Source organism: Gracilinanus agilis, chromosome 5, assembly GCF_016433145.1.
Source record: "Gracilinanus agilis isolate LMUSP501 chromosome 5, AgileGrace, whole genome shotgun sequence".
Taxonomy (NCBI): Eukaryota; Metazoa; Chordata; class Mammalia; order Didelphimorphia; family Didelphidae; genus Gracilinanus; species Gracilinanus agilis.
In genome coordinates, this window is record NC_058134.1 from 49908499 (window position 1) to 50052677 (window position 144179).

At 37.2% G+C, this 144179-nt stretch overlaps 2 protein-coding genes across 2 annotated transcripts in view; one reads left to right on the forward strand and one right to left on the reverse strand.

Annotated features, from left to right (window-relative positions):
- Nucleotides 1-14439: 14439 nt before the first annotated feature.
- Nucleotides 14440-118762, reverse strand: ANKIB1 (ankyrin repeat and IBR domain containing 1). Its single transcript, XM_044678619.1, has 20 exons — nucleotides 118730-118762; nucleotides 101843-102112; nucleotides 87087-87387; nucleotides 71158-71340; nucleotides 62180-62297; nucleotides 58498-58706; nucleotides 55822-55910; nucleotides 54449-54593; nucleotides 51515-51681; nucleotides 49787-49875; nucleotides 41692-41822; nucleotides 37679-37813; nucleotides 36204-36290; nucleotides 36048-36114; nucleotides 32847-32992; nucleotides 31271-31449; nucleotides 29336-29387; nucleotides 21372-21483; nucleotides 19041-19177; nucleotides 14440-18620 (listed from the first exon to the last, which is right to left on the reverse strand). The coding sequence occupies exons 2-20, from the start codon at nucleotides 102028-102030 to the stop codon at nucleotides 17892-17894; spliced, it is 3264 nt and encodes a 1087-aa protein (XP_044534554.1). The 5' UTR covers nucleotides 102031-102112; nucleotides 118730-118762; the 3' UTR covers nucleotides 14440-17891.
- A 16493-nt stretch (nucleotides 118763-135255) lies between these two features.
- The window catches only part of LOC123248492 (krev interaction trapped protein 1), an 89383-nt gene continuing 80459 nt past the window's right edge, over nucleotides 135256-144179 (forward strand). The window contains exon 1 of the mRNA XM_044677281.1: nucleotides 135256-135465. The gene's annotated coding sequence lies outside the window, so the exon portion shown is untranslated. The remainder of the gene's footprint in view (nucleotides 135466-144179) is intronic.

Here is a 144179-nt window from a genome sequence, read left to right on the forward strand (position 1 = left end):
GACTCAATTATTGGGCGTATTGCTTCCTTAGTCAAGGGATATTGAGGCACACAAGGAACTGGTCCTTCCTTTGTACTCACCCTGACTGGAGTAGCTGATTTTAGCAACCCAACATCTGTGGATGATCTTGACCACAAATCCTTAGGTATATCCTGAGGTATTGGATAGATAGTACCTAGGTCATCCTCTATACTGCTAGAATCTAAGAAAAGCAATGTAAAGGGCTTCAAAGATTCCTCTGAGACATGTACATAAATATAATCAGATTCAGTACATTGGATAGTACCCCATAATTTACACAGCAAATCCCTTCCCAAAAGATTCATCGGACATTCTGGAACACACGAAAATGCATGTTCTACAGAAAGGGGTCCTAGGGTTACCATTTTTGGTTGCAATTTAGCTACTTTCTGAGTTATGCCTAAAGCACCAACAACATCCATTGTACCAACAGCTCTACAATTCTCAGGAAAACTTTGCAAAACTGATTTACTCACTTGTGTATTGATGAGAAGATCGTAATTCTGATCTCCAATAGTTACAGACACATATGGTTCTGTACTATTGGGAGATTGGAAAGTTTCCAACACAGGAGCTAAAACAGTAACGTCAGAACATAGTTCAGCTATTTCCTGACCATCCAAATTAACATTGTCTTGAATTACAGAATTTTCCCAGGGTTTTGCACCTTTGGTCCTTTTCACCTCTCTTCTGTTATCATTGTTCTTATTTACAATCAAGTTATCCTTAATCAAATCACAATTTCGATTATTTTTCTTAATTACACACTTACTAGAACTTCTAACACCATTTACAACACTATTTCTCTTTTTCTCACAATTATTTATAACAGTAATCAAATTATTATCAACATCATCAATTTTAATCAAGTTATTACCAACACTAGTTAAATTACTACTACCAGTGGGTAAATTACCATTAACATTGGTTAAATTACTATTTACACCATTACCAGTAGTTAACTCAGATAATTTAACATGAACACCATTCAAGTCATCATTAATTCTCATCAAATTATCATTCACATTGATTAAACTATCATTGATTCCATTTAAATTAACATTAACACTGATCAACTCATCATCATTATTAATTAAAATTCTTACTATCACCAATTAAATTAATATTAACACCAAGTGCACCATTTCCATTATTCACAATTACATTATCATTATCTTTAACACATACAATTTCATCAACATTCACTTTATTCCCATCACCTTGATTAATTAGTTCTGAATTTTGGGCACACCTTCATAATGAAGCTGTCCCTCCATTCAGATTACCATGATTAATATTCCCTTGGACAATGAGACTATATTTCGGTTACTCACCAGACTTTATGTAATCCTGCATCGTTGCCAAATTAGGAGCTTGAACACCTTGGCAGCATGCATTTTGGCATTGGAACACATTTTGCTGGCCATTTCCATAATTAAATCCATTATTCCAATTATTTCCCCTATATCCATAATTATTATTAAACCTATTAAATCCGTTATTATTATTGTTGTACCTCTGCTCATATGATCTTCTTTCAAATCTACATTCTCTGGCAAAATATCCAACTCAGCCACACACATCACATGATTGCTGCCTTTGATATCTTGTGTTTACATTAGCATTATTCTTATAGCTATTACCATTATTTTTCTTTTCAGATGCCCTCAACACTGCCACTGCTTTTATCTCACTGATTTCTTTCTCATTTGCCCTACTATTTGCCTCTCTAAACTGTTTTCTGAAGCTCTCAATCATTGCATCCTTTTCACCATTTCCTCTGTCCTTCTCTTGAGCAAAAACATACATGGCCTTTTGCTTCAGTTCATCTAGGCTCAGAAGTTCCCAATCTGGGTAATTGTCATTAAAAAACTTCCTAACCTAGGGAACAGCATTCCTCACAAATATGCGCTTAATGTGTTCAATGGTTGTATCTTCCAGGACATTCATACTTAGGTACATCTCGGCTGCTTCGATAATGAGGTCCAAATATGTAGCTGGAGTCTCCTGATTAGTCTGCCAAATCTTTTCAAATTTGAACCAAGAGTTAGGGCATCTTGAATTCTTTTTCATTATCTTTATCAGTGATTTTCTTGCCTGTTTCAGCATCCTATAAATTGGAACTGAATTGAGATCCAGTTCCTCCCAGGCTACTGGTCATGGTGTCATCCCCTCAGTATTTCTGGTCTCTTCTACAAACTTATTTCTATCATGGTTGGACAATATTTCCCCCAAAACATACCAACAGTCCTAAAATCTGGGTCATGTGCCTTAATAAATGCTCTAAAGATCTTCACAAATTTGCCAGCATCATCATGGAAATTAGGGATTTTCCTTTTCAAGTTCTCCACATCCTCCATTCTAAATCTAGTGTGCTGTCTCACATGAAAAATCCCATCATCTCTCACTATTGGAAGGTCGAGTAGGGGAAAAAGATTAACTGGTTTGTCACCCTTATTCAATGCCTGTTGTTCCAAATCAGCCTTAGATAGTTTAGAGTTAACACTTTTGCCAGTATTTCCATCATTACAAAGTACAGCCACATTACTATTGCCATCACCAGGAGCTCAACCATAAGCACCACCAGCTTGCATATACAGCTCCAAATTATCAATTTTAACTTGCATTATCTTTAAAAATTGTTTCATCTCTGAATCCCTAAGGCACCAGGTAGCCACAATCTTGCAACAGTAATTAATATGAAAAAATATCCATCTTATTTTATATATGATATAGCCAGTTAAACAATAATAGGGGTGTGTGCTATAATATCCAGAATAGTAATGTTAAGAATAGGTTGGGCTAATTCAAAATCCGATATACCTCTACAATACCTGGGCATGATCTTAAACCACAGGTAGGGGATGAATAATATCCCTTGCCATAACTCCAAAATCATATAATCCATACAGTCTTCAAATACCATTCTCCCAAACATTGATACAAATGACCAGTTATACAAAATTACGGTGGTGTTATTAGCTACAATGAATGATTAATAACCAATAACTAACACAAATACAAAAATATTCTCACAACAATATCAATTTACAAGCAAACAGGATAACACACTAAAGGGAAGGAAAAAAATGGGGAAAAACCCGTTCTCTGGCCCTATTCCAGTCTCTATAGTATTTTGACTCCACACAGAGATTTTATCAATGACCTGGGGTGGGGTGTAAGCAGTTCTGAGTAACTTACCACTGGCTGGGAACTTTCAGCCCACAGCCAATGGCTGTACACCCCCATGGAATGTCCAGAATCCTCTGACTTCCAGTGTAGCTCTGTATGTCCAAGAGAGAACTTCCTGTCCCCCTGTTACCCTCCAGCTGAGGGTGCCAAACTCTTATGGGGAAAATCAGGGAAATTAACTCAAATATTATTTGTGGGTTCAGTGGGATGGATAGGAGACAGGAAGGGAGAATGGGTAGGACTCTACGAGCCAGGGAACCAGGTTTAACTATAAGGGGAATGACTGTTGACAGAAATGGCAGGTAAGCCTGACTAACTGTCACTCTGCCCCACCCAGCCTGGAATAACTTCAGAGTATCAAATACATACAATGAGAACATTAAAGTATTAAGAATCTCACAGGGAAACAGTTTAATTGTAATTTGAGAGGATAGGAGAGGGGATGAGGTGAAACTATATCTAACTGCCCAGGACTGGAGTCAAAGGGGCTAAGTTTCTTAGCCAACCTGGCTTCTTCCAGGTTCTGACAGCTTGGCTAAGGGCCTGAGGAAGAGGGCTTGGATTTGGGGTCTCACAACTGTTCCAGAGATGTTTTCAGGATACCAGGAACCAACTCCTTCACGGCTGATGATCCAAAAGTAACCAGGTAGGCAGAGATGTCTGCAATCTGTCCACCAGAAAACAGGCCACTTCCCTACTCAGAGCTGACTTGCAGGTTGATGTCTTCAGCCTTCACAGCCTTCACCACTCTCCAAGATCCCAGGTCAAATAGGGACTGCTGATTGCATATCTGCTCCAAACCCCTCACAAACAGCAATATCTGTTGCTCAGCTCTCTCCTCCCTACCCCCTGCATTCTATTCAGAATGTCCATGACTTCCAGCAAAGGCTTTCCCTAACATACTTACACAAATCTACTTTTAAACTTTTAAAGCCTATACCTATTACACAATCTAGTTTCCTTGCCTGTGAGACCTAGAGAGCTGTCATACCCGTTGTCAATAGAGCTGAGAGAGAACAATACTACAACCATCTAAGAAGAACATCAATAGTCTTCCCTATCCTTTGGTTTGGCTCTGGCCAGGTCAAGCCAGGGTTAGTGAGAGGGTGAAGAATCTCCAGCCTCTCAGTGATCTACCAGCATCAACAATTTCTCATTTATTTTATGTTAACTTAGATTTAGCATCCCCAAAACCTCTTACCTCATTCCTTGTTCCTGACCCCTTGTTAAGTGAGAAATAAACCTTGTTACTAAGTTCAACTAAAGATTGGAATTCCTTTCCTAACTAGTGACCATCCAAAGCTATTAGGAAGGGGAACCTTATTTCATGCAGTCAGAATTTCAGCTTTATCCATCTAGCATTAATCCCTGCCCATACTAACAACAAACCCAACTCCAAGCCAAGAGGCTAGAGGAATTGGCAACACACTCCCAACTCCTTCTTGGCTACTTGGCTTGGGCAACTGTTAAAGGAGACAGCTTGGCAGATTCGGTCCAGCAGAGCCTGTCAGGCTGAGGAGAGCACAGCCCTTTTCTATTCCCCAGTGCTACAAAGCTGCTGTGGCCTATTGTGCCTCCTCTCTCTCCCCTGCTTTTTAACACCTGGAAGGTCTTTAAAAGTGATTAGAATGCATTTTACTAAAAATGTTGTCAGTCACATCTCATTCTTCGTGACTCCCTTTTGGGGTTTTCTTGGCAGAGATACTGGAATGGTTTGCCATTTCCTTCTTCAGCTCATTTTACAGATGAGGAAATTAAGGCAGACAAAGTTAAGTGATTTGCTCAGGGTCACACATAGATTTGAAATTGGGTCTTCCTAATTTTGGCCCAGGACTCTATCCATTGTGCCACCTAGCTGGATATTTCCCAGAACCAAACCAAAAAACATTTTTAGGAAAAGTAGACTTTACCACCCTGCTTCCACAGGCAAATTTGCACATAGAGATCTCACTGCTGGTTGGCAAGCCAGTGAGGAGAACAGGCAGAGCACCAGAGGCTCCCAAGTTGGCCGTCTTGTCTGGAGTTTTCTCCCAAAGGCCATTATCAGAATTGTGGTGGTGGTTCTTAATCAAACTGAAAGAGCATCGATCCCCTTTTCTCCGTATGTCCCCCCAGACCACTTTCACAATTCTCTAGAGCTCACATCTTTTTGCTTCTTGCTTCTCTCATGTCCTTACTTTACTGTGGAAACTTTGTTTTAAAATTTCTCAAGGTAGCTTGATATAAGAAGGGCCTTAGAAAATGATTTTTACTTTTAATGCCTGGGCTCTTTTTCTCTGAGTTTCCTGAGATTTCTTCTGCCTGTAAGACTTAGCGCCAAGAAAGACCTTAGAGGCCATCAAGTCTAAATCCTTCATTTTATAGATAAGGAATCTGAGGCTGAGAGGTCTTGGTTCACAAAGGCAGGATCTGAAACCAAGCCTTTCTCAGTCTTAAGTTTTATCCAGTCTACCATCCAGTTGCCTTTGACAGAAAACGCAGAGGAACAAAAAAACCTTGTCAAACAGGTTATATATGTTTCAAGATAGGGAGAACTGGACATGTTTGAAAGGGAAAGAGGCAAGGAAGGGGGGACTAGATATACTAGAAAATATATTAAATTATTTAGTAAAATATAATTTTTAAAATTAAATAATACTAGAAAAGGAAGAACTCCAGGGAGTTGGGTTGGGAGTGAGAGATAACTTGTCTGAGTTCGAGAAGGATGAGAAAATGAGTGTGAAGAGGTTGAGAAAAAGCTCCATGGAGTAGACTTCATGCTGTCTGCAAAATGGACAGTGGATGGGAATCAAAGATCAAAGGTTGGAGCATTTGAAATGATTTAAAGTGAGTTAAGGAACCAACCAGGGAGGAATAAATGATTCCCTTGCTTTGCGATGAGAATTCTTTGAGAGAAGACGAGGCTCAAAGTTCCCTGAAGGAAGCCCATGCATTTTGAAAGCCAAACTCAGTGATTTTTATTAGGTTTTGGCTTTGGTGGCAATGGATAATTTATTCTTGCAAGTGTCCCTGTTTCTGTCTGGGATCTCAGAAGACTGATCTGCTTTTACTTGGAATCACAAATGGCATCTTCTAGGTAGCCCTTAGTACACTGATCTGGGATGGTGCATATTTGGAGGATTAAACAACCAGAACTGCACCAAGTCTGAATTGGATCTTGAGAAGGATGGACGGTCGTGGCATCTTTAAGAAAGGCCAAGAGGATCATGCTTTGTGCGGTTACAAACATAGATGCATCTTGCAGTCATCCTCTGATTCTAGGACTTTTAAGGGAAAAGTTTTGTCCAATGAACATTAGCTAAGAACAAGAACTCCATGGACCACAAAAGAGAAGTTTTTCAAGGAGGCAAGAAGATTTATCAACTTGGCTGAGGGAATAGAGAGATTACTTCACTAAAGGAATAACTTTTTATTTATTTTTTTATTTTTTTAAACTCTTAACTTCTGTGTATTGGCTCATAGGTGGAAGAGTGGTAAGAGTGGGCAATGGGGGGGGGGTCAAGTGACTTGCCCAGGGTCACACAGCTGGGAAGTGGCTGAGGCTGGATTTGAACCTAGGACCTCCCGTCTCTAGGCCTGACTCTCAATCCACTGAGCTACCCAGCTGCCCCAAGGAATAACTTTTTAGAATCAAAATCAGGCTACCCCAAACTCTTTGGTAACCTAGAGATGCCTGAAGAATGTAGGACCATTTCCAGGCTCAGATTAATACAGAAAAAGCTCTCTTTCTCTCTTTATTTTTAGTAAAGTCTTTATTAATTCACTCATATTTGACTTAACACTTTGTGCTACTTTAAGAGGGATGAAATTAGAATTCCATTAGAAGGAAACATATTAAAATAATAATAGATAATAGTTATTTGAGGGCAAATTATTGCAGAATGAGTTAGCACCCAAAATATTTAAGATGGTGAAGATTTTTGCCACAGTGAATTCGGAGAGCTGGAAGCCTGCTATGGCTAACAGGATTAATTTCTGGGGGGAAAAACGAGAATGATGACTGAAACACAGTGTGATTGAACTACTCATTACCTAGGAACAGAAACAGCCCTTAGGAGTCAGCTTTGGCCACTGCAGGATTTGTACAGTGAAAATTCTAGGAATTTTGCCAAATAAATATGACAAAGTATAATAATTTCTCTCACTTTGAAAATGTTTTTCCTGTTATCCGTCAGAAATTTGTTCATAGCAAATCTTGTTGAGTTTATTAACAGCATTTGTGCTTAGTCACTTGCTTCACTGAATTCTCAGCACATCTGCTCTGTACTGGGGCTACGGCCCAGGAGAGAAGTTTTTTGAAACCATAACCCTTGAGAAAGGCTGGTATTTGGTATGATTGTGGGGTGACTTGGGAGGGGATAGGGGAAGGGGTTGGATTGGGAGTGAGTTAGAGAGGGAAGGACGATGACTGTTCTGGGTACAGGATGAAGTTTAGGGAGCAGTGGGGCTGGGGGAAAATGAGATATTTTCCCAATCCTCTGTAATCTGGTCTTTAGAGGATGGCCACCATTTTTGGTTTATGAATATTGATTCAAGGGCAAATAAAATATTTGACTTTTTATACCAACCTTTTGGATTAACCAAATCTCCTCTACTAATAAGCACTTTGAATAACATCAAGGATTAATTTTACTTTATTTCAGGTTCAAAATACTGTAGCCCTGGTACACTCTAAAGTATTTTGTGTCATGGACCATTTGGACTGTGTCTAGTGAAACTTAAGGACTCCTCACAATAAGGCTTTTAAATTTGTAAACATATATATGGTTTCTAAGATATCAGTTATACAGAAATACAGCTATTAAAATATTAAAACAAGTTCATAGAACTTGGGTTAAGAACCCTTGTTCTGGGAGCAGTTAAGTAACACAGTGGATTGAAAGCCAGGCTTAGTAATGGGAGGTCCTGGGTTCAAATTTGAACTCAGGCACTTCCTAGCTGTGTGACCCTGAGCAAGTCACTTAACCCCCACTACCTGCCCCTTGTCAAGTCATTAACTACTATTACCTACCCCTTGGCGCCCTGTCTTAGAATACTCTAAAACAGAAGGTAAGAGTTTAAAAAAAAAAAAAAGAACCTTTACTCTAAGGTAACTGGTAACATACCACACAAATCTGACTTGAACTACATGAATTTAAAAAAAGATTTAAATTTGCATTTATACAACCATTTCACTTTCCTCCAAACACTGACAGGAAGCCTACTTATGATCAGTTCCATCTGGGGCATAATGGGGCTAGTTTCATGCAATATCATTAAGAATTAGTGTTGTATTTCCCATCTATAAATTCTGAATTTAGAATCATTAACCAAAGGACTTGGAACCTCTGTGGCAGACGAATAAGATAATGCCAGGCCATGGCTGTCATGAGAGAGGAACCGATGCTTTCCCCAAACCACCATATTGGTTTCCCAAAATTCTGAAATGACTTGGGCTTCTGCCATGGGTCACATAACCAGAAATGGCAGGAGTGTAGGGCATGTGAAGGAGGGTGTTCCTGGCCCCTCTCGGTGGTCCCTGAGCATCTGTACCAGAGGGCACCTGAATGTTCTAAGCTGGGACTAGAACTCAAGGCTCAGCCCTTTTTTCTGAGCAACGCTGCTGCTTCCAGATCATGCCACTCCAGTGGCTCCCTCTTACCTCTAGGATCAAATCTAAAATCCCTCGTCTGGCATCAATCGTCTTTCCTATTTTTCTAGCCTTTCTCTACTGTATATACGCTGAAATCCAGTGATACTGGCCTCCTGGTCCCTTGGCACAAGCTCCGATTTGTAAGTACAGGCTGTCTCCTGTGTCTGGAATTCTCTCCCTTCTCATGTTATGATAATTCAGATGGTACGAAGATCTGAAGCTGGGTAGAGTGGGGTGAATCGTGAGACACTTAAATTATAGTAGTGAATCTCAAAAGACCCCCACAGTAGTAGATGTTATTAAATACGATGAATCTTCTGGAGCCAAACTTCAGATATAACAGTGTCCCAGAGTAGCCAGCTAGACAATGAATCTGCTGTTAGAATTGGATAGATATCTTGCCTAACTGACACTCTGGCCTATGATGGATAACGCTTGGTTGACTGCGAATTAACTCTGTTTTGAATGATATAATTCACTCTTCCCTTCAAATATTCCAAGGATGTAATTACTGAGCCCTAGGATTATAGAGGAAGCTATGGTAAGTTTTTGAAGATTTATTGCCAATAGGTTTAGGGAAGGGAAGCAGGGTAATGGCTGGGAAGAAGGGAAACAGGAAGTCCTTACCTAACTAAGACTAATGATGTTGTAGATGATTTCTGGATTGATGTTAATCGGGTTTGCCAGATGCCAGTCTGGATGGGCCAGCCTGGCCTTAACCTAAATCAAGGTTACTCTGCTGATAAAATTTTGGTATTTCTTCTTGATGGTTAATTCAGGATTAGATTAATTCAGGATCAGGTTAATTCAGCATCAGGGACTGATGAAATTGATTGGTACAGGTTGCAGGTTGAATAAACTCACCTACAGCCTACCCTACCCAGCCACCCTCTCCAATCCCAATCTGAAAAATGAGATCTCTTCTCAGTTCAAATCCTCCCTTTTATACCTGAGCGTCAACTGTCTTGGCACCTGCCAGGCTCAGTTCATTCTATATTCTAAGCAGGTAACTGTCGATCATCTTGATTTCCACATGGCTGTGTAATTTATCATTACACTCATCTCCATCTCCTAGCTTTCTTGGTCTGTCAAGTCCTTTCAAGTCCCACCACCTTTGCCAACCGAGAGTTGGAATTAGTGAAGTTTCAAATAGAATGTATAATATAATTAGCTTCGTTGTATGATGTCTAGAGCATTGGAGTTTAATAACTGACCGACTGACCCTCTACAAGGTCCCCTTTGTGTCTTCCTTCTGTTGTCTTTCAGTTTATCCTGCTTACATCTTATTTACCTCATCTCCCTATTGGAGCCCCTCGGGCTGTTTTTTGGCTTTGCATCCCCAGCCCTTCAGTGTTTGGAACATAGTGGGTAGTCAATGCTTCTTAACTGCCCCATAGACCAACATCATTGCTGCCAATATTCATGTCTCTAAGGTTTTTGATCTTGACCATTTCAGGTCTCCATTGTCCTCTGCTCTCTGTCAGCTCTTTCTCCTGCTTTGTCATCTCTTGGCAGAGCTCAGTTTTGGATTACTTCCACTATCGATCTCTTTGATTCCTATCCACGAGCTGCTGAATACAGCTGGAGAAATCACATAACCATGGAGATCTGGAACAGTATAAATTCCTTGTACCCAACTTCAGCAGGTTCCTCACTACATTTCTCCCTAACTGATTCTTTACCTTGCTCTCCCAACAACTGCTCTAAATTTTTTCTGGACCCTTTCTAAGTTTTCCACACTTCCATCCTTCCTGTTTCTCAGCTAAGGATCGTTCCATTGTTTCAGAAAACTGAAACCTTTTGTAATGAGTTCCCTTTTCTTCCACTTTTAATACCTCAAAATAACTTAATATCATTCCTCACTCTTTTTCCAGTCTCTCACGATAAGGTGGCCCTTCTTTCCAAGGCCAAATTTGCTACATGTGTGATTGAACCTGTCCCCTGCCATCTTCTTCAATGGAATGCATCTTCCATCATCCCCACCTCCCTCTTTCCCCTTGAATCCTCAATCCTCTTCCTCCCAACTGGTGGCTTCCTTCAAGCATCCCCAAGTCTTCAAAGTCCCTGAAAAAGCAGGTTATGGTCCAGCCTCCAATTCCTTTCTCATCCATCACCTACTCAGCCCTTTGTTGGCTTCTGAACTTATTGTTCCAGTAAAATGGCTCTCTCCAGAGTTCCTCCTGATCTTTTAAACTGGATTGTCTGTTCTCCATTCTCATCCTTAACCCAGTTGCTGTCCTGTATATTTATTCTGTATATAGTTTATCTATGGACCTCTCTTCTTATTCTCCTCCATCTAAGCAGGGCTTGTTTCGTCTGTATTCTCAGGTTCCAGATGGGACAGGCACGTAGCAGTGACTTAGTAAATAAATGCCTGTTGGCTATAGTGGAAAGCAAGGTTGGGCAGCCAATCTGGGGAAGCACCAAGCTCCCATGGCATCAAGAAATCCTCACAGGAAAGAGAGCTGGCCAGATAACTAAACAAATAACTAAAGTGGGGGCTTTTATCAGCAGCCCAGGACGTTCATTAACTCAGATATGACCTAGCCTTCTTGCTGTTTAAAGAATGGCCACGGCTATGGGTTGGCTGCCTTTAAAGAGACATGTAGCATAGGACAGACCCACTTTGAGTAAGACTAAACACTGGGACAGTTAATTAAATGGGCAGGTAGTTTGGTTCTATGCTAAATGAATAACTATTTCATTTAATATTGAAGCATCTACTGTTGCTTTATGAAGCCAAATGCAACGGGTTCAGATTTGGCTCTGCTGGTTGCTCCTGTCCAAGCCATGTCCTGGGAGACCTTGTTTTCTCATCTACAAAATGAGGAGACTGGATTAGGTGATCTCTGAAGCCAGATTTAGCTTTAACTCCTAAAGGCTAGGATTTAGCATCAGGCAGTCTTTGGCAAAAGGAGATACCCGAGATGTCCCCGTGGGTCGCCATGGGCAGCAAGATGGCAGCCAATCCCCTGGGTCATGCCGGCAGTCAAGCCCCGTATTCCACGAATGAGGCTCCCCAATGGAAAAGACAACCTCAGTCTTTAGTCATCAGTGCTTCCACCTCACTCTTCTGCTATGTCCCCAAATCCTGTGGGCAGTAAATCACCAGGTTTGCCAATGAATTGAGGCCCACCGGCCACAGCGGATGAGTGGAAATATTACCTCAGAAATACAGGAGCAAACGTTTGTCTCCAGAATGGATTGAATTTATTCGATGTGGAGGTCCAGGATAATCCCTGACAAGCCTGTTATTTACGGTGGTCAGACATGGCTGTCATCACAGGAAAGGTAGAAAATTTAGACAGATGTTTAATCTCCTAATCTGTTTCTAAGTCAGCTGGTCTATATAAGCTAACCTGAGGGTTGGAGTGACTATTTTGTAAAGTATAAGGATTTTTTGTAATTTAGTTAGCTTATTAATTTACTTTTGATTTTTAGTTATCACTAATAGTTAATGGTTAAAAGCTCAGGTTTAATTTCTAGTAACATCAGATTTCCCATAACTTTTCATTGTTTTTATTTCTCTTTAGTACTGGAAAGTCATGTCAGGTAGAATTGTTTTAGAAAAGATATCAAAACTTTTGGAATTCAATGAGAATCAGTGTTACCCTCTTCTGAGGACAGAATTCAGACAGATCACTGTGTTGCTGAGAGAGGGACAATAACTCAAAAAAATGGATTTTATTAGTTACTAACTTCTGCCTAGAGAGGTTTCTCAGAAACCCTGAAATGGCAAACAATAAAAAATGGAAGGAAAAGGATTTTTTTTTTAAAGGTATTGTCTCAAGAAAACGTTCTTGCCCTCTGAGTTTGTTTTGATCATATATTATCTTGTGAGGACAACTTGAATTAAATATTAAAAAAAGAAAAAGATACCAGAGTGTATATAACACCCAGATTCCTTTTACCACTAAATCTAAGCAGATTCCCACTTTATTTTTAGAAAGCTCCCCCTTCCCCCCCAACAGCCAGGGGCTTGGAACTCTGGGCAGCACCTTGGGGTCAGTAAGACTCAACAACTTAGCCCCAGGCTTCCCTGGAGCCCGTTGGGCTCCCACTGGCCAGCTCCCGGGCACTTCTACTTGGCTTCCTGTGTTTGCAAGAAGGACCCGCCACCCCCACCCAAGCTCACAGTTCTTTCCTTATTTGCCCAGTGACTCAGGCTGGGAGGAGAAAGGAGCTGAGGTGGCCAGGAGGCCACAAGGATGCTCCGCAGGCGAGGCTGATATGGGGCTCTGGTACACTTTGCCTGGGAACTGGTGTGGCATTTTGGAGTCTGGAAGAGCTGCGGAGCTACAGAGCCTCTGACTTGGCAATGGGGCAAATCCATCTCGGCCTCAGTTTCCTCATCTGTAAAAGGGTCGGCCCTTTCTCACAGGGATGCTGCCGTGTCTGTGAGCCCTTTGCAAACTCAGTGGTATAAAGAAGTGCTGTTGGTGTCATCGCACTGCAGGGCAATTTTGGTGATTCGGTCATTTCAGGCTTGACTCTGGGGTTTTCTTGGCAGATACTGGACTGGTTGGCCATTCCCTTCTCCAGTTCATTTGACAAGAGGAGGAAACTGAGGCCAACAGTGAAATGACTTGCTCTGGCTACACAATTAATAAGCATCTGAGGCTGAATCTAAACTCGGATCTTCCTGACTCCAGCTCCCATTAGAGCTAAAACTCTTTCAGACTCTAGGAATGTTTTTGGTGTAGAAAGTTTACAATTCTACATCGTCAGGAGGTCGAAACAAAGAATACAACAAAATGATTATCCAGTGAAATGGCGTTGTCTTAGTATGTGTGTGTGTATACACATATACACAAAGTATACAGTATAAATTCCAAATGGACTGGTTTCCTTAATTATTAAATGTGTGCAGAAGTGTCCTGTAATTAGGGAATCCACCATCAAAAGTCCTGCATGTAATACTGTTTTAGTCACTGATTACTTCTTACATGTGGTTGGTTTTTTTTTAATTTTGCTTCCCAATTAGACTGAACTCTGCTGCCAATCTAATGGAGAATCTTGGATTTGGGATCCAAAGACACTGGTTCAATATGATTGATCAGTTACTTATTTGGGTAGGAGATTTGGGGTTTTAGTTTTGAAAGATTATTCACTTAAAAATGAACAAAATGGAAACATGTTTTGGAAGATAACATACATATAACCCAGATCGCATTGCTTGTTGGTTCTGGGAGGGGGAGAGAAGGGAAGGAGATGACATGAATCCTATAACTTCAGAAAACCTAAGTATAAAACAAAGATTAAAAAACCCGCCAAAGACACTGGTTCCGATCTCACCCTGGTAGTTCGAGTGAATGTCTTTGGGTTTCAATTAAACAATTTCCCCAGCCCTTCCAAGCCCCACATCCAGCATCCTTTTACACTTTCCAGTGGGAAAGATGGCGCATGGGACCTGACTCATGGGTGTGCTGCTTGGCTGCTCCATGGGTCAGATCTCCAAAGAAGTGGAGGGATAGAGGAAAGGGACTTCTTTTATACTCAATTCCCCCCAAGAAATGTGAATGGCCAATTACTGTGAGGTGCTACAGAAAGCAGACAAGAAAGACCTACCTCTGTCTTTGCAGATAGCACATCTGTTTCTTTGGTAAAATGTTTATTAGGGTTGATTAATAAGACATATATTCCACGTTGCTAAGAATACAGGTTCCACCCTTAGTGAGTGAGTTGTCAACTACTCAGTGTATTGGTTCAGTGGAGAAAACATTTATTTTTTTTCCATGGAGTTTCTGCATTTCAGCCTAAAAAAATGAAACTTATTACTAACATTTAATATATAGATTTTAATCCTTAGAAACCATATGTAACTTTTTACAGAATGTCCGACTTCATTAGGTCTCAAGTTTTCACTCGTAACAGGTACTTTAAAAATATTTTTAGGACTGAACAGACCAAAACTCATTAGATGAATGGCTACAATAAATAACAAACATGTCAATATATGAATACCAGCAGTTAAGCTCCAGCTTCTCACACTGAAAGGCATAATTAATACAGTTCAAAAAGATGAGCATTTAGCATTTCTCATAAAAACAGGTTTTAAAAGCACCTATTAATGATCTTTAACTCTCCTATAATTTAATACAACCTTGTAAATAAATACAAAAAAAAGACACTTATAAAGTCCACACAGTTAAAAAAATCAATCCGATGACCCTTCCATAAAGTGATGCCATAGTAAACTGGATGAATTGGCAGGCACCATTCATTCGCCCAACATAAATTGTTACTTGCCCTAGGAGAATGGCTTTTTAAATGCCAATTAAAATACTGATAACAAGAATTTTCATTTCATATGCTAGAGACCTGCATGTGTTTGGAGAATTTGAAAATTCAATGAAAAATTATCAATGATTTCTCCTGAGACTGATAAAATGTGGGCAGTCTAGTTGCTGCAAGATTGCATCATTTTCACAAATTGTCCCCCAGTGTCATGGGGTTGGTTATTTGTTGGAAGGATTTAAAAAAAAAAACTCGATAGGCCACATAGTGGAGAATTTTTAAAAAGCCACTAATAAGTTTAAAAATAGAAACCAAATTAATCCCATCATGCTGGAAGACACTTCAAATGCAGGATATCAGCCTCATGAATTGGTCCAAAACGTAATGAGACAAATGGAAGTAGTTTAAGTAATAAATGTTTAATCAAAGAATTTTACATATTATTAACAGCATTCATTTGGCCAAACATCTCCGTGTTTGTAGAATCCTATTGTATATAAAGTGGGAATGTATCAAGTATAGGCTATGAAAGTGCAAATAACAATTCAAGGTTAGAGTAATTTTTACATTATAAAATTAACTCGTTTACAAAATAGGCTTTGCCAAATGCTTTTTCTGAATCGTTAAGTCAATGACTGTGGTGTTTTTAAAACGTGTCCCAAGAAAATACAAATTGAATGAGTTTTCCTGCTGAGGGTGGAGAGAACAAGCACAGAAACCAAGGTGACCTGAAGCTGCCCTGGACCCACTGCGCTCCCCGCCGATCCGATCCCTCATCTCACTGCAGCTCTGCAAAGACAGCTTGGCGCCACCCACAGAACCTTTGTGACGTTCTAGAGAGAAATTACAACTCAAAGAAATTATTGGTATCTCATGTCAGTCATAAATAAATCTGTGCAAATTCTTCAAGGGACTATTTCAGGTGAACTTACAGAGTTTCACCAGAGATAAAACAGATAATTCCCCCCAAATGAAACCTTAATAGGAACATCATGTTATCAGGTATTATTGTACTCTAGACAAGATGAATCATTTCCCAAAAATAACTTTAAAAGGATGAACATTAATGTGGGTTGGTCATCTCTATGTCAAAGGCATAATCCCGGTTTATGCTAGGAAATTACTTTCAATCTGAGGAATGTTTTAGTAGCTCATATAATATCCTGCCCAAAGGATCTCGGGAAAAAGAATTTCAGAAGCCGGGCCTGAATGAAACAGGAAGAAAGAGCATGTTGCGTGCAGGAACTCCTCCGTGCTTGTCCGGTCTCTGACCTGGCCTGGAACTCGACTGTGGAGGGGGAGGACTGGCTGTCTGTACATCTCTGGGAATGATCTCGCGGGACATAAAATGGAGCGCTGCCTAGCTAGTCTGCACACGGTAGGCTAGTTCTGATTATATGTAAGTAAAACAGTCATTCCAACAATTTACTCTAGTTGTAATTATGAACTGTACCACTGTATCTTATTTACCACTATTTTCTTCACAGTAAGACACTGATAACTAGGAAGTTTGATTTGTTTTTAAAAAACATGAAACAGTAATCACACGGCAAATGAATATTGTGCAATTAAACAAATACATGTCAGTGTTTGCTCTTTAGGCAAACGGACTGAATGAACGTTGAGTTGTTATATTTACTGTAAAGGCAAGGCCATGGGTGGTTTTATGGAGGTCATCGCAATTCATAGCATAGTTACTTCAGAACACACACTGACATTTGAATGACTTACTTGTTTAACTGGCAACTATCCACTTAGATTAGGCAAAGGCACAGTAACATGTTGCGCAGGATGTCTTATTGACTTTTTTCCTTAAATAATTGTGGGATTTTACTATAATTCATGAAAACTCCATTTTTCCTCTATTTTATAAAATATTTGCCATTAAAAGTAATTGCACCCATTAGTAAGTAGAATGCATTGTAAAATTGTGAAAACAAAGAACTATGATTGCACTTCCATTAAAGTGTCTCTTAAAATACAGCACCGCTGTTGCTAATCAACTGTATTTTAATATTAAAATAAACTGTTTTTAACAGCAGCATTAGATTTAGTTAACTTAAGCTACAGGCTACATTTATTTCAATGCAGTCTCCATGGCAACAGAAGCCCATCAAATCTCTAAAGATCCTCACTACTGGGCGGCCCATTTTCCTCCAAAGAATCACAAGACTGCTTTGGGGCCCTGAAGGCCACTAACACTCGTCTCTCTGCTTAGACAGCCGGCTCGTCACATTTTGGCACATTTGGACTGTAAATAGACACAAAAAAATCTTTGATTTATGTGAAAATAAAACTCATGACATTGTTGTAGATGCAGTGTTAAAAGAGGGCTGCAGAGAGTCTCAATTCACGCTGCTGGTTTAAAATAAAAAGAAAATGCAAAAATGTTACAGTAAAGCACAAAAATCGGAAAATGAAGAGCTAGACATTATTAGATTTGTCAAAAGAGAATTTCTGAAATGGAGAAAAACTATGTCTTAGGAAAACCCACCAAATTTAGAGAGTATGCCTTTAATTTGTTCTTTCAAATTTAATTTTGCCAACCTCGGGCTAAACAGAGCCTGCATTTTCTTGGGAATGTGGAACACAACCTACTTGTTCCTTTTTTCTGTCAGAAAAAAAGGGAAAATGCTACCCAATGAAATGCAAAGGATATTCCTTGAAAGGTTCAAATTGAAAAAGGAACGACCATCGGGTGGAATGAACGCACACACGCCTGGGTTTTTAATCTCGTCTGGTTTACGACCAAGTAGGAATTGTGTGGATTGAGTCTCTTTCCACACCGCCCACCCCCAAGTGCCGGCTCTCACACCAAATGCACTTGTTCCATCCATTCTTTGGAGGCTGGAGCGGCAGGGCTCGGAGCCTCTTCCGTCGGGTCTGCATGGTTGGCCGCGTCGTTGGTGTCGGCGGCGGATCCCGCCTCGTGGGGCTCTTCGGAGTGGGCTCCTTCCGCAGGGGATCCTGGGACCTCCTCGGCCCCGGCTGTGTCCCCTTGGAGGCAGGGTGCTGCTGGGAGCCCCGGGCCTAGCTCTTTGGCACCGAGGGCCACCCCTGACTCCCCTTCTGTGTGGGGCGGCCCTCCGGGATCCTCGTGGGTGTCTGGAGTCGCAGAAGGGATCAGGGCAATGCTCTGGGGGTTCATGTCGTGAAACCAGGCCATGATGTTCCCCAGGAGGTTCTCGTTGCTGCTGGGGTCCAGGCGAGTGCAGTCGGGGTCGCTGGACGTTGGAAAGAAGCGGCCGGCTGCGTCGTCGAGGCCCGGGGCCGGCTGCAGATCACTCTCAGCACTCGCCCGCCTGATGGCGGCCCCCAGCTCTAAGAGCTCAGAGCTGCTCAGTGCGGCCCGAGGGCTGTCTGCAGCCAGGGGGAGGGAGTCCAGCCTGGTGGGCAGCGACGTGCCAATGGCACCCAGGGACGCCTCATGACTCAGGAAGTCTCTGGTCTCGTCGTCGATCGCCAGCCCAGACTCTTGCAGAGACAACTGGATAGCCAGGAGGATGTTGGGATCGTCTTCATCCAGGGAGCTCAGAGCCTTCAAAGAGAGAAGAACTGACTCTTAAAACATGCACTATGGAAGAGAAGCCTTTTTTCCTCAGATCTCCTCAACTTCATTTACCCAGACTCACTTCTAGAAAAGCTACAGAAAAAATGGTCAGAACTTTTCAGGGGGCGGCTGGGGAGCTCAGTGGATAGAGAGCCTCCAGACGGAAGTCCTGGTTTCAAATCTGGCCTCAGACGCTTCCTACTGGGTGACCCTGGCTAAGTCACTCATCTTCGTTGCCTAGCCCTCGCCGCTCTTCCTTCTTGGAGCAAATTCACAGTAGTGAGTCTGAGATGGAAAGCAGTAGTTTGGGAAAACAAAGAAGAAAATGTCTTTTCTCTCAGCTTCTCTGGGCCTCTCCTCCCACCCCCCCGAAGCTGGAGAAGCTCTAAGAAGGGGAGTGGAAGGTACCTGCAGCGAGTCCTGGTTCTCCGACCGACTCGCAGGCGTGTAGTCATGGAGGGACGAGCTGTGCAGGACGCTCAGGGAAGCTGAGCTGACCAGGGACGGGCCGGGCCTCCTGCTGCTGCTGCCGCCTTCCGGGGTATCTGGCCAAAGCAAGGAGTACCAAAGGTCATTGGGCCTCCTGGCATGGCAGAGGGCAGCAAAGAGCCTCACCCCCTCCCCACGTCGTCAGCCTCGACTCTGCACCCGAGCTGTCGTGGGACCGCTGACTCTCTCCCACACTTGCCCCCCGGCCATGGCATGGCGCTGGCCCCGTCCCCTCCTTTCTTCCCAGCCTTCCTCCTCTCTTCCCCATCCCTGGCCTAACGGCTGCTTCTCACCCAAGGCTGCACCTCCCGAGGGAGGGTTTTGCTCTCAGAGGCTCTCCCTAACCAGCTCTGCCTCTTGATCCTGGGCTTCCTCCTTCACCCCAGGTGCCATCTTCCAGGCACCACCTGTTCCCTTTTTTGTGGGTGTTTTCTTTTTTAAATTCCACTTGATTTTGTCCCAAATCCTTTCCCCTAACCCTTAAGGAAGCAAAAAAACCAAAGTCTGCTACAAATAAGTCTAGCCAAGAAAAACAAACGTGCAGCCCTCTCAGACTGCTTAGACCCACAGAGTCGAGGAGAGCGGTCGAGGACAGCTTTTCAGGCTTCTGGACTGTCTAGCCTGTTCTGGTTCTGCTCATTCCACTTTACAGCAGTTCCTCAGGCTTCCCTTCTGAGCACAACAGCATCTCACCATGCATGAACACATGGACACAGACTACGCCGGAGAACTTGTTCAATCATTTCCCAATGGACAGGCACCCCCCACCCTGGTCCAGTTCTTTGTCACAATGAAAAGATCAGCTGTCAATCCGTGTTAGTGCCAAAGCCTTTTCCTGTCCCTCATCTCTTGGCTCTTCCCTTTTTTCTCAGCTTTGTCAATCTGATGGGTGGGTAAGTTGTGCCTCCCAAGAGTGGTCTTCATCTGCACTTCTCTATTTATTAATGAGAATTTTTTTTATATGGCCATTGATAGCTTGGACTTCTTCCTTTGAAAAATGCTTATTCATATTCTTTTGACCATTTATCAGTTGAGGAATAGCTATTATTCTTATAAATTTGACTTGGTTCTCTATTTATCTTAGAAATGAGACCATTAACAGAGAAAATTGCTACCAAGATGTTTTTGCCCAATTTCCTCCTCCTCTTCTAATTTTAGCTGTATTCATTTTATTTATACAAACCCCTTATTAAATTTATGGAATCAAAACATCCATTTTACTTCCCAGGAACTCTCCCTCTATTTATAGATCTGGCAGGTAATTTCCTCCATGCAACTGTTTTTGATGTCACTCTGTGTGTCTAACTCACATACCCACGTGGAGCCTGTCTTGGTACCTGATGACGGGCTGGCCTATACCTAGTTCTGCTAAACCTCTATCCATCCAGTTTTTGTTCAAGAGTGAGATAATGGTATGATAGTAATAATGAGCATTTTGATAGCACCTACTCTGTCAGACACAAATATTATCTCATTTGATCCTCATAACCCGTGATGATGATTATAACAAGTTTATTGATACTCGAGGCAAGCAGAGTGTGTGAGGGCAGTTTTGCGTGGGCCTGTACTCTAGCCATGGTGCCACCTGGGTGGGTTCTTTGGGTTCATCAAACACTAGGCTGCTGCATGTGTTGTCTTCCCAGCAGAATGTAAATTTGATTAAGGTAGAGAATATTTTCTTTTTAGTGTCTAGCACTGTGCTGGGCACCTAAAAGTCACATAATGTTTCAGTGATGGATGAAGTATAACAGTCTTGGTTTTCAGATGGAGAATTTTGAGGCCTCAAAAACATCAGAACCAAAGAGATGATTTGTTCAGAACTCTATGGTATAAACAAGGATAATTCCCACAATATGGCATATTAATTTCTGCCTTTGGAATGTCCTCTGCTTGGAATGTTCTCTTCCCATTCCCCATTCTCCTCTGCTCAAGTCTTAATTCCTCAAGGCTCAATGTAAGTTCCCCCTTCCTTCTGGAAAACAATCCTCCTTGATTTTACTATCATCCACCCTCCTGACTGTCCTCTTCTCCAGCATCCACTCTCATATCTATTTTATATTGCCAAAGCAATCTCAATAAGCCATGGCTTTGTCAACAGCGCCACTCTGATGCTGAGTTTTTCTCTATCATTGGTACCTTTCATAAAAACATGCCAGCTCACACCTGTGGTGAGGCTTTCCTCATGCTCACAGAATGGGCTCATCATAGCACTTAAGAGAATTTGAAAAGGAGTCTCGGAAATGGAAATACCTAAGGTGCTCTCACTTGGATCCTCAGGATCTGGAGTATTACTGAGCAGACTGTGCATGTCTCCTCGTCGCCGCTGTCGATGCCTCCTCCGATACTGAAATTCAGCATATTCCTGCATAAACCAAAGGTTATAAAATACGGGGGAGCATGCAATAATTTTTGTCAAAAAAGAAAGAGGGAGAAGCATACTTTTTTTTCTTAGAGAAAAAAGTGTGATTTTATATCATCATACAAAATCACCTGTCTTCACAAAAATGTGGGCTTTCATCATGCAAGAAAATGGAACTTAAAATAAGGTGTGCCACATAGGCTAAGACATATCAAATAAAGAAAATGAAACAGCCAGCAAAAATGTCTGCAGAAACGTGAATACTTGCAAGCTCCATTTCTGGATAGCAAGTTGTATCAGACACTAGGATGACCCAAAAGGCCCTAAGATCGGACCTGGTGAAAAGCTTCATTACTCTAACCTCATCTGGTTCTAGACTGGGCTTTCCCAGGGGATGATTGTTAAGAAGGAGCATTCATTGGGGGGGGGGGGTGTGGGGTGTGAGTGAGGGGCACCCACTAGTGAGCGAGTACTTAATATATTGAAAGAGTGAATGTGAGGGCAGAGATCAAAGGTTAACTTCAATTACTGGATAATTATTGCCACTCTGTAGTCATAGGACTTAAGGATGGAAGAAACTAAGGAGATCATTTAGTCTCATCTCCCTATTTTACAAGATGTAGAAAGGAGGCCTCGGGAAGTTAAATGACTTGCTCAAGGTCACACAGGTAGTGGTCAGCTCTCTCTGCTACATAATGTCTACCCTTCATTAGGATGACTTAATTATTAACTCCAGGACTATGCTTACACTAGAGTTAAAATACAGTGTTTTAAATTGAGAAAAGTAATGAGGTTAATTTTAAAATAGAACCTCACTTGGTGCTTTAGTATAAACAGAGATGGGAACACCTACTGTTTTTAACAAAGGCTCAGCATCTCTTCCCCTGCCCTGGCCAGCACAGGAGGAACAATCTAGCCTGGGAGCAGGAAAGGACTGCTGCCACCCAACTGTTTGCCACCTCTTCTTCCGGTTGCTTTAGGATTCTGAACTGAGCCTAATTGGAGCCTACCATGATGATGGAACATCAACATGTGAATCTGCTTATGCCAGAGCATGTCGTATTACAAGAGGTAATGTATAGGCTCAGTTACAGAATTCATTGGAATAAAACACATAAAGCACCAGATTCACTTAAAATCAAAGTGTGTCCAAGGCCTTTCAACAAACACTTACAAAGGAAAATTTCACCTAAATGAAAAAAAATTGCATTTTACCTCCAAATTCAAGTATTTCTATAGCTAATTTGGGAAAATAACCGAATCATCCCACTCTGCACCAATGTATTTAAGCCTATTTCATCTAAACTAAAAGACATGAGTGCAATGTTAAGTGAGCTGTGCCTTTCTAAATCAAGATAGAAATCAAGAGGTATTCTAGGCGGTTCCCGTGCCAAAGACAGCTGGAGTGAGAGGGCCTGAAAAAGTCTTGCTTCTGTTATTGATTCACTCAAGTGCTCCTGGGCTTCACTCCAACTTGGGACAAATTGATTCCTTTCCTCCATTTTTGTGAAATTGACCTGCCATTGGACTGGATGACATCTGGCCCACCTAACCATCTAGGGGCCTCCTGGCTGAGACCAGCTATCTCTGTTCTACGGACCAGACAAGTTTTTTGGATGTGCACAAGGTGGGAAAATATTACATATGAATGCCTGGGTTTCTTCTGGGGAAGATTTTTTGTTTTAAAAAATATATAAAATGAGGCATTACATGAAAGTTAAATAAATTAGTGTTATTCGAAATCTGTGTAAAGGCAAAATGGAATGAAGGATAATGTGCTGGGCAAGGAGCCAGAAAATTTCAAACAAATTATTTCTTAACTAGCTGTTTTACCCTGGGCAAGTCAATTAATCTCTATGTGTTATAGTACCTCCTTAAGACCGGAATGGATATTTATGGAAGGAGTTCCCATGTAGGGAAGTTCCCCATGATAGGTCCTTTAAGAAAGCTAAGGGATATTAACAACAGTCATTATAAAAAAAAAGGCAAGTTTTTAATGCATTCTGGTAGAAAACCCAAGAGGCAATCTCACACAAATCAGCAGACCTAAGATTCAATTTATCTGAAAATTTCCAATTATCCCTAAGATCTTCAAGTAAGCACACGATGTTTCTCTTTAATCAGGATGGTCCAGAAAATACAAACTCCAAATGTTTTGAGGCTGTTAAAGAAGCACAAAGAATTAAGGGTTTTAGGAACTGGGGGGCGGGTGGGGTAATGGGTGGGACAGGTGAGGGGAGCAGGGGAAGAGATGAAGAGCAGGGAAATAGAACTAGTGGGATGCTGCTAGGTTCATTATAAATTCAATTCATTAATAAATAATTGGCTTTGTCTACAAAATACAAATCTAACTTGCATAGTGATTTCAGTATTATATTAAATCCCTTCAAAATGTATTAATAAAATATTCTAGAAATTTGTTTATATATAAAATTTTGAGAATCTGAAGATTTGTTGGACAGGAAAGACAGAGAAAAGTGCACAGGAGGAAAAGGAGATTCTCAGTTGACCATACAATCTCAGAAGATGCTAATGAGGGAGAAAGTTTTGGGAAAGTCCCTTTAAGAATGACACTGCCTTTATAAAGAACTTTCAACAAATTCAAGTTCAAACCAGATGCAAGTAAAGCACAAAATCAAGAGTGACCTATAAGAATAAGGTCAAGTGTCAAGAAAAAGGTACAGTTTTGAGAAATGCCTAAAAAAAAAGAGTTAACAGGATTGCCTTGATCAGTGTTGATGGAATGATCCTGGGCAAGCCATTTAACCAATGAACTGTCTTTAGTAGAAGGGGGAGATTCTTTCCCAAATGGTCCTTATTCTAATTATGCCATAGATTCAGACCAAAAAACAAGGATAAAACCTCTTGCTTTGGGGGTAGACAGAATAATTAAAAATCAACCAACACGAACATTCATCTCTATCAGGTACAGTTTTTTTTTGAGATATATTGCATTGAACATGGTAGTTCCAACACTGCTCTGCTTGTCTGCCATTTTCCATGAACTGCTATAAATTAACATTCTTTCCTTTTCCCTTTTTGTTTTCATTACAGCTCCCCCTCACCATTCACCTGCCCTCTTACTCTACTCCTATCCCCTTCCCCCCATGCAACCTTCTCTTGAAAAAAGCAAAGTCAATAAAACCAAATCTATATATGAGCCATGCTTAAAAATTTCTGACCAATTCTGGACAACTGGTCTAGATGGTATAACGTTAACAGAAATGTATCCAACTGCTCCTTTACTTTCATCATCATACATATCATGGCTCTCTCTTTGACTTCTAAGATCTCATTCTTCTGAGATCTATAGATTTAATCTGACTTCATCACATCGCCACAGCCTTCTGGACATTTCTATGGAACAGCTGCTAACCCTCCTCCCTGACATGTTCAAAATCAAACTTGCTTTCATATTCTCCCATTTTTGTTCAGGGTATCCTCTTATAGTCACCCAGGTTTGCAATTTGGGAGTCTTTTACAAGCTTTCCTTCTCATTTGTGTTCCCAATCCTTAATCTAATTTAGTTACCAAGACTCCTTCCTTCCTTCCTTCCCTCCCTCCCTCCCTCCCTCCCTCTCTCTTTCTTTCTAACCCTTAACTTCTGTGTATTGACTTATAGGTGGAAGATTGGTAAGGGTAGGCAATGGGGGTCAAGTGACTTGCCCAGGGTCACACAGCTGGGAAGTGTCTGAGGCTGGATTTGAACCTAGGACCTCCTGTCTCTAGGCCTGGCTCTCAATCCACTGAGCTACCCAGCTGCCCCCACCAAGACTCATTTCTACTTGCAAAACACCTCTTGAATGTGTCTCTCTACTTATATGTTCATTGCCCTACTTCAGAGCACCAGCGTTCACTACTGCCTCTAGGATAAAATATGATTTTGGCATTTCAAGTCCTTACAATATGGTTTTAGCTTCCCTTTCTAAGCTTAGTAGCAATTACTCTTATTCATTTTAAATTCTAACCATGCCAACCACCCTCCTTTGATTCCTCATAGGCCACATTCTATCTCCCATGTCTTTGCACTCCTTCCTCACTTTTGCCTCTAAGAATCTTTGTTGTACTAACGTTGAACTTTGAAGGATGTTAAGTACAACCTTATACTTGAGGACTTTTCTTATCTCTAGTTGTTAGTAGTACCTACAGGATATGTGTATGTGCAAACATTTCCTCTCAGCAGAATATAAATTTCTTGAGGTAGGGAATTTTTTTGCCTTATTATTTATGTGGATAGAATTTGTTCTGCAGGATTCTCTTACCCAGCATCCCATTTGTGTGTTTACTACATGCTAACATAGGGAGGATATAATTTTGGTGTCACTGCCTCTTGCTCTCACTCTTTCCCTGAACTCAGCTGCTGAACCTGACTTTCAGCCAGGCAGGAGAATTTATACACGTGGCCTTACTTTAGTTAGAAATTTAAGCTTTGAACTTCTATTTCTTTTTTTAAAATTTCTCCTACTTCAAGTGATTATTAATAAACTTTATAAAATTACTACTTGGAGTTATTGATATTAATGTAAATCTTACATATTCTCAGCACTTAATATGTACTTAATGTTTATTCACTGATTCATCTGTCAAGGAGAAAGATCATTCTACTGACAATAACAATAAAAAGAGTCAGGAGTAAGTGAAACACAAAATAGGACAAGAGATATCAGAAAGCAAACTGGTTGCTTCCAATGGGTTTTAGTTTCTTGGCCTGGAAGAATCATACCAATAGATACTGAGAAAACTCGTAGTTGCAATCAATGAATCCTTCTAAATCATTTTGTAGGAATCATGGAGAAAGGAAGAAGTGCTGAAGCAGCTGAGAAAGATAAATGCTATTTCAATTTACAAACAGGGAGAGTAAACTCTTGCAAACAGTAGATGGGTGATCTTGATATCTATGCTCAAGAAAATCCTAGAATGGATTATTAAACAGATATCTTCTGAACAATAAGGAAAGCAGGGATCACTAGGCACTATTAAAGGTTCATTATGAATCAAGTATGACAGAGCAATATAAATTCTGTTTTTAACTGAAGTGACAAATCAACTGATCAGAGGAAAGGTATACAAAAAATACAGCAAGAATTCTATTGGGCATCTGTGAAAAATTTCTAGAGATAATTTTGGCAACAAAGAAAGGGAAAAGGAAGGGAAGAGGGAGGAAATAAGGATTTATATATTTGTCTACTATGAACCAAGCCCTGTGCTCGATGCTTTTTACAAATATTATCCTGTTCAATCCTCCTGACAACACTGTGAGGTGGGCATTATTTTTATTACCTCTTTTTATAATTGAGGAACCTGAAGCTGCCAAGTTAACTTCCCCAGGGTCACTCGGCCAGTAAGTATCTGAGGCCAGATTTGGACTTGGCTCTTCCTGATGGCAGGCCCAGTACTTCCCAGAAGAAGCAATCACTTCTATTTGTCTAGAGCAGGAGAGTTCTTGGTTACTTTCCCTTTGATCCTGGGCTAAGGTCATGCATCCCTTTTTCCTTTTTTGCAGATTAGGGTTAAAGAGATCAAGTTCCTTGCCCACAGAGACAGTCAGGATGGGGCAGGGGGAGGGAAGAGAGGGAGCAGGAGACACTTGACAACAATGACTTAATCAAAGAGGTGCCAGAATCATTCTTCTTTGCCTCTCCAACAGACAGAACTAGGGTCAATGTGTGTACAAGTTGTAGTGAAGGAGATTTTGGATCAATATTAAGAAATATTTCCCAGCAATTATAAATGGGCTGTTCTGGAGGCATAGAATTCCCCAAGCAGAATTTCCACAAATATTTGCTAGGAGTCGTGTGTGTGTGTGTGTGTGTGTGTGTGTGTGTGTGTGTGTGTGTGTGTGTGTTAGTTAATGGATCATGTAGAGAGTTGTATTTAAATGATGTCTACATTATCTCTAAAATTCTATGATTCTTTTTTTTTTGTCAATGATAATGTCAGGATCTGAAACTTTCATGTCAGAGCATTTGCCCTATCCCATTTTAGGGTAATCTCTTAAACATGCAATAAAATGATCTATAAGGTTGATGCCTCAAAGTGATGAAGACATTTTGATTCTGGCAAAAATGCTAAACTATCAATTTAGAAAATCAAATACAGGCAGGAAAATGTATTTCTAAAATTTTTGCTTTCTATGAGAAATACAACTGTGGAGAAGTTACCGATTTCTTTTAAAGAGAAACACACAAATATCTCTGTCATCTTGAAACGAATATCAAAATAGCCAAGTAAAAGATTTCAGCATTCCTGACATAACAAACTATTCCCTAAATGAGTATCTCCATATCTAGGTAGTACATAATTCTGAGTACTTTTGGAAAGACTTTTCTTGCTTGCCTTGAAATATATAAGTTTTCCATATTTATACTGACCTTAAACTCATTGCTTTTTTTTTGAAAGCTGGAGAATTGTTTTTCATTCTGGGTAGAATTTTTTATCACAATGACACGGATGCTGTACTTGGTATTCTATCACAGAAAATACCACTGAAAAGTACAGGATTGGGTAAAAATAAAGTTTTTCTAATGCATTTTGTAGGAAAAATACAATTATGATACTTTTCTATTGACTTAAATTCTTCCTTAAATTTCCATGCACACAAATCATTCACACACACAAATAGTATCTTCCTGGATATGCCATCACATTTAAAAATGTTGTTAGCTAAGGGGATTGCAAGTATCATCAGCAGCTAAGCGGGGTTGAAGACCTGATTTAAATGAGCCACAGTCTTTTCTTGGAAAATGATTGATTCCATTATCTATTATTTGGGTACAGTATAGAGATTATTTTATCTTTTTCTTCCCCATCCAACCCCTATAAAATTCACTTCGGTTCCAATTTTCTTTAATGCTGTGACAACATATTTAGGAATTTTAAGAAGTTTTAAGGATTATCCATTTTAAAATACAGGTCATGGAGTTACTAAAAGAATTAAATGAAAGGTGAAAGTTTACATGCATGCTTTTTGATTGCTATATTGTGCCATTAAGAATAAGCAAGTGGTTTTGAACCCTTAAAGACAAAATGAGAGCAGTATAAAAGAGCAAAGAATTGCTTTAAACGTATAAAATCATTCCAAAGTGACAGTGGCTATTTAAACCTCAGAAAAGCAAAACATTAAATAGTTAAGGTTTTCACTCTATCCATTAATTGTTCAAGCTGTTTAAGATTTCACAATTTTAAAAAAATGCTACATTAATTTAATGTACTAAAACCTCTTCAATAAATAAGAATTGAAAAAATAAGGATAGAGTGGAAGTCTTAAAAGAAGCTAACAGTAAATAAGAGAAAGCATCATTTCACATATGTTTATGAAACACCAAAAGTTTGAATCTGAAGTTATTTCTTCATATTTGATTTTAATCATTGCTTTCTTGTTCAGTGTTTGCTATATGAGATCATAATATTAAGGATTCTAAATCAGTTTTTATACCACTTTAATATAAAAAATAACATCAATTCCATCTCAACTTATTAAAGTAATATTGGAAAAAAAAAACACATAAAAGGTCACTTATTCATGATCCCTAAAGATTTAGGCTGAATCAATAGTACATTTTTACTAAAAACATTTACATTACAATTTAAGATATACCACTTTTGTTTTTAGATTTTTTTCTAAGCAGTGTCTAAAAAGTTATTTAAAATTATTATATTTTAATGTCTCAATAAAATTCAGTGCCAAGAATGGCTAACTTTAGTTCTCCCTTAGTTTTGTGTCATGAAATGTAGAGAAGGTATCTTTCACAGTAGTCAACATGGATGATTTAAAATAGATGTAAATGAAAATTTGCATAAAATGATTGCACTAAAGAAAATACAAATTTTAAAAATGGTATGCAAAAACAATTACCTCAGGTGATGCAAATCCTAAATATTCCCAATCCCATGTTCCACCAGCAAAGCTACAAAGAAATTAGACATACCATTTGATTTATCAATAGAACTCCACAATGAAAATTGTTAGTCTCTTGACCTTGTAACAATAGGGGTACCCAAACCTTTAATATTCCTCTACTGGAATCTTATTTTACTAATAAAACTACTCAAAACTATAGAATTTAATAAAGTTCCATGATTTTTTAATCCAAGTTAATTAAATAAGCATCTATTGTACTTAAGTGTTAATTGTTTTAATATTCTACAAAAGTGCTATATGTTTTAATATAACTGGCTCTTGTGGAATTAAAAAAATATGACTTAAAGATGGAAAACAAATGTAAGAAGGTAATTAGATAGTGTAGTGGATAGAGTATTGGGCCTGGAGTCAGGAATGTATGTGTTCAAATCTGGCACGTACTAGCTGTGTGACCATAGGCAAGTTGTTTAATCTCTATTTGTCTTAATTTACTAGAGAAGAAAATAGCAAACCACTCCAATAGCTTTGTTAAGAAAACCTGAGAACAGTATGGTCTAGAGCAGGGGTCGGCAACCTTTTTGGCCGTGAGAGCCATAAACGCCACATTTTTTAAAATGTAATTTCGTGAGAGCCGTCCAGTGCTCACAGTGCCGCTCCTGTAACAGAGCGTGAAAAAAAATTGACTTTATGGCTCCTGCAGAAAGAGCCTTATCTGGCCCTCAAAAGAGCCATACGTTGCCGACCCCTGATATACAGGGTAACGAAGAGTCAGACACAACTAATGGTTGAAAAAAAACACCAAATGAAAGCACTGGTCATTATGTCCTCAAAGCAAAGTGGTATTGAGGGTATTTATGTTTTATTTGTGGTAAGATATGGCATGCGCAAATCAAATATATTTCAAACCAAGAGTATGGAGAACAAATAAAAATCATCATAATAAAAATGTTTTCTCACTGGTTGTATTTTTATCTTATGTTAAAGGATATTAAATATTACTACTTACTATTTCTTGGATGTTAGGATTTTTAAGAATCACAACCTCACAATTTATATTCATTCAAAATACTCAATATTATACATATATGTGTATATATATATACACACATACACACATATGTAAGAACTTTGTCATAAAATTACGACTCACTTGAAAGTGAGTAAAAATGACCAAAATCTTTTATATGCTGGGATAATTACTAAAAATCACAAGTGTATATTAAATTTAATATTGCCTAAAAGGATGTGACTTAATAGACTGAATTGAAGATAATACTTTTGAGCTATTCCAACTATGATTTTTTTAATCCCTTACTTTCTGTCTTCATAGCAATTCTAAGACAGAAAGGCAAGGGCTGGGCAAATAGCCCAGAGGAACACAGCTGGAAAAGATCTGAGACCAGATTTGTACCTAGGTCCTTACTCCAGGCCTTGCACTCTATTCACCTAGCTTCCCCTTATTTCTTTTTCTTTTTTTTTTTAAAACCCTTAACTTCTGTGTGTTGGCTCCAAGGCAGAAGAGTAGTAAGGGTGGGCAATGGGGGTCAAGTGACTTGCCCAGGGTCACACAGCTGGGAAGTGTCTGAGGCCAGATTTGAACCTAGGACCTCCCATCTCTAGGCCTGACTCTCAATCCACTGAGCTACCCAGCTGCCCCTCCCCTTATTTCTGAAATTACAGAGTCTTGTTAATTCTTGAAAGCCATATAATATATTGTTCAGAATGCCAAGAAAAGGGAGACTGCATGCACTAGGAAACTCTTTAAAGTTAATTCTTTCTTCCATACCTAATATTCTAGATAGAAATTCCTCCTAGGAATACAAGTTCTATTGGGACAAAATTTGGGAGGAAATGATTGCTACTCCAAAAAAGTTACCATAAATTGGCTTTAAGACTTAGCAAACTCAGCCATGTGGCCACGTTCTGTACCTGCGCCTTGGTGCTTCTGGCGAGTCTGCAGGAGCGACTCCTCTCGCTACGGACGCCAAGAACTCTCGCCTCTTCTGCTGCACGAGACAGGCTGCCCGAATGATTTTGTGTCGAGGCGTGCGGAGATAAGGCCTATTTACTTTTTGCGCAAGGTCTTCAGTGACCATTTCTAGGTCTGTCTGTTTTAGGGGGGAAAAGATAGCCTGTGCTAAGAAAAAGTAGACGTTCCAGAACACACTGAAAACCTGATTTCTCATTCTAACTTTCAGATGGAAAGCACAGCTCAGTTTTGTGAGCAGGTTACGATGATCTAGCAAAGTTAGACTCCTATTTATGACGTGTGTGGCTGGTTTGGGGTTCATGTCATTGTTCAGTGTCTGAAGCCACCTCGCATTCAGGAAAATAGCGTTCTCTCAACAAGAAGGCATTCTCCATGTGTTCACTTGTGCTAGCTGAAGAGAGGACAGAGCAGGCCCCACCGTACTCTTCAGAGAATGAATGAATATGTCAGCTGGGGACAGGAAGAAGTATTCGGAGCTGCCAGCACTGCACACACAAGTGCTGGAGGGAGGGCGAAGGAAGACCAAGACCATCACACGTAACAGCTAGCTAAGAAATGCTTTGTGAAACAAATGAGTTAAAGTTGGGCTGTGAAGCGAGTGCTCCATGTGGAAGGGGTTGGAGAAGGGGATTTCGGAGACTGGTGTGATGAGGGTAAGAACAATAGGAAAGAAGACAACCTGGTTCTAGCCATGAGGCTAAGGTGAGTGCTGGTGTGCGACAGACATGAGCATCAGGGGTTAGTTATTTCTGCTCTTAAATGACAATTCCTCTTCTGTAGGTTCCAAATGAAATACACTGTACTTTATATTATAAAAGGAAGTGCCATTTTCTGGCTTTGTGACTGCATTTTAAAATGTCATCTCTTTTTTTCTCAAATAAGAGGCTGTTTATAGAACTATCAAGATAGCCATTGTTTTTTCATGCTTCTTAAAAATCTCAGAAGGAAAATTTTACAGTCTTAAACCTTTTGTATAGTTGCACAATGTAAGATTGAAATTAAAATCCAATAACTCCAAGCATTATATTTTATAAGATTTATTAATAATCACTTGAAGTAGAAGAAATAAAAGGGCAAAAGTAAAAGCCTGAGTAAAGAAAAGTTTTCCCAGCTGCATTCATGGGAAAAGAGAGAGGGGCAGGGCCACACATACTTTATTCTCCAAAATGTAAGGAGATAAGGTGAGAAGGAACATGGGAAGCTGGGATTTAAGAGTCCTGGGGTTCAAATTCTAATTATACAACAGTAAAAGTCAATTTCTCAGGGTTTGAAGAAACAAAATTTTCATTTCTTACTGGTAAACTTATTGACATTTAATAATAAAATGAAAAATCAATAACAATTCAAGTATAAAAACAACTAATCTAGAAATGTTCAAAGGTAAACTATGCCTAGTTTAGTGCTAAAAGGGAAAGAAAATGATTATCTATGGCAATGTTATATACGTGCTTGCATTGGCAGCAAATACACTAAGAATGTTATTGTATAAACCTAATAATAAAAGCATCATTTTACCTGCATAAGTTCAAATATTTCTTTCTTTGTGCTTTTAGGTTCCAAAAAAAATCCATATGGATAAGAACACTTGAGAATGCGTCGAGTTTTTAGGAGCTCTTGAACTGCATCTTCGATAAAAGTGGTGTCTGGACAGCCTCCTTCAGCTACAAGGTAATCCGGGCACTGTGAAAAACACTGTTTCTCCACAGCTATACTATTATAACAAGCAAATGTGATTTCTTTAAAAATAAAAATGTAGACAAGGAATCTTCTCCCTTAAGCAGAATTACCTTTAAAATAGTTTCATTATGGAAATTATTTAGAAAATTTTTTAAAAAACGTAAATCCTTTACTTAGATGGATGATTTCAAGAAACAATCAGAGAGACTATTAGCTAGTATGAATCAATTTTGACATTTTAGTTTAAGTGCCTTTTTGGCCCTAAGAATCACTTTATTCAATCCTACCATTAACTAAATCTCTCGAATGATCCTTAACCCCTTAAAAAAAAAATAAACCCTTACCTTCTGTCTTAGAATCAACAGTAAGCATTGGATCTTCCAAGGCAGAAGAGCGACAGGGACTAGGCATCTGGGGTTAAGTAACTGGCCCAGGGATGGCCTAGTTCTCTATGCATCCATTAAGTCATATGGCTGTCCCTCTCAAATGATCCTTATGGAACTTTGCTATCTATAAATTACAACTATCTTCTCAAAGAAAGTTTCTGAAAACCTTTGGACCCAAAGTGATGGGAAGAAAAGAAAATGCAATTCTCTTGATTAGTTCCTGGGCAGATAATACTAGAGAATAAAGAAGCCATGCCAGAAGAGGGTGGGAGTTTCTTCAGGATCTGAGCCCTTTGGCTTTCAGAATATTTTCATGAGGGAATCCTATAAATTTCATTGGTTTTCCATGTCTATGCTATGAAGTTCAGGTTTTGATTAGTCCTTAATTAGAGAATATCTTGATCTCAGGTTCTAGGTATGAACTAGAAAAGGGCATAAAGCTATATTTGGAAACATTAAAGTTTTGTATTAAATAATGAACAGAAACACAAAAATTCAGTTTCAAAATCACATGCAATAAAACTCAACACCTGAATGATGAGTTTTAAATGTAAACATGTTCCTTGTAAAATAATCTTTTCAGATTTGCCTTTTTAAGTCATTAATTTGCATTTTTTTCCCCAAGCTTAAGAGAGAGAGGCAAAGAGGGGATAAAAGTATGACTGGGGAAAAGGATGAGGAGATAGAGGGAAAAAAAAGATTTCATATTGTAGGATATTCCAAAAATCCCGGTGACATTTTAAGCTTTAATAGCCCTGTAGTGGGAAGGGTTCAACCTGGGGCAAAATAAATTTTATTAAGGTTTAATAGCTTAAAACTTTTGATATACCCTACATTGTACTTTGATGATAATAGCTGGCATTTACACGGCACTTTACAGCCATGATCTCATTTGATCCTCACAACCGTAACTCAGGAGGAGGTACAAATATTGTTGTGTCTAATGTAAAGATGAGAAGTGAGTGAATGCTGTGCAGTATCATTATTCATCTTCATACTGGACATGTTTTACAGTTATAAACTGGACATTGAAACATATTTCCTCGAGAATCCTGATCAGGGTAGAATTGAATTCATTAGTGGTTGTTTATGAAGGCCCATTCTCTGGCAGGCTCTGTAGAGTTTATTGAGAGAATAATTAGAACCCTGTCACTTTTCAAGTTAAAGAGACAGTTCTTCACCTCTTTTCTTTGTCCTTAGCTTGCCACGCATTTATTTACGTGCACATGGAGAAGCATGTAGATGTGTCCAAGATTTGAAGGCAGGGACAGTGATACTTTCTGGGTGGCCGGCACGGGGCCTTGGCCATAGCTGATGCTCGATTAGAATGCAGACATTTTGGGACCAGGATATTTCTGGCTCATTGTGCATGGCAGCTAGAGTTGTAGTAAGGAATTCCCCTATGCTAGAGCTGAGAACACAAAGAGGAAGGTAGGACAGGCCTTACTTTCTAAGAGCTCATACTGGACATGACACTGGACAAAGGAGAATCAGCTCAAGATTGGGGAGGCCCTGACGGTGCTGGGAGCACCTGGAGGGTAGCCTGGGGCGAGATCTGGGCCCAGCACCCTGGGCTATGTGTGGATCTCAAGCACAGGGAGGCTCTGCTCAGGAGGGATTAGCACAGCAGGAGGTTACCAGAACTGCTGACATTTCTGTTTCCATTCAAACAACAGTTCCTCCCATCAATTAGGCCATGTGAGGGACACAGAGATGAATAAGATGCTCTCTCTACCCTCAAGGAGCTGACAATGGAGTGTGAGAAAACCCACAAAAAAACACCAATGAAATTAGAAGATAGGATGTGTGCTGTGTGATCTTGGACAAAGGGTTTCCCATCACTAGCCTTTAGTTTGTTAATTAAGTGAGAGATTTTGGTCAGACGATCACTAAGGAGCCTAGAATGATAGCCATGGAAGCAGGAAGTCCTGGATTCTAATCCTGCCTTTGAGGCTGAGCAGCCATGTGTGCAAACTGAGAGACTCTACCTCCCTGGGCCCAAGTTTCCTCATCTGACAAGCAGGCAATGATGGTGATTCTGACCCATTCTTACTCTTGAGGAAGGGCTGACAATTGAACTGGGTCTTTTAAAGAACACAGAGAATTGTGTCTGGTGGTAATGGAGAGGAAGGGGCTAGTAGGCTGGGAACTCAGCACATGAAGAGAAGGGAGAGACATTCAGGATGACAGGCACAGGCTGCTGAGATGAGCAACAAACCTGAAAGAGGCCACTTTCGAGCATGGCCAGAAAATGCCTGAAAGGAGTTTCATGTATAATTGCCATAGAACGTTAATGAGAATCAGAAGAGTCTAACTTAGCCAGGGGGTACTATTTGGTACCTTAACTGCTTAAAAAAGCAGAGGATCATACAAATTCAAAATGGCAACAAAAGATGAAAATATAGCCTGAGAATTCTTTTAGCCATTTTATTTAGAATTAACTTTTGAAGGTTTCAAATATAAATTCAGGTTAAAAATCATCAGCTATGCAAAGGCATTTGCTTTCTTAAGGACATTAATTTCACATGACATTTTGGATCTCTCTCTCTCTCTCTCTCTCTCTCTCTCTCTCTCTCTCTCTCTCTCTCTCTCTCTCACACACACACACACACACACACACACACACACACACACACACACACATACGACTTACTTCCAATGAGAGCTCTACTCAACTGTTCCATCTTTTCTTTGGCTGTTTTTCGAAGGCGTTGTTCTAACTAAAGAGAAGGAAAAATACCATCAGCCAGTTTAATCTCTGGATGAATTATCGAAGAACTCAATTAATCTGAGGCAGTTTGGGAAATACCTGATAGCTGAGCTCATGATTCTTAAATCTTGTGTAATAATGCATAAATCTGTCAAGTTCTTGAAACCTTCTGTGTTTCTTCTCAGCCTATAAACAAAGTACATAATCAATAACTCATATAAGACCCATGAGCTACTAACATTGAATGTTTTAACAGAAATAATATGATTCATATGCTTTAAAGAAAAATCAACTGTGGCACAGTGGATAGTGCCAGGTCTAGAACCAGGAAAACTTATCTTCCCAAGTTTAAATCTGGCCTCAGATTCTTATTAGCTATATAACCCATGGCAAGTCACTTAAAACCTCTTTGCCTCAGTTTCCTCATCTGTCAAATGAGCTGGAGAAGGAAATAGTAAATCATGTAGTATCTCTGCCAAGAAAAAGAGTTGGACACAACTGAAATGACTGCACTATAATAAAAATGAAAAATAATCTTACATAAAGAAGACAGTGACATAAATGAACAAAAGCTGATACCTGAATTGAAAGAAGTGCTTTTTTAAAAACATATTTCACAATGACTTCTTAATAAGGCAATTTGTGGGGTATTATTTTTTTAGACTAAGTTTTATTGTGATGACCCACTGTGGTAAGAGAGTAGCAGAAGCTCTGGCAGGTCTCATTACCAACCTTTAAAGGCTTGGCACATAAACTTGGGGGACAGGGGTGGCATCTTTGAGGACTAGCTTAGCTAGGTGTGGTTAAGAAATATGTACTACCAGAATTAGGCACCAGATACTACATAGCACCCCAAGGAGACATTCTGCTAAGGGAAGGGAATCAGCACCGATATAGGCCTATCTAATATGTGCCAGACTCTGTGCTAAGAACTTTTACAAATATTATCTCATTTAATCTTTGCAACAAACCTGCAAGGTTGGTGCTATTTTTATCCCCCTTGTTGCTAAGGCATATTAGTCCTGCCTTGGTCAAGGAACTGATGAAGGGAGAACCTAGAGGGATGAACTTTGAAATACTGAAGAACTTTTTAGTATATTCATTGAGAAATGGACTATCTGTCTATGAATATGTACAGACAAGTTACTGTCTGTCTATACATCCCTCCCCTTCCTAAAAAACAAGTAAGGGGGCATCTGGGTAGCTCAGTGGATTGAGAGCCAGGCCTAGAGACGGGAGGTCCTGGGTTCAAACCTGGCCTCAGACACTTCCCAGCTGTGTGACCCTGGGCAAGTGACTTGACCCCCATTACCTAGCTCTTACCACTCTTCTGCCTTGGAGCCAATACACAGTATTGACTCCAAGACAGAAGGTAAGGGTTTAAAAAAAAAAAAAAAAAAGTAAAACCCCAGCTTACTTTAGGGAGGGCACAATATTGAGGAGAGATCTCTATTGACACCAACACCGGGGCAGGTGGGAGAGGCAAGAACCAAATGGGAAGTGCAAAAAGACTTCAGCCGCACTTTAGTCCCAGTCTAAACTGGCTGGGCCTTTTGGTTTTAGGCTCATCTCACCTCCACTGTCATTTCCTTGGACTGCTCTTCCACATGCTGAATGACCTCATATCGAGTACATCGGTAGTAGCCTCCAGTAGAAGAGCTATGCTTCTTCCATTCTTCCAGGCAAATCCAGCAGAAATCATATTTGCACTTCAGGGAAAAACAAACATACATACACACACACACAAACATTCTTTCATATTAACATGTGGGTTAACTTCCTTCTTGATATAAATGAGAAGAGAGTAGGAAAAGCTGAATGAAACGCTGTAAGGATTCTGAGTCAATGAGTAAAGAAGGAAAGGAAGGGTTTTGCTATTCAAGGAAGAAGCTATGACATATGTGGCAAATGAATATGGATATTATTAAATGTTTCATTTAAATAATATAATTTAGGACAGGAAGGAAAACATGGGTTGGTTACTTTCCTAAAATGCCATGTTTATTATCAATAATCTTGCTGCTCCTTCACTGTTCTTGCCATGAAAAGAGATCTACCACTTTCTAGAAATGGAAGCCTGGAAAAATACAAGGCTATCTGCAGACAACTCTCCTTCCCTTTGGGTACCATGTGAATGTTATTCTATCTAGGTGTGGGCAAGCAATATTCCATTATTCCATTATTTATTTTTAATTATTCACACCAGAATACAAATCCAAAGATAATTACATTGTATCAGATATAGAGATGGAATATTTCCATAATATATGAACAAATTAGTGGCATTTATTATTATTTGTAAAATTATTCATCAATTTTTCAGTCTAACACATTTAAATTTCTTCATTCAAGAGAAGGTGCCTCCTTTGATGCCTCATTTTAAGGTAGAGATAGAATTGGTTCTTGAAGGTCTTGCCAATAGATTTTAAGCTCTGATATGTCCTACCAATGTGAAAAGTCTTCAAAGTACAGAAATTGTGATAATAAGTCTCTGTGTTTGAGGAAATTTGGAAAAAGTCATCAATTCAGTTTAAGTTTTAGATCAATGCAATTTGAAGAACATTCATGAAGCTGTTGAGTAATGATCTACACTGGCTAAGGGAGTAGTCATACTGATGAAATAATAGATTCCCTGTAGATTAAGTATATATTTTTAATTACATCTAGAAATTACTAACATTTGCCCTTTTTCTTCATAAAAACCATGGAAAGCTTGAAACTATATAAAAATGAACACTCTTGTTATTTAAATAGGTTATCAAAAGAAATTTATATAATTATATCTTATCCCTGATAATAAAAAAAATAAATCATTTTATCATAAAAAAATTTATTGAGAACCTGCAGGCTCTATAAGTAAAACTACATGGTAGATGCTAACTTGGAACTGCAATTACTATGATACAAAATAATTATCTAATTTAATCTCAATAGGCTATTACTTTCTATGAGTTGTCTTCTCCTTCACACTTATTTTTTTCATTCTATAAATCTCTTTTAATTATCTAGCCTGCTTTTATTCAATACAAAATATGCCACGTATACATTTCATTTATAAAGCCTATAAAGGTTTTAATGTTTAAAATACAAGCGAAATTACTTGAAATTAATCTCTATTTTTTTCTTGACAAATACACTTAATCAGCTAACATAAATAAGTTTATAAAATAGATTTATATTTAGGTTGCCACAGGTCTGCTTCTGTACTCCAGGGAAACAAAGTTGTTACAGGGCCCAAATGCCATCCAAATAGGAAAGCACCTACCACTGCAGACTTATTGGTCTCATTCACTCACCAACTCATTCAAATAAATTGACAGAGCATGTACTACTGGTGAAGAAAAAAACAAACATCCTATGTTGGTTTGCTAAAATTTGTCAGATTTGTTTGTTAATATATCAGCAATTTGTATGGAGAGAGATTCTAGCTAACAGTTTCCTTTTGTTAACCAAATAATCCCCAGATGCAAGTTAAGAACCAACTCGAATGGTACATTTATCATGAAACAAAAGATTACAAAATGACATAGCAATTAAAGTACTGAAGTACTTGGCTTTCAGTTTTAGTTTCTGAATTATTTACCAAATGGAGCAATGGTACTATGGGCTCATCCTTGGGGAAGCACTGCCTTTTTTTATAACAGTCCTTCTTTTCCTGCTTATTGGTTCTGACTTCTCAGGAAACTAAGACAACGTTTCTATCTTGATTTGTTACAGAGACCAAAGTCTATAGGAATCTAATTCCATATGTAGAAATCTGAACATTTCAGGCTATCCAAACTATATACTAGGGAAGGATACAAAAACACATTAGACGAAGTCCTTGTCTGTGTGTGCCCAGAACAAAGGCACTAAATAAATGTTTACAGATATGAATTATTGAATTTGAGAAGCACCTGCTGCTTAGTTTCATAGCTACTTCCATTACGGAAAAAATTAAGTTTACCAAGATTATAATATTAGCACATGTGAGAAATGAAGATATAATTAAGAGAAACTGGAAAGACTTGTATGTATGAACTGCTACAGAGTGAGGTGAGAAGAACCAGGAGAACAATTTATACTATAACATCAACAATGTAAAAACAAATAATTTTGAGAGACTTAAGAACTCTGACCAACACAATAATCAACCATTATTCCAGAGGATTGATAATGAAGAATGCTACCATCTACCCACTGAGAGAAAGATATTAGACCAATAATATAGGAAAATGAGAAATTAATTTTTGGATATGGCCAAAAGGGGAATATATTTGTCTTGACCATATATCTGTCATTTTGGTGCCTATATGAAAACTTTCATTTTCTTTCTAGCCCTGCATTCCAGCTTTATTGGTTCACATCACATCCCCCTTACATTGATATATTAACTTGTAGGAATATAGACAAGTTAAAGTAACATTGTACCTGCCATACTTCTCATTAATTTCAATTCTGCTACTAATAATATGAAACTGATAAGATGTTTCGATGCTAAAAAATAAAGTAACACTTTTAAAATATCTTTGCTGAGGTATCTTCAGCACCAGCTTTAGTGTCAAAGAAGGTTATAACAAATAGCCTCAAAATTATGTTTAAAATTAGTTTGTCTCAAGGCTCTTTACATTTATTTTGAACATAATTTTAAATTTTTAAGCAACTGAATTTAAGAAGATACATCCTACTCCTCTGATTCAAAAATTTTATTCAACTACATAATCTTTTCATAAAACAGTGAATGCCCACAATGATCAATATGTTAGTAGATGTAAATCTGTGCAATTTCTGTTTTTGATATGTGATAGTTTAACAGTTCCATGAAAAGTTAAGAGTACATGAAAATGCTATTTGCAGTTTAGGTTTTCTTCTCTTTTCTTTTCAAGACACGATTCCGTTATTTCAATCAATTAAAAAAACAGGTAGTTTATTAAGGACATTATTATTATTACTATTATTATTAAAGTGCTAAACATTAATTTCTTCAGGGTAGGGTGATACCAATGAGGTTATTCCTTCTATCAAAGTAGATGCACTTTACTAACCAGCATATATTAAAGGTGTCTTATTCTGAGGAAGGGTCTTTGGCTGTTCCCCTTTATTGCTTCTCACTGGGCTGGGTAATAGTGGTAAATAACATTTGTGCTTACTCTTCCTTTTCTCATACTAACATTGAGTTCAAAAGGGACCTTTTTAATGTGCTAATGTACTTTTAAAGAAATCACTACTTGAGTATAAAAGAGTCAAATTTGGTGAAAGCTTCTCATTCTAGCTAGAAGGTTTCATTAAATGATCCTTTGGTTTTAGGGAGAAAAATATTTAAGTCTATCTCTACAAGAACCTTGTAGATGATAAAAGAAACCACCCCCAACTCCTCAATGACAAACAATATTAGTCATCCCCTCCTGATATTCTTCAAGCTCTAACCCTAAATTTAATAAGAATTAATACTAATTTTATCAGTCACAACCAAAGAAGTCAAAATGCAATCTTAGAACTAATCTGAAACGCTACATGATTTACATGTACATCCATGCTGCTACCTTACTAATTAATAATCAAAGTTAAAATTCCATCTAGAATAAAAAGAAACTTCTCAAGCTCTTACCTTAGCACACTGCATGTGGTTGCAACCCTCATTCTTCTGTATAGGAGATTTACAGTTGGCACAAGGCTTGGAATTGGTTAACAACCAAAGACAATTGGCAGCATCTTCATAAGCTTCACTAACTCCCACAACTTTCAGATATCAAGTCAGAGAAAGAATAAAAGACACAGTACATAAGGTTATAAAAATTTTATATGATTATTTTCTTCCTTTAAAAAGACACTTATTTCCCTACCAAGATGAAAGCAAATGCTTTATGCAGAATTTAAAATAGAATAAAAGCAAGACTAAAACAAGTGGCACCCCAATGTCACAACTATGAAACCTATAGTGAAATAAATTCTTCTTGAACATTTGCCAGAATAAACTTTTTTCAGAATAGCAAAATTCTTTGAAGTGAAATCCTTGATTAAATGGTTAAATTATTATTTGTGCATGACTTAGTTTCTTGGACAAAAGAAATTTTTCTTCACTGAAATTAGCCAAACCATCAATCAGCTTCACAGCAGGCTATTATCAGAACAAATTTACATGGACTGAGAAATGCATGACAAATGCTTCTGAATTTTAGCATCCCCACCTATGTATATACTTGTGAACTTTAGTCACCATTTTGTGCTTTCTTCCAAATGTCAGCAACCTTTGTTTTAATTAAAATTATAATAACTGAATGTCATCATTAGCTTGCATGATTTTGATCCATTTCTACTTCTCAAACACTACTGCAACAAATATGTGTCACTTAAGCAATGTTTTGGTGGGGGGGGGGAGGGAAAGAGCTTTTCTAAAATACTATAATTTTTTCCCCTTTTATTCTTAAGGTATCTTGCAGCTTTAACCTGTAAGAGAGTAACAAATATATGATTTTTCCTTTCTGTAGATGAGGAAATAGATTCAGAGCAGCTTGGTGGTTGACACTTCAGAGTCTTGATGATAGGGGTAATCCCACATCTACTAGTGCATACTGCAAGCATTCCAGGCCTCTTCATCCTATGGGACTCTCTTCCAGTGACCTGTATTGATCTTCTAAAGGGCTCTATCTAAAATTTTCCTTCCTTGATGTCTCAACATTTCGTGGACCTCAATGTAACACACAGCTTTTCAGAGATAGTCTTTCTTCCTACTACAAGATGGGCACATTTTCCTTTCAATGCATCTGTCTCTGAGATAATCTTTTATATTACTACTCCAGGAAAATTCTTCCTTGTTTGTGTATTATTACAGCCTATTTATATAATACTAGGTTTTTGTCTATTGACTTAAAGTTGGCTTGCAAGTTAAATTTGTTGGATTCTAGTATCTTCTGCTTCACAGCTCTCTCTCGTATCATTTCAAGAATATTAAATGGGTCTTCATTTTAGGGAGAAGTTTAGAGTTATTGAAAGCACTGCACAATTTCCCAAATGCAATAGTTTCCTCTGCATATGTTCCATTCTGGGTTCAGTTTATTCTGCATATACTATCTCTTCACGATATATGTAATCCTGACATATCCATTCTTTGGGCTGTTCATCTAAATGCATACAACAATCTGGAAGATGGTCATGTTTCTTATACTTCATTTTTTTTCTGTGTGGGTAGTAAGGTTAAAATTCTTTTGACTGAGGATGTTATTTAGCAGGCTCTGCAATGCTCTGAGGTTTGGTGTCATTAGCACATTATCATCTGCAAACAGAAGCAACTAAAAGACCTCACCATCTACATAAGGACTGTCTTTCATCTGGACTTTGTTCTATACCAAATCAATGACCGTGGCAAACTCTTTTGGTATGCCTCTATCTCCCTGCTGCATTTCTTATTTTGTATTAATAATCAGAAGGTCAAATAAAGTTACTTCTTGTTAAACCTATAAAGGAACTTTGGATTACTTTAATATATTCCTGGAAGGCATCTTTTTGGAGGATCTTTTAGGGTAGCATTGTACTCTTTTACACTGTACAACAAAATATAATCTGTATTGATATCTGTTTTTAGACCACCTGATTTCCCTTTGTTCACTATCTCCCTTATAACAAAGATTTTAAAGAAAAAGAGGGGTAAAATCAGCAAAATTAATCAATATTCCAACGTTGGGACCCCTAAGTGCAGATCCAGAGACCCTCAGCTAGAATATCCCCAGCCATATTCTCCTTCCCTAATTTGGGCATGTTTTGTATCCCATATCCCTGGAAACCCTTGAAAGCAACTGTATCCCCAAGAGAATGCCTGATTTCCCAATACCCATGCAAGGTGTAAAGGTGGCATCACCCTCCAATCCCCATACATGATGGGAGGTTCTCTGTTAACCATTACCTGTTACCACATAAACATTTGTCTGTTACCACGATTATGTAGAATTTGCATAGAAACCCCAACTGGTTATAAAAATCCTCACTCCCTTCAATAAAGTTGCCATTGTTTGCCATCAGCATCTTTGGTCCATGTCATTGACCACCACCAGCCCTCCTGAGCCCACCTATATTCTTACCCCTCAAGACTCCCAAACAGGTGGTCCCTGACACTCCAACATTAAAAAAAAGGTATTTTATATGTGATATTCTACTCTCTCAGATCTCGCATCTGTAAAAGTGCAGAGCAGGAGCCTAGGGAGGTACTGAGCACAGAGCCAGACCAGGAATAGGACCAGGCCCTCTCCCAGGGGCCCAGTGCACTGACCACCGGTACCCTCTGCCAGGCCTGCTGGAACCTCTCGGCTTCCCCCATCGCAGGATCTCTCTGACCCTGACAGCCCCCCCCCCCCCGCCCAGCCCCCATGCTTCTGAGTTTCAAAAATAAAATAAAATAAAATTCAATTTTCTTATTTCCTAAAAAGGAGCCAGGGAAAGCCTTTTCTTGCTTCTTTGGAGCCAACCTTTTTCTTTGTAATTTTATAATCTTTATCTTGAATCATTGTGGAGGCTATTCTTGACATTTACATTGTTGTAGTCATTGGGAATATAGCTACTGTTTTTATTATCTCTGCTTACTACACTCTTTTACCAGTTCATGTGAGTCTTCTCATGCTTCTATTTATTTATGCAGTTTCTTACAGCACAGAATGTTTCATTACATTCCTGTCCCATAATTTAATTATTCTCCTATCAAGGAGCATATACTTTGTTTCCAGCATAAATATTTTCGTGCATGTGGAGCATTCCATTTAATCAATACCTTCTTTGGGTATATGCCTAGTATTGGAATCTCTAAAAACACCCATGTTCCCTGCTTCAGTGTCATCCTTGACTCCTCATGTTCTCTTACTGCCTCCCTCTCTCATATCCAACTGAAGATCAGTCTTTAAATTCTACTTTTTCAACATTTCTTCCCAATCTTTAGTTTTTCCCTGAGTACAAACCCAGTACTTTTCCCACCATATCATTGTGCCTCTCGAGGCAGTAAAGTTACAAGTGATTTTATATTATTATTATTTCTAGAAGTAGTCTATCCTATTTCTGTTTAACAACTTCATGAGGTCATTTTCCTTACTGCTATTAATGTAGCTTAAAGCTGTTTTCTTATATCAAAATACCAACTCATGCTAAGCAATGAGATAAAATATTGATTCTTTTAAATTGTCGTGCCCCATAGTTTAATTATGAAGCTTATTTTAAAAACCTAAACTGAATAGTTTATGTATTTATTAATATCTTACTAGATTAGGCACGCTAGTCTATCAAAATCTTTTTAAAAATTCAAATTGTCAAGTCTCCTAGCTTTGAGCCACCCACAAATCTGAAGAGCCTATTGAATCTACTGTTATCCAAGTCACTAATTGAACAGAATTGGACCAAGGGGAGACACTTGTGGGACACCTGTATGAGTTCTCTTCACCTTGATAACAAGTCCCTAATCACCAAATGATAGTCTGTTGAACTTGCTCCAAATCTGTTCAACTATACCAGGGGTCGGCAACGTATGGCTCTCAAGCCATATCTGGCTCTTTTGAGGGCCAGATATGGCTCTTTCTACAGAAGGCATAAAGTCAATTTTTTTTTCAGGCGCTGTTACAGGAGGGCGCACTGGGAGCACTGTATGGCTCTCACAAAATTACATTTTAAAAAATGTGGCGTTTATGGCTCTCACGGCCAAAAAGGTTGTTGACTCCTAAACTATACCATCATTCAGTCCACCTCTTTCAATCTTATCCACAAGGATACTGCAACAAATTTTGTCAAATTCTGCAATGGAATCTAGGAACACACCAGCCAGTCAGGAGCTTTTCATGATAAAAAGATTCTCATGTATAGTGACCAATGATTCCCTTTCTTAATGCTCATAAACTCTCCCTTTAATAACATGTTCTGGAATTATGGAAGGAATTTAAATTAAAAAGACCATCTTTTAATTCAAAGAACCACTCATTCCTCCTTTTTAAAAAAATCAGAGCATTTCTCCATACCTAGTTCTATGGCATCTTTCTCCTCCTCCAAAATCAGTTTTTCAAAGTTCACTGGAAGTGACTTAGCAAGCAATAGCATTTATAAGGTCTTTACAATAACCCAATTTTTCTTTCATATCTGGTGATTTGAACTGGCTGAAGATAGTTAGAGGTTCTCTTACCTACCACCATAACATATCTCAGATCTGCTATTAGCCAATTTAATTCTAGATTTCCCAGGCTGACAATCTTTTTCCTTGGTAGGAAAACAAAAGTAAAATAAGAAATAAGCAGTCTTGACTTTTAGTATTCCTGATGTTATTTTTATTGGACTCTTCTTATACTCTTCAGAATTCACATTATTTGCCCTTACTTCTACTTTTTGAATATGTCCCTTAAATTTGTGTTGTTGAAGATTTCTCTGTATGGCCATTTCTGTTTCCTGAGAGTTTCCTTTTGCTTCTTCAATAGAATCATTTGTGCTGGTGTCCTTAGATTTTGTTCTTCAAGTAATCCTAACAATCTTAAGCTAATATTACTCATAGAATGGTAGCCACAGAATGCTAACTCTACTTGTTCTGTGCTCTCTGACATTTGTGCTCTGTAATGCTATGTTTGGCTTTTCTTTATTCACCATGAACTCTAAGAGACCATACTCTCTCCTATAAGGGTCTCCAACTTGTTCCTGTAATGTCTAAGTATGACTGATTCTTTTTCTAGGTGTTTAAAAATTATATGCTTAAAAATTTGTTGGATTTTGCTAGGGATGAACTTTAAATTTTTCTAGAACTTACCTTTTTATCCTTTCAAAAAATTGACACTTGCTTGTTTCCAACCCAGGGGCATTTCCATGGTTCTCTATAATTCCTCATAGATCACTGATAATAGTTTGCTCTTCATGTATGAAAGCTTATTACCCTAAGATATAATTTACTTGGGTTAAGTAACTTGAATTTACTTAAAGTTTGAAGTTTACTTTTAATATGCTAGGCTTCCCTACTAAATAATGTTCTACAACTTTTCAGTCAAAAAATGATTCTCCTTGATAGTGAAGAATGAAGAAAAATAGTTATAGTTCTTTTTCAGTACTATCTACCAATACTGCACCACTGATCCCATGTGTTAGTCTATCTTCTTCGTCTAACACACGATAAAAAGCCTTTTGTATTAGTCTTAGGAGGTTTTCAAAGTTTTAAGCCACGTAGACCTCCTGAAAATATTCTTAAGGGTCTATGTGTCTTGTTAATAAGTTCCTAAGAAAAATACAATTTTAAATGAAATGTTTCAAGGTGTAATTCGAACCCCCTAATATACATACATAAATATATGTAAATGTATATGTTAAATGGAACATGCACTTCTGGGTGGCTAAAATTCACTTTAGAATTTGTCTTTACAGAGACTAGGATAACCGACTAAAGAGCTAACAGGCCTAAAATACAAGGGCCTGATGTACCAACTCATCAGAGCATCCCTTGAGGTTTGTGACTGGCTGGCTGTACAATAGATTGGTGGGAAAAGAGAATAAGCTGAGGAAGTAGAGAGTTAAAATATATGAAGCAAAAAAATCCAGTGAGATAAGACTAGAAAGGAAAAAGGAAGGACTATTACTTCTTTCTTTTTGAGGAATCATCGTCTGGTGGAAAATCTAATTAGAGATAATAAGTTTTTATATTTTTCCTAAAAACAAAACAAAAAGAAAAGCAAAAACTACATTGGGCAGAACTGCGGGGCAGTATATTTTATCTGGATAAAATTCTCAAGAGGGACAGAGCATTACCAAAGTACTGGAATTAGTACAATTCAGGAAGGAGGCAGATAGTCCATCAGAGCTATAGACTAGGGATTCTGGAACCAGATTTTCAGTAAATCTTTAAGGGACCAAACAATAAGGAGCTCAGAATCAGCAAAAGCTAACACTATCTTTGTAGTTTTCTAATCCTTTGTATCACAAAAGTAGTTAAGTACAACAATTAACTTGATGTTTCCTTCTTCTTTACTTAAGATTGTTCAGTATCCAAAAGAGATGATTATAAACACTTTATGTAAGTAGGTCACTGATATGCACTGATAGGCAGGTGGGACTGAAATCTGGAAGACTTCAACTCAGCTCTGGCTTTAGACACTTACTATGTGACCCTGGGCAAGTCACTGACCAGTTTAACTCAGTTTCCTGATCTGTAAAAATGAACGGGAGAAGGAAATGGCAAACCACTCTAGTATCTTTGCCAAGAAATCCCCAAATGGGGTATGAAGAGTCAGGCACAGCTGAAACAAATGATCACCAACAAATGTCGTCCCATTCAAAGGAAGCACTTGAATTGGGAGGCAGATACACGCTAGCTTTGTGCCCATGGATTGAAGTGATGCCTGGGAAACATATTACAGTAGGAAAAGCTCTGAGGCTCTGTGTGTGTTGTTGACAAGAATATATTAAAGGTGACATGATGCTAACTATGACGATAGCTTCATGTGAGACATACAGAGAAATATCAATCTCGTCAAAATACTTCTCTTTCCCCCCTAATAGAATCATTTGCAAATGGATCATCAGACTGTCATTCTTGAAAACCTTCTTTTTTCCTCTTCTAGTCAATAAACATTTTCTAAGTGCCAACTAGGATTCAGGAGCTTGAATCTTCACTGCTATTAAAGTTGTGTGTGTCTAAGCCTGCTTTCTAAATCTCAAAAAATAACATGCTTGCTTACTTCTCTATATTCCTCTCATTTAGCAGCAGCCAGGTCTTCCTTTTTTTTTTGGTTACATTTCGATAAAAGAAGTTCACAAACATTACTACCTTGATAACAGTTTTGTGTTTTGCATCCAGAACATCAACCATGTCCTCTCTGGCTGATGTGGCCTGGAACAGACTTGCTCCAGGAGGGGAAAGTAAGCAGCATTTCTCACAGCCTTGTGTGCTTTACTAATCCCATCTCATCTGATCCTCCTCCCTCCAGGACAACACAGAGATACAGTCCTGGGGCTCCTCCTTCAAGGGTCTCCTGGGAAGCCACTGGCCAGCTCAGTCAGCCCACATGGAGACATCTAAAGACCTAATATTGTTTCTGGCTTCTCAGTTACCTATGCCTATGAAACACCAGGCTATTTTTGTAGCAAAGGGAGAAGTTCTCATCAAATAGCTGTCAGTCACTGAGAATGATTTCCTAAAACTTATCTCTTATAGGTATTGTCTGAGCCTCCAAATATAGCTGCTGAAAGGTAGCAAAATTAGCTCAGATAAGTCTTCCCTGTTGACATTTACTTTCCTAGTTCCAGATGAACAAAGGAAATGAAAAATTTTAAAGGGCTAAGAGGGAGGAGACTAAGTATAAGGACTAGAAAAACCAATTTCTCAATAAAAACAAAATCCCACGTATCCACAGAGCTGGATTTAACATAGGAGACTATTTAAAGAAGCTGTCAGGAAAAGCAGTAGAAGGGAGCTCAACACTCTAGAGACCGGTCTGTGCCCGGGGAAGGCTGGGTTCTTCTAAGTAATGTGACTATAGTCCAAAGGAAGAGCAGAGGTGGATGGTGGACAGCTCAAAGTAGCCGAGAGTCATGACCTAAGTTTTAGGGCTTGCTGAGAACTGATGTTTAAACCTTTCTGCTGTAGGTATAGAGGAGCTACAAGGTAAAAACTCTGAGAAGCACTTTTCCCCAACGAGTAAGGAAGGCCACCGAATCACATCACATCTTCAGAGTACATAACTTAAGTGTCTCAACATTTGGCTTACGTTCTTCTGGTTTCATTTCTGTTATCTTTTGCAGCCAATTCTTCCATGTTTGGCAGTCACAAGGCTCATGTGCTTCACCAAGGCACTCCCTAACAGGAAAAATAGAAAGCTATTCAAAAAGTGTAAATATTTTCTACAGAGTTTAAAGAATTTTGTATTTTTCATGTAAGAGAATTAGATCAGAATTATTATTCTCATTTAAAGATGAGGAAATAGGTGGACTCTCTTGAGGTTACAAAAATAAATTCATGGCATATTTGTAAAGTAAAAACAGCTATGAAGCATTTTAAGGTTTAAAAAAGGCTTTATCTACAACTCGTTTCATCTTCACCACATCTCTGTACAGTAGGTATTATTATCATCATCTCCAATTTAGAGATGAGGAAACTAAGGGAAGTCAAATGACTTATCTAGGGTCATGTGTGAGGCTACATTTGAACTCAGGTTTTTGACTCCAGTCCCATATACTTTATTCACTGTCCCACTCTCTAATAAGATCTGAAGAATCAAACTACTATTTAGAAACTTTTCTTTAGTTTAGAAAATCAGGAAAAATTTCCATGTAGAAATTACTTAGCATTTGTATAATCTTTTTGTAGGATTAAAAACTATACATTTTCCGTGATTAAACTCAACTGTCTTTGATTTTAAGTCAGTCCTAGGAGCTTAACATAATTTAGGTTACCTTAACTGGCTTAAGCTACGACTCAGTGACATAAGCAATGTGGCACATAAGCAATTTAAGAAACATAAGAAAACTAAAACCCAGCTCTATGGCAAATGGTAAATTTATAAGTTAAAAAAAAAAAAAAGAGGGGGGAGCACTAAGCTTCAGGAGTTGCACATGTACAATCACACTGAACTCAAGCATCATAAAAATTCCTTCCTGTATATAAAATGATAGATCACAAAGCCAGAAAAATAGTATTGAATAATGCAAAAAGCTCCAAGTTCTCTCCAGTAAGCCTAACATTTTATATACACAGGCATCATTTTACTATCTTCCATAGGAATATAGTTCTAATTTTATATAGTCCCAAGCACAGTGCTAAGTAAAGAATCAACTAGTGGGTTCTAAAATATAGTCTAGGGATTCCTGTGGGTTCCCAAGACTTTTTCAGAGAGCATTTCTGATATAAAGGGATCTTGAGACCAAAAAGTTGGAGAACCAATGGCAAACATTCAATAAATGTATTTAGTGATTTATGATACAAGTCAAAGGATAAATTTTTACTTAAGAAATTCAATTTGTAACCAATTTTGCTAGAATGAGCTAATTCTCAACAAGGGATACTTAAATCTAGTTTAAAGTTGATACTTATTGTCATACTATACTAAACTTCAAACTTTAAGTAAATTCAAGTTACTTAACCCAAGTAAATTGTATCTTAGGGTAATAAGCTTTCATACATGAAGAGCAAACTATTATCAGTGATCTATGAGGAATTATAGAGAACCATGGAAAGGCCACTGGGTTGGAAACAAGCAAGTGTCAATTTTTTGAAAGGATAAAAAGGTAAGTTCTAGAAAAATTTAAAGTTCATCCAACAATTTTTTAAGCATATAATTTTTAAATGGTGATTAAAAATTCATATACATAAAATATTAAGGATTTAATTCTAGTATTAGAATGTGGTGGCTAAATAAAATTTTATCAAAATCTATGACAGAGCTTAGTAAGACTACATTTTGAAATACTAAAGAGACTAATTCATCATATTAACTAACCAGCAGAAAAGATGTCCTTTCCCACAATCAACGGCAGGAGCTCTCAGCAATGGAAAGCTGAGTGAGTCAGAACCAGATGTATTTGACCCTTGCTTTGTTAGTCTGACAGCTCTCTCACAGCCTGGTGTAGGGCACCATTTAATTGCAGGATTATTTTCAACAAAGGCCTGGGTGAAAGAAAATACCAAAGAAAGAAAATTATTTTAATTTGTAAAAGTCCAATTTTAAATCCTGATTTGTGATAAAAGATGTCTAATGCAACAAAAGCCAGGTCCAGTACCCTTGTCATAAAATAAAATAGCACTGCCTATAAGTCATTTTTTAAAAGGAAAAATTATACTCAATTCAACAACTACTACAGTTTTTCATTTAAGTATATAACTCATTATTTCTTTTACCAAGATACCAGGTAATGATAAAGGGAAATTATAATTAAATTCAGATAAAATATAATGTGACTGCAATGTTTTTATATCCTGCTTGCCAAATAGAGCTGATCTGTTGAAAGAATATTACTATAAAGAGCACTTTAATTGTGAGCATTGTTGCCCAAATCACTATGTTTTTATGTCCAAGTAAAAGTTCACTCCTCAAAATAGGTGTTATTCTATGAATGATCTGTTACTGGTCTAAGTGACATTAACTCTTAAAACAAAGACCTGGTAGAACATCAAATAAAATAACATTATAACAGTTTGCATTTACATTAAACTTGAAAGTTTAAAGTGTTTCCCTTACAACAGCCCTTATAGTGCAAATATTTATATTCTTATTTTCCAGATGAGGAAACTAACACTAAGAGATTAGACTTGACTTGCCCAAAGATAGGCAGGGAGTAACAGAACTACAACAAAACCAAAACCACTTTTGTGAAAGAAGGTACTTACTGCACCTACCACCTATTGTTAGTATAAATCAACCTCTCTAGTTAAGATTAAGCCCAATAAGGAATTAAGTTACTAATCAGACCTGAGAAAGAATACATTTTCAGGTATGAAAACTGGAAAGTCTTAACTTTCTCTTCCATTAGCAGAACCATAAGCTAAAACCTCCCTGTGGTATAGATCTCATTCTAGTTCCTCACAGCCAGTAAAAACTAACCCGAGTTAGTTGGCAGTACAGCTATGGGGCTGACTTTGTTGAGGCTGTAGTAGAGAAAGGGCTATACTCTGGGTCAGGAGAGTCTGAGTTTGAATCCTAGCTCAGACTTTTACTAGATCTGTGACTGACCAAATCCCTTAACTTCTCTCAAAATCAGTTTTCTTATCTGTCAAATGGAGATAACACCATCTTCCTCCAAGGGACATTAGAAGGGCATAAAGAGATGATCTGTGTAAGGTGTGTTACAAATCTTCATGCGCTACATATATGCTAAATGTTATTAAGCTCTCTGAGAACCAGCCATCCCCAGGATAGAGAGCTCAAGCCCAGAGAATTGATCACAAGACAAGAGTTCTTTGGCCAAAACAAAGAAAAACACAAGATGGCCCCAAGCCCTAGGGAGGGCCGTAATGATTCTGTGATAGGGTGGAAAGAAAAGGAAGTGAAGAATCATCTAGCTTTTGGACACAACTTCGATTAGGACTCTAGCTGTGAGGTCACTGACTAATGAACAAACAAGCTGACATACTTCTGGGAAAAATGGCACTATGCCAGTATTGACAAGGATAACTTCTAATCTGGCCAGTACACACACACACACACACACACCCCTTGTCTGCCACGTTCTGTTGTTAATCTGGGAGCTTATTGAGGGCTGGGATTGTTTTTACCTTCTTTTTATCCCTATGTGCTGCTACTCTGCCATCATCACTTAGTAAACTTTTCTTTTAGAAACACTCCATAAAACCTGTTCTATCTATTCCAAATCCTTTTTGCAACTGTCAGATAAGCCTTTCTTTGACAAGAATTTCAGGACATGGCTTCTTCTTCACTTCTGTCCTTCCCTTCATATTTGGGGACTTAATCTTCTGTCACCATCTTGGTTGGTCAATCTTTTAACTCTTAACACCTCTTATCTTCACTCTTCTTCGGCATTACAAAGGAAAAATTAGATTCTTGCTTTGACTAGCACCTATAAGAATTATACCTCTGTGATCCAGAATTCTGAAATTCTTCTCTTTAGCCTCCGCTTCTCTATCTTTCAATTTCACCCTCAGCTTGAATCCTGCACCTATTCTTTGTCCTTGGACATGGTTGACTTGTTCTACCCACACACAAATCAGTTATCCCAAATCCTTTTGTCACCTAGCCCTATTGTCAGTTAGTCCCAGGTTACCCCATTTTTCTCTGATCCTCTCCTGTCCCTGGCCCAGGCAGGGATGGCCTGGGTTCTACGAGATCCCTTCCAGCTCAGACTCTTAACTTCATTTTCCGTTAGCAGCCCCTCTTGGCTTGACTCCAGGAGAAGCTGCTCACTTTCAATCTCATCACCAGGCAAAAAGACTCAGGTTTTGATACTCTCCACTTTCCCAACTCACCCACAGCCATCTCCACACTCTGACTAGAATAGAAGCAATGACCTCCTCCCTAAGTTTTCCTTTTGAGAGGGCTCACAGCCTTCCAGGTTAATTCATTTTCTGTCAGCAGCTCTGTGGGGGCTTTGAATCTCCAGAACACCATGGTCCAGAAGCTAGTAACTTCTCCCTGCCAACCCCAATCCCTTTCAGCTTTCTTTTGTGGATTATCTTCTCTTATTAAATTGGAAGCTCCCTGAGGGCAGGGACTACCTTTATTCTTTTCTTATTTGAATCCCAAGCACTTGACAGTGTTTGGCACACAGCAGACATAAGTGTTCACTGAACTGAATCTGAGTCATGCGTATGATTGTCCATGGGTTTTAAAATAAAAATTAGACTGTAATGATGATTTGAAACTAAAATAATGAAGCCAAGCCCATGTTTTACACAGACATAAATAACTTAATCAACTTACCTTAATATCAAACTGTAGGTATCGTTTGTCCATCTCCTTGGAAACCACACTTTCAATGACATCCACTGGTACCAGCTGGAAACAATCATAGGCTGGGCAGAAAATGTTGTGGGCTTCACCTTCTTGAATTTTCAGATTTAAAAACCTATCAAAGTTATGAATTAATTGTTGGAAAAAGGAAGAAATCACTGAAAATAATTATGAAACTAGTTCCATAACAGTGTTGGTTTGGGAGGCACATGCTGCCAAATTTTCTTCTTTATAAGTGAACAATTATGTGACCATGAAAGGCATGGAGAGAATTACAATATATGAATTCCAGAATATTAAGGGAAATACAAAAATAAATGATCACATCTCCCATTCTATACTTAAATCTTTCCATTTCATAAAAAAATGAATGCCATTTTAAATGTAGTATTAAAGAATTACATTATAACTGGTTTGCACACATATTAATCCAACTTCCAAATAACTTTAAAAAAAAGAGGAGAATACTGGTATGTATTATGAATGACAAAAATTTTAAATCAAATATATAATTGGCATTTAGTAAAAACCAAAAACCGATGAACATCTGTGAACTCCTTTCTGCCTCAATATGTCTCTACCTTATACTCTCATGATTTCCCGCCAATCAAAGAGAAGAGGGAGTCACATCCTTCCCTGAATCTCAACTTTCAAAAATGTCAAGGGCCCTTTGCATTCACAGTTATCGCTCCCTCTCTAGCATATTCAATTTCTTTGCCTGTATTAGTCAGTTCTCTCTCCTCTGTTTTCAAACTGTTTTATCCCAGTTATCCTTTGTTTTTCTATTCCCACTACCTTTTTTACTTTGCATCTGAACTACTCTAATAGTATAAATGGACTCCTTTCAAACTTATATAATATTTCCACTTAGGAGAGAGGAGCTGGACTTGTAATATCTCTGGTATAAGGAACTGTTGGGTTGGAAAGATCCCTATCTCTTCTTTGGGACTGTGCTTTTTCTTAAAAATGCCATTACATTTAAAAATTTTTATTTATATATATTTTTTACATGGTTACGTGATTCATCTTGCTTCCCCTCTCTCTTCCCTCCCCCCAACCGGAGTTGTGAAGCAAGTCCATTGGAAAATACCATCACATTTACTTAAGCAACTGTTTCTTGACATATTTAGGCAACGTTTCAAAATAGCTTTCATATATTAAAACAACAAAATACTAAAAGTGCACCCATTATTTATGAAGCAAAACTTATCACCTCTGATAAGAATTTCACATAATTATATTAGTGAAAATTTTTTACTATAAGGGCAACTTAAGTGCAAGGTACTTAATTATTTAATTGGGGAATTATTTCATAAGAAATATTAAGTTACATATATACTTACGCTTCCCAACATGCTCTACAAAAGTCATGTCCACATGGCATATCCACTGGATCTTCAAACACAGAAATATTGCACATACAAATGTCACACTGTAGAATAATTAAAAAAAACAAAACACAATATACAAAAAACATAATTTAGTGTAATCAATGAATTTGTGAAGGATATCATTTATGATTTTAAACACTGATGAAATTAAAAAATAAATATTAACAATTAGCTTTTATATAGTGCTTTACTGTTTGCAATGTGTGTGTCTCATGTTATTTAAGCTTAAAAACAACTCTGTGAGATAAATGTTACAATTATGTCCTTTTTACAGAAAACACTGTGAAAATTTAGGTGGTGTTGTGGCCAGGGACACAAAGCTTGAAAGCATTTTTGGCAAGACTTAGATGTAGGTCTCCCTGATAAAGGTGTGTGCTTTAAAAATTTGTTCCCTAGGGGCAGCTGGGTAGCTCAGTGGAGTGAGAGTCAGGCCTAGAGATGGGAGGTCCTAGGTTCAAACCCGGCCTCAGCCACTTCCCAGCTGTGTGACCCTGGGCAAGCCACTTGACCCCCATTGCCCGCCCTTACCAATCTTCCACCTATGAGACAATACACCAAAGTACAAGGGTTTAAAAAAAAAAAAATTTGTTCCCTGGGGACTTCATTTCCCAGCATTCTTTACTTTTCCTGGGGTTTTCTTGTCTTGAGTCCCGGTGTTAGACCTGGGTGTGGGCCTGTTTATAAATTTGCTGAAACCCATGCTGGGGGTCTTTTTTTTTTGGGACTTTGGCTTTGGCCCGAGCGTGGTAGGCTCCCGAGTTTCTGGCTCTTTGCCCTGCTCACTCAGCTGAAAGAACCCCTTTTCTCTCTCACTTTGTTGTTATTAAATCTTATAAATTTAAATACCTGGAGTATTTATTCATTTTTAGTCTTACGGAGGCTAACACCCTATCCACTACATCACCTGTTAATTAATCACTGTGTCTGTACACACCTGGTCTTATCTGATTGCTTTTCTAATTCTTGTTATCTCTCATGCTATTTCTTTTTCCTTGACAAACACAAAAAGATTTAAGATATTAGAGACCAAGTACATCTGTCACTCTTGAGGAGAAAATAAGCTGTTATCATTGTCTTTGCAAACCATTTTCATTTTTCGGTCTGTACTCCTCCTTTTACCTCATCTCTGAGTGGCCTTGGTATGACTTCATTATTAGTTCAGGGGTTCTTAACCTTTTCGCATCATGGACTCTTGACAATCTGATGAAAACTACGTCCTCTTTCTCAGAACAATGTTTTTTAATATAGATTACAGAAGAAAACCAATTTTACTGAAATAGTTAGTAGAATTATTAACCACCAAAAAGCTCTCTGAAGGTCACAGAATCTGAACTGGCTAGGTTGCCCAGTATGTAATTAGGATCTGCTTTCCAGAACTCTAAATCCCAGCGTCCCACTTTCATTCTCACACTACATCCTTATGTTTTGGAGATAAAATTTGTGTGTGACCTTGCCCCTCTCTCTCTTCCCCCTGATCGTGCTGGGAAAGCAGGTTTTTTACATGGCAGGGGAATCTGCACATGTGGTCTTATTTTTGTTAGGTAATTAGGTTTGAACTTCTATTTCTTTGAGTTTATTTTCTTCCTACTTCCTACTTCAAGTGATTATAATTATTATTAATTTAAATCTTATACCAGCTTTAGTTAAATTCCTTTTGCCCTCTCCTTATTCCTCTCTCTCAGACAATATTGTTCATAATTATTCATCACTCTCTTTTATAATATAAACAAGGTTAGAATATAGCCTGGTGATAAAACAGACAACTGCTGAGCAGGGACTGTCCTTGTCTTTCTCTGTATTCTCAGAGCTCAGTACAGTGTCTGGCACACCGAAAGCATTTGAGGATTACTGACTGACTCTTAGTTTTCTAATTGTGGTAATTAATTTGAAATATTATTATTTGTTAATAATAATCAAAGTTAGTAAATTATAAGTAATAACAGCAGGGGCACCTAGGATTTCTATCCCACCAGGCACTGAGCTAAGTACTTAGCAAATATTATCCATTTGATTTTCACAACTACCCTGGGAGGTAGGTACTACTATTATCCTTATTTTCCATTTGAGGAAAGAGGAAAATGGAGATGAAATGACTTGCCCAAGGTCACACAACTACTATCTGATATCAAACTGAACTCAGGTTTCTCTGACAACAGGCTCAGTGTTCTCTTCATTGTTCCACTGAGCTACCACTACTAAACTGGCTAAACTTCTGTATGAAGTTCTTATAGTTGGCAAAACTGTAGCTTATTATCTATGTCACGTGTTTTGATTTTCACATACTTGTTTTGGTAATTCAGAATTACAGCATTTCAATTGTATACCATGTTATTTCCATTACTATCATTCCTTTTTAATTTAATTTTTAAAAATTTAATTTTGATTTTAGCTCTATGAGATCAACAGTGAGTGTAGGAGATGCCTGACTCAGGAATAAATTCAACATCAATAGCAAGCATTCTTACTGTCAAATATAACGAATTTCATATTTTCTGATGTTAATTCCTTCTTCTTATGTACACTGCCTACTAATTATTTTCGAAGAAAGAACTCAAGAAACAAAGAAAATCACAACACATTTAGAAATTCAAGTATTGGGGCAATGATCAGTTTCAAGTTAATGCCTACCAAAGCTGTATCCAGGTCACCAGGAGATAAACTAATTTCATCTGGAGAAGTGACAGAAGAGCGAGTAGTTCTTGGAGTTCGAGGAGAAGGAAGTGTGTCCCAGGCATTGTAGCCACTTGGGGGTGGGGTTGGCATCTGAACACCTGAACGTTGGCAGCAGTTCTCTGGGTTAGACATCCATGCTTCAAGTAATTTCTCCCTGTCCCAGTCTTCAACAAAAATAAGAAATATATGCTTAGGAAAAAATAAAATGTTAGTTTTAAAAAATCCTAATCATAAATGAGGTTTAAGAGCAACTAAAGTTATTTATAAAAGCAAACATAAATATATACATATATACATATATATAGGGGCAGCTGAGTGGCTCAGTGGATTGAGAGCCAGGCCTAGAGACTGGAGGTCCTAGGTTCAAGTCCGGCTTCGGACACTTCCAGCTGCGTGACCTTGGGCAAGTCACTTGACCCCTACTGCCCACCCTTACCACTCCTGGGCCAAGGATGGTCCCTAGCCCGGATGAAAAAGGAGGAGGGTTGGGCGTGGGGCTAGCAACCCCACCCTGTAAAAACTACATCTGCTAAAGAAACTGCAACCTAAAGTAGGGGCAGCTGGGCTAGCTCAGTGGATTGAGAGCCAGGCCTAGAGACGAAAGGTCCTAGGTTCAAGTCTGGGCTCAGACACTTCCCAGCTGGGTGACCCTGAGCGACTGTGTGTCCCATTGCCTACTGGTTGTGGCCCTATGCTCCTAGAATGGAGTCCCAGGATAAAACAACAACAACAACAAAAAAAAAAAAACCACACCATATATATTTACACACACACACACATATATATATATTTTGCAGGGACTTATAATTCATGAAGTCAGAAGATAGGGGTTCAAAAGCACATCTCAACATGTTTACTTTAAGAAAATAATAAAACTCCTCAGAGTCTTAAGTGTTTATGTATAAAATGGGAATAAAATGTATGCTTACCTTTCTCACAAAATAATGAGAAAAATACTTTCAAACATTAAAGCACTTCATAAATAAGTTATTTTGTGTGTGTGTGTGTGTGTGTGTGTGTGTGTGTGTGTGTGTGTGTGTGTGTGTGTGTATATTGTATCAAGCCATTAAGAAAACAAAATTTGTATTTTAAGATCTCAGATTACATGAAGGAAGAAAAGACCATCATCTGACTTAATACCTCCATTCTACCAATTAAAAAAAAAAAGGCAACACATTGATTTTTCCAAGATATATTCAACTATTAATAATTCCAAGTGAAAATGTTAAACAAATATCTGTAAAATGGTGAAATATGGACTAATGAGAATGAGGGAACTTGAATTCCTTTAGTTGTCACAATTTGGCCTCTCACACCAACACTATACCCTTTCAATCACAGAAACAAAGAAGTGGTTTATTCATTTAAGTCAATTATGGAATTCATGTAATCCTCTGGCTATGCAGACTCAGAGTCCAATTTCAGCTTTTCATTTATTTGAGATAAGACATTATCTAACAAATGTATTAGGGCTTTTAAACTTTAGGATGCTGCAAATTCCCTCTAGAATCATAGCTTACCTCTATTAAAGGATGATGGAAAAATAGCCTCAATCAGGTGATACATAACAATATAGAAAAAATTAATTATAAACAATCAAGATTTTGGATTAGATTCCACGTGAAAATCCAACCTAATCTTCTTTAAAATATAAAAAAAATTATCTTCCTACTATGAGAATTTTTGAGGTGGCAAGGTAAAAACATTTTATTTTAAAAAGCTGATGGATAAAAATCTTGTAATTTTAGCTCTACATAATGGCAATAACCAGATTAGTCATGAATTTTCATTGAATTACTGATAACATTTTCTAAAATGTTTGGACTATTATGTGACAGATAGGCATGATGAAGATGAAAGAGTACTATAGACAAACTAAACTGTTCTCGTGAGACTTTTTCTAGTATAGTCTTGTTGCCCGATTACATAATGTTGTGGAAATTTTCTGCATAATTTTTTACTAACTTTTCAATGGTCAGAGAAGTAGTAAAGAAATTAATCCATGGTCTGGGTGTGGTTTTATTGTTTTGATTATTTTCAGAGACTAAGGAAAAGGGAAAGAAAAGGAATACTCTTGAGAGAAAGGAAAAACCTTTCACAATTGGAACACAACTCTGGGGCTGATAAGGGGCAAAGGAAAGGCAAAAGTAAAGGGCATCTAGGTCTTCCTAGAGATTTGTGAAACCTCTGAGAGAAGAGAAACATATCTGACACCTAAGATTTACAATTAAAACACACAGAAATAATTTTACGAAAATCATGTAATCTCTCCAAAGCTCAGTCTACTCATGAATAACAAATTATGAATCAAAAATGGAAGAAATGGACTAGACGACCTTTGAGGTACCTTCATTTGTAAATATACAATGACCTTAAATGCAGATGAAAAGGACATAAAATCATTTAAAGGATTTAGTTTTGGGGTATTAGGTATAGTGACACTTGAAAAGTCATCTTCTATGAAAACACACACACACACACACACACACTCACTCACTCACTAAAGCGATGACTTTATATTCATAACCCACATGCATCAAGGATGAGTTTGAAAATAAATTGATACCCCAGGTCCATTTCAGATAAATTCAAGAAGGCATTATCTTTAGAAGGCTGGTCATCAGGTGATCAATTTTTTTTTACCATAACTCATCACAATCTTTTATATTAATGTTGAAAAATTGTAATCTTTGTACATGCATGAACTATAACAATGAAAATATGGATCTTTGGAGATATCGTAATATAGAATACCATACACACTTAATTTTCTCTGTGTTCTCTTGAAACTGACAAAATTCTAGGCTCAAACAACATTAAAATTATAATTTTGATGTAACAAAAATCTGATATACAATATGAGAATAAGCTATATGATAAGAGCATTATTCTCATCAAAGTCCTTCAGGAGAAATATAATACATTACATAACACCTTATTTGACATATATTTGTGATAGGAAGATTAAAATAGTTAAAAAAAAAACAACCTCTAAATAAGAGACCTGAGTTCAAATCCCACTTCTATACTTTCTAGCTGTGTGATCATGGGAAAGTCACTTATTCTCCAACTGTGCTTCTTCTTACACATATATAGAGATAATAATGTCTATAGTATCTATTTCATAGGTGACTATATGGTTCAAATGAGAATGAACATAAAGAATTTGTAAATCTTAAAGAACTATTAAATTCTAGTTATTGTGATTACTTAGTGAAAGGGAAAAGCTCACACAAAATAAAATTAACACACCTGAAATCTTTTTCTTTAAAAATTTTAATGATCTACTTTGGCAAGTCATCAACATTTTCTTTCCAGTTGGAAGACTGAAGCCAAAAAATGAGATACTAGATTGGAAATGATTTTCAAAACTGTGCTTAAACTATACACTTTGCTAAAATGTGGCATTGTCAACAATATGAAAGCAGATCACAAACCACAGAATCGTAAGTCTACTGTTCTGTTTTTCTCATTTGAATTCATAACATAATCAACACTTGCTGATTCCTTGACTGAGCTATTACCTAAAACTTGATATCCTTTAAGTAAACATAAAAAATATCCACATATATTTATCTTTACTCATGTTTTCATAGAAGTACTGAAAGCATCTGGAAGCCTCTAGATTTGTCATTACCATGAGCTCTGAGTAAAGCCTCTGCAGTGAACAATGGGGCCTGAAGCATGTCAGCAGATTCAACTATCAACATATCTTTTAGTCTTCTAAGATCCTGTGGTCTTAATCCTTCGTATGGCTGTGAAAAGAAGAGAATCAAAGTTAAGCCAGATGTGGATTAACTGAAGATTGAAAAAGTTTTGCTATTTACTGAAACATTACAACTGTTTTTCATTTATATTGTAAAGCCTAAGAGAATATGCTTTGGAGGTAAGGCTACATGTTTCCAGTCCTTCCTCAGAAAAATACAACTGCAGAGGGCAGCTGGATAGATTGAGAGCCAGGCCTAGAGATGGGAGGTCCTAGGTTCAAATCTGGTCTCAGACACTTCCCAGCTGTGTGACCCTGGGCAAGTCACTTGACCCCCATTGCCTACCTTACCACTCTTCTGCCTCGGAGCCAATATACAGTACTGACTCCAAGACAGAAGGTAAGGGTTTAAAAAAAAAATACAACTGCAGATTATGATTTACAAACGCCTCAAAGAACAGCATGACAAGAAAAAGTAAATAAATATTACTGCTGAATATAGACTAATGAAATAATTATACCATCTCTAGAAATCTATAAAAAAAAAATAAACCACCTTTAAAAATACTTCTTAGGAAAAAATAAAAATACTTCTTAGAAAAACACAATAACAAGAACAGGAAAATAAGATTTCTTCCCAAAAGTATTCAAGCAGAATTTAAAGAAACAGGAGTGATAAGGGGAAGAATGGGCTTGAAATGCCATAGATGAAACCTCATTCTTCCTATTAGTGTATCAATTTCTTGTGAGACTAAACTGAGGAATGTGAGAAGGGGATGTATCAAAAGAGAGGATACGGGGGAAGGAAGAAATATATCAATCAAGTCTATGGTCAAACAAGAAAGGGAAGATAATTCCTATAGTTCCCCAGCTAAAAGGGAGGCTATAAGAGAAAGGTGGCAAAAGAAGATATTGAAGGTGGGAAGATAGGAGAGAGATCTGGAATCAATGAAGCACGGTGGTGCTCCTAAGGAAGACTCCCAAGGTGGAAAGAGATATATTTTATAATGGAATATTAAAACCTTACAAGAGGTATAATCTTAAGGAGTTGGCACAGAGGGAGATGATCATGCCCAAGTAGAATGGAAACTGTTGCTCCTAAGAAGAACTTGTAATCCAGAAAGATGGAAGAGCAAGGAACCCTAGAGGAGACTACACCCTGCATAGAAGTGGGAAACAGAGAGGTACAATAGAAAAAAGGGGTGTGTGTGAGGGGTAATATCCTCAGAAAGTGGCAACAAGAAATTGTGCAGAAGGTAATCATAATTGGCATTATATGGGAGGAGTTATGATGGTAATAGCAAGAGTCATAGTGGTAATAGTTCTAAGAGCCAAATTTTATATAGCATTCTAAGCTTAGAAAAGTGCTTTACATGTTGTTTTAGTCTTCACAATAACCCTTCTTAGCTGAGCATAAGATTATAAAGTGAAATAATTCAGAAAGAAGTTTATAAAGTTGTCCAGCAGAAGAGAGAGCAGAAAAAGGTGTCACCCATTCCCCACAAGTGTCTCTAAGTCACACATTACACAGGATTTAAGTAAAGGAACAAGCAAACATTAGCTGGCTGGCTAGCATGGTAGTCATTTACAGAGAGATGATAACTGAACTTATGAGAGCTAATGAGCTACTGGAAAGTATATGTAGAGAAGTAAAAGAGGCCCAAGATAGATCCTTGGAGTAAATATAGGTAGGGATATGGATTATGATACAGGAAAGGAAACCAAGGAGTGACAGGAGAACCAAAAGAGAACGTCACCAAGAAAAAACCTAGGAAAGAAAGCCTTTCCAGGATATAGGGGAAGTTTGCAGTATGAAACAATGTAGAGGTCAAGAAGGAAAAGATAACTGCATATGGTAATTAAGAAAATATTGGTAGTGTTCATGTTTAAGTTCCTAATAAAAAAAAGAACTTATTAAGAAAGAAATCATTGGTAACTTCAAAGATATGATTTAAGGCCTATATGTGGTAAAGCCAAAAGTCTGGGTTTGATTACCAAGAGTTTAGTAAGTGGAAGTTTTTTCTTTGTGAAATAGAAGAGTTGTTAAAGTTGGTAACTTCAAAGGGACTGCAGAATTAAATGAAGATTTGTCTTGTTTTTGAAAGGATGAAAAAGAAGTATGCAGTGTTTAGGAAGAAGTGAGGAACTACCGAAAAATAGAGGAATAAATCAGAGGAGATGGGATTAATGGCAATGAATAAATAAACATAAAGTACCTACTATGTGCCAGGTAATGTGACTAAGCTCTGGGAATACAAAGAAGGAAAAGATAATTCCTGTATGCAAGGAATTTACAATCTAGTAGGGGAGACAACATGCAAACAAGTATATATAGGAAAAATAGGAATTAACAAATCATTAACTAGAATTAAGGAGTGTTGGAAGGGTTAAAGTGAAAGAAAGGATTTTAGTTGAGACAAAGGAAATTAGGGAGATCAGCATTCAAAGCAGAGGAGAGAACATTCTAGGCATGAAGGAATGCTAGAGGGAAAATGCCCAAAGTCAAGAGATGCAGGGTCTTGTTTATGGAACAGTTAGGAGGGCAGCATCACTAGATTGCAGAGTATATAGCAGGGATTAGAGAGTTAAGGTATAAGAAAACTGGAAAGGTAGGAGGGGGTTTGGACTTCTTTTTGGTATATGTTCCTCCAACTATATATAACAAATTTTAACATTTGCTTTCCAAAATCATGAGTTCTTTCCTCCCTCCCTGAGACAGTAAACAATTTAAAATATATCATACATGTGTGATCATGCAAAACATATTTCTAACTGGTCACCTTGGAGAAGGTTCACATAAAACAAAAAAAAGAAAATGAAATGAAAAATAGTATGATTAATTAAGTCCATACTTTCCACCTTAGAATCAGTACTATGTACTGGTTCCAAGGCAGAAGAGTGGTAAGGGCTAGGCAATGGGGGTTAAGTGACTTGCCCAGGGTCACACAGCTTGGAAGTGTCTGAGGCCATATTTGAATCCAGGACCACCCATCTCTAGGCCTGGCTCTCAATCCACTGAGCCACCCCAGCTGACCCCACGATTTATTAATAGCATTCAGATTCCATCAGTTCTTTCTCTGAAGGCGGATAGTAATTTTCATCATGAGTCCTTTGGAATTGTCTTGGATCATTGTATTGCTGAGAATAGGTAAGTCATTCATAGTTACTCTTAGTACAATATTGCTGTTACTGTGTATAGTTTTCTTGGTTCTGCTCATTTCACTTTACTTTGCAATCAGTTCATGTAGGTCTTTCCAGATTTTTCTTAAATCATCCTGTTCATCATTTCTTAAAGCACAATAGTATTCCACTATAATGATATACCACAACTTGTTCGGCCATTCCCCAATAGATGGGCATCCCTTCAATTTCCAATTTTTTTTTTGCCATCTTGAGATGTTCTAAGTAATGTAGGTACATTTTTCCTATAACAAAGAGAAGCTATAAACAGCTTTGTACAAATAGGTCTTTCCCCCCTTTGTTTATTTTAAATCTTTATCTCTTCTGGGACAGAGACCAAGTAATACAATTGCTAGATCAAAGGACATGCAGTTATAGAGCTTTTTGAGTATAGGTCCAAATTGTTCTCCTGAGTGACTGGATCAGTTCATAACTCCATCATAGTTACAAGGTGTTCCACTTTTCCCATATCCCCTTCAACATTTATCATTCTCATTCTGTCATATTAGCCAGTCTAATAGATGTGAGGTGGTGTGCATTTCTCTAATCAATAGTAATTTCCATTTTTTTCATGTGACTAGAGATAGCACTGATTTCTTCATCTGAAAACTTCCTGGTCATAGTTTCTGAACATTTATTAAATGGGAAATGGCCCTTATTCTCATAAATTTGAATGTGTTCCCTATATAACTCAGAAAAGTGACCTTTATCAGAGAAACTTCAGTGTACTTTTTTCCCCTAGTTTTCTTTTTCCCTTATAATATTGGTTGCCATTAGTTTTGTGTAAAAACTTTTAAAATTTAATATAATCAGAATTACCCATTTTACATCCCATAATGCTCTCTTTTTAGGCCATAAATACTTCCCTTATCCAAAGATTGGACAGTTTAACAATTCCACGCTCCCTTAATTTATGGATCAACCTCTATGTCAATTTAAATCATATACCTATTTTGACCTCATCTTGGTATATTTATAGTGTGAGATGTTGGTTTACACCTAGTTTCTGCCATACTTTTTCCAGTTTACCCAGCAATTTTTGTCCAAAAAAAAAAAAATAATAATAATTTTCTTGTCCTAAAAGCTAGGATGATTTTAAAGTTTATTGAACACTAGATTACTAGTCATTTTCTACTGTGTATTGTGCACCGTATAAAGTCCACTGGTCTACCATTCCATTTCATAGCCAGTACCAGATTGTTTTGATGATTATTACTTTATAGACCATTTTGAGATTAGATATGGGTGAATCACCTTCCTTCCCAGTTTTTGTCCATTAATTTCCTCGATATTTTTGACCCTTTGCTCTTCCAGATGAATGTTATTATTTTTTCTAGCTCTTATAGCACTTAATAAGTAAATTAATTTAGGAGGTAGAATTGTCATTTTTATGTTATTGGCTTGGCCTATCTAAGATCAATTAACATTTTCCCAATTGTTTAGATATGATTTAGTGTGAATAGTGTTTTGCGATTGTATTCATATAGTTCTTGAATTTTATCCTGGCAGGTAGACTCCTAAGTATTTTATATTATCTAATTATTTAATGGAATTTACTTTGTTTCTGGTCTTTGTGGTAATGTATAGAAATGTTGATGATTTATGTGGGTTTATTTTGTTTTCTGTAAAGAATTCTAAAAGTATACCATCCTATTATCTGCAAAGAGTGACAGTTTTGTTCCCTCATTGCCTTTTCTAAATTCATCAATTTCTTTTTCTTCTCTTATGGCTATAGCTAGCATTACTAGTATAATATTGAATAACAGTAGTGATAATGGGCATCTGTGCTTCATCTATGATCTTACTGGGATGGTTTCTAGCTCATCCCTGTTACAGATAATGCTTGCTGATGGGTTTTTAGGTAGATACTATTATTTTTTAAAAAGCTCCATTTATTCCTACATTCTTTATTGTTATGAAAGAACTTTAATGCCAAGCAGACCATTTTGTATTTGCTCCTGGAAGCAATAGGGAAACACTAGTCTACTGAGTAAGGGCAGGGGTGTGGGGAAGAAGATATAACATGATCAAACGTGTTTTAGGAAAGTCACAGTGGTGGCTGAATGGAGGATGGATTAGAGTGGGGAAAAGACTTGAGGCAGGCAGAACCACTAGAAGCTATTGAAAGAATCCAGGTATGAGGCGATGAGGTGATTAAGGCAGGGGTAGGGGTGTGTAGGGATGGTGGCAGTGATGCGGAGGTGTCAGAGGGGAGAAGAGAGTGTATTCAAGAGATTTTACAAAGGTGAAATCAACAGACCTTGATAACAACAGGGTGAAAAGTCCAGAAAAGACTCTTAGGTTGTGAGCCTGATGGACGGGAGGGTAGTGTTGCCCTTTATAGTCATAGGGAAGGTAGGAGTAGGGAAGGTTTAGGGGAAAGACAATGAGTTCTGTTTTGGATATATGGAGCTTTAGATATCTACTGAACATCCAGTTTAAGGTATATCTGAAAGGCAGTATGAAGGTCTGAATCACTTCTCTGATACAAGCCAACTGACCCTGGGCAAATCACTTAAAACTCTCTGATTCATCAAGTTCTTCCTTTTATAAAATGGTAATAATAATAGAACCTACCTGATAGAGTTGTCGTGAAGATAAAATAAAATCTATGCAAAGTCCTTTTCTAACCACAAAATAAATAAACCCTCACAACAGCACTATATACATGTGAATTACCCTTCACCCAGTGACCAGCTAGGTGAGAGCTAGATGGGATAGTGGAAAGACTGCCAGTCCTGGAGTCAAGAAAATCTGACCTCAAACACTTACTAGCTATGTGAACCTGGGAAAAGCGTGTCTGGTATACAGTAGACACTTAATAAATGCTTTTAAAATTTCCTTTCAACATCTTTCTGATGATGAATTTTTTTGAACTTAGGTAGGTATTTACCTCAGCTTGTAAATATATACTTCTCTTGTGCTAGTCCCAAAACACCACTCCACATGTACATATGTAACTGTTTCAGAGATAGGACATGACAACCAATGAGTTTTCTTACTACTTTATCTACCTACAGCATATGCTTTACCAGTATTAGTAGCTATCTCGAGAAGACCAACACCTAAAATATAGCCCATTCATAACCTCCCCTTTCTCAGTTCTAGAGTTTTTCTAAGAGAAAAGTAAAACTGATTGTGTAAGCATGTAATACTAGTACAGTGAATGTACTGGCTTATGTCATGTTGACTTATAGACAGAACAGGCTGGCTGTGAGCACTTATCCAAAGGAGATGCTTAGTGCTGTAAACATTATCAATTTTTAGGGACATTTGAGAACCTTCCTCCCCCAACCCCCAAATGAAACTGCTTTGGAGTTTTCATTATGAGCTCACTGCTTAGCTGTATAATAGATCAGCTTCAGAAAGGAAAGACCACCTTTATTTTCATTATTGGTACAAAATGCTATATTAAATGTTATAGGTTACTTGCAACTTAGTGAACTGAAGCAGATTACCCAGTATAATTTTAGTTCTTGCAGAAATATGAATGAGAATGCTCTAAATCTGCAGAAAAAAATCTTTTCTTTGACATGTCTTTCTATTTCAAGAACAACCTTCTTTTCAATCTTATTCTTGTAAAGGCCTCTGATTCGACTTTATTTGAAAATGTATTTTTTTTTAAAGCTACTCTATTCTAAATGCTTTGGAATTTGATTCCCTTTAAATATGTCTAAAAAATCTTTACGTGGGAAAATGGAGTGTACTAGGGTAGTTCATGGATTCCAAATCCTCCCCAAACATTCTATCAAGGCTTCAAGACGTGCCACTCTAAAATGAGATAGGGGAGGTTCAAGGTAGTGGCTCAGTAGCAGCAAAAGCTGAAACTACTCTGATCAATCTTCCATACCAATCTTTAAAAAGCACTCAAAAAGAAAGGAACCCAAACTCAATGACAAGACAGAGTCACAGGCCTCTCCAGCTGAACACAACTTGAAAGGCAGGCAGAAAGAGTCAATTTTCACAGGATAAGGGAGGGACCAGAAACAAAACTGCACACAGAGAAGTCCTCATCTATCATGGTGGGATCTACAATTAGGCTTGAGATGACTTTGGGACCCCTAGGATACACTGGCAGAGGAGCACCTCAGACACACCTCTTGAGGTCCCATGCCCTGACAACAGTTGGTAGGGAGGACCAGGGGTCTATTTATCTGGCTGGGTACCTTTGGGCCTTCAAAGTGGGCTACACCAAAGGTTTAGCCCCAGGGCAGATTAGCTCAACTGGCTTAATTCAGTAAACCAGCAGAGAGAGAATCAGGAGGCCTACTACATAGAAGAAACAAAAGGTACAGAACAGGATGTTTTGACTTACATACTGAACAACCTAAAAATTTTAAAAAGTCCAGATACAAAAGGACTTGGTAAAAATAAAAACAAAAGATTAGAGGAAGAGGTGAGAGGAAATTTTGGACATTATCTGATCCTCACTTGTATCTCTTGGAAAAAATATTGAACACAATTACACCTCTCCTCCTAACACACACGGAGACTGCAGCAGAGAAAGATATTAAATTCCAAAGGGAAGGAGGAAGAACAGGGACAAGAGAGGGATAGAGAGAATTTTAAGAGAGAAAGAATTTGAAGGGCAGAATAAAAGGGAAGGAACAGTGTAAAAACCTGGGATTATGGGCACAGAGGATAGCAGAGGAGATATCACCCAGAAGTAGTGAACCATTTCCTGTCTAGATGACAAGTGTTAGGCAAATGGGAGAGTAAAGAGGAAAAAAATTTAAAAGGAGAGGGTGGAAAGAAACATGCAATCAAAACATCTAAACTGAATATGGAAATAAATATACTTACTCATACTAGAATAGAGAATAAATATTTACATGGTCCCTACTCTGTGCCAAGCCCTTTACTAATATTGCCTAATTTTATTCTCACAACCCTGAAAGGCAGGTGCTGTTACTCTCCCCATTTTATAATTGAGGAAACTGAGGCAAGCAAGGTTAGTGACTTGCCCAGAGTCACATGGCTAGGAAGTATATGAGGACATATTTGAACTCAGGTGGTTCCTGACAGCAGGAGGCCCAGCTCTGACCACTGTGTGACTCAGAAGAATTCATCAAAAGTTGTTTACAAGAAACACACAAAGACTGACAGAGTTACAAAGAGAAACTAAAAGTGAAAATGACATTGAACTTCAACTGAACTGGGGGGAAAAGAAAAAAAAAGAACAGGGAAGGCAAAATATTGGAGAGTATCTGTGAAAACTGGTTTTTAACTGCTATTTAAAAAATATTTTTTTAAATGCAGAAAAATCTTCCTGATAAAACACAGCATCTCTTTTTAAGTTAAAAAATGAAAAAGCAAAAAAAAAATAAATGAATCACTCCTTAACATAGTAAATAGTATCTATCAAAATAGTAAACATTATCTATATTAGAAAAATGTTGTCTTTCCAATAAAAATCAGGTTTCTGACACAACCATTATCTGATATGGTTTAAAAAATGCTGGCTATGCCAATAAGAGAAGGGAGAATAAACATTTTGCCAAAAATGAAACAATTATTATTCTTTACATGATAGTTTATTTAGAGAACAATGTAGACTAAAAATTAATTTCAACAATAACTTCAACAAAATATAAGTCTATACAAGTCATCATCCTTTCTGCAAATTAGCAAAAATAAATAAGAAAGTAGAAAATGAAAAGAATCTATGATAAACAAGTTTCAAAATTAAGATTTGACCATAGATAAGAAACTATCACAAAAGTTATCACCTCTCTTTTGTCCAAAGCAGCATATTCAGCTTCTATGTCTTCAGCTTCTGGATCTCGTGAGAAAACCATCTGAGACTCCAGATTGAGGGCCAGGTCTTTGTGGTGTTGCTTTTCAGCACAGTCACAAGGAGTATCTTTATTTTCATTCTCAGCAAACAAATCTCCACCATGTTTTACTAAAAGCTTAAAAATATTAAGACCAATCAATTACAGACTTTAAATGAAGGCAAAAAACAATACATGTGATATTCAAGTAGCCCTTTAAAAAGGTCTGTGATGAAACAGCCTATCTGGGTGTTTTTAGAGATATACATAAACGTATCAATACATTACACACATCTAGACAATTAACAAACATCAAGACAGGAAGTATCTCCTCATTTTTAATTCTACCTAGCAATTTATTTATTAAATGCCCACTATGTGAGAAGGAACATGGCAGAGCTGGGACTGGAGTCACAAAGATATGTGGTCAAATATGACACATAACCCATCTGTGCACCAGACAATTCTCTGTGAGTGTAAGTTATAGAGAATGTGCTGGACTCTGTTAGTGGAGGGAAATCTTCTACTAAGAGTTCCCTATAAAAAAGGGAAGAACAATATGCCAGCTTCTACCATAAACCTCTTGTTTGGCCATAACAAGGGCACATCACTTAGTAAAACCATCCATTCAATCAATATTTTCAGGGCATCTAGTATGTGCAAGATGTATCAAGTGCCGAGAAGCCAGAGTTAAAAAGTTCTAGTGCTCAGAAGCTCACTGTTCAGCACAAAATATGAATATGTTTAGCACTTATATGAATGATCCCAGGAGCAAGGAAGGCTGCTGCATACACAGTGCCTCTTTTCATTCAATGCATTAGTTAAATACAGCTTCTGGGGGCATCTAGGTGGTAGAGTGAATTGAGTGCCAGGCCAGAAGCCAGGAAGGTCTGAGTTCAAATCTAGCCTGACACTAGCTCTGGGACCTTGGGCAAGTCCACTAACCCTGTTTGCCTCAGTTTCTTCATCTGTCAAATGAGCTGGAGAGGAAATGGTAAAGCACTCACAGTATCTTTGCCAAGAAAACCCCAAATGGGGGCATGAAGGGAGGGAGGAAAAGATGAGTTCCCACTATAGTCCAGCTTAGTTTGTTGGTACAGACCAGGCCCTCCTCACCCCCTTTTTATCTACTCTAACCCTCCCTTATTATCTGTGAAATCTGCCTTCAGGATGGCTTTCTTTCCTTGGAGTTATCACTGTGTAGATAAACTTGACCCATCACATATACTGTGCTGCTGTGATACCAATTAACATTATTATTAACTCAATTTGGCTAAAGTGGGAGGAAGGAATGGGAAGTGGAAAGGCCTAAACTTTACTGAGCTGCTGCTGAATCAATCTTGCTCTAATAAAAATCTCTATGTATGGCATTAACAAATATGGGAAAACACAATGTAGGAAAGAACCTGTCAAATGTCAGGGCTAACTTCCAGAAGACTAAGAACTTAGCTACACACTGGCCTGGTAAAGTTGTCCTCCTCAGCACTTTTAATACCTGTAGCAGGGACCTGAGTCATTTTGAAAACTCTTTGTATTGCTGATATTAGAAGTTTTGAGTAGACTAATGCTTGAATTTTGAAATAATTTATTAGGAGTTTGAAATGTTATAGCAGGCCAGTCTCTTTAGATAGCTTTCAATTAGCATAACTAATACCTGCCTACCTGGAGGCTCAGCATCTTCTATTAGTTGGGTCTTGGTTTGGCCAAGTCCAGTTGTCACACAGGCACTGCAGGGATTATTTTACCTTTTCCCTCTATATACAGTGCCTAATGGTGACTGGCCTAACAGTAGTAGACACATAAAAAAAAAAAACTTACTTACATAAATATATGATCAATGTGCAAAATAGGTTCAGATGAGTATATTTCTATCTACTTTATGGGATTCAGAACACAAAATTTAACATTTTAATTTATAAATTATAGTATTTAGTTATTTGTGTTACTTCATCATAATCCTTGGAAGGTAGGGATACATTTAACATTAATATGTGCCTATAGCATATCATGTACCACCATAACTTACACATAGTAGGTGCTTAACAGTTGATTTAATTAACTAGTCTTAAATCTCCAATAAAATTAGACCACAAATTTGCAGCAAATTTATAGTCTATAGCACTGTTTGCTTTACTTTTATTTCATTTATAATATTGAATAAACTTTATTAAATGGGAAATTTTGAAGCCTAAAGAATTATAATAAATGTAATAAAATGAAAAAGTGATGTAGTTCTAGGGAAGAAAATGAGTATCACATGCTGTCAAAGGGAAGGAAAGAGAATGAAACACAAACAATATATTTATTTTAGTACTTTTTCCCTCCTCGCTTACCTCTGCCTCAACCTAGGTATATTTTAAGTGGAAAACCAAATTATTTTAAAAGTTTTTCTTGTTGGCTGTGGTGGTTCATGCCTATAATTCTAGCTACTACTGAGGCTAGTGATCTCAAGGCTCTGAGCTACATTGGTTATCTATACTAAGTTCAGCATTAAAATGGAATAGAGAACCCCAAAGAACAACAGGCAACCAAGAATGGGAAACTAGTCCAGATCAGAAAGAGAGCAGGTCAAAGCTTCTGAGCTGATTTGACTGAGACTAGGTCCAGAGAGTAGCCCCTATAATGCCAGTCTAGGAGAGATAAGGAGGCCTAATCTTTAAAAAACAATAAGACAAATTTTTTAAAAGGGGGGAAAAAAAGAAAAACATTTTCTTTGTAGAATTCTCTCCTTTCTGTTTTCTCCTTAACTAGAAAGGAGAAACTATGGGTGAAATTGGGTTCTTGATGTATTGAGCAGTTTCACAGCACTTTTTATTAGTCTATTTTCTTTTGCTCTCTTTTCTTGTTTATTGTTCATATGTTTTCTACATATACATGAATACTATGTTCCCTTTCTCAATTCAATGAACCTTTCTTTGTAATAATAAATTAAAAAAAAAGGGAAAAAGTAACTCTACAAAACAAATAAATTATATTCATAGCATCAAAGAATACAACATTCCATACCCATAGCTTCCCATCTCCCTAAAAGGAACATTCAGTGTTATCAACTTTTTTTTTTTTTTTTTTTTTTAATTTTAAACCCTTAACTTCTGTGTATTGACTTATAGGTGGAAGATTGGTAAGGGTAGGCAATGGGGGTCAAGTGACTTGCCCAGGGTCACACAGCTGGGAAGTGTCTGAGGCCGGACTTGAACCTAGGACCTCCTGTCTCTAGGCCTGGCTCTCAATCCACTGAGCTATCCAGCTGCCCTCTGTTATCAACTTTTTAAAGCAAAACTAGGCCATTATAACTAATATATTCATCCTGTTTTTAATCCATTCATTCTATTTATATTGTTGTATTCAAGTATAGTTTTCTTGATTCTGATTATTTCACACTATTTCAGTTCATGCCTTCCCATGCTATTGAATTCTTCACATTTGCTGTTTTTTATGGCACAGTAATATTTTTGTTATTCATGTGGCAATCTCCAATATAAAGTTTTAATAGGTTAAAACTGCACCAAGACTTTTGGGATATTAAAAAAAATAAACAAAAGCATCAGGATCTTAGATTCTTTTTTGCCTTTCAGGCAAGAAGTTGTAATGATGTGGTCTGCTATCAAAAAGTTCTATAGGTATACATTTTTCTCATAAAGAATTTTGATCTGATCATTCTTCGTGAGATCTATTACCAGAGATCTGTCAGTATCATTCTTTTAATTCGACTATCTTGAAAATCAATTCCATTTTTGCTTTCAAAATTATTCTTTCTCCTGCATAGTTTTCTGTTTACATAGCTGGTTCTGATTCAAATGTTTTCCCTGGCCTTGTCTTCTTTAATGAGATTTTCATTCCCTCATAGAGCACAAAAGTATTAAGGTATTAAAAAGTATAAGAATTATGGTTCTGTCATCATAAATGTTGGCAAATTTTACATTTTTAAGACATTTTACTGTATGCCTGTCAGTTTTACATTCTTCTAATACAACATGGTAAATTTAACTTGTTTTTCTTGTTTTGTGGGGTAATATTGTTCAGCCTACTCTGTCCACCACCCTTCTCTGTAACATCTTGAGAATTATAGTCTAAACCTCTGTTGCCATTAGTTGCTTTATGTGTTTGAAAAAGAGATCAAGTATTTTCCTGGCCAGAGTTTTCTAGACTCTCTTTGCCTTTGTTGTGGCTATAAAACTAGTTAGTAATTTATCAGTCGATGTTCTATTCTTTATCTAGTTCCCATTTTTCATCAATAAGTAGGTTAGTTGTGGTTAGTGAAATTATCTGTAGTGTGTTCATCACATCTTTCCTTTCTCTTTAGTATTGATTGTGAAAAATTCTTTTAGAAGATGATCATTTGTTTGCATACAAGCAGTAAACAATCATTTCCTCTCTAAGATATAGTCAATTTCATTTTTTTTGGGTGATACTCTCTAGTGCTTGCCATGTTAGGTGGGATTAAATCGGCAGAGCAAAAAGCAAAAACAAGTTATAAATTATCCCCAAGGGAAAGGATTCTTGGATTAATTGGGGATGTCGTTTTGGCTACCTTTTTGGGGGGGGGGCCTCTTGACTTCTCACATTGCAATTCATCTCCCTATCTTCAGCCTGGTCGCATCCCAACTTTAATCTGGCAAAGAAAACAATGGAAGAATAAACAGACCATTGTACGAATTGCCCAGATCTAACTGCTCTGAACACAGATGTTTAATCCTCAACTTGAGGCTTAAAGGGAAAGGGACCTTGAAAATATTACTTTTCAATTAGATTGTAAATTGGTTTCATTTTAATATTTATAATGTGAAAAGTTGTTCTAGTAATTCTTTGCATAAAGGTTCTTTGCTATGTCATATGTTGTATATACAAGCTTTTTATTCTACCACTGTGGTATATATCTGGGGAACTCATGCATTGAGAGAAGGGTAGAAGATATGTAATATTTATCTATGATGCAAAATAAGTAAGAATTATTAGTAAAGGAAATTTGCATACCCATGAGGTTTACAAAATGCCTCACCTATAATGAACACATTTAAGTCTCACAACATTCCTATAAGAAAAGTATAAGCATTATTGGCTCTATTTTACATGTAAGAAAACGGGTTTGGAGAGCCTACATGATTTACCCACAATCACCTGGCCATTGAGTATAAGAAGTAAGATTACTAGGCATTTTTTATTCTGAGTATCCATTGCTCAACACTAACATCTCAGTAAAATTCCTATTATACTATCAATAATCATTATATAAAATTGTCAGCTATGACTGATCTATTGGGTAGTTTTGTCAATTTCCTTATTTTCTGCTAAAAAAAAAACAACAACCAACACAAAAAACTTTGTCACAAAAGGAGACATGTTTGAGAAAGAGAAATACTTTGAAGCTAATTACATAAAAAAAACAAAAAAGTTATCACTGAAAATTAGATAAGAAAATTTTAAATTAAACATTCCAATGCCCCAGATCCTTCTTTAGCCAATTAATATTGTCCTCAAGATTCACCAATTCTCTACACATGTGCACAGATCAAAAAAGTTTTGCCAATCACAAGCTGTCATGCTGGGAGAGAATTAAGCTCTTTTCTGACTTTTATAAGATTTAAATCAATGTCCAATACTCCAAGTATTATATTTTATAAAGTTTATTAATAATCACTTGAAGTAAAGGAATAAAAAGGAAAAAGAAGTATAAAAACAAAATTATCTAACCAAAGTAAGACCATGTGAATAGTTCTCTTGCCTCTCCTAAAAAGCCTGCTACAGCCAGCTGTGATCACAAGAAGAGAGCAAGAGAGGTGGCGCTAAACAAAATATATCCTCCCTATGTCAGCATGTAACGTGAGAAAGAAAGTGGGATGCTGGGAAATAATTAGATTCTAATCACACACTTTAATCAATGAAAAGGATTTTGTTCAAATCAAAGTGTTTAGAGTGTGAAGTATTTTGTTTTATGATATCACTAAGGCATAAAGCCATACCATTTTAGTTCTGGAAGAGGAATTTGTAGATGAATATCTCATTTTAAAGATGAAGAAATTGAGGTTCAGGAGCATTCAATTACTTGACTAAAATTAAGGAAATGGTGACAGAGCTATGGCTGGTGCCCAGTTTTAATATTTCCTGTCTCTCTTTCAAATTAAGGGATTTTATGAAATGCATTTTATTTTAATGAAAAATAAAGACTTCAATGAAATTTTAAACCTTTACATTCACGATCATTCATTTAGCATTTCCATAGATAAGACTAAAAAATGAAATAATATAGAGGGAAGTTGCCTAAATAAAAGTAAACAAATGAGATGACTATCATGATAGATCTAAAAGAATCTGAGTCTTTCCATGTTCTTTTTAGTAAAGAACCATGTACCACACCAATGCAACCACCAACAATTTGGAAATAGGTCTTGATCAAGGACACATGACAAAACCAGTGGAAATGTGCATCGGCCATGGGTGGGGGGAGTGCGGGGGGTGAAGGGGAAAGTAGGAGCATGAACCATGTAACCATGTTAAAAATGATTATTAATAAATGTTTAAATTAAAAAGATAATAAAAACCATATGCTTGTATCAATAATAAAAAAAAAACAACCATGGCACTGCCTGAAGATGTGTGAGATATCTCAAGATTTCTCCTAGATAAAAGATTCTTTGAATATTATAAAAAGGGTCATAGTTCATCCTATTTACCTAATTACATAATCCACTTGATGTCACAAGGAAATCTGAAAACCAGTATTTGCATGTATATATACACATACATGAACACATTTTCTTTGCAAAAATCAGTTTAACAAGCTATAACATCAAATTATATTTATTGCTAAAGGCAGAAGACTATTCAAGAAGTGTGGGGAAAAGTAAATATTAAAATTCATGGTCAGTTATGTAAGGCCACTCTTTTCATAAAGCAGGCTGAAATGATCTCTGTGATCAACAATTAGTCTAGTAGCTGAAGTAATTTATATAGGGCCCTACCAAAAGCATTTTACATACAGCCAAAGATGTTCTTTGAAGATAACAGCACTGAAAAGCAGTCTCTTAAATCTGCTCCTCATGTAACTTCATCTTGTGACAAGATATACCTGTAGACAAAGTAGAAAACCATAACGGGAGAGGGTTGGGGAGGGGAAGGCACTATGTGCTTTTTCTCCTAAGTGTCTAGTTGATAGAGGATGTCAGTAAATAAGACTAATTGTTTTAGAATGAACCTACCACACACCAAACTGAGTATCCTGGAAAGTTTCACTGGAATCACTTATATGGCATATTGAACATGTCAAAAAAATTTACAGCATGGTCTTAGAATCAAGGACTTTCAAAGTATAAATGAACATGATAAGGTGTTTTAAACAGTATATTAAATCACCTAGTGAAAGGCTTGATTATTACTGCTACCAAGATAGGCAGAAAATGTTACATATCCTTAGTTTAAGAAAAATATGTTATTTATAATCACAAGACAACTGGTCTAAGATTTCATACACCCTGTGAGATAGTCTCGTGAATTTATGATCTCATTTCATGTGAGCTATTCCTATCACTAATACAGATTGCAACCCCTTTATGTCATTTTATTCTGGGCAATTTTTGCCTATACTGTTCCATAAACCTCCTACAGAAATTCTTGTTAAGTAGGAGGCCTTCTTCTCCTTTTCTTACTTGATTAGATAGGGATAGCGAGGGAAGAGAGGTAACTTCTATTAGGCTGTTAATCAGTCTTTTATCACTGCTATAGGACCAGCCTAACTGCTTTTCTTGTCCTATGTGTCTATTATGTTATCTTTTATGCTAACTCTTGGGGGTTAAATCATTGCTAATAATGCATTGCACTATATTTAAACACATTGTTGCCCTCTGGATAATTTGGTGTATATTGGGAGGAGGGAAATAAGTGGGCTTCAATTTATTTTTTTTTCTAATTAAAGAACCTTAGGGTTAAAAGCAATTATAAAAACCATTTAGTCTAACCCAGGTCTAAAGTATGAATTTCTTCTATTATTTGAGAGGCTACAGAGGTAATCAAGTTTCTTCTGCTTATTTTCCAACATTAGCTGCAATGTTCTCTAAACAGATGTTTATATGGTTAAGTGGAGTCATCACAAAACTAACTGAAAGCATAGTTTAATGTCTACCTTATTTATGTAAATATACTGAAGGTGAGATTTCTAAGTGTGAAAAATGCACATGGCGGCAAATCTTCAGCCAGTGTGATTTTAATCTAGGCTGTACTTGCAAAGAAAAAGGTTGGTTTCTAAAATAGTTTATCAATGAAGTCTGACTTTTGATCTGTTCTGGAAGGAGTAGTGAACAGTAGGAGATGCTGACTGGCCAGGGATCTAGTGGCTGAATTCAGAGTCTTTTCTAACTCATGATTAGTCTTTTGAGCAACTCCCAATTACGTAACAATAATCTTTGGAAGATGTTCCCATTACCTTGGTTGGTGGGTGAGAAACAAAGCACGGGCAAAAAGATTCACTGGAAATGTTACAAAAGGGGGAAAACCTTTGAACTTTTTTAGAAAGACTAGGTATAAGTTTGAAATACTTAAAAAACTATTAACCTGGTTGCCCTTTTTACCACAACCTTTTTCCCTCCCCCTAAAATAGAAATTCTCCCTAGTACCAAGTAAATAAAATGAAGCAAAAAAAAAAAAAAAAAATCAAAACAGTTCTCATAAAATGTTACAGAAACAAACAAAAAAAAAGCACATACAATGGTAAATGCTAGGTTCTTCATATCTACATGTAAGAGCACTGCGATCTTTTTTAATTCTTTTGGAATTATTTGCTGTTATATTATTTTTAAAAGATCCCAAATTTAAACCTGTGAGCTTTTTTATTCTTTTAGAATCTCCTGCTCCTTCAGGTAACTTGAAAGTTGATCCTGGAGCCCATTTAAAATTTTATGTAACTTTGAGCTCAGATTTCTTCTGCCTATAGTCATAATAAGCTCTCCAATCCAACTTCATCTTCTTAACTACACTGATTCCGTTATCACTTTGTAACACAGTTACTCAGGTAGTATAGTCATGTGATAACATCATTATCATCACCAATGAAAACAGTCTGATTTACAAAAATGTTAAAAAGTTCTGTTTTGGTTCATATGTTCATCATGCCAAATCCTCTACAAACTAATTTTCTCAACTGTTTATTGTTCTCTAATAAGACAATTCTGCTTTTTAACTTTCCATTATCCTCCTCTACAATGTTTTGCAAGTAAGCTTTGGTGGCAGTTCATGTATCTTGTAGGGATCAAGTTTCTGATGGGATGTATTATAGCTTTATCAACCTTCAGATTGTGGTTAATCATGTATTAAACTATTTTAACAAAAGATGTTAGTCAAAGTCAATGTCTACTTTGGTTATATATAATTTTTTAGAGAGTATAGTTAGTTTAAATGGATAGGATTTATCTTCTAATTTATTATTTATCTTCTAATTTATTATTTACTTTGACCTTTCTTCTAAGAAATAAATGATCTGACTAAATGACTCAGAAATGGCGGCTACATTGAGGAAATACCAGGTATTTCCTCGTTAAAACATAGACAACTTCATCATACCATGTCCCCTTACATTATGTGCCTTATGTATTTTTTGAAGACAACATTCTCTTCATAAAGAATTCATTTTATATATAAAATATGTAGGGGAAGTTAGGTGGCACAATGGACCTGGAGTCAGAAGACTCCTCTTCCTGAGTTCAAATCTAGCCTCAGACCTTACTAGCTATGTGACCATGGGTAAATTACTTAACCCCATTTGCTCCAATTCCTAATCTGTAAAATGAGCTGGAGAAGGAAATGGCAAACCACTCCACTATCTTTGACAAGAAAACTCCAAATGAGGTCAGGAAGAGTAACACATACCCAACCACACCCATGCCCACCCACTCTCTAATACAGTTTTCATTCCTTATCCAAAATTATTTACCCAAATGGTTTTAAATTCTCTTTTGCCCACTAAAGTAAACTGATTGTCAAGACACACTTTGGAGCATCCTGCCAAGTTATTTAGAGAACCTCTCTACTTCTTTAACCTTTGCAGTGAGTACAGAAACCGCAAAGATCTACAATTAAGTTCTGGCCTATCATTTTACTTTGATCAAAAACACTATGAGGTGGAATGATAAAACAGTTGATGAATCCATCCTGCCACCTTTGGAAACATGAGAAAACCAATTTTCTAAATGCTTTCTTGGCCATTCTGAGGAAAACCTCTATGTCCTTGCATCTGTGTCTTTGTGCTTCATAATCAGTGAGAATGTCAATATAAATTCATCGATTTCTTAGCTGTTAAATAAAAATCATGTCCAAAGCATCAAAAGCTAAATACTTATAGGAAGTCTAAGAAATGTAGACTGTAGTTTAAAGACGAGCTATCCTTTGTGATCTTATACTTGTTGGAGATCAAGTTTCTGTTGGATGAGTGTTTTCTAGACTCTTTCAACTATTTTACTATGATGAATCTTGTATCTCTTAAGTGATTTCTTAGCACCTACAAACTTTCCACAATATCACAATCACTGCTGAAGAAGAAAGAGGCTAACACAGGATTAAAAGTCATTTTTTATATGTTTCTCCATGGCAAAAAAACCTTATCTCTAGGTAGTAAATTTTCTAGCAAAGAGCTTCTCTATACATAAGCCAGTCCTCAACAGAAACATAAAAACAAGCTCATACTTCATTACCTTTTCAGCTTGGCAGAATGTACCAGAGCTTGTGCTGACCTTATCTTAAAAAAAAAAAAAAACAAACAAACCACGGTTACTTCCACTTTACAATGAGATGGCCCCTTTCTTTACCAAGGATAACTTATCTACATATGCTCAGGAAGTGGGAGGTGTTGGGGGAAGCTGTAGCAGGAGTCCTGGGAGATGTAGTCTCCCAGGGCTTAGAATAACTATAAACTGCACACTCCCATCTTCTAAGAATATTGCCCTCAATCTCCTTTATTTTTTTAAAATCTTCAATCTCTCCTTATTTTCTGGTTCCTTACCTGATGCTAAAACAACAAAAAACACCTCAAGTGTTCCACATTCTTAAAAAACATTTTTTCATTACATCTCCCCTCCACCATAACACAAGCTATTATTCTGTATTTCTCCTCCCTTCAGAGCCAAACTCCTTGAAAAAGCAGTCTAAATTATTTTCCTTCAATTCTTCTTTTTTCTAAACTCTAAGCAATCAGGCTTCTAATTTCATCTTTTGTCTAAAACTGCCTTTTTCAAAGAGTCTAAGGATCAATTGCCCAAATATAATGGCCTTTTCTCAATACTAATCTTCAGTGACCACTATTACATTTGACATTCCTTCCACATCCATCTCCTCTCTTATCCTGATTATCTTCCACTCTCTGATGTCTCTTGATTAACCCACCTACCTATCTGACCATTTTTTCTTAGTCTCCTCTGCTAGATCATTATCCACATAACAACTGGATTCTGTTTCAGGGTCTCTTTTCTTTTTCCTCTTATATATTCTCACTCATAAGTTTAATCACTTTTAAGCAGATAACTTATGGATGCATATTTCTAATCCATTTCTCTCTTGAGCTCCAGGAACACATCTCCAAATATTTATTGAACACTATCCTATAGGCTTCTCAAATTAAACATGTCCCAAACTAAACCTGTAATCTCTTCCTGTATCTTCCAACTCCGCCCTCCTCCAAACTCCCCTGTTAATGTCAAAGGTACCACCATCCTTGTAGTCACCCAGGTTGGAGATTCTGGTGTCATTCCAACTCTCGACAGCCTCTCCTATATTTGCCCCCTTCTCCTAGTTCATGTCTTCCCTCTTCAAAATACTCATAAAACTTCTGAACTGATAGCCCTAAAGAATAAATCTGACCATGTCACTCTGCAACACATCTGTAAGTTCAGTATCTCCTTATCAGATCTGGGATCAAATATAAACTCTTCTATTTGGCACTGAAAGCCCTGCACAACCTGGACTCAACTTTCATTTTTAGCCTCACTGTATGTTACTTCTCTCTACATAACCTGTGGCCCAGCCAAACTGGTTTTCTTCCTTATTTCTCATATGTAGCACTCCATCTCCTATCTTCATGCCTTTGCATTATCATCTCAAAGAAATCCTAATTTTCTAGAAATTCTAAAATTCTTAGATTTGAGTTTTCAGCTCATGTGCCACCTATATGATATCTTTTCTGATCTTCCCAACTACTACTACCAGCATTCCCTCCATTAGCTTTTGTATAATTTGTATATCACTATAAATGCACCTGCTGGCCATCTTCCTGATGTGCTAAGTGTACTTCCCCACTTTCCTCCTATTGCTCTGGGAAGAATCATCAAATCAATATGATGGTTCCAGGAAAGGGCATGTCCATCATCAATTTCCCTATGATTGCACTCATCATCTCTATGACGTTCAAGACTAAAATACCCGTTCCTGGTTATTACTGGCTGGTATTCACTGCCTTTCCTTATTAGGATATACGTGCCTTCAGAGCAGACTCTTTTGCTTTTTGAATTTGTACAGTGCAGCACAGGATCAAAAAAAATTTTTTTATTCACCCACTAAAGCATTTGTAGACTATATTGAGTGGCCTTGGGTCTGCTATAAAATATCACATAATATGAACTTAAAGAACATTTAATAGGAAATTGATAGTAGTCTTAAAGATACATCTTAAAAATTCTTTGTTACAAGAGATAGCCCTTTGGAAGGAGGTAGATAATACACACAGGGAAATCTAGACAATGCAAAAACAAAAAATGTTGATAAAAATATATTTTAAAAGACTATAACTTAAAATAAATAAATGACAAAACCATAGCAGCACACATGTAAACAAGACTTTAAAGAATTTTCTATTTTTCCTTCCTGTTTAATTATCTTTGGCAATGACATGCATCAGTCAGCTGTAAATAGTCAAGTGGGGAGGGCATTAGCTATAACAGAAAATAAGGCTTTTAAGGAGAATAGCTTGTTGAAAAGATGGAAAATCAACTCATTCCTTCCAATGCATAAGAGAAGAAGACAACTAATGCAAAAGAAGAGCCAGAAATCCTTTTGAAAAGAATGCTGCCCTAATTTTACAGTAATCTAGCATGGATGACTAGTCAAGACAGATTATGGAGGGCAAGCCAAGAAGCTGCTAGATAACTCAAGACAAAAATTGAAGCACATTTTAATAAAAGTCAACATAATCATGAATTCTATAATCTAGATAGTTCTGTTGGTTACCAAAACAGAAAGACATAACAACTGATACATGGTACAGGAAGGCAATACTTATTACTCATATAATTGGTAAGGATACCGGTTTTTCTCTTCTGTTGGTTGTCTGAATGTATAAAAAAATATTTATTTCATATTAAAAAAAGGATCCACATTTTATCTGGTGTTTGCTAAGTTCAGAATTAAAAAAAATATATGAAAACAGAGCTAGGTCTGGGGCTTCTGGATCAGTGTTTACTAAACTAGTCCTTAGTCCTGCTGAAGTGACAGTGTTGTAAAGAGGGAGAATAAGAGAGACAAGTGAAAACATTTTTGTGGCAGAGTAAGATAGTTTTAGGGAATAAGGTTACATGGGCAACTTTCACTACACTTATTATTTTCTTGTAGAAGAATCTTGGGCTATGTGACTATCTGTAGGATGGCTGATGGCACAGCATATACTAAAAGATTGGGCAGAGATAGCACTGTGCTTTAAGATGAATGAAAGCTGCATCTTTGACACAAACTGAATTTTCCCCTTGTCTCTCTGGCCTGTGCCAGAAATTAGGAGAACTTCTATTGCTTATGATCTCATCATTCTCTGACATCCAAAGTCAAAATCTCAAAGAGCTGTTCTCTACTCTTCATCTACCCTCAATCTCCACATCCAATCAAGTTGCCAATTCGGTTTGTTCTCTCTCTACAACTTCTCTAACCTATTGTGCTTTCTCTCCAATTCTAAGGCCATCTTCCTGGTTCATACACTTCTAGTCTGTGCTAGTCTAACTGATCTACCTTTCACCTGGTGTTCCATGATCTCAAGCACAGGCCTGACCATGCCATTTCCTCCTCAAGCATCTTCAGGGACTCCTTACTTCCTCAAGCATCTTCAGGGACTCCTTACTACCTCTCACACAGAAGACAAACCCCTTGAAAATTGGCAGTTAAGTTTTTTAACTCTATTGTGGATAATTTATACTGAATTATGATATCATGTGAAATTATTTTCTCCTTAAGCTTTCCAAAGTCAGGCTGAAACAACTTGATGCCAAACTTGAGGCTACTCCCAAGTCCTGTCCCCATCCTCCTCATATCTCCCCCCCCCTCCCCTCCCCAAACCCAATCAAACTCTGTTGGGATCTTTCTTCTTAAGATCTTAAAAGGATTCACGGCAGGGCTGATCAGCTATAGTAGGGTCACTTAGTTGATAAAAAAAAAATGTGCTGGCTTCTTTTGTTCAGCAGCCAAGGACCCATCCTTCTTGGGAGGAAGTAATAAGGGAAGAGTTGAAGTTTCTAAGCCCATCTCCTCAATGATTATTTACCAATTAAAGATGCCTTGGGATGGGGGAAGGCTAAGTGGTATAGACAGATCTGTGCCAGAGGAGGAGATCTTTTGGTTGTTTAGATAATCATTTGACCAGATCAGGATGTCCTGCCTCTAGGGAATTTGTACCATTACACTACCCATTTTATTACTTCTTTTTTTTCTTTTTTAATCCAGTTAAGGTGGAATACTCCTCAGAATTGAGTACTCTCTCTCTCCTGTTTCATGAGGTTGCTTCTGCAAATATTTTTTTCCCCTTTTTAAAATGTTTACCACAAATCCTTTTGCCCTGGTTTTGTCTCCTTACAAGATCATTCCTGGATGGCTGGGAGTGATTAAAATATACTCCTCTGTCATTTCCCCTCTCAATTCCTAAGCTTCCTTTAAGGCTCAACTTAGATAAGTCTTTCCTAATCCTGCCTCCAATTTACCCTGAAAATATCTTCTTTATACACAATTGTTTGCATGCTGTCTCTTCTGGTAAGATAATGTGAATTATTGGAAGGAAGGGGATGTTCGCTTTCTTTATATCCCCAGCACTTACCACAGAACAAAGCACATAGTGAGCACTTAATAAACTCTTGTTAATCTCTTGGTTTGGTTGTGAGTGTTCTCTATCTCTCTTGAAATTACTTTACATTTACTAATCTTTTTAAATGTTGTATCCTGCAGCAAAAGGTAAGGTCCTGGGTCAGGTGGTGTTTTTCATTTCCTCTTTGGATTTCTAGCATGCAAATATTTTAAGATTTACAGTGCCCCCCCCCAACCCCCCAATGTGTCAACACTATAGATGGAGAAGGCAGAGAACAGGCACCAGCCAAGTTCTAGAATTCATCTAGGAAAAAGAATTACATCTAGGAAAGGAGTTCTGTGAATCTACCATTACCCTAGTAGGTATGGAGTGGTAATATTTACAATTAAGGTGATTCCTGCCAGGGTATAATTAAGCCACAATTACAGTGTGCTTTAATGGCTTTGGTTATATATACAGAAAGATTTAAATCCAGGGAAGTTTCCAGGGTTTGTTAAAGCAAGGGTTCACTGTCAGGGGTTCTAGGGAAGCTTGCCCAATACAAGAATGTCTGTTTTTCCCAGTATGTTAATAGAAGGGAAGAAAGGTGAGGTGACAATGTTTTGTTTGCATTTTCCTTCCCTCTCAGAAATCCTGACTGCATTTGGTACTATATCCTGAGTGCAGGAAGGAAGCCATTTTCCTAAAGAAATGAGCAGGCTGGCGGAATTTAGGTCTTCTGATTCCAAAATCAGCATTTTTATCCACTAGTATCAAGACAGGTAAAACTGTTAGCATACTGGAATGTGATGGACACAAACTATACCACACATCTGGCCATACAAAAGGTAAGCACAAGCATCTTAAGTTTTACCTCTACACAGGTTTTCATCCCTGAGGCAGCAGCATAGTGCAAAGGGGTGTTTTTTTTGTTATCGACAGCATCAATTGCTGCTCTTTCATATTCTCCTTGATCAAGCTTCGCTCCTTTCCATTTTAAGATCATCCGGAGACAATCTGCTCTTCTGAAATCATCTTCAGAGGGACGTGCCAAGCGAGGATGAAGGGCTCCCTCAGATATCATAATTTGAGGCCCCATACACAACAGGTGCATAGATGTTTCATTGTGCACATTCCGCTTATTTGGATTTCCATCTCTAACAAAAAGAAAGGTCCTATAATGGTAAAGGAGGGGGGAAAAGTACAAGAGCTAGTAAGCATTTAGCCTGTTATTTTTTCTTCTTATATGACATACATGTTATAATCAAAGGGATAATTCTCTCAAGACCCAAATCCAGTATCCATTTTAAAGCACATAGTTCATTTACAGGTTGGTAGATACACTGTTTAGTTTGGAAAATATTACAGAAATTTGTATACTGCTTAAAAAAATGGCCTATAATCATAACATTTTATTATATGTATATGTATTAATTACATAGTTCAGTAATTACTGTGGAAAGGGGTCATTTTTTAATAAGATGATGAAAATAAATGCCATAAGCATTTTTCTGATTAAAATTTCAATCACATGAAGATCTGGAGACATTAATAGCTTTGGTAGGTAGGATCTTCTGTTTTTTAGCCTCAATTGTGTTCCTCTTCTACAAATGTTTATTTGCCAAAGGTGGTGATGAAAATATTTTGTTAGGCTAAGCAAAGATACTACTACATGAAGCTAAGATTGCATACTTACCTTTGAAAACACTTTTGTATGTTAGGGTAATTAGGGAGCTTTGGAAATAACAAGGTAGACATTTATACTGCATCTGATTATCTGAGCTTGGTAGAGATAATACTCTTTTTGGAAATGTGACTGTTAGTAGCCCAGAGAGCAACTTACAAAGCCATTTAAAATAAACAGATTTGGGAAGAGGAGTTATTATTAGCAAGGTAAACAAACCAAATAATGAGTCGATTAGAGACTACTTATGAAACATAAGATTTCTGATCATTTCTAAAAGAAAAAGTGGGTTTCTATTTTGGAATTACTTCTTCATTCTTCATAAAGAGAAAATATCTCTAAATGATTCACCAGATTCATTATCTGGCAACAAAAACAGGCCCAATTTATCTTCTGATCAGTAGATCTCTATAAAACATTTACATATCTAATAACGCAAAATCTCCAATATTAAAAAATGAACAAAAAGACACCAGCAAGTATAAGAGTTTTCTGCAAAATATTTTATCATCTCTTTTGTCCAAACATTACCATGAAAGATCTGAACCTTGTTATCTAAAAATGAGGCAATAAAATATAAAATATTCCCTCATTCTTTTACGAAAGAAAACAAAGGAAGAAAAAGTGCTTAATATAGTTTTGTAAATAATGGCCAATTTATTTATTTTTTAAAACAATGGTCAATTTAAAATTAATCATTATCTCTTCATCAAGACTCATCAATAGAGTATTTTAGAAATTACAGGTTATCAATCCCCAAGAGTCTAAAGGTTTAGCCCTTCAGTGGCTAAAAGAACTGAACTATATACTGAGCACAAATAAATAGTTGAGCATCAAAACCCCTGGGATTGACTGTAGGAGGATAACTGTCACCATTGTTGTCATCATAGCTAATATGTATATAGCACTTATATGTGCCAGGCACTGTGCTAAGTGCTTTCCAATTTTATCTCATTTGATCCTCACAAGTCTGGAGGGTAGGTACTATTATCATTCCCACTTTGCAAAGGAAGAAATAAACAGAGGTCAAGTGACTTATACAAGGTGATAAAACTTCATTTAAGAAACTGAAGACAGATTTGAACTCCGTTCTTCCTGCTTTAAGCCCAGCTGTAGTCCACCGTGCCACTTTGTTGCCAATTTCAAGAAAGTAACCATAGGGACTTCTTAATAATCAGAAACTCAAGAAGCTAAATTTTCAACATTATTCTTTTTAAAAACTCTTGTCTTCTGTCTTGGAATAAATACTTAGTATTTATTCCAAGGCAGAAGAATGATAAGGGCTAGGCAATTGAGATTAAATGATTTGCTCAGGGTCACAGAGCTAAGAAAAGTCTGAGGCCACATTTGAACACTGTACATCCCACTTATAGAGCTGGCTCTCAATCCACTGGGCCATTAGCTGCCCTTGATGCTATTTTTTAATAACTGCCACAGACAACAGATTTTTTTCAATTAGCTACTTTAAATAGGAAATGTTAGAAATTAGGGCAACTCTGGTGGCCTTAGGTCTTTTGCCAAAGGCTCAACTGATCTTATATTGGTCATGAAAAAGTTGAGTTCAAACTGGTGATCTGGACTATGAAAAAAAAAATATAGTCTTGTTTATAGCTGAACAATAATTCTAGCTTAAAGAAGTTCATGTGAAGAATAGTTAGTGAATAATCAAACTGCATGTAAGCAGTAAGGCAAAAAATATAGGACAGTCTTAGATTCAGGGCAACATTTGACATCTATTGGATGTTACTCAGAGCAAGGTACTGAAAATGCCAATACCTTATCTTTAAGAACTTAAGCGACTGAAGAGTTGCTCATCTTCATTGTTAAAGTGTAGGGCTGAAATAGTTCACTAAGGGGCAGAGAAAAGAAAAAAGAGGAGAGTGTAGCCAAAATAGGGGCAATGACTTAGTTAAGAACTGAATGGGCATGGTGAGAATGGAAGTGTGGTAGGACTAAAGGAAAGAAATATAAGGCAAAATGGAATGATAAAAGATTTTTTAGAGTTCATGGAAATGGAACACTTGTGAGTTACTGGCCAGATTAAAGATATGACAATCTCTGCATATAAATGACGAGTGTGTGTGTGTGTGTGTGTGTGTGTGTGTGTGTGTGTGTGTGTGTGGAGAGACGTGGGTCTTAAGAATTGAACAGAGAGTATTTGAAGGGTTTTCAAAATGTATATTGAATTTCCTTGATATAAAAGCAAAAGCTGGATTGAAGAAAAGGACCATAAGCCAGGCACTGAACTTATTAAAGAATGACAAATATCATGGGGGAAGTTGATAGGTAAAAGATACTAAAATATAATTATCAAAAATGACAATCCTACTCAAATTAATTTACTTATTCAGTGCCACATCTATCAAACTACCAAGAAATTTTTATAGAATTAGAAAAAATTGTAACAAAGTTCATCTGGAAGAACAAAAAATCAAGAATATCAAGGGAAATAATGAACAAAAATGTGAAGGATGGGGACCAAGCAGTACCAAATCTTAAACTGTACTATAAAGCAGTACTCATTGAAACAATCTGGTACTGGCTAAGAGACAGAAGGATGGATCAATGGAATCGACTAGGGGTAAATGACTTCAGTAAGCTAATGTTCGATAAAGCCAAAGATCCCATTTTTTGGGACAAGAACTCACTATTTGACAAAAACTGCTGGGAAAATTGGAAAACAGTATGGGAAAAATCAGGTTTCAATCAACATCTCAAAGCCTATACCAACATAAATTCAAAATGGGTAAGCAACTTAAATATAAAGAGTGAAATAAATAAATTAGGTGAACATAGAATAGTATACCTGTCAGATCTGTGAGAAAGGAAGGAAGCAAGTGACAGAGAACATTAAAAAATGAAAAATGAATGATTTTGATTATATCAAATAAAAAAGGTTTTAGATAAATCAAAAACAATGCAAACAAAATTAGAAGGAAAGCTACAAACTGGGAAAAATTTTTATAACAAAACTCTGACAAAGATTTAATTTCTTAAATATATAAGGAACTAAGTCAAATTTACAAAAAATCAAGCAATTTCCCAATTGACAAATGGTCAAGGGACATGAATAAAAACTATTAATAAACACATGACAAAGTGTTCTAAATCCCTGATTAGAGAAATGCAAATAAAAACAACTCTGAGGCATCACCTCACACCTAGCAGACTAGCCAATATGACAGCAAAATGTTGGAGGGGATGTGGCAAAATTGGGTCATTAATACATTGCTGGTGGAGTTGTGAATTGGTCCAACCATTCTGGAGGGCAATTTGGAATTATGTCCAAAGGGTTTTAAAAGAATGCCTACCCTTTGATCCAGCCATACCACTGCTGGGGTTGTACCCCAAAGAGATAATAAGGGAAAAGACTAAAAAATATTTATAGCCACACTCCTTGTGGTGGTAAAAAATTGGAAAATGAGGGGGTGTCCATCAATTGGAGAATGGCTAAACCAATTGTGGTATCTGATTATGATAAGAGTATTATTGTGCTGAAAGGAATAATGAACTGGAGAATTTCTATATGAACTGGAATGACCTCCAGGAATGGATGCAGAGCGAAAGGAGCAGAACCAGGAGAACACTGTACAGAGACGGACACATCATGGCATAATCAAATGTAATGGAAATTTCTACTAGCAACAATGCAATGATTCAGGACAATCCAAGAGGAACTTATGAGAAAGAGTGCTATCCACATCCAGAGAAAGAACTGTGGCAGTAGAAACAGAAGAAAAATGTATGATCGATCATGTGGCTCAATGGGGATAGAATTGGGGTTTTAATGTTAAAGGATCACTCTACTGCAAATATAAATAACATAGAAATAGGTTTTGAACAATGATACATGTATAACCCAGCGGAATTGCTTGTCAGGTCCAGGAGGGCATTTGGAAGAGGGGAGGGAAAAATCACATGAATTGTAACCAGGGGGAAAACAATCTAAATAAATAAACAAAACAAATAAAATCAGACTAGTAAGAGGAAAGTAGGAAAGATGATTTTACAAGGACTTGTTAATTCACTTTTGCCAACTTTGTTGCAATTTTATTACAAACCAATCAGTAAACATTTCTTAAACGTTTCTGGTGTGCCAGGCACTGTGCTAAGAACTGGGGAACCAAAAAAAAGGCAAAAGATAGTACCTGCCCCCAAGGAGCTTACAATCAAATGAAGGAAACAACATGCAAATAAATATCCCAAAGCAAGTTATTTACAGGATAAATCAGAAATAATTACTATATGGATGGTACTAGAATAAAGAAGGGTTGAGGAAGGCTTCCCATACAAGGTAGGATTTTGTTTGGGACTTAAAGGAAGCCAGGGAGGAGAATAGTTGGAAGCAAGTAAGAAGAGTATTCCAGGTTTGGGAAAAGATGAAGTCGGTTCTATTAGTCTGATTGCACAGCACTAAATCTAAGTGCCAAAACTGGAGATAGAATAAGAAAATGGTTCAGGGGAGAGAGATAGAGCTAAAAGGCTAAGGTATTATTACTACAGAATATCATAGATCATTCTGCTTAGAGATGATCACCAGAACTAAGATTTCATTGTTATCAATTCTCTCCAGAATGGGGGAAAAAAAGTCCCCCTCTACCTTATACATAAAAGGCAGCACAAAAGTACCACAGAAGTACATTTTTCTAAATGAAATAAATTACATTAAAATCCTCATCTGTAACAGAAGAAAACTTGTGCTTTAAAATGTAATAAAAGAACAGACTGATCTGAAATGTACAACATTTTAGATACAGAACAGCACACTCATCATCTGCCCCTGTCTTTTTTGGGCATACTATATTAAAAGTTTAAAACGTCCTATCCTTTCTTTTATTTACTTACTGCTCATTGAGATTATTCCCTGAGCTGGTAACTTAGCAAGCAATTATTTTTATATAATTATGATTTCAAAATAGTAAAGATTTTTTTTAGAATTCAGAAACTTGTCAAATGCAAGAAGGATCTATAAAATAGGAAATGAAATAGAATATTTCTAAATTTTCATCTTTCTCCAAATCTATGATTCAATCATCTAAAGAACTTTTGGCTATTGAATACAATAAGGAACGCCAGTGGTTTCCAAACAATGACTTAAGTCTGATTGCCATATACCATTCCTTAGTGAGAATGATTTTAAAGTCTTTTTTACTTGTTTTAGCTTGCTAAATTTGCTAAGGAGGTTTTATTTTGATTACTCTCTTCAAAATAGTACATAGTCTGGTTTTTATATCCTCATCTATAAAATGAAGAAGGTTGAAGTAGATGATTTTTAAAGACCCTTCCAGTTCTCAATCTACAAGCCAACAAGTTATCACATGAGCTAATTCTTTTAATGTAAACTCTATCTTCACTGAAAGAAAGTAACATAAAATATTATTTGTAAGGAAGAAAGGGTATTTATTCACAGTAGACATTTAATCTACTACTCAGTCTTTCTGCAAGGGAATTCACTTTCAAGCAGAACCAATTGCAAACTGTTTGCTACATATATAATGTATGTCAGAAGAGATGGAGCCACTACCATTTAAGGGAAAAGTAGGTTTAAAGAAAATTTTCTTTAGAAAAGATTCATCTGCTAAGGCAGATGACAAATCACTAACATTCAAGTCTAGCCTTGCCCTCCACACAACTCAGGATGTCAGTAATCTAATTCACATATAATGGAATCAAAATTCATACTGATAACAAACACAGATCTCAGAAGCACTGGAACAATGAGTCACATGCAAAAGAATGGGAAAATTAAGATGAATACCAGCTGATTCAGACATCAGGCCAGGTTAAATACAATGAACTATTAAAATGTACAATTAATGAAAAGGTATCTGTTAGAATTCTCACATCAGAAAGAATAAAATCAGGCATGGAATAAAATCTTGGAGAAGGTTCCAAGTTGTATCCAATACAATTATGTTGGGATACCTTGTTAAAAAAATATTCTGAGTCATTAACATAAATATTGATTTGAGTCTTTGGGTAATTATGTGTTTTAATATCAATGATACATGTTTATGTTTTATGTAGCACTAAATAGAATATCTTCGAATTAGTAACCAGGATTAATTATTTGTTCCAACAGCAACTGTGAATTTAAAATGGATTTGTGATCCATTATGTACTAAGTCTAAATTCATAAAAAGTAATAAGCAGAGTAATAGTAAAGGGGTAAATAACACTAGATCAAGAGAAACAAGGTTGCTTAATCTGAGGATGAAGCAACTATGACACAAATAAGCCAACTTTAATACAGAATATTAATGGTTCAAATAGAGAGATGATGAACATCACTGAGCAAAGAAAAATAAAAAAGGCTTTAAATATCATGAAAAGGATAACCAGAATCAAAGGTTTAAAGGTGAAAAGGCCCTTTAAAGATTCTAACCCACAACCTTAAACTCATATTCTAGAGGGGATGAATTTAAGGCCTACATCAGTGATGGTGAAACTTTTAGAAACGGAGTACAGGGCCCCCTCACTCCTCAGACCTTATGCCCTGCCCCATCCCTTACCCCAGACAGGAGGGAGCAAGCACTCCCATTGGGCTGCTGGGCAAAGGGGTGGGTGAAGTGGGGAATGTCTTCATGAGTGAAGATAAAGGGAGGGGAGTGGCCAGAGAGCTCTGCCACCTATGAGCCACCCACCTTACCATCTGTGTGCTACCACTGGTTGCTTGGGGACACACACACACACACACACACACACACACACACACACACACACACGCAGGGTAATGTGAAAAAATGTCATCAGGCATGGTGGAGAGGGAAAAGGGAGCAGCTCCTGAGTCCCTCTGCCTTTCTAATAAGGAACTAGGGGTGGAGCATAAGGTGGCTCTGTCCTCATGGAGAGCGCTCTGCATGCCATCTTTTGCACCCTCCATGCCATAGGTTTGCCATTACTGGCCTAGATGGTTTTATGACTTGCCCAGCGAAACTCAGATGGTAAGAGAAGATTCAAATCCAGCAATCTTTCCCTTCCCCCACAGTTTATCATATTAAGGTTTAAATGAATTATAAGGAGCTATTTCCTAACAGTAGGGATGATTGCAACTGGTAACTGTAGGGGGTCTCTAGAAGCCTTTAAAAACTTGATTAGAAAATAACTGCGAAGAAAAAAAACAAAAACAAACAAAAAACAAAAAAAAAAATTAACTGCGTCAGGGAATGAATGAGATATTCTTCAAGGAAGAGGTGTGCACTAGATAACGCTCTAGCTATCATCTTTCAGTGATAAAATTCCATCTGATATTTTTGAATGTTAAAAAAGATGTGAATTTATGGGTTAGCCCAGTGATGGGCAAACTTTTTAGAGGGGGACAAAGGAAAGGAAATGCTTACCTGTCAGTCTGTTTCTATGGCAACTCTTTTGAAGTTTCATTGTATTGTATCCTACTCATTGTATTTGTCAGATTAGGAATAATGTGTGTGTGGAGGGGGATAGAACATTTCAGTGGGCCATAGGCCCTGGTCTGCCCATCACTGGGTTAGGCCATTCAGTGATTTGTTATGAACTCTGAGAACAAATAATCTTCTTTGCCATGTAAGACACTTCACATTTGGTCTCCAACCTATTCTTTAAAATTTATTACATGTTATTTCCATTCATACACTGTCATTTCATGATCACAGAGTATTTAATTTCCAATCTTTGTACCTTTGCATTTGTAGTACACTTAGCACAGTGACTGGCATAAGTAGGCACTAAATAAATACTTATTACACTTCCCTTTCTAATTCATCCACCCATATCTAGAATGCACTCCCTTCTCACTTCCACTACACAAGGATCCCTAGATTCATTCAAAATGAAGTTCAAATACTCGTTCCTACTTGCAGCTTGTACTGACTTACTATGCATTCTATGTCTATTTATAAATGGACATGTCTTCTCCCCAACAGACTCATCTGACTGATCAACAATGATTTATTTGCACCTAGCATGGGCCTGGTACTGAGGCAGCACCTGGAAATACAAATAAAATGAAACCATCCCTCACCCTTACCACTCTTCCACCTATGAGACAATGCACAGAAGTTAAGGGTTTAAAAAAAAAAAAATGAAACTATCCCTACTGACAAAAAACTTATATTCTCTGGGGCCAGTGGAGTATGGACAGACATGGGGACAACAAAGATGTGTATGTGTATAAATATGAAATATAAAAAAATATAAAATGAATAAATACAAAATAGTTTAATACAAAGAGTAATAGTGTGGCTTCTTCTTATAGCCAGGATCAGATAAAAATTCTGCTTAGCTTTTAAAGCCCTTCATAAACAGGCTGCCTCATGCCTTCCATGTGTTCTCCGTGACACTGGACTCTTGTACCTCTGTTCATAAAACACTCATCACTTTCTCAACTCAAAACATTTTCACTGATTGTCTCCTATGCCTGGAATTTTCTCCCTCTTAAACTCCATCTCCTAACTAACTAACTTCCTTTAAGTCTCAGCTAAAATTCCACCTACTCTGAGAAGAACCCAATCCCTCTCATTCTAATATATTCCTTGTTAATTATCTCCTGTTTATCCTATATCTAATTTATTGATGCATTATTTGTCTTCTCCATTTGATTAATAGCTCCTCAAAGGAAGGAAATGCTTCTTGCCTTTCTTTGTAGCTCCAGTGCTTAACAGGGTCCCTAGAACACAAAAGGGGCTTACTAAGTGCTGACAGATTATGGTTTGACAGAGAAATGTTAAAGAGTTTTTAATCTGGGAAACGGAACTTTTATGGCTTGAGATCCAATGTGTGATCTTCCCTCTACGTGGCTGAAGTGAAATGAAGGAATAGGTCGCAGGATTTAAAGGAGATTGAGGAAATGGAATGGAGGGTATTTGATGGAGTATCAAAATGGATGCTCCAATTCCCCAGAATAAGGGCAGCAATTATGGAGGAAAATGAGGAGTCAGATGCTGAACTCAGGACTGACTTGGTGGCTGGTATACAAGAGTCACCATAATCTGGACTGGAGGGAGCATTTTGATATTGCATGAAACTTGAAATGGGCTGTAAAATGAGAATGGTAAAGGGAGAATCTGGGGCAAGGTATATTAGATCTACTCATTTAGGCCCAATGAAGGTATAATCAAAAATAATGAGAACTGACATGGGTATGTCATACAACATAAACTCCAAGAAAACAGGTACTGATTCACTTTGGCTCTATCACTCACTGCCTACATAAAGCAAGGATTTAATAAATGTTTTTGGAACCATTCATTTTAATGAGGTACAAATCAATATATGCTTTCCTATATATTATTCAGCTAAAGTCACATACTTTATTATGGTACCTGGTTAAAATCAAAGCACAGAATCCTGGCAAATCAAATGGTGATAAATGAGCACACATAAATTACAGCCATTATTCAAAGCTTGGCTTATTATCAGTACTTGCAAAATCAGGATTTTTTTGGGGGAGGAGGAGGAATAGTATATACAACTACAGTTACACAATATAGACAAATACATTTAATGATGAAAAGAAGTGAAACTCAAGAAAAAAAATAAAAAGCATTTATAAGCTTCTACCTTCTGTGTGCCAGGGTGGTCTCTGCTGATTAGATTCACCTGGATTCCAAATCATATGCTGGGTCTAAGACTGTTTTCCATTTCATGCCCCATAGTCATCTGTGCCTCCTAACTGGTTACCTATTTTTCTGTCTACTATGAAGAAGGCTTCTGGGATTTCACAGAATATAAAATCACTGGCCAGCTTTGTAAGACCTCGAGGAGTCTTACGACAGTTTGATCTAGAAGACTGCTCTCAGACAACTGTCCTCAGCCTCTAGGCTATCTCATGTGGTGATCTCAATTAATGATCATGATGTCAACTGTCATCTCTATACATATGATTCCTGGATAGCTATATCTAGTCCTAATAACTGTCCTGAATTCCAGGACTGCATCACCGACTCTTTTAGACAGTTCAAAATGGATATGTTGTGAGTATCTCAAATCCAATATGTACAAAACAGAAACTCCTTCTCAATCCCTCCCTTCTTCCAAGCTTCTCTATTACGCCAAGAGTATTACCATCCTCCAACTCATCCCAGCCTAACACAAAGGATTGAAACCCACATGTTATCCCTAACTCCTCAAGCCCTACATATCCAAACAGGTACCAAATCTTCTTGTTTCTATCACCACAATTTTTTGATTTGTCCTCTCCATTCACAAAGCTGCCATTCTAGTACTGCCCTAATTACATCTATGAAAAAAGATATGCAAGGTACTATGCAAAAATTATAGCTCTATATGAATTCTAGTTATCACGGCCTTCTTATTAGCCTTTCTGCCTCAGGTCTCTCCCACTTCAATCTACTGTCCATTCAGTTGCCAAGGAGATTCTTCTAAAGTGGAGAGTTGATCATGATATGACTGTTCCTATGGCTTGCTATCAATCTTCAGGATCAAATGTTAAATCCTCTGGAATTTGAAGTACTTTCTAACACGACCCTTTTTTGCCTTTAAGGTCTCTTTATGCTTTACTTTCCTCCATATGCTCTATATCAGTGATGGGCAAACTATTCCCTGAGGGCCAGATCCAAGCCATAGTTTGCCCATCACTGCCTTAAGCAATTCCCTAATTACTACATCTGGATGTGGGGGCACAGTGATTAGGGAATTGCTTAAGGCAGTGATGGGTAAACTACGGCCTGGATCTGGCCATCAGGGGAATAGTTTGCCCATCACTGCTCTATATAATTCAGCTACCTTGGCCCAGAGGCAGTCCCTCAAAGAAGATACCCATCTCCTGTCTCCATGATCCTGTAACTCCCCAAGTCTAGAATGCTCTGCTTCTTCCTTCCCTGGCTAAATGTGTTGAAGACTTAACTCAAGTCTCACCTATAAGAGGTCTTTTCCAGTCTCCCAGCTGCTAGCATATTCCCTTCTATCTGCTCTGTATATGTCTTCAATATGTCTTCCTCCAAATTAGAATGTGAGTTTCCTAAGGGCAGGGCCTCCTTTTAGCTTTCTTTTGTATCCCCATTCTTAGTTTAGTGTTTAGAATATAATTATGATTATCAATTGGCCCTGATTGCTAGGTGCTAGAGAGGAAACCAAGAAGAAATAGTACCTACATTCAAAAAGTATAATGACATAGAGCAAGAAAGTTTTATTTTTAAAGAAAACAATCACTAAAAACATAATGAGCTTTTAACTGATCCATGTTGAAAGTTACGAGAGAAGCTGGTGGAAAAGATAATATTCTTGTTAACATAAGAATTTACAATCTTGTTAGGTTAAAAAGAGAATTCTCATGCATGAATCAGTGAGAGGCCAAAAACAATATTTAAGTGCTATAGTTTCAGTAAGTACAATAGGAGATAAAAGAAAGGGAACCTGGAGAGCTATAGAGGTTGGGGAAGGTGTTATATGAGAAGAGGAATTAAAACTGGGTCTTCAAGGATACGTAGTCAAAAGAGAAGGCAAAACATTTCAGAATGAAGGTGTAATGTCAGCAAAGGGAAAAAAAAAGGTAGGTATGTAGTAAAGAGATGCCTGATTGGAACCAACAGTTTATGAGTGATAACCCAGAAAGCTTGAAAGGATAAAATGGGCCAGATCATGAAGGGACTTGGTATTATAGGTGATAAGTAGATCATGATGAAGATGACAATAAAAACTTTTATAAATTAATCTGGTATGTATTATGTATAGTAAGAAGAGAATGCAAATGGAACAGCCTTTAGGAAGCTGTTGAAGCAATCCAGGTTTTGAGTAGGTAAGAGAACTATATTGTTGATAATGGGAAGACAAGATAAGATGCACCTAAGAAACACTTTTAAAAGGGAACTGAATGGGCTCAGCATCAGGTTGGATATAAAGAGTGAAAGAGAGGTTGGCATAAAAGATGATTACAAGATTTTCTGGAATGGTTTGCCAAGAGAATGGAGGTAAGAATGGTACAAATGTTTTAATGTCTGCACTTAAAAAGCAAAAACAAGTTACCATTTAAATAATTTTGCCTTCCATTAAAGCACTGGTTTTAGGGTTGTTTTTTTTTTTCAGTGATATATTCTCATTAGCAATAATGCAACAATTGTAATTTACTACTTATGTCACCAGAGATACTATGTCAAAGAGTGGTAATAATACTTATGAGGAAGTGCAAAAAGAGTGCCTTGAACTCTGTATAAAAGAAATTCACAATAGATATAATACAATTTTTAAAACATTGAGATCAATTTTCAAAGTATTTAATTCCCCCATTAAGTACTAGGCACCATGTTCTAAGTTCTAATTACAAAGAAAAGTGAAACGGGCCCTGCACATTAGGACCTAATATTCTACCATCTTGAAGAGTGGAAAGTACAAGAAGAAAGGAAAATAACCATCAAACAGAATATTAGAGTAGGGATTACTCAAGGTCTACAACTGTGAATTCATGCTTGCTTTCTCATCTAGAAAATATCTTTACAAAAATGCTTTGTGGGTAACTTAGGAAGATTGAAAGCATTAAAAACTTTCACAAGTGATTTTCTAATGCAGAATTTATCTTTGTGGTCACACAAAGTTAGAGAATAAAAGATTTAATGTATTTCCTGATTTTGAGTGCTTGTGCAACATGCTTTACATTCTAAAGAAGGAGGAAAAAAAGATTCCAAATTTATACCAGGACATGTAGTGCAACAAGAGTCTATTAGATTAGTTGATTAATATGCATAAATTGGACATGTGCTACAGGTGGGGGCTCAGAAATAAGCAAAGGCTGAATTTGTAAGTGGACCATTGCAAAACTACTATAAAAGAAACCAAACTCTTTAAGAGTCACATAACATCATCAGGAGAATAATGCTAGTATAATGGAACACCAGAAGAATTCAAAAGAACATGAGTTCTTTTTACATTATTTTGAGTACCTTGCGAGTAACTTAAAGGGTAACAGAAAGATACAACAGAGTGGAGGGGAAGTGGTCATAGAACACCACCAGGCAGAGCCTTGATCTTTTCCACAATAGGTGGATTATACAGCAAATAGAAGAAACAACAAACAAACTATCTGAGTGATTCAGTGGTGCAGAACAAAGATTCAAGATCTTAAAATCATGCCTCCTCTTCTCCCAAAGTGTGATGAAGCCCAGGGACCCTGCTCAAAATACTAGTTTAAAAGCATAAAAGTACATTGGATTACAAAGGAAATCAATTGAAATAATTATTTAAAAAATTTTTTTAGAGTTCATGAACCCCAGGTTAAGAACCTTAGAGAGTTAAAAATCTATAGGAAGCATTTAATGAGAAAACACAGACAAAAATTACACCAAATAAGAAGGCACAGAAGAGTTACAATTAACACTGATAGATTGAACACCAACATAGATGAGATAATGGCTCCTTTTAAGAAGAGCTTAAGCCAAGAAATGTTTTTACTTTCAATGCCTTTCCAATAGCAAAATCTCAATCTTTTACTTTTGTAGATTTAAAACATTTTGAATTTCAAAGGTCTGTGTTAAGGAAAATGCAATTCTTAACTAAATATGTAACAAGAATTTCTGATCTCTTCCCCCTTCTCCAAAGACCCTTTATAAAAGTATTGGACACAATTTAAAGATACTATTAATCAAAAATATATAAACTAACTTGAATTCTCCAATAGGATAGGAATGTAGGTGAAGGGATTCACTTTTTCCTCAATTTATTCTGCAAATTGCAACTATCTACATCTTAGTAGATAAATCCTGGGAGTTTTCCAGAGGCTCACAAAGATGACAAATCTTGCCCAAGACCTCAAATAGTAATTATCAGCAGCAAGATCTGAACCCATATCTTCTTGATTCTAAGTAATCTATTGCCTATATCATAATGCCTCTCTATGATAATTTAAATATTCTTGGGGGAAAAAATGATCAAATTTAATGCCATATAGAGGACTTCTCAGAAAACATGTCTCAAATATAGTATCAAAACGTGTATGTTTCTATAGCAGTGACACTCACCCTAATATTCGGTTCATTCCATGTCTAGCAGCATAATGTAATGGAGTATTGTGCTGGTAAGGCTCCCCATAAGACGTATTTGGATCTAGGGATTCTTTTAGCTGAGGGTTGCTCTCATATATTTGGTAGGCCAAGTTTTCATCTCCATTGATAAGTGCTTTGCGGAATTTGGTGGTTGTATTTCCCATGTTGTTATCCTGGCAGTTACTGGCACCTCTTCCCTTTCCCCTTCAGCCACTTCTTGAGTGCTTTTTCAACATGCTTCACATTCTAAAGAAGAAGAAAAAGATTTCAAATTAGGCTGTAAAATCATATTCATGAGGAAGCTTTCCTCAAAAAACAAAACACTCAGAAACAGCTAAAAAAATACAAGAGGAACAAAACTAGGTTGTTAAATTATTTAAATAGAAAATTCACTAAAGTATTTAATGGTACAAAAATTAACTTTCTGTTAAACTGTAACATCTTTCCATGGCCACAGTTTAAAACGACACATAGGCTTTGTACTTTGTCCCATAAAATGAACTTTAAATTCATGTTTTCCAAGTTGTCTCTTTATTGAGTCAAGGAAAATCTGGTTAACATCCCTATAATTCATCTACAGACTTTACACAGACAATAATCATGCTGCATCAAAGTGGGCAACTTGAAATAGTTGAAATCATTGGAAATCTTCATTAAATACATATTATAGGTCGGAAACTTAAAGGAAAAGCAAAACTGTACAATCTTTAAAAGCAACTAAAAAAGGACAAAAAATATTCAAATCTCTGAGATACCCACTTAATACAGTGGAGAAATGAGACACTGTAGAGGATGCATACAAGAGTTTTTTTAAAAAATCACTATTTGGTACAGTATCAGGAATCTAATTCTTTACCATTTAAAACCATATTTATAGAAAGCTATTTGTATGACTTCTAAACACAAGTAGGCTTAACAATAAAGAACAACGAAGTGAAGGTAAGATAAAATACTTTAGTGCTCAACAGTCAACTACTGTAATAAGTGAAATGAACAACAGACTCATTAAATTTTAGTTTCATATGAACTCAAAGGGTTGGGGAATTAGAGAAAAACTAAATGAGGCAGAACCAGTAATTTGGATAAAGGCAAAGGCCAGACTTGGAAAGGGACACCAGCTAGTAAATATGGTCAACACGAAGATGAACAGAATCTGATGGTACAAGGGAAAAGATGTGGCTAAAGTAAAAGAAACAGATCTAAAATGATGAGAACTTCAGGAACTACTTTCCTCAATTTGGTGCACTTTCTTTTAGGTATGTATGATTTTGAACCCAGACTGTGTGAGTTCATCCAAGTCCTTGACATTCAGAGGCTAGATGGTTCCCTAAACTACTGCCTGCATTATTCTCCAAGGAAGCAGCTGTTTCTAAGACATAGCAGACATTTTATAAGTTGTCAAGTGTGGACTTCTATACACTCTAAAAATCTCCCCAAAACCCTCCCTGAAAAGTCATCCATCCTCCTTTTACATGTCAAGGGAGGGAGCATTCACTACCTACAAAGCAACCCCTTTAATTTTTTTTCTTTTGTTTTTAATTTTAAACCCTTAACTTCTGTGTATTGACTTATAGGTGGAAGAGTGGTAAGGGTAGGCAATGGGAGTCAAGTGACTTGCCCAGGGTCACACAGCTGGGACGTGTCTGAGGCTGGATTTGAACCTAGGACCTCCTGTCTCTAGGCCTGGCTCTCAATCCACTGAGCTACTCAGCTGCCCCCAGCCCCTTTCATTTTTTAAAAGTTAGAAAGTTATATTATATAATTATACAAAGCTGAAATCTCTGTAATTTTTGCCCATTTGTCCTGGTTTTGTAGCCTGAAACTATACATGAAGACAGTTATCATGTCCTAGGCTAAACTGACACCAGCTTTTCTAAGCATTCTTCACATGAGAGACAGCAGTATTATAATGTTGAACTGAGGCAGAAGGTCCAGATTCAAATCCTTTTTCATATGCTTACTAGTTACCTATAGGACGGACATGGTGAGTCACTTTGTCTATTTCTTCATCTATTTGGAAATGGCCTTTTGATAGCTTTAGCTTCAAGTTTTCTGTTTCTAGTTCTCTTCACAATTAGTCTGAAAACACTTCAATGCCTTACTACTGAAGCAGAAACAAGTAAATCAAAATTACATAATCACACAATGCTGGCACCCCCCCACCCCCACCCCCATGCCAAAGTAAAGATAACTTATAGATCTGACTTCCTCCATTACAGAAGACTAAGGTCCAAAAGACAGCGAGAATATTTGAACCTAAGTCCTATGATTCCAAGTTCATAGTTTCTTCCTTTCAAAGGCAAAATTTCTTTTGAAAGCTACACAAGATCTGTAATTTATCCTTTAAAATAACATTTGAAAGGATCTGTGATTTCACTGATCCTTCTTAAGAACACAGATAGCAATTCATTCAATCTGTCCATCCTGTTATTCACCCAGGGCTTTCCATTAGTTCAACAAAGGAAATCTACCTCCCATGCTAGGGACTTTCTTCAATTTACCTTGATACTGATGTAATATCAATGGTGAATATAGACTTATCCTTTGGTTATGAATTACCCATGAGATCAAATGGAATAATATATGCAAAGCAATTTGCAAATCTTAATGGATTAGGAAATGCTAACTACCATTAACATATGGTCCATCCTCTTTCTCTTTTCACTCATATATTTCTTTGATAAAAACTTTTGAATAGATTTTCCACATCTTTGTTAAATAATTTTGCTTACACCCACTGAGCACTTATCCATTGTGACACTCCATTTGAATTTTTGGAAACTATAGTGTTCCATGATTCTGTAATATACAACAGCAAAAGGACACTAGGGTTAAAAATATAGGTATTTGTTTCAATTAGGCATTTGGGTTCATTAGAAGAACTATTTTAATTTCCCTACGGAAATCTATCCTGATACTTTTACTGCTCAATCTTGGGCCCAACTCATTGTCCATTTGAGCATCTGTCCAAGATATATACATACTTGAAGACAGGTTCCATAGATCAGTTTTCCATTGAACTACATATCAATATGGTCAGTAGCATTCTATTTGTTGTATGATTTACTTATGTATGCAGTATGTATACCATATTTATATATGCTGTTGTTCTGTATGGCCAAATTTAAATAATTATGGCACTCTTTCAGGAAACTCAACTATATTCCAAGGTTTGACGCAATACAACTTCAAAACAAAAACTTCTAGATGACTGCACTCTACAGTAGGGGGTTTTCATTGTCCTTTATCATGTCATGGAAACCTTTATCAGTTTGGTGAAGGATATGGGCCCCTTTTCAAAATCATATTCTTAAATAATTTAAGGAAAAGTTACATTTCAGCTAGAGATTAGTGGGAAAAAATATAACTTCTTCCCATATGAGTTTACAGACCTTGGATATCTATACATAGACCCCATAAGCACTAAGATCTCCTGATCTATAGAGAAATTATCCCTTGACCAGGTTATCTCTGCCATTATATCTCACAAAAAATTGTGAAATAGCATGGGTGGCATTCAGTCAAATTTAGTCTTTAAAGAAATATTTTGCTTTACTGAAACAAATGCTTTCATGGTTGACAAATGCTAAGTACAACTAGAACTTTTTTCCCCCTCCTTCAGTGGCCTACTGTAAAATATCCCTTGCTGGTTCCATACTAATGACCTCATCAAGGATGCCCTCATTGCATCTGTGTATTACTCTTTAAAACATTAAGCTGATGGGAAATTGCTGTTCTCTGTTACCTTTCAGACACCTTGAGAATCAACCACTCATTAACCTCAAAATTGTGCTGTTTCCAACAAGGTCTTTTAAGCCATACAATATACATTGTAGAGAGGGAAAATAATCTTGCCTGAGACCAAGATAAATCTCCTTTTATTCTTCATTTAATTTGTAGAAAATCACAGTACCAAACATATATTTCCGTTGTCACTTAACTTTTTTGTAACTCTCAAATATATGCAACTAGTGAATCTCCAAAATCACTGAGATAAATGGTTCTTAAGCCTTTTGATCTAAGGGCTCCTTATTCCCCCAAAGAGCTTTAGTTTATTCAGGTTAGATAAATACTTGCCATATTCAAAATTAAAGGATCCGAGTGTTATATGAAAATAATTTTGACCTTGCAGACCCCCTGAAAATGTCCCTGGAACACCATATGACAAATGTTGATTTGGATAATAAACTTTACCTGTAACAGAAACAACCAAAAAGTTCAAGTAACTAGAATCTATTTTTAGGCTAAATTCAGAGATAGCAATCTCCAGGGAAATGAGGAAGATGACTCAAGGTTTGAGCAGGTTCCATTGTTGGTCATTCTGCCAGTACTGTGGGAGTTTAAAAATCAGAATGCTCCTAGAAAAGATAAGGGAAGAATAGAGCTTGAAGACAAATTGAGGAAAAAAAGAAAATAATCAATGGAGAAAAAAAAGGACTGAAAGCAAGGAGAAAGGAGAGGGAAATTTGAGAAAAAAAATAGGCAGAGATAAATGAAATAGAAACAGAAATGTCCAAACAGTTCCAGGTAGGGTATGAGCAATAGATTAAAAATAGGTACATCATCTTGGCTATATTACTTCAAACCATCCTAGCATATATTTTTCAGAAAATCTGCAAAATGAAGCAAAGACATGTAAGGAAGTATGATAATGATAAAAGAGAAAACATTTAATACATTTTGAAAAAGGTGAAAATTAAATAGTTTAAGTTGAGGAAAACAAGTTGGTTTTTTCAAGTTTCAAAATAAAGACTTGAAGAGACAAGTTGTTCAAATGTTTTAGTGTTCTGATTCAAATGAATCTATTGGAAAAACAAACAAATTCTACTAAGGTAGGTCATATTAAGTGAATACTGAAACTGGAGCAATTAGACAATGTTTTTATCTGATTGGTTTTCACTGAATTCTAAAGACTGAGCTTTGGTTTACTAAAAAATATACAAGTAAACATTTTTTAAACACAATGGCCAAGTCATCTTTATTTCATAAAAAACGATTTTTGTTTTAGAGTTTGCCATGACAAAAAGTACAATGCATTCAATCAGATAACAATGAAGCTACTAAAATTTTTCTGAATATTATAAACCCAGTCTAAATCTTCAACCATTTAGTAATTCTAAAGATATTACTGGGTCTATTTTGGCAGTGCTTTCCAAAATTAAAATTCCACTGAATTCTAGGAGTCTTAAGACAGACTGCAAATGCTGAATAGGCTATAAAGGCTCACATGACAACAAAATCTATGATATCTGGAAAATAAAAATATAAGGTTTCTAAGCATGTTTTCCTGCCTTTTAAAAAAGCAAATTTATGGACAAAGAATTTGAAGCAGTAGTTCTATGATTTTTTATGTCTTAAAATTAAGGTCTATTTTAGAAGCCAGGTTACCTGACAAAATTGACAAACTGTAGAAATCACTTTCAGGGTCAATAATTTATATATTACGAGATTTCATGAAGTTTTCTCAATCACACAGGACCTTCCATTTCATCTTGGTACAAACTATGCAGCTCAAAGATAAACTCTTTGCAAACAAATACATCTATGTTCCTTGACTCCATTTTATTGTCATTTCCAACTCAAATTAGGCAACCACCCCCCAAAAAACTACATCTTAACCTCATCATCACAAAGCACTCAGTCTACTTTCTAATTTGATACTTCCCTTCCATTTATAACCTATCTTTTCTCACTCCCACACACTGAACTTGCCCTTTCACTCTTACAGTATTCCCATTCAATTCAGTTCTTTCCACTTTGCCCACTCTTGACTTTACTGAACTTCTCACAAACTATAATTTACTTGAATGCTGCCCAAAATAGCAGATTTTACTTATAAAATTCATGCTATAAGTGAGGCAGATTTTACTTATAAAATTCATGCTATAAAAATTCAAATTAGTTCTTTAATACTCTTTTAGCAACCTTATATCTCTTATGTTCTTTCCAATCTTTTCTCCCAAGTTACTCTAGTAAATCACCTTTTTTTCTTGAAAACCCAAATCCTTTAACTCTTTATTCTCACAAGATAAATTTCTCTTCTACTACTCTCATCTTCTAGAAGCTCACTGGACTGTAAGCTTCTCAACAGCAGAGAATTTATCTGTATATTCTTTTAAAATCTAGAACACCAGGTAGCACACCTGTTAGGCCTCAACAGCAGAGAATTTATCTGTATATTCCTTTGAAATCTAGAACACCAGGTAGCACACCTGTTAGGCCTTAATACATAATTAGGAATGATTTTTCATCTAGAAGAATGAGTTTAGGGGACTTGATAATAAGAAGGGGCAAATATGGGACTCTAACCTAAGTTATCTTTTTTTTTTTTTTTAAATTTCTGACCTTCATCTTAGAATCAATATGTATCAATTCTAACGTAGAAGAGAGAGGTAAGGGCTAAGCAATGGGTGTTAAGTAACTTGTCCAACATTATAGAGCTAAATGTCTGAGGTCAGATTTAAATCTCATCTCTAGGCCTGGCTCTCAATCCATGAGCCACCTACCTGCCCCATAACCTAAGTCTTTTAACTCCTGGTTCATCATTTTTCTCATGATACTATATTGTTTTCCTAATCACATTGCTGTCTCCACACCCATTGTCTGATCTCTCCAAGTTTCAAAGGAAAGGTGCCCTCTTCATCATAATAATTCATATCTTCTGACTTCAAATTTAGTGTTATATGCCAAGCCTTCCAGCTTCTTAGGAGGGCCTTAATCACCCTTATGCTTTCTGACCAAACTGTTCTTTTCCCTCATACACATATTCCATGTCTTGCCTCCCTACAGATTGTCTCTGATTCAATGAATACCATTTCCTGCTCACCTCCAACTGTAGCTTCCTTCAAAGCTAAGCTTAAATGCTTACATGGAACCTTCTCATATCCCCTCTGTGCTAGTTCCTCCCCCCACAATCAAATTACTTTGTCCTTATTCCATAAATATTTTGTATTTTATAATGTGTACACATGTTGTTTCATCCCATAGAATGGATGCACATGAGAACAAGAATGGAAGCTCATTGAGAAGAGGGACTTTTGTTTTTGTATCTCCAGTTTCAAATGGCTGTTGATATTTCAGCTGATTTTCTCCTTTTTATCTTCAAACATGTCGGGGGCTCTCCTATTTTAAAAGAGCAAAAAGAACCATCTTACTGGACTCTGCTGCCATTTCTATTTATTGCCCTGTGTTTCTTTCTTTCCAATGTTGAGTTTTATCTGAAAGACATCCTTCCTTGTATCTAGTTCCTATAGTCTGGCTTTGTCTTCCATCACTGTTGAAATAGTTCTTGCCAACATCACCAATGATTGATCATCTTTTGGTCAAAAACAAAAGATCAGTCCTCAACATCTCTGCAGCAATATAATTCACCTCTTAAAAATTCTAACCTGATCTTCCCTTCACTGTGATTCCAATGATTAGCTAACAGCAGAACTATTCTCCCAGTCACCAAGTATCACAGGATCAAAGGATCATAAATTTAGAACTAAAAAAACCTTAGAATATAGACCATTTTATCCAATTCACTCATTTTACAGATGAAGAACTGAGAGACTGATTTGCCTACACAAGGTTGCATGAGGGTACAATTCAAATGCAATTCAAATTTTGGACCTCTGAGTCCAAACTCAGCAATCTTTCTACTGGGAAGACCTGATTTTTCCTCACTATTTAACTCTTCGTTTTAAGACAGCAAAAAGTTCCTACTGATTTTTTCTTCAAGACTTTGATTTTCTCCCATTCCTATTGTAATCCCTCTTACCTATGTCCTTTATTATCCCACACCTGCCATTTCCTTACAGCAAGTTTTCCTGGTTTCAGTCTTTTCTCTCCAATTTATCACAAATACTAATAAAAGGTAAAGTTTCTTAAAACATTATATTTATCATGCCATTTCATCAAAATTTCTTTTGAAAATAAAACCAAAACCAAATTATGGAACATAATGGGTTCCAGAAGTCAGTAGGTAAAGGATTTATTTCACTGTCCAGGTACAAGTTAAAATCCTCTGAGAAAACTGTAAGGTTAATAACACTTCTTGGTTAGTTATAGATATATGAGTCCAGGGGTCCCACACAAATACTAAGGAAAGTTTATCCTATCTTCTTGCCCAATACTTTAAAGTAGCTATCCAGATATGGAAGACAAGTGCAAATATTTCTGAGTCAGGGATTCTGCTTTCCTATGTTCTATTTTTCTCCAAAGACTAGGTCTAATGGGGCTCAGCTATGGGATTAGGGTCACTTTGTATCAGCCAGATGATTTTAAAGAAGTTGGGGTTAGGGGATTCTTCAGTACAGTGTATGCTTACCAAAAAAGGAAAAGGACAGGGCACAAATAACTATTTGAAAGGGAAATAATGTTGTCTCAGCTAGATCATGATAGGATTTAGGGCAAAAGGTAGCTTCTTATCAATGAGTTGTTTTTTCAGTTATGTCCAACTCTTTTATGACTTCATTTGGAGTTTTCTTGGAAAAGATACTGGAATGGTTTACCATTTCCTTCTCCATATCATTTTACAGATGAAGAAACTGAGGTAGGATTAAGTGACTTGCCCAGGGTCACACTAGTAAGTGTCCGAGTCTGTATTTGAACCCAAGTCTTCTTAACCAGTAGGCCACCTAGCTGCCCCATAATCTAAAGATGCGATCAAAGAATGAACTGAGAACCTATGTGAGCAGGAAGAAGGGATCAGATATGAAGAAAAGCTGTAGACATATGAGCTTGAAGGAGATGGACGAATTAAGGATAAAGCCAAAGTAATGAATCTGAAGTGTAAAGGTTAAATTTAGTGGTTGAACTTAAATTATATGAAATAATGTGGTCGCCAAAGTAATCATATCTCAAGTCAGAAGTTTATTTACCAAATTAGAGGGGAAACAATAAAGTAGAGAAATGTGAAAGAAGTTAAGAGAAAATAACTATACTAGTCCTCAGCCAGGAGGGTCAGCACTGAGTAACTATGAGGCCTCCTCCAAGATGGAAGCTAATCTCTTAGGAAATGTTACAAATAATATTGATATAATAGGGTATATATAAAAATATTAAGGGCAATTGTAATCCATATTGATAATTAAGAAAACCTTGTGCCTGCTAAGATCTAATTCAAATGGCTGCTTCCTAGCAAAGAGGAAGTACCAATCAAGTTCTCCCTATTTAAGCTTCTGTTTACGTTGGCTCACATCACCACGTAAGACAGGAAGCCCGCTGAATCATAGGAAATGTAGTCTATAAGAGATCCAAATGTCCACAGGAAGTTTAGACCAGAGATTTCAAGATCAGCTCCAGGACCCCCAAATTTCCAATATCACAGAAACTAGGAAAGGAGTCAGCCCTTTTCACTCGCCCAACCACAATTCACGCAGAGGTCTCCAGTGAAGTTCCCTTGAAGATTATCTCCAGGAGACACTGTCCACAAGCCTCAACTTCTTGAGACTGCCCCAGCCCAAAGATTTTGTGGCTTTTATGGTGGTTTCCTGGTCCTGCCCCTCTTCACAGGGTCCAATCACAGTTTCCAAATTGTCCAGCCCAGCCCAGAGGCAGTGTCTGCTCCACTGACCTGTCACCTCTAAAGGTGTTAACTCTCCTCCTAGGATTCACAGGTTTCTGAGTTGTCACCCAATTTGGATTCACAGGTTTTGGAGTTACCACTCAGTGGGTTGCAGACTTCCCCCTACTTAAGGTCAAGTAGGGGTGTCTTCCTTTCCTAGGTGTAAATTCCTGTAGTAAGAGTTTCCCTTACTTTAGGGATTAAGTATGGGTATACCCACTCAGCTTTTGTTGATTAATTCAAAAGTAGACAAAGGAGAGTTAATCCTGTCCTCACAATCTAGTGAGGTACTAAGTAGGGATACTTCAGTTATTATTAACCAAAGTTTTAACTCCAACTAGGCAAAGAGAATAAAGGATTCCCTTTTCACAAGTGTAAACTAAGAATAGACAAAGAGAACCAAGAATTTCCTTTCACAGAAGCAATTGCAAAATGATGATGCCTCCTGTAGAAATAGACACATCTAGAAGGAAGGTAGGTTTTGGGGAAAAGGTAATGATTTCAATTCTGGATTTATTGCTTTTAAGACATCTCTTTTGTAGTTTATCCATTTCAGTCATGTCTGACTTTTCCTGAACCCATTTGGGGTTTTTCTGGCAAAGATACCAGAGTAATTTGCTATTTCCTTCTTCAGCTCATTTGATAGATAAAGAAAATGAAGTAAAACTGGGTTAAGTGACTTATTCAAGCTCACATAGCTAGTATCTGAGGCCACATTTGGACTTGAGAATGTGGATCTTCCTTGACTTTAAGCCTTGTGCTCTATCTGTTGTGCCATCTATCTGCTTCGAAGGTTACTTAAAGAATATAATCTAATATCTTCATTTTACAAAAAAGGAAACTGAGGTCCAAAAAAGTAAAGTTACTTACCTATGTTGCACATTAAAGCCAAATTCTGCAATTTCAGTTTTCTTGCTCAAAAACGTACAAAACATTGCTATAAGAGCCTAAAGTTACCAATCTGTATTTAAGAACTTCTGAAACATTCTATCCTTATTTAGTTACTGTCTGTACTGCAACATTGTTAGTCTTATCAACAAGAAATTTAAGCACCTATTTCCCAGGTACTGGGAGTTGATGACAGACTTTTACAAAGTAACCAAGTACAATATTATCAAGTTACAATGTCGGATTAAAAAAAATTTTTTTTGGTCTGTTCTCAAATAGCTTAAACTCTAATTGACATACAAAAATCCAGCATGTAATAACTGTCATATAGTAGGAGATAACTGTCATGAGCTGTGACATGCTGCTTGAAACGTGGCTTGTTTTATTTTGTTTGTTCTTTTTCTGACCCCACTAGAGTGAAAGCTCCTCGGGGACAGTCTATGTCTAACACTTTCTTTAGAGAGCAGATAGAATACTGGACTTGGGACTCACAATTACAATTTGTTGTAAAAAAGTTTCAGATATTCACTAGTCTCAGTCTTAGGTTCCTCATCTATACAATTTGAACAATATCATCTCTAATATTTCCTATACAGGTTAGTTGTGTGGTTTGAATGGGAAAATAAATGCAAATCACTTTATTTTACAAATATTATCATCTGATCTCTCTTACATCCAACTGACTTCAGCCATAGTAAATACTCAAGAGGATACATGCTAATTGGTATACTTAGAATTTACATTTAAAATATTAAGGCTTTTTTTTTAAACCCTTAACTTCTGTGTATTGTCTCATAGGTGGAAGATTGGTAAGGGTAGGCAATGGGGGTCAAGTGACTTGCCCAGGGTCACACAGCTGGGAAGTGTCTGAGGCTGGATTTGAACCTAGGACCTCCCGTCTCTAGGCCTGGCTCTCAATCCACTGAGCTACCCAGCTGCCCCCATATTAAGGAATTCTTAAAGAAAATTGTGCCTTGGTTTTATGTGAGTAGAACAACCTTTCAATGATAAAAAATTAGAAATCTAAAAAACATTATTTCATAAAAATATATCACATTTTCCTAAAATGGTTAAAGATGCTGATTCAGTCAAAAAATTACTTAAGTTAAAAAGGAGATACAGTATCATTTGCTTTCTGTTTCATGAGTTCTGAGAGTATAAAATATCTCTTAAAGCTAAGATAAGCAGGAAAGGCTTCATGAAGGAAATATTGAGGTGGGCCTTAAAAGACAAATAGTATAATGGAAAGAGAGCTGGATTTGGAGTCATAGGACCTGGGTTCATATTTCAATTGCCAATCATTACCTGACTGATCTTGGGCAAGTCACTTAAATTTCCTGGGTTTCCTCATCTGTAAAATGAGGTGGTACATTAACAGACTCTTAGTAAAACCATGAATTGGTAGTTATTCTAGAAAATAATCTGGAACTATATCCCAAAGTCACTAAACTGCATACTCTTTGATCCAGCAATACCATTACTAGAGCTATATCCCAAAGGGATGAAATAGAGAACAAGATAAGTTCTAGCTACAAAAATATTTATAGCAGCTCTCTTTTTAATGGAAAAGAACTGAAAACCAAAGGGAGTAGTTAAACTTATAGTATAGTAATACAATGGAATATTAGTGTACATAACAACTGATGAAATTGTTTTAAAGAAACCTAGGAAGACTTTCAGGAATTGATAGATTCAAGTGAGCAAAACCACAATATTTACAATAACATAATAAAGAAAAATAACTTTGAAAGAATTAAAAATTCTGATCAATTAGATAGCCAACCATTAGAGAACTACTGACAGAGCATGCTATTTACTGAGAGAGGTGATTGGCACAAGATGAAGAATAAGATATTTATTTTCAAACATGTCTATGTAAAATTTTATTTTGATTTAACTAAGCATATTTGTTACAAGATTTTTTCAATGGGGATCCATGGGAAAGGTAGAGAGGGAAGGAGAGGGAGAAAAATCTCTTTTAAAAAATGTATGGAGGGGCACAGCTAGGTGGTTCAGTGGATTGAGAGTCAGGACCAGAAAGGAGGTCCTGGGTTCAAATCTGACCTTAGACACTTTGTAATTGAAGAAAGAAAAGCTTTTAAACCTACATGTTGAATTAATTTTATATTTAAAAGAAAAAACAAGCTATATATAATAGAAATGCACAGTTTCACGTAAAAGCCTCTTGTTATTACATATATTGAAATGTATAATTTATATGGTATTTAAGTTAAAAAAAAAAAGGGTGAGAAAGTTACAAAATTGGGGCATATACCTAAATGATTTCTAAAGTCCTTCCTCAAGAATATGTAGGATTTTCATAGTTATATGGAAATGGGGAGGGCATTCCCAACTAAGAATGAGTATAATCCAAGTCACAAAGGCACGAAAGCACTGATGTTTGGATTGTGGAGATCAGTATGATAAGAGTAGAGGGTTTCTGTGGAAGACTAATAGAAAATAAGCTAGGATAACTTGATGAAATGGAGGAAATAAGAGTCTAGAGCTTTGAAAGCTATCATAAAGAGTTTTGGCTTTACCCTAAGGGACATAGGAACTATAAAATATTACTGAGCAATAAATAGGCATAACTGAAAAACTATTAAAGTTAAAAAGAAAAGTAGGTTAAAGTTGACAAAGAACCCAAATCTGTGTCATAGGCTAATATAAGAAATGAGAATATTTTAAAAGCTGAAAGATCAGAGAACTCAAAAGGATTGTTCAAAAAAAAATTCAAGCAAAAAAGGTAAAACAATTTGGGAAATATTGTTCCAGCTTTGATATATAATTTAAATTTACAAAAAGGTAGCTATATTATTATTATCTATGGATTTAATTCCCATAAACATGCTGTATACAAACTTAATGAGAATGAAACAAATGGAAAGAAATATACTTTGAATTAGGTTTTTTAAAAAATGTTTTTATTGGTTCCCTTTGCTTCACACTGTAATCATTTCAATAGTCTCCCTGTATAACAAACAAAAAAAAAATTAAGCAAACACATTCAATATTCAATATGGGGGACATGAGCTACTCTCAGCAATGCAATGATCTGGAACAATCCTGAAGGACCTATGACAGGGAATGTTATCCACCTCCACAGAAAGAACTGTTGGAGCATCTTTCACATCAGCACATTTGGGGTTTTATTTTGGGGTTTGGGTTATGTATGAGTTGTGTACTTAAAGCAATGACCAACATAGAAGTATATTTTACATGATAATAAAAATAAAATTAAAAAAAAATTCAGGGATTGGTTGTATCTGACAGTGTAGCTGGTATTTTGTCCTCCACCTCTTTAAGTCAGATTCCGGATATGTAACAGCATCAGAACATTTCAACTCAAAATTTAGTCCATAGTACAATAAAATAACTAATTTTCATAATGATCCAGGAGCCCTGAAAGATTCTAAAGGGACTTCGACCATCAAAGATTAAATTATTTTCAAAATATTTTTACTTTGGAAGTACAGGGATCCCTTTCACATTATGACTTTCCATACTGTGGTTTTGATATATTGTAATTTGGCTTAGGAAAATAAATGGAAATTTGGGGAATTTTGCAAAAGTCACAGATGATACACAAAGGCCAGCAGACAACACAGAAAAAGTTTTGAAACTCGAAATATATGTATGATATTATATGACATTAATATATTATACACAGTAAACACTCCATAAAAGAAAAAGAAAAAAATTCAGACTTCTCCTCTGGTAGGAAAGAAAGGCCAAAAAATTTCACGTAGACTTTTCACAAAATGTAATCAATATCTGTAGTATCTTGTATTTTAATTATGATGTAATGGTGCAATTCAAGGGCACTCCCCAAAAAAGAAGACTCCCATTACTGAGTTCTTAATCACCGGTCTTGAATTCACTTCTGTCACAATGAACTGGATTTTCCCTTTAAATATTGCCTTTCCCCACTTTCTAGCAGTATTCTTTGGTCCTATTTTGCACACTGTACTGAAATACAATGAAAAACAAACTATACAAAACTGAAAATTTGGGGATATCAACCAATTTATCAATGAGCACCTATTAAATACTTATTGTGTGCCAGCCAGCACTTGGCTAAATGATGGGAGGGCACCAAAAACAAGTCATTACCCTCCACAAGCTCACATTCAAATTTCAAGACAAATGGTGAAAACTAAGCAGAGTTAAGTGGAGTGGGAGATAATCTCAGGGAAGGTAGACCAGGAAAGGTCTCTTGCAAATAATGTAACCTGAATAAGACTTTAAGAAGTCAGAAGAGATAGTATTCCAGATATACACCAATGCAGAGACAACAGATGGAGAACCCTGTTACAGAGAGATTGAGTAAAGCTAGCAAGTCCAGGAAGGGGCCAATTATGAAGAATGGAGTGATAACAAGGGTCAGACCTCTGCTTTAGGGGAATTACTTTCGCAGGTGAATAGAGCTTGAATAGGAATGGGAAGAGACATGAGGCAGGAAGACGACCCAGAAAGGTACTGCAATAGGGTATAACAACATAGTGGCAGTAGCAGGAGAGAGAAGGAATATACTAGAGACTGCAAAGTGTAGTGAGGAAGATTAGATTAGGTATAGATTATGTACTGATTAGGATGTACCTAGCAGGAAGGAGCTGGAGCTTGGAATTCCAGGTTGGAATGAAGGAGGAGGAAGTAACTGTTGTGATAATCCATTGCAATTTGTAGCTGTGGAGATGGTTCCAGAAAGGTTGTCTCTGCTGTTTGTTATGTTTGTTCCTCTTTCTCTCTCAGATGAGCTCAGCTAAGTTCTTCAAGGAAGAGAGAAAAGAAGCCAATAACAAACAGCAGAGACAACCTTTCTGGAACCATCTCCACAGCTACAAATTGCAATGGATTATCACAACAAAAGGTAGAATTCATACTCTTAAGTTGCCTTGTGGATTCATATCCTTATACCTCTCACAGAGTGGTATAGGATTTTCAATTACAAAAGTAAAAGAAATCAGGTAGTTGATTGCCCATTTCTGATGAACCCTTTGGGTGAAAAACATTCCAAGAAGGAATGCAAAGTCATTTGTGATAATCAGTTATTATACCTTTCTACTTCTAAGTTCAGATGAGTTAAGTGATCTGCCCAGGGTCTGAAGCTGGATTTGAACTCAGCTCTGATTATAGATCTATTATTCTCTCCACATCCTGCCCTTAACAGTAATAAATGCTTTTCTCAACTGAATTAAGTGCCCAAGCCTTTTTCAAAAGAAATTTTGATGAAATTCTTCCTAAAATATCTTGCTTTATTCCCCCTACACTAAAATGTCTCCAGCCAGTTTTAGTTAGGGATTCTACTGTCTCTGCTCTTACCTTCCTAGTGATTTATCTTATTACTGGTGTGGTTACAGCTTCTAGAAAGATCATTCCTTCTGGCTGTTTCTAATCTACTGTCAAGCTGTAACTTAAGGAGAAACCAGGTAACCAAGCTGATTAAATCACTAGACTTCATTTTTACACAGAATTCTAAGGCTCCTCTGCCCTGGAAACTGTTCAACCCTTTCTCTTAAAAAGGTTTTATGGACACCATAAGCTTCTTCGACTCTTCCAACCCCCATACCCATTCTCAATAGCCTCAAAAGCTATCTTTTTAAATGGTATAAGATTTATAAACAGTGCCTGGCACATAGTAGGTATTTAATGATAATTCCCTTTTCCTCTCTCCGTTTATCTCCTACTTTATTCTACATTCAAGGTTGTTCTATGTGACTGAACATCAATACAATAAGATGCTGATTACTTGGTTTTAAAGGTTAAAGATTTTTCCCCTTATATTTCTAGCAATTTAGGAAAAGAATCCCAATATTTGCACATCTGAGAACATGCTACAACTAAGGTCATCCTTAAATTATTTCTATTGTGAAAACATGAATACAAAACTCAACCAAAGCATATACTATAATTTAAATGTAGACAAGTTAGTTCTATTCCATCTTTACTTCTAAAGAAATCTGATCTAAAAAAGAAAAGAAAAATTTCCAAGTTATATAGACAGCTTATACAACAATCCAAAGCAATGATAACTGCTGGTATAAATACCTCCTTTTCCACTCTATCATTAGAAAATTAAATATATGTATGTTTTACATATAGTTTCTTTCAGTGATCCAAGATTTTTAACTTTAGTGTGAAGATGTTAGGTTACTAACAAACTAATAATCTTTAAAGCATAGTAATTATGCTCAATTTAGATGAACCCTTATTTACTGAAATAAAACAGCTGAAAATATATTTTAAAAAATACTGTTAAAACAGTTTTGGAGTGGTTTCCTTTTTTTTCAGGGGAATCTAATTTTATCCCAAAATTATTTGCCTATTCATTAGAACTCTGGAAACACCAATTGGGAGTTCATTATAATCCAAGGAAGAGGGAAGAAAAAAAATCTTTATTTTTTAAAACAAACTAATAATCTCACTTTTTTTTGAGGGAAGATGAACTTCAGGCAGAAGTTCATGATGATGCTGGCTCTTTACATTGTCAACGATATATGAATACCCTAGAAAGAATAAAAAACACATGAGGATGATAGCATGGAATACAACTCACAAAGTCCTTGATATGTGATCTATTTTTTACAAAATGTCTAAATTAAGTATCATCATTAATGCTGGGGACTTCCTAAACAAAGACTTTATCTCTCCTTTAATAATGTAATTTCTTTCAGTGATGAGATATAAAAGTTCGAATAATAAATGTAAATATATATATATATATCCTTATTAACAACAAACATAAAAAGAGGACAAAAGGTTCATTACTTAAGCAAGAATGAGACAAGAGACTGAATCCATGTGTTCAGGTATACTAGTTAACTTAAGATACAAAGTGAGAAGAATCTCAATGACATCTATTATCATGAGGGATTGATGATAAAACACAAAGAAAAGTCCTACAAGATAAGAAGATATGGTGAGAATGTATCAAATTAAAGGAAGGGTAAAAGGAAAGGATTAACACAGGAATGGGATCACAGATAATTCAAATTACCAAGGTAAAGTCTATAATTACCCATTCTATTTTTAAAATAACTCAGCTATTTTAAGACACAAAATATATTTTTTAAAGATTAAAACATCTGGGCAAGTTCCTTGAAGGCATCCAAAGTTCAGGTTATCAAGTAGTCATCAGCATTACCTGTTATACAGGGCAGTCCTAAGAGTAAAAAAGGAATAAAAAAGAAAGGGACTCTAATAAGTTCATTTTAGAAGGCATAATCATTTAACCAACAGTAAGCTAGTTGTGGAACATCAAGGAAAAAGATGACTGGCTGATTTGCCTCTGATGTCACAGTTGTATTAACACAATCTAGATATAAGAGCAATGAGCTGGACCCTCAATTCTTTTCTTGGCTGTCCCACCCAGTGTTTAGATTTCAATGTAAATGTCACTGTTATTTGGTCTACTAAAACATAATGTTACCTGTCCGTATTGCTAGGAAATAAATACAGGATGCCTCATTTAGCTGGTGTCACAGAAAAGGAAATGCTTTGTGTAAACTAATTTTTTAAAGATAATACAATTCTTTAAAATGCTAATATTAAACAAAAATATAACAACTTCTGAATACTACTTGTTCAAATGTAAAGATAAATACTTTCCTACCTCCTGAGAGAGGCACAGTGTGGCAAGATAGAAATTTTGGTTTTAGAATCTGAGAGCCTAGATCCAGATCTGGGCTGTATGATCTACTACCTATGTGACTTTGGGCAAGTTAACCTTTCTGAGCCTCAGTTTCTTCATCTGTCAAATGTTTATTATTCTCATTCATTCGTTTCAGTTATGTCCAACTCTTCACAATCACTTGGGGTTTTCTTGGTCAAGACACTGGAATGATTTGCCATTTCCTTCTCCCTCTCATTTTACATATGAGGAACTGAGGCAAAAAGGGTTAAGTGACTTGCCTAGAGTCACACAGCTAGTAAGTATCTGAGGCCATAACTGAACTCAGGAATATGAGTCTTCAGACCCAGAACTCATGCTGTCCTGTAAAATCTGTAATATGAGGAGGTTGGAAGAGATAACCTCCAAGGTCTTTTTCCAGTTTTAAACCTAGGAGTACTTAACATTAAACACCAAAAATAAACATATATACCATTGTATATATGTATATAGGCAGTTACATTTACATGTAAAAATGAATTTCTATGTATTAAGTTTCCCTCCATTCCTTGGTTCATCTTGTTTTTGAAAAGAGTATAGTAAATATAATTTAACATTTACTTAAGCATCAATCTATTAGTATAAGATTTATATATCATTTAGTTCAATTATCTCACTTAAGGAAGAGGAAATTGAAATCCACAGAAATTAAACGAGTCACTCAAGGTTATATAGGCAGTAAATACCAAAGATGGGATTCAAATGCAGGTCCTTAGATACCAAATCTTATATTCTCTCAACTGCAACATGATACTACCCTTCTTAGATGTTCTTCTCATGGTCTTCAGCTGTCAAACTAAACACACTCAAGATTCATGTCTTAAAATTTTCCTGCCCTTTAATCAATCACCAAATATTTTTTGATCAAGACAATGTGAGAGGTACTTTTCTTCTGTTTTTTCTCTCAGGCTGACATAGTCCTTTGACCTCATTTTAACCCTTATTTAATCTGTTAACAGAAAAGAAAATTTTATCTTTTACACAATTCTAAAGCCTTAGCTCTAGATGAGGAACTAAATAAAGGATACAAAGGCTTTGTGACCATTTTTTTCTTTTCCAATTATGTTTTGGATTCACCAATGAAAAGTGGGTAAGGCATTAATATAATGGAAAATTTCAACTGATGAATGGCTTATATTTAAAAAGTTGATTTATAAATTAGTCCAAAATTATTTCCCCAAAAAGACAATGACTTAAAAAAAAATTAACTTCCTAGAATAATCACCTATTTGGCAAATAACAAAAGTGAATGTTGTTTTGTACCTAAATGTTTAATATGACAAAAATTTACATGATTATTAACAATTACAATGAGCTTTCATATAAATAACTTCATTTAATTCTCAAAAACACTAAAGTGCTGGGGGCAGCTGGGTAGCTCAGTGGATTGAGAGTCAGGCCTAGAGATGGGAGGTCCCTAGGTTCAAATCCAGCCTCAGACACTTCCCAGCTGTGTGACCCTGGGCATGTCACTTGACCCCCATTGTCCACCCTTACCACTCTTCCACCAAGGAGCCAATACACAGAAGTTAAGGGTTTAAAAAAAAAACACAAAACACTAAAGTGCTAAGAATAATTATTATCCTTATTGTGAAAATAATAGTTAACATTTATATAGCAGTTATTTATGTGGCGGGCACTGCATTAAGTGCTTTTATAATTAAAACCTCATTTAATCTGGCCTCATATACTTCCTAGCTTTGTAACCCTAGGCAAGTCACTTAACCCCAATTGCCTAGCCCTTATCACTTGATAGATTCTAAGACAAAAGGTAAGGGTTTAATACTTATTGCCTCATTTGATCCTCACAACACAACCCAGTGAGATGCTATTGTTATCACCATTTTGTAGATGAGGAAATGAGGCAAACAGAGGGTTTTGCTCAATTACAGCTTTTAAATGTCACAAGCTGCATTTAAATTTGGGTCTTACTGATTGCTGGCAAGAAATTAAAGCTCAGAAAGATTAAATGACTTGCTCAAGGTTACAAGTCAGTAGGAACCTCAAATCCACATTTTTAGAGCCTATGTGACAAAATTTTCAAACATGGCCCAATAATAACTATTCCAAAAGCTTTCGAGGTCATCTAGTTACATGAAAATTTTAAAGGAAATCTTATCAAAAATGAATTAATTCAAATGTTCAATGACAACTCTTCATAACTATAAAATAATTTCTTTAATTCCAGTCTTTTCACTGTCATCAAGTGATTCAAGTTTCATTACAATCAAATGTACTTCAATAGTATCTCAAGGATATGGAATTTTGTCAGTGCTAGTACTCCACCAAATCATAACTTCTTAATAAATGGTCTTCAAAATATCCATCACATTGCATTCCACTTGGTGATAAGCCTCTCTGAATTCTGCAAGGCTAGTTTTCCAGACATCATTGAGTCTAATGGTCAAAAGTCTTTGCAGTCACCTAGAATTTATTAAGCAAGAGACTATGTGCCTGCACTGCAGATACAAAGAAAAGCAAAACTAAAATGGAAATCCAAAACAAAACATCCAGTCCTTGACCTTCAAGCTCACAATGTAATGGGAAAACCAATGTAACTGTGTAAAAAGAAGATTCAGATAGGATACTCAGAGGGAAGGCTTAATACCTTCCTGATTAAGGAGAACTGAGGAAGACTTACTGCAGAAAGTGGGACTCTAGCTGAGACTTAAAAGAAGCTAGTATAATAATTAAAAATAACATAGACTGAGAGTAAAAGGAGAAGTAATATTTTAATTAGGGCCATGTTGGTAAAATAAAGAAATAGCCACGCGCCTGCTAAAATCTATTACAAATCCCTGGCCATTAGTCATTACCCTCTCTCACCTCTCCTACGTACCAAAGAGACAGTCTCAAGCCTGACCTCCCAATTTAAGCTACGATTTATGTTAGCTCACGTCAAATCACGTCAAAAACCGGAAACCCATTGAATCATGGAAAATGTAATTTCCAAGTCCCCTAAACGTCCACAGGAAGTTTGTCATATATCTAAATATTTAAGACTCAAATGAGCCCCAAATACCACTCAATGCCCCCAAATTCCAAATAACACACTAGGGAAGCCAGAAGGCCAAAATTAGGAGCAGAGTTCTAAACATGAGACTTTCCAAAGCTTTTAATTTGAGGAAATAGCCTTCTAGAATTCAAAGATATTTTCCCTATCTAGTCAACAATAAGACAACAAAGTGGTCAATTGAATGGATTAGAAATAAAGTTATTTTATCATCAGTTACATTAATTTAGTTAATTTATCAGAATGGATACTCAGAAATGCATAACAACATTTTAAAAATACCATTGCCCAATTACGTCTATGAAACAAAAATGAGCTTAAATTTTTATAACCCTAAAAAAGAAAATTATAACCTAATATCTCCAAATGACTGAAGGAATGGATCTTCAGTGTTCCTGGATGGGTCAGATTAATACAGATACAAAGATAGTAACCAAAAAAATTAGAATACAGCCAATACATAGTTATTCATTATGATCGATTACAGTTTATACTAGGCATTCAAGGCTGATTTTAACACCAGAAAAACTGGCAACTTTTTTGGGGGGGAGGGAGGGGAAGGGGTCTCCAGAACCATGAACATCAGTAAATGGAGTTCTGCAAAATACAATCTTAGGGAAGAAAGCATAAAAAAGGAGAGAAAGAAGATAGAGGTGAGTATGTGAGGTATTCTAATTAAATCACAACTAACAATGAGTTAAACTAACTCCTGTAATCTTATAAGAAGAAATTCTATAGGAGGACTATCACTTTAAAGTTAGATTAAAGCTATGTCTATGTGACACCAAAAAGGAACATTTGACAGTGTGGACAAAAAAATAAGGAAAATTATTTGTTTGGTACTATGCTAACATCAAAAACTCCTAAGGTTTGGCTGAGTTTGGAAAAACAAACTACTAACCAGTTCAATTGGTTTGTTTTATAGATATAGCCAAAGGCTTTCCCCTTCAGGGTAGCAGGACAGTTAGGTTCAAAGAAACCAAAATTCTGGAAATGATGAAGTTATGTTTGATCAAGGTTAATTCTGTTAAATATTTTATAAGTAATATAAATTACAGAAAATCTAATAATAACAATGCTGATTAAGTGAACTGAACAATGAGAAATTCCTTTGCAGAAAGAGTAAAAACAAATAATCTTTACAAATTATCATTCTAATTCTCTCTCTAAAGCCCTCCTCCAGTTTTTGTGGTTGTTGTTGTTTTGGATATGACTTGGATTCAAAGGCCATTCAGAAGGGTGCAAGCACTAGAATATTTAGCAAGCTAGTAACAGACTATCTGCCATACAACCTCCCCTTGGAGAGGTTCATCACCAGGCTGATCACAAAGTGAGCCATTTTTTGACCATAGCAGTTCTCAAAGACCATCTATCTACCCACATATCCCTAGGAGGTAAATGACTAAAAGAAAGAAGTCACATACATAAAAATATTTATAGCAGCACTGTTTCTACAAGCAAATAACTGGAAACAAAGTCGATGTCTGAGAGGAACAACTCAAAAGAAACTTGAACTCCTGTCATCCTGTTAAAGGCTATCTTTTAGATCATCCTCCCGAGAATGCATATTCACAAGCCAGTGTTACAGAAGTTACAGCCAGTAAGTATAGTGATCCCTCACCCATCGAGGGAGCTATGTTCCAGAGACCCCCCCCCAAACCCCAATAGGTGAAAATCCACAAAGTAGCAGGAGAGCAAACAGACCAATGCTAAAGTCACCGAGCCAATCAACGCCCAGGATACAGAACACAGTTCTGTGGTTGGTCGCCTTTCATTCCATCAGCCAATAGTGTGTTGGAAAACTTACACAAGCAATAGTGGCATGCTGCATTTCTATTGTGTACAGTACAGCATTCATCCGCAAAATCCCGTGATATAGCAAAAACTACACAAAACAGAATAAGATATATTAAAAACAAAACAAAACCCCAATACAGTAAAGCTGTGATAAGTGAACCGCAATATAGCGAGGGCTGACTGTACAAGGTATGGGAACAGCCGGTCTCCTTTTATTCTAGTCTCAGATGCAAAGATGGTCCCTCCCCTCTTTCACCATTAGCTGGTTACTTGAGAGTTACAATTTTAATCTAGCTAGCTAGGAAAACTAGCCTAATTATTCAATCGAGTTTTTAACTAATCAAAACAAGGACTGCTTCAATCCCATCTGCATACCCTATAGCTTTTTATGGGGATAGCTTATCAGTTAGGTGGCATGGTTTTGAGGAAAACTTTAACTTGTTTGGATCGAAACATAGCACAACTTCTTTCTACTTTGACTCCATTTTGTATCTTTGTGAGAGGAGTGCTGAAATTTTCTTTTGGTTTTTGGGAGGACATTGGAGGATCCTCTGAATCCTCTGGGGCTCTAGCCTTCTCTTTCCAGCACTTATGCAATGTCCCAAATATTTAACTTCCTTTTCATCATACTGCAATTTTGTTTTTGACATCCTCAAAACCTTTTCTCCTAGAAAATTTTAGTAATGCATTGGTGGCAGCTGCCACCTCTGTTCTTCCAGCAATTAGTAAATCATCTATATACTGTAATAGTGTAACTTCTGCTGGCAATTCTAATTCCTGCAGGAGTTGTTACAATATTTGACTGAACAGGATTCTGTGGATCCTTGTAGAAGCACAGTCCATCTAAATTGTTGTTTCCTTCTGGTTTGGGGATCATTCCATTAGAAAGCAAACAAATCTCTACTATTAGGGTCTAGGGGACATTCCCAAAGGGCATCCTTTAAATTTACCACACTGAACCATTTGCTTTCAAAAGGGATTTTGCTTGTGTATATATGGGTCTGAAACAAAAAGATGTTTGGCCTCTACTATTTTATTTACTGCTCTCAGATCTTGTACCAATCTGTAAGAGTCATTAGTTTCTAGATGGACAGTATTGAAGTATTAAAAGGAGACAGATATGGTTCTAGAAGGCCATCCTCAATGAGGCCAGCTATTACTGATGAAAGACTCCTTCCTTCCCTCAAGGGATATGGAATCCTACCTCGCTTTTACCATCTCAGCTGGATCCTTCAGAGTGATTTTGATGAGGGTAATCTATAACCTCCCCTGATTCCCTTTGCTAGCCCAAAATGAAGAATTGCTTTCTTTCTCATCATAATCTTTTAATAGGTGCACCCAGGTTACAATTTCTCCTCCTTGCACCTTGAGGTTTAGGCCAAACGTAACTATTAAGTCTCCCCAGAACAGACTGATTCCTGTTTTGGGGATGTATAATAACCTTTCATTAATCTCCTTTTGATTGTTCCAATTTTGAAACAACCAATGGTTGGTTCTAAATAGGATACAGGACAAGTTTCCCCTTTTACCCATCACCATTAGTGATCCTTGGTTAATAACACTCCTGAGGGAATAACTGATAGGGAGAAGAGAGTGGCTTCTGTATCTATTAAGAAAGTTACTTTCTCCCAATTCAGCCCCACTCAAATTTATCAAGGGTTTGGGGGGAGAGGCCTATGAAAAAGAACCCCTGACTTCCCTAGTCTTCAACTCCATCAGGGAGAGCGCCTTAGTCTCCTTTTCATTTTATGGACAGTATCTCTGCACATGTCCTATATTCCCACATTTGAAACTTCTCCCTTTTTCAATCTTTTTACTTCTCCCTGAGCCTGGCTTTCATTGTTCTCTTATAGCCATTTGGGTGTTTCTGGTACTTCCTGTCCCAGCACCCCAGGGGGTTATTAAACTTTCTGTCACTGGTAAATGGGGTGTTTCTTCATTATTTCATTAAGTTGTTACCATGATCTTAGCCTTCTGCTTCTGTTTCTCATACTCCCTTTGTACAAATACCTTCTTGTGCTAACCTAAGAAGCTTTCTTTAACAGCCTATCACTCCATTCCTCAATTTTTATTAGTTTTTTATTTATGTTGGGGAAAGCTTTGGAGACAAAATCATTTTGAGCATCCCTTGAGTAAGATTCTGAGGATCCATTCCCTATATCACCACATAAGCTCTCTCTCAGGCCTCTCCAAGAAAGCAGATGAGGACTAATCCTTCTCTTGTATCTCATAAGCCTTATTCAAATTTTGGCTCTTAGATCCTGCAATTTTAACTCCTTGATTTGTCAATTCTCTTAAATCCCTCATATTGTTCTGGTGGTTCTCATTATTATTATTCCACCTCAGATGTACATTGGGAAACTTTTGGTCAGCAGGAACTATACCTGGTCCAAGTACATAGCATCTTTCTCAATTCTCTATAGCTGCCCACCAAATTTGTTGCCTCTCCTTCCCAGACAACAAAATATTCATAATAGCCATTAATTCCCCAGGAATAGAGGCTGGGACCCAGGAACTGATCAAATTATTCCACAAGTCCAATCAGGCCTTCCAACAATGGCTTCATTTCTTTCTTAAAATTTCTTACTTCTTTACTGATTAAGTGGGCTTTGACATAGCTTGTTCCACCCCCTTCCACTGGAACTTCCTGTCATAGAAGTTTTTCTTTTGTTTTCTTACTCCCCACCCCCACCCCTTTCTGGGAATGGGAATTGCTAAATATCTTTGGTTAGTTGATCTACTTCCCTTCAGAAAGGGCCATTCCCCCCCCCTCCCCAGAACAGATTCTATACCTAGTGGGGCACTGGGGACAGGTTGCATTCCCCCTATTGCTCCTTTCTTCTCTAGGTTCGCTCCTTGTGGAACATAGGGGTGGGGGCAAATGTTCAAGAGGATCCCACCCCAGATCTCCTTTTTCCAGATTCTTTTCCTTGAAGGCGAATAAACCAGAGCCTGGTAACCACAATCTAGCATATTCTCCCTCCTAGGGGTTGAAAGGTAGATTCTAATTATCAACATATAAACTTAAAAGTTGACACACTCAATCCTTGGATGACCTGACTTTGAACTTTGGCTTGAAGGCCAGGTCATCCCTTATGGGCACTCCAACCCCAATTAACCAACAAAATTTTATCACTTTCTTTTTACTTTTAACTTTATATTTCTCCAGTTCATCTCAATTATCCAATTGATTCCATAAAGGGCTATCTTTGGGAACCTTGGGCAGAGAATTTTTTCCTTTTCCTGATCCTTGAAGAGTCATTAGTCTCCATTATACCTGACTCCAACTGGCAATCTCTAAACCTGGATTCCAACCAGGGCAGGTACAGACTTTAACCACTTCTCTCCATGCTTATAGACTTTAAAAACCTGGCCCAAACAGATTCTAACCAGATTCAGGGACCACCCAAGTAATACTAAATAACTGTTTTCTTATCTGGGTCCATGTGCACAGACTTACATGGTCAAAAGGGCCCCTTAGACAGATCAAATCCTCCCCAAGCACACTTTTCCCTTCCTGAAACGTCTGTGACACCACTGCCAAGTTCCTTCAGTCTCATCAGGAGTCCAGGATACCCGGATCTCATCAGCCAATTGGCTGCCACAAAGATGCAGCAGGACATCCTGCCAATGAGTATTGGAACTCGGAAGTCCAGTCCTGGACAATCCCCAAATTGAGAGGAACACACCCCTACTCAAAAGAATCTTGAGCTCCAGAGTCAGTGTGTCAAAGGCTCTTTTATTTCATCCTTGTGAGAATGAGTACTCATGAGCCAGGATTACAGCCAGCAAGGAAGTATATAGTATGAGAGCAGGCAGCCTTCTTTTATCCTGGTCTCGGATTGTCACATGATGCAAAAATGGTACTCTCCTCATTCACCACTGGCTGGTTTCTCAAGAGTTACAATCTTATCTCAAAAACTATCTAACCAGAGTGGGAAATTTACAAAACCAATTATCCTAATTATGTGGGTTTTAACCAATCAAAACAAGGACCATTTCAATCCTCTGTCTGCATATTCTATAGCCTTTTATGGGAATAGCTTATCAGTTCAGACCTCCTCAGCCAGAGCTGAGAAAATGGGGCTTAGGCTGGGAAAACTTTAACTTGTTTGGATTGAAACTTAGGTGAGATGGCCTGACTTATTCCTAGTTTGACTCCATTTTTGTATCTTTGTGAGAGAAATCCACCATCTTTATAGGTTCCTGCTCCTTACAATGCCTGAACAGTATCTTATAGGAACATAGACACTGAGTTTTCTAGAAAGTACCTCTAGTACATTTAATCTACCCCACCCCTCATTTTAGAGATGAAGAAACTGAGGCCCAGTGAGGCTAAATTATTTCCTCAATATCATACAAGTCCTGCCAGAGTTGGAGCTGAAAGCCAGGTTCTATGACTCTAGTGCTCTTTCTGCTATATCACTCAACTGGGAAATGGCTAAACAAATTGTGGAATGCAATTGTATAAGAAATGACAACTACAGAATGTGGAAAAACGTATATGTACTGATGCAAAGTAAAGTAAGAAAAACAAGGAAAATGGAGCAAAAACTCCCACTTTTGTCATCTCACATCACTCAGATATCTTCCCTTACTATTTCCTCTTTCATCCCTATCTTGCATGAAAAGATGGACCTTCTTGTTGAGGCTAAGCCAAAAGGCTTTACTGCACAGTGAACCCCATTTTATTTTCTCCAGCAGGTTGCTATTCTCATTAATCATTAATTTCTCCCTGTCTTGGAGCTGATTCCCTGCTACCTAACTAACATGCCCATGTCTCCTTCATCCTCAAAAACTGGATGATACATCAATTCCCCACTAGCTATCATTCCTCATCATGTCTCTCTTTTGCAGACAAACTCCTTGAGAAAATCTTCTACAATGGGTGATTCTACTTTGCTTTAAAAATTTTTTTTTTACCAATTACATGTAATAACAATTCTTTACATTCATTTTCTAAAAATTTGAGTTCCAAATTATCTCCCTTTCTTTCCTTTCCCTTCCCTCTCCCAGAAAGCAAGCAATTTGATGTAGGTCATACAAGCGTATTCATGCAAAATATATTTCCATATTGGTCATGTTGTGAACCAAAAAAAAAATTTTTAAGTGAAAATAGTTCCTTTAATCTGCACTCATGTCATCAATTCTTTCTTTGAAGATGGATAGCATTTTTCATCATAAGTCCTTTGGAATGCTATTGGATCACTGTATTATTGAGAATAACCAAGCCATTCACAGTACAATATTGTTATTACTGTGCATAATATTCTTCTGGTTCTCATTTCACTTCCCTTTGCAATCAGTTCATATAGGTCTTTCCAGGTTTTTCTGAAATTATCCTTCTCACCATTTCTTATAGTACAGTAGAATTTTATTATAATCATATACAAACATATGTTCAGCCATTCCTCAATTGCTGGATATCCCCACAGTTTCCAATTCTTTGACATCACAAAAAGCTGTTATAAACACTTTTTGTGCAAATAGGTCCTTTTCCCTTCTTTTGCTGTCTTTGGGATACAGACCTAGTAGTTTTATTGCAGGCTCAAAGGGTATGCACATTTTATAGCCCTTTGGGCACAGTTCCAAATTGCTCTCTAGAATAGCTGGATCAATTCACAACTCTACCAACAGTGTGTGTGTCCCAATTTTCCTGCATCCTGGCCAACATTTATCATTTCCCTTTTCTGTCTTATCAGTCAATCTGATAGGTGTGAGGCAATACCTCATTCCTCCTATCAATGATTTAGAACTTTTTTGTCAAATGACTATAGATCACTTTGATTTCTTCATTTGAAATGAGTAGGATACAATACAATGAAACTTTGAAAGAGTTGCCTTAGAAATAGACTGACAGATGAGCATTTCCTTTCCTTTGGCCCGTTCATATCCTTTGACCATTTATCAATTGGAGAATGACAGTTCTTATAAAATTGACAGTTCTTTATATATTTAAGAAATGAGGCCTTTATCAGAGAAATTTGTAAAAAAATTTCCTCCCAGCTTTCTTCTTCTTGTCTAATCTTAGTTACATGTTTACATTGGTTTTATTTGTGTAAATTAAAAAATTTCACATAATGAAAATTATCCATTTTATATTTCATAATGCTCTCTCTCAGTTGGCCATAAATTCTTCCTTTATCCACAGATTTGATCTGACAGGTAAACTAAACTATCCATGTTCCCCTATTTTGGTGATGGCAGTGATGGGCAAACTTTTTAAAGAGGGGGCCAAAGGAAAGGAAATGCTCATCTGTCAGTCTATTTCTAAGGCAACTCTTTCAAAGTTTCATTGTACTGTATCCTACTCATTGTATTCGTCAAATTAGGAATAATGGAATAATGTTGTCATTCCCCTCCCCCAATATTTCAGGCCCCTCTCCCCATCTGGCCTATGGGCTGTAGTTTGCCCATCACTGGGTTATGGTATTGATTCTACTTCCTTTTCATTTACTCTTCTTACCTCTACAATTTCCTTTCTGATCTCATCCTTCAAGTGAAATTTTCCCAGGTTACAATATGATCTCTTAATTGCCATAAATCTAATGGCAATGTTCATTCCTGACTTCTCTGCAGTGTTTTGACTTTCACAATTCAATATTAATTTAATTTCCCTTCTTTCATATTTTCCCTATTACTTATAGTATATAAGTATATAATATATAATAATATAGAGCAGCATACTCTAAGTCTCCCAAGCTTACAAACCAGGTGTCATCCCATGACTCCTTTTTCTCTTACCTCCCCACACAGAATCAGTTCTAAACTTTCTCTTGCTTGGGAACAATTCTCGAATGTGTTTCCTTCCGCTGCCACTGCTATTAGTCTGGTGCAAGACTTCCTCCCCTCACATCGGAACTCCTCCAAAACTATGATTTTTGGTTTGCCTGTCCACAAGTCTCCTCCTATTCCTGTCTACTCTCCATTCTGCAGCAGTCAAATTGACCTTCCTAAATTTTCCTAAATCGAAGGATGACAACAGAACCCTTCCACCACTAGTTGTAAGGAAAAAATAAAATAGCTCAGAACTTTCAACTCTAAACAATGAAACTTTTCTCAAGTTGATTATCTTAATAAATTACTAAAAAGATAAATCTAGCATGAGATTAATCCTTCAAATTTCATATAATGAGCTTTACTCTGAAAAGAAAATGTCTTTTAAAAAATACCCCAAACTTTGAGAGAAGCTTTAATAATCCTGGTAGACAAAGTTGAAGGCTTAAGACAAGACATTATTTTGATTCTCATTGAAGAATAACAGGGGAATTTATTCATCATTAACATAGGTATCCACTAAAGTTTTCCTCTGATGCCTTATCATGGTATGGATTCTCCAAGACAGAGAAGAAAATAAATCCTAGCAAGTCCTACCAAGCTAGAGATTTAAAACTGAGGCCTAGCAAAGGCAACAGATTCATGAAGAGTCTGTGATTGACTCATTCTATAAGCATTTATTACATACGTGTTATGAGCTAGACACAGCATACAAAGATGAACTGTTCACCAAAGTACCCACTAGAGAAAAATCAAAGAAACTTGAGGTACCAAGGTTACTAGAGACAGAGGTGTAATGAAAAGAATACTAGACTAAAAGGTAGGGGGAAAAAAGGCCTGGCTCTGATACCTTGGGCAAATCAATTAACCTTCCTGAGGCCTCATTTCCTAAACTATAAAATAAGGTCATTTCCAGATTCCTAGATTTTTGAGTTGAAAGCAACTTTATAGATTATTTAGTCCAGGACCTTGTTTACAAATAAGCAAACAGACTCCTCCCCTACCCCACTGGGCCTTTAAGCCTTTTCCCAATTCCTGGAGTGTTCCTATCTCTCTTGATCACAAAAAATATTTTTTCTATATTTAGTATTTATCCTCAATCACCAAAGGAAAATTTTTGGCTTCTTGAAAGCTGAACTGCTTCACTTATCTTTATATGCCCAGCACCTATTTCAGAGGAAGCTTTCAAAAAATGTTTTGATAGAACTAGCAGATATAAGTGGAAATCGGACCCAAATTTAGAACTTTTCCCCCTTGTCATGTAGCTGGATTAGATGATTTCTCAGATTCTCTCTAGTCTTGATCTTCTATAAATCTCAATCTAAATCAGAAATCACTGACAACTCATTTATTGGATCATTTAACTCAAAATTACCCTGTTGGTTCATTTACACAAGTCCCTGCCACCACAAAACCTAAGAAGTCAATAACAAAAGGAAAGAAAGCTAGTTCTTTTCTGAAGGACATGTCAAAAGTGAAAATGATGCTATTTATCAACAAGCATTTATCACAGATTGAGTCAGTCAGGCCTCCACAGGGCTTAGCATGAACTCAGTTCAAAAGACAAATCAGACAAAGTTCCCTTACAGCACATTATGAAATTTAAACATTTCCATCCCAGCAAAAGAGAAGAGAGGAAAGTGAATAGTTGGGAGATGGAAGAAACAATCAAGTTTCTTTTATCAAAGATTTCCCCCCATATGATTGCTTAGCTCCCTATAAGTTTTTTACATATACTCTACTTCTCTTTCTTCTTAAGAATTCTAGGCGTTTTCACTCAAAACCAAAACAAAACTATGTTCAGCCTGCAGTCTGAACTCACAACAATGCTTTCTGTCTGCTCCAGAAATAAACCATGTAGTTCCTGAGATAGAAAGAGACAGTTCCTAGGCTATTATTCTAGGCCACTTAATGGCAAATAATACAAATTTTGCTGTTAGAAGCTCCAAGAAAACCTACTTAAGAAAAATCCACATACTATTTACTAAAGGACTACACATTTCAGGGTGGGAAATGGCTTATTTTAGTCCACATTATTAGGTAAAAACTATTCGTTTTCATGAAAACACACATCCAAATTATTCCTTAATTTAAATTTAATTTGCTTCCTATAGCACCTGGAATACCACATTCACGAATACAAGAAATATTTGATAACCGAATTCATCAACATTATTCTAAACACACCTAATTTCTAGAAAGTTCTGGAGTGAGTTTAAAAATAAACACTGACGTGTACAAAGTTACAGCGTTTTTAAATTTACAAAGCATTTTACATACACCAGCTCATTTGAAAAAGCAAATCTAATAAACCTAAATTAAAAATTTGAGTTCGAATTCCTCAATTGAATATTAAAGCTGCCTACAATCCTCGGACAAATTTCCTAACAAAAGCAAGAAGGTCACAAGCGGCTGGGAAGGGGAGGGAGATGGCTGACTTAAAGTTCATTTTTTTTTTAAAGTTCTCGGCGTAAAAAATAATAAATTATAACTCTTACATGATATTTGGAAGTCTACAAATCAACTTCCAACAACAAAACCTTCCAAATCAAAGACTGTCACGTTTTTAGATTCACATTCAGAATAACTGCAAATAAATTCACAGAAAGTGCTTTTGGCTAACCCGTTCTTCCCTTCCCAAATAATCTTCGCGAAGCTAACCCAGCGTGTCCTATAAACATACATACACCAAAAAGCAGCTTTTGTCTCCACATCCATTTCTCGGAGACGTGACTAGAGCTCGGAGGAAATGGATGTTCTTTCCAGACTTGGCCAAGGGAGAGCTCCTCCACAAAGGCCCCAGACCCGCTGGTCGCTATGCTCTATCCTCACATCCTCAGCCTAGCCTGGGGCCCCGCCCGTCCCACAGCATCCCTGGCTCGACACCCCGAGGGGCTAGCCTATCTCCCCTCCCCCCTCTCTTTTGTTAGTCGATCCAGCAGCTGGGATGCTGTTCAGTCTAGGGAGGGGGCCCGCTACTCCTTCCAGAAGGGATGCCAACACCACAGGCCCTTGCCGTCGGGGTCCGCAGGGCGAACCGTGCCTCCCGTGAGGGGTCGGCACCCCAAGGCAGAAGACGCCCACCCCTTTTAAAAAAAATCTGTTTAAGGGAAGGCTCGAATGGGAGGGTGGGGGTGGTAAGGGGAGTTCAGAACTCACCGAGACCAACTGTGTAGGGCAAGGCAGGCGGCTGGGCCCGGGGGTCCCGCCTCCTCGAGCTGAGGGTTGCGAGGCCGGACCGCCTCCCCTCCCCCGCTCCACGTCCCAGACTAGGTAACGGAGTGAGGAGGGGTCCGGGACGCCGGGCAGGGCCTTAAGCCGGGCAGGAGACCCCCATGCCTCTAAGCCGCTGCTCTGCCTCTCGGGGCTGGGGGAGGGAGGGGCGGGGGCTCCGGCCTCCGCCTGGAGCTTAAGTCCGCTTCATCCTCGAGCCCCCGCCCGCCCCGCCGGCGCTAGCGCTCTGCTCCGCTCCCACCAAGGCCAATAGAAACGACTAGCCACGTTCCGCAGGCAGGTTCTAGCGGGAGAAGCGGCGGCGCGTGTGATGGCAGCCCCTGGCAGCAACGGCGGCAGCAGCGCCTGAGGTCTGCAACCCGGAAATTGAACCTCCGCCGCCGACCCCGCCGGGGCGGTAGGGGGCGCGAACTCGGAAGCGGTTCCCTCAGGCTCCCGGGAGACCCGGGGCGGGGCGTCGACCCCAGGGATGGGAGGTTCCTGCGGGCAGCTAGAGGAGCCGGCCCGAGGACAGCCGCGCTAAGTAGGGAGTGGCTGAGGCGGGTGGCGGCCGGTCTTCCTATCCCCGGAAGTCGTGCCGCGCCGTCGTGGTCGCCGTGGGCGAGGGCGGGGATGCGAAGGCGGAGACTGCCACCCCCCAACCCCCAGCCGGCCCAACCGGCCCGGCTCGGGTAAGATCGCGCGCGGCCCATGCTACTCCCTCGGGGGAGGGAGCATAGCGGACCCCCAGCGGGGCTGGATAGCAAGGGAAAAATCCTAGGCCTGGGACTGGGTGGGGGTAAAGAAAGGGAGCAGACCCTGAGAGGTCTGGCCATGCTTCCCCTCCCCTTGTGGGAAGGCCCTTCCCAGGCGAGTGATCGATCGATCGATCAGTCAATCAATCAGTCGCCCAGTCTCGGCTTCCTCCTGCGGAAATAAAAAATAATTCTGGCCCGTCGGCCTGTGCTGCTTCACTTGACAGTCGGTCACCTCTGCTTCCTCCAGGTTGTGGTCCTCGGCCTTCTGGGCTGCTTTCCACGTTCTGTCTGCTTCGTGCTGAACACCCCCTCGCCCAACCCGGGAACCTCTTGGGGATGACCCTATTGGGCTTTGGCGTTACTTGTCACCTTTGCCTACAGCTTAGCCAGTCTCTGTCTTTTGGGTGCGGGGTTGTTTGCATGGGGACTTCTCTCCTGTTAAACTGGGAAGCTCTCTTTTTGCTTTTTTCCCCCTTTTGTTGGTGGTATTATGCCCATCTCCTCACCCCCATATTTGACCCCTTAATAAATGCTTGTGGGTTAACATTTTGGCAAGCTCTTCATTCATCCCCATTGTTTCAGATGAGCAAATCCCTTTTCTTTCACGATCTCATCTGTATCTATGATCTTCATATGGGAATGGAGTGGAAGGGCTTAAATTTCCAAAACAGTCAACATTTTCAACCAAAATGAGCTATTTAAAAAAAAAAAAACATTTAGTGCTACTACACTGTGCAAATCACTGTGATGGGAGAAATGGAAAATTTTGAGAAAACACAATGGTTCTCTATAACTGTCTACTTAAGGGTGTGTGAATCATTCCCAAATAGCTACAGTACAAAATGTATTTGATAAGGACTTAAAAGATACAAAGTGTTCTGTGAAGTCTGAAATGGGTAAGAAAGGAAAGTCAGTGAAGATTTTTCTAGAGATGATGCCTGAATTGGCTTTTAAAAATGGATAGAAGGTAGGGTAACTAGGTGGCTCAGGGAATTGAGAGACAGGCCTAGAGACAGGAGGTCCTGGGTTTAAATTTGACCTAGACTCTTCCTAGTTGTATGACCCTGGACAAGTCACTTAACCCCCATTACTGCTCTGCCTTGGAATCATATATCAATATAATCAATACATAGTATTGATGTAAGTAAGATGGAAGATAAAACAGAAGGCATGGGTAGAAAGAATACAGGCAGAGAGGGGGAAAGGCATTCTCCTTTTAAGGAACAATGAAAGTAAAAAAAAAAAACACAGGGGCAGCAGGGTAGCTCAGTGGAGTGAGAGTCAGGCCTAGAGACAGGAGGTCCTAGGTTCAAACCCGGCCTCAGCCACTTCCCAGCTGTGTGACCCTGGGCAAGTCACTTGACCCCCATTGCCCACCCTTACCACTCTTCCACCTATGAGACAATACACCGAAGTTAAGGGTCTAAAAAAAAAATAAAATAAAATAAAAAATAAAAGCACTGAAGTATAAAGTATGGGATTGGAGGCAGTAAGGAAGCTCAGTAGAAAGAGCACTGACTCTGGAGTCAGTCAGTTCAAATCGAACCTCAGCACTAGGTGTGTGGCTTGGGCAAGTCACTTAACCTTTGTTGGTTTTAATCCACCAGACATGATTTAAGGACAGGGTTGATACTAATTTTTCAGCCCCTAAATTGTTGTGATTAGGGAGTATTTGCCATTTGTAAGAACTGTAAGCTTATTGAGGACAGACATGGTATATCTTCTCAATGCTTTATAATTTCAGTACGTAATAAAGAACATTGTATGCAAGCATATTTATATTAATTAATTTTTATGTTGTAGATTTTTAAATATGTATTTGTCTACAACAGAATGCAGAATCCTTGTGAGTAGCAATAATTTAACCCTTTGAACTTGTATACTTCAGTGGCTGGCACATAGCAGGCATGTGATAGGTCATACTCTATTTACCCTAGGCATAGAATTCCATCTCCCTCCCTTTTGCTCAATCCTGCTGACACTAGGTAAAGAGAAGACCTTAACATTCAAACTGAAAGTACCTACTTTTCTCCTGGGCTTCTGTTCCCCAGTTCCAACTGCCTCTAAAACATCCCTAACTGTATATCCTCTGAGGATTGAAAATTCAACACATTGAAATTGAGATAATTATGTTTTCGCCTAAATCTGTTTCTCTTCTGACTTTACTGTGTATGAACACTTCTATTCATCCAGATTCCTATATATTCCAAACTTTGGTGCTATGCTCAACTATTTCTTCCTTCCCATCACTACTCTCTCCTGGTTTTCCTCCTTTCTATCTGACTCTTCCTTCTCAATCTTCTTTGCTGGCTCTTCATCATATTACACCTGCTAACCACTGGTGTCCCACAGGACTCTTCATTGGGCTCTCTTCTTCTTATACTACCCTATTTCACTTAGTGATCTCATCAGCTCCCATGGATTCAATCATCATCACTATGTTGATGATTCTCCGGTCTTCTGTTGTAGTGTATACTTTCTCCTTTCTTCTGGTTTCACATTTCCAACTATTTATTGAACATCTCAACCTGGATGAACCTTAGGCATCTGAAGCCCAATATGTTAAAAACTGAATTTGTTGTCTTACCTCCCCTTTCCCATTTTTAGACTTCCCTCATATTGGCAAGGGTACCACCATCCCCCCAGTTACGAAGACTTGAAACCTAGGTGTTATCCCTCTATTCCTCACTCTTTCTCCCCCTACATTTCTAATCCATTGCTAAGACTTTTTGATTTTACCTTTATGAGCTCTCTTAAATGCTTCCCACTCCCTTCTTTTGTCACTGCCATCACCCTTGTGCAGCCCCATATCTCCTAAAACTTGGACTGATGTGATAGCCTACTGTCTGATCTGCCTGCCTGTCACAAGTACCTTCCCTCTCTCCTATAGGCCCTACTTCATTCATCTGTTAGAGTGTTCCCTCCTGCCTCCCCCAACCCCCACCCCACTTGTTATTCAGTCATTTCAGTTATGTCTGACTCTTCTTGACCCCATTTGGAGTTTGAGTGGTTTGCCATTAACTTCTACAGGAAGTCCTTTCTGGTCCTTTCAGTTTTAGTGCCTTCTTTCTCTCTGTTGATTATTTTCAGCTTTTCCTGTATACAGCTTGTTTGTATGTAGTTATTGTCACATCATCCCCTTTAGACTTGGATTCCTTGGAAGCCAGCACTGTCTCTTTACTTTTCTTTGTATCTTCAGCATTTAGCAGTGTCTGGCACATAGGAAGTATTTAATAAATGGAGATTGACTGACAGGCTCTGAGGAAGGAGCAAAGAAGGAGTGAATTCCCTGCATGAGAGTCGGCCATTTGCAAAGGTCTGGAGACAGAAGAGAGAGTGTCTGAGCAACAGAGAAGGTTATTTTGGTGGGATCACTGAGTATAGGAGGAGGGGTAATATCCATCAGTTTGGGAACAGCTTATATAATGCTTTCAAAGTCAAATCTGCATAGAAAAGTTTATATATTTTTATCCCAAAGGCCATTGGACTTGATTGAATAAAGGAATCACAGAGATGTATATTTAAGGAAACTTACTTTAACAAGCTGGGTGTAGCATTGAATGGAGTGAAAAACTTGAGGCTGGAAGACTGGTCAGGAGGTCTGGGGAAGTGATTAGGGCCTAAACTAAGGGGATGGATATATGATTGGAGATAAGGATTGGGAAGGGAGAAAGTTGTGAAAATAGAAAGTTAAGATTGGGCAACTGACTGAATTTATGGGGTTTGGGAGAGTGAACAGTTGAGCAGAATAAGGAAAGCTCTAGGGAGAAAGAGAATAGGTTCAGTTTTAGACATGTTGAGTTAAAATGTTTCTGGGATATCTTCATTGAAATATCTTCATTTAAATATTTTCTAAAGAGCCACACCTCAACTCAAGGATATTGATTATTTATGGTTTCTGCCCCCATTCCATCAGGCACATTTTATTCTAATCATTCTGCCCAATATATTAGGGATTCCTTTGGAGCTGATTAATAAATGGGGGTGGAGGGGGAAGATTCTCTAGTGTATAAGGGGGGGAAAAGACCAATGGAAGAAGAGTAAACAAATGATTTTGTCTTCTGTTTTCACTGAATCCTTCATTTCCTCATCATGATATGAAACTTACCTAGTCATCAAAAGCTAAATATTATAAACCACAGCTTTAAGTTGCTCATTTCCTTGTCAACCTCAGTAGATTATCTCAAGATTTCTTACCAAATAAATTTTAGCCTTAACCGCAATTTTTTTCCACTTTGAGTTATCAGTACCTCATATTCTCTTTTCCCTTCTTTCTATTTCAACTTAATTGTCCTGTTCCTTTCTGTTTTGTCTCAGGTAATTATGTTAGTACTTATTCTATTACCTTTTGAAAGCTTTCTTGAAAGTATTTTATTTTTAAAGTTTTGGGAAGTTGGGGGAGTTGTCATGTCTGTTTTTAGACTCTATAGTTCACCTATTTGGATTGAACAGAACCCTTAGTTTTTCATATGCTTTTTAAAACCAATTTGGAAACAATAAAAATTAGAGACATTTTAAAAATCAATATGTATTTGCCTTGCTGGTAGAATCATAGAACTACTGTTGGAAGAGATCATGGACCATCGAGGCCAAGCCACTCATTTTAAAATAAGGAAACAGAGAAACTTGAGGGAGCTTAAATGCCTTATTGCAGTGGTGGCCATTGAGTCTAGATCCTCTGACACTAGAGCTAGTGAGTGCTCTTTCCACTGTAAGGTGTTGTTTTGAATTGTATAATGCTGCCAAATAGAATTTACATTCAACCGGAGAAAAAGTTTTTCTGGTTCTTCCTCACTTAGCTTCAGCCTCTGGAAGGCTCTTCAGCAGAAATGTTTAAAAGGAATGGTACTATGAGGGCTATTATCTGGAACATCTTAAGATTAGAGATCCAGAGATAGAAGAGGCCTCTAGTCCAGCTTCTCTTTTCACAGATAAGGAACTGAGGGTCACTGACTACATAGAAGTAGTTAAGTATCAATTGGGATTTGAATATAGGCCCCCCTTCATTCCAAATTGAGTACATATTCCACTGTCATGCTACAAATAAAATATGATTTGTTCAACATTTTTACCAGTTTTTTTCTAAAATTAGTATATTTTTAAATGAAACAAAGCTAGATTGGCTACTTAGAGCTAATACTTATATTGTAAACCACTTTACATATATTATCCTCTTTAATCTTAACAAAAATCCCAAAAAATTGCTGTTATTATCCCCTTTTATTATTGGATGACAGTATCCAAAAAGATCTCTACAGTTCCAAATCTAATTAGATTAAACTTAGTAAGGATAAACATACACGAGTAGATTTTCACTTGGCCCAAGGAAATCAATAGTGTAAATACTAATATCTAACCAATATAACTTTATATGGAAAAGATCTGAGATCTTTAATGCACTTATAAGCTCACTCTAACTATAACCCACTGGCAAATAATGGCAATTAGGCAAACTAATGTGCTCTTTGGCTGCATTTATAGAGTACAGAAATTTAAGAAGAATATAACTGCTTGTCTTCAAGTACTTGGGTAGAAGAGAAAGAAACTAGAAGTAGTGAAATTTGCAGAGAAATGCTTTGTAGAAGGAATTGAGCTATATTCCTTTGTGAAGTGACTACCTGGAAGTGTGAAGCTGTCAGTCATCTAGCAGGGGATGAAAGACTGCTTAGAAAATTTGAAGGGATTCCTATTCAAGAACCAATTCAGACTGACCACAGAGGTCCCTTCCAAAATCCAGTCCCTTTGCTTGAATCTTTTAAACAAATTCCCAGTGGTTTATAGTCTTGTATTTGCCTTATTCTTCTAAAACAGGGGAAATGCACCATTCATCCCTTTTGTATATACCTTAATAGGACCCTTCTGAAGGACTTTCATAGAGACTTTTTAAAGTGCCCCCAATAAGTACTGTGAACTAATGCATTATCTATTCCTAAATAATACTTACCATTTGTGCTGGTCATTATATCTATCTTACAGGGTCCCTGTACCATTTTAAGGTGATAGCCTTAAATTGAATCCACAGATTTGAAGTAATTGGTTGTCCAAGTTGAAAATAATTACAAGATCAAAGACTAGAAAAGCAAAATTTGCCTCCTTTTTTGCCTACTTTGAGACAGTTTGCTATATTAGGCAGATAGGTGGCATAGGGGATAGGATGCTGGACTTAGAGTCAGGAGGTCTTATGTTCAAATCTCTTATTAGACACTTATTAAGTATGTGATCCTGGGCAAATCAGTTAACCACTATTTCCTCTTCTATAAAATGGAGATAATAATAGCACCTACCTCCCAGGGTTGTTGTGAGAATCAAGTGAGATAATATTTGTAAAGGACCCAGCATACCTTAAAGTACTATATAAGTATACTATTATTATCATTATTAATTTGAGAAGAATCTTAAAAAAGATTATTTTAAAAACCAAGTCTCCTTCCCCTGGCCCAAAATGAAAATAAGAAGCCATACTTTCCTCAAAAAAGACCTTCTTTCTATCCTAGGGTTTTACCAAATCCTTCTGTTCAAAATAATGTAGGTAAGTCATTAAATAAACTTAATTATAGGGGGGGGGGGACTAACAAAATTTTTTTAATTATATTTTTTTCTTTTGTATCTTCAAGTTAGTTTAATGCCACTAGGTACTGGATTGAGAATCCCAGAAAGAAATATACCTACTACCTCCTCAAAAAAAACAAGTAAAGCCTTGATGCTATAAGGTAAAACTTAGATCTGATCAAGTCTTTTTTGTGGTTAGATGAAATAACATATGAACAACATTATTGTGAGTTTCCAATTAAGAGAAACATTAATCTAAAACCCAAATAAAAGATTTAAAGCGGAACTTCCAAAACTTGTATTGTGAAACCCTCTGGAGCTTGAAATTTGATAAAATTCACAAATATTGGTTTAGGAGCTTGGAGTTAGGTCTACTCCTAAGGTAAAGAGAAGTGAAATTTGGGAATAAAATAGGAGAAAGGGAGTCAAGAACATTGAAATTTTCTCATTGCACATTTTATGGCATATGGTTTGGGAAATGCTGCTGTAAAGTGATATTGTTCTTGGTCAGCAATGATTAACGTAAAATTCTCCTCTTTTACTGTATTATTGAAAGTCTCTTCTCAGAAATTAACATTTATCTAGTAGCTGTAGTAAAGAATTTAATATGACTATCTTCACCTATTTGGCATTTAAAAAAATTAATAGGTTTTAAATTTATATTAGTACTGCCTGGAAGTATAATTAATACCTATTTTAAGACATTATTTTCTGTATGTAAATGGGAAAGAAGAGGGAGGCGAAACTTTTTTTCCATATACCAGTGATGGCCAAACTTTTTAAAGAGGGGACCAAAGGAAAGGAAATGCTCATTTGTCAGTCTATTTCTAAGGCAACTCTTTCAAAGTTTCATTGTATTGTATTCGTCAGATTAGGAATACTGTTGCACTGCTGGATAAAACATTTCAGGGGGCCGCATCTGGCCCATGCAGTAGTTTGCCCATCACTGGCATATACCATTTTGAGTGGAAATTTTTCTAAGAGAGATCACATGCATCTCTTCCTGCTTAAACAGATCATATTGAATATAATGTGTCCTTAATGACTCATGGACAACAGGATAAGCGTACTTGGCTACACTATGATTTGATGCCTTCAGAGATAGAGAGGCATAGAAGATTATTTTCTTTGGTACTAAATGGCACCAAACTGCTAGGCTTTTCAGCTTTTCTTTTTCAACTGTCCCATTTTGCTTCAGGCATTGTGCCTTTATTTTGCAACTGTCAGCCACACTGTAGTCGCTTTCCACTAGTTTACTTCTTTTCTTTTTTTTTTTTTTAAACCCTTAACCTTCCCATCTTAAAATCAATATTCAGTATTTGTTCCAAGGCAGAAGAGTAGTAAGGGCTAGGCAATGGGGTCAAGTGACTTGCCCAGGGTCACACAGCTGGGAAGTGTCTGAGGCCCAGATTTGAACCTAGGATGTTCCACCTCTAGGCTGGGCTCTCAATTCACTGAGCCACCTAGCTGCTCCCTACTTCTTTTCTTCATTGCCTGTGAAACCAGTTTAATTAAATTTAACAAATATCTATTAAGCTTTTAGTATAAGAAAAACAGTGTGCTTTTTTCGGAATGCAAAGTCAGAGACAAGAATTCTTTTCCTCAAAGTACTTAAATTTGGTTATTAGCTTACATTCTGTTGCTATTCATTTATATTCTAGCTTAAAATTGTATTTAAGGTAAGCATAAAGAAGCTTCAAGCATATCACCTATAAAAAAACAACATTAGATTTATTATATAAATTTAGTGACATCTCTTTTATCCTATTGGGATATTTTTACATCTTGGTCCTCACTGTGTTCTAGATAGTTGTCTATATTGTCATTGTTTAAATATTCTTCGATATTACCATATTACAACTAGATAGCTACTACTAATACCAAGTATATATAGCTTATTATTTTCAGATGCTTTGTGATTTACATAAGGAAGAAATACATAATTCATCTCTGTGTTTTTTTAAAAGGAAGAAAATAGAATTAATTCACTGATGTTGATTTATGCAGAAATTTATCCAACTAATTTCCAAAGAATATGTGAGGACCACTAATATGTCTTCTGTATTTAAAACATGTGGAAACTAAACCTCTAGACCTTA

Bases quoted from the DNA above. Each gene is read 5' to 3' on its own strand.
- ANKIB1 (XM_044678619.1), bottom strand. From the start codon at position 102,030: ATGGGAAATACAACCACCAAATTCCGCAAAGCACTTATCAATGGAGAT. The intron at 71,341-87,086 runs GTAAAACTTAAG...AATATTTTTAAG, and splicing joins GGATGAAAACCTGTGTAGAG to CTTTTAGTAAAACATGGTGG. The intron at 51,682-54,448 runs GTAAGTTGATTA...TCTTTCACCCAG, and splicing joins ACCTACAGTTTGATATTAAG to GCCTTTGTTGAAAATAATCC.